General features: G+C 44.0%; 1 protein-coding gene across 5 annotated transcripts; it reads right to left on the reverse strand.

The window, feature by feature from the left end:
• Window positions 1-27,690: 27,690 nt before the first annotated feature.
• LOC110509759 (ephrin-A5) lies at window positions 27,691-79,341 on the reverse strand. Of its 5 annotated transcripts, none has more exons than XR_005040382.1 (6): window positions 78,237-79,341; window positions 37,985-38,277; window positions 33,066-33,137; window positions 32,856-32,936; window positions 30,736-32,552; window positions 27,691-30,688 (listed from the first exon to the last, which is right to left on the reverse strand). XR_005040382.1 is itself a non-coding variant. In XM_021590845.2 (5 exons), exons 1-5 carry the CDS (start codon window positions 78,359-78,361, stop codon window positions 32,428-32,430), a joined length of 690 nt encoding a protein of 229 aa, XP_021446520.1. In that variant the 5' UTR covers window positions 78,362-79,341; the 3' UTR covers window positions 27,691-32,427. The 5 variants fall into 5 exon arrangements, 2 of the variants coding, with proteins under 2 accessions (XP_021446520.1, XP_021446518.1); XR_005040383.1 differs by having other exon boundaries at window positions 27,691-30,664; window positions 30,712-32,552; XR_005040381.1 differs by having other exon boundaries at window positions 27,691-30,219; window positions 30,266-32,552.
• Between the last annotated feature and the right edge of the window lie 64,838 nt (window positions 79,342-144,179).

Raw genomic sequence — 144,179 nt, forward strand, 5'->3', positions numbered from 1 at the left:
AATATGATAAGAGTAGTAATAACATTTATGAGGAAAAGCTAACCATATTGTGCATAGTCAAAACCCTGCTTAAATCAAGACAGATAAACGATGTGTATTTGAACTGAATTTAGAATGATTCTTTGTAGTACTAAAAACATGACAGTAATATCATATTATTACCTAAAGTATTATAACTAATGAATAGTTCTGGATCTACAGGGAAATGCATGTTCGTCATACATAGAGTAAACTCTGTCAGCGATTCAGATGGAGTTATGTTCTTTACTATTCCTATTTGAACAAGGCCCCCCAGGGTCCTATACCCCAGACCTGTGAGGGTTCCCTTGTCACGACCTTTTACCGTGACCCTCATCGCTTTCCACTTCCTATCAGATATTTTCCCACCACACATGACCAGCTCCCCCTGCCAGGACAGCCTCTGTGGCCATTTTGCACCCCACTTTTATCAAAATCTAATCTTAGTTCAAAGGTCAAAGACATTTTCATGATTTCCTCTTTCATGGTATTTTGAATATAAACACTTTCCCCGCTGTCCTCGTGACGGCAGAAGACGATATACAAATGATTAAATGGAAATGGCACACACATCTTGTGAAAATGGTCATTTGCAGATAAGGATCAAGTGTGAACATTGTTCAGATTATAGGTGAAGTGTGTGTTTACAGGCCATGTCGTGGTGTGCACAGTGACACCTTGTCAAGTAAAGCCTCAAGTTAAGTGTGACCATTTTACCCTAATTTCCTCATTGACCACCAAAGTCAAACATGCACTAGACATATTTCCTGGTCCCAGTATGCACTTCCCTTGTGAGTTTCGTATAGACATGCATCCTTGTGCAACTACATGTTAATAACTACGAGTGATGAATAGTTCCTGAAAGGAAGGCTGTGTAAGAACCCTCATATAACGAGGCATTGTGTGCTTTAAGTGTCTGACAAATCACATCTCTGACCGTCCACCAAAGAGAAGGAGACTCAGGAGATGTATGTACAAACAGGCTCACACGTACTGTAGGTCTTTTAAATGGTGCGCTTCTACTTGTATTCAATTGTTTCCGTATTCAAGCTACATGACAGCTATTGATTCACAACACGACTTGTTCTGCAATATGAATAGGCACAGGTTGGGCTTTATTAAAATGTGTTATTGGGTTTTGTAGGCCATTACAAGACCCACATTCACCTCAGCAGCATCAATCAAACCTAACATTGAGTTTAGGAGCCCACGTGCTGATGGAGTTTGTTTTTGTACGTGCATAAGGTCATTTGAAATGCTATAATCAAGCGACTATGACCGTATCTGGAATTGCTGTTATTGTTGTTGGCAGGCAGAGCTCTCCACTTTAGCAGACCTGAGCAGCCTATATTTAGAGGAACAGCGATGTGGTAATGGAGTGATAAATGGTGGTAGCGAGGACTAATTTCATGAGGCAGGAAATCACAGGAGAAAAGCTAAACCACGGAGACCATGTAATTATCCTTGGGGATAGATCTCTCAAGAACTACAGGACTGGAAATGGACGGCACATGAATCATGGAAAAGCAACATGTTGAATTATAAAGTCTATATTTCACATAGTTTCAACTCTAATGTGCTTATGCATGCTCTTGAATGCCTCCCTGGACAGATGTTGGGTTTAGAATATTTGCTCTGAAGTTTGTGATTTATCCTCATACAATGCTATGTAAGCTCTATTTTAGTTGTATTGGGGTCATGTAGCCATCTTTGGTCTGATGTCAGCTGCAGACAGAGATTATTATTTTATAGCAGTGGAGACTCCTCGAGGAGGAAGGGGAGTTCCATCCTCATAAGTGAATTTCATAAAAATAGTGAAACATTTGAAAAGTTATCCTTTTTAGATAAAACTATACAAAATATATTCACCTCACTAAATAATTGATTAAAGCAAACTGTTTTGCGATGAAGGTCTACAGTAGCCTCAACAGCACTCTGTAGGGTAGCACCATGGTGTAGCCGGAGAACAGCTAGCTTCTGTCCTGCTCTGGATACATTGACTTCAATACAAAACCATGGAGGCTCACGGTTCTCACCCCTTCCATAGACTTACACAGTAACTATGACTAACTTCCAGAGGACGTCCTCCAACCTATCAGAGCTCTTGTAGCATGAACTGACATGTTGTCCACCCTGACATGTCTGGCACCTCAAATCTTATTCTCGACCTGTGTGCACCTATGTTGTAAACTTTAATTTGTTGTCTAGGTTGTAGCAACCTCATGAAGGGCATAGGGGAAATTTGAGTATCGATGTTACATTGAACTGGGTGAATGGAATATGAATGATAGTCATCCAATATGCTGTAATAGAAATAAGGCCATGCTCATTAAAAAAAGTATTGTACTCACTCATCTTAAACGGCACCAACTGGCACTGTTTTATAGTATGACCTACAGTGGAGGACGTGATGTATCACTCAGCCAGGAGAGGGCGCCATTCTTTTTAATTTTGAATTATCCCAAATACCCCTGTTTCCCAACTGCACTACTTCCCCTTCTCAGACTGTAGGACAAGTGTTTCCCAACTCCAGTCCTCGAGTACCCCCAACAGCACACATTTTTGTTGCAGCCCCAGTCAAGCACACCTGATTCAAACCCCCAATGAGTTGAATAAGGTGAGTATGTCAGGGACTACAACAAACATGTGTGTTGATGGGGGTACTCAAGGACTGGAGTTGGGAAACACTGGCCTACAGTCTGAGAAGGGGAAGTAGTGCACGTTTCGTTAAGTGGTAATATAAAGCTTGTGCCCTGTAATTGTTATTTCCAAAGGCCATAAGGGGTATTTTCTCAGCATGTCTGTTGATCTCTGTGTGTGTGTGTGTGTGTGTGTGTGTGTGTGTGTGTGTGTGTGTGTGGGTGTGTGTGTGTGTGTGTGTGTGTGTGTGTGTGTGTGTGTGTGTGTGTGTGTGTGTGTGTGTGTGTGTGTGTGTGACCAGCCTAAGTAATGCGAGCTGTTAGGGTTAGCTTGGTGTTTAGCCTTTGTCGCTCTAGAGTAAATATGAAAATAAAGCTCCTCACAGGAAGGCCCTAATTAGTCTGTCACTCTCTGCTAACCGTTTTTTTTCCTGCTTAGTTTTTCCCCTGACAGGCACGGTCATGAGGGCAAGATTTAATCTGGCACAGGGTCGAATGAGCCCCGGGGTGTGGAAAAACCCATCATTTTTTAGGAACTTTTGTGTGTGTGTGTGTGTGTTTGATGGATAGAGCAGATAGAGTGAGGGATGTGTGTGTGTGTGTGTGGGGGGGGGGGGGGGGGGGGGGGGCGTTGGTGAAAGAAAACAACCCGATAAATTCAATAAAACACCTCAGAGGAACACATCTCCTTCCCAGAATAATTATGAGTTGGCCTAAATCTGCTGCAGAGTGCATTACCATTGTATATAATTGTCTCATTCTTTCTGGATAGTTTCTAGCCTGTTGTTTCACAGACTGAATCCAATTACAGGTGTCACCATCAGTCAGGGCCCCAGACAGGCCAGATGATGTAGGGATCTGGGGGATTGATTAGTTGTTTGCAGTGAGGTCACATTGATTAGGGCTGGGAATTGCCAAGGACCTCACGATACGATATTATTACGATACGTAGGTGGTAATAGCCTAGCGATTTGATGTTCCAAACATGTGTCTCACTATATGTCTGCTGCAGGGAGACGAGAGAGCATGAGAAAATTAGTTTTGAGCAGTCACAGAAATAGGAGTGCTGAAAACATGTTGGTTCACTATTTAGAAAGAAGATGTAAAACAAGCTATTGGATGAAAAATACCAGTTTGGGCGCATGCACAGCCGACTAGCGCTAGCTAACGCTACCTAGGAAATCAATACTTGGAGTCAAAGTACCGATATTATATCCTCAAAAATAGTATTGTGATATGTAACTATCGATTCCCCCCATCACTATTATCCATAAGACAGCCAGACCAACAGCATCCATCACTCACTCCGCAAATGAGTCCCCCCATCCCCATATCCTGGTGGAGGGTTGGGTGGAGGGTTGGGCCAGGACAGGAGTTTGCAGGGTGAGATACTATGACATTAGCAGCATGAGAAACATGAACATTGTGTAAGACACAGAGGTCCAATAATAATAAAAGATGAAACTACATTTTTGGTGATACATGCTGAGTCCCACTCCAGAGCCCTGTTGATCTCCCCTGGGGAAAGAGGTCAATGATGGGGGTAAGGCTGTAAGAGGTTGGGAACAATGGCTCCCTCTCAAGGTTACAGGGGGCATGGTCTGGGGCACCTTCTCACCCATCCCATGTCACCCCCAACCAGTCCCATACTGAGGTGGGATGGGTGAGAAGGTGTGGAACCAAAAATCTGCTACATTATTTTTGTAGGCCTGGCTCAAATTGTAATCAGTGATCTAACCATGCTGGATAAAAGACATGTATCCTTGTTGATCAAACACAATGTGCTATTTAGATTTGTTGTAATAATCAACGTTTTGATGTTGAATGTTTTCACATGAGACTTCATCCATTCCGCACCAATAAGATAGCTGCATGAGCATAAACTATACTGAACTGTTCATCCCATCATAACAGCAGATATTTTATTTAACCTTAATTTAACCAGGAAGGGCTCATCGAGATTTGTAATCTCTTTTTCAAGAGCGTCCTGGCCAAGACAGTCAGCACCAAGTCATTACACAATTACAGACAGACAACAGGATGTATACAGATCCATTTGGTGATGTGTCTTATTTATGATATTCAGTATGCATGCAGACATGTGTCTTATTTATGATATTCAGTATGCATGCAGAGATGTGTCTTATTTATGATATTCAGTATGCATGCAGAGATGTGTCTTATTTATGATATTCAGTATGCATGCAGACATGTGTCTTATTTATGATATTCAGTATGCATGCAGAGATGTGTCTTATTTATGATATTCAGTATGCATGCAGAGATGTGTCTTATTTATGATATTCAGTATGCATGCAGAGATGTGTCTTATTTATGATATTCAGTATGCATGCAGAGATGTGTCTTATTTATGATATTCAGTATGCATGCAGAGATGTGCTTGCGCCGGTCCTGGGGGGATCTGTAATCGTCTGGAATAACTTCCAATTAATGAACCAGATGGAATTTTCACAGTAACACCTGGGATGTCCTGGCACTCACAGCCCAAAAAATGTATTTCACTTACAGTAATATTTTAGTGATTTAGCCCCTACATCACAGTGTCTTGTTTTTGTAAGCCAGCTGTATGAAAGCTGATAGAAATACCCTTGCACCTATCTAATGCAGTATGTCTGACCTGGCTGGCCTCTGTGTTTTTTGGTCTGGCTGAGGGCGTTTTAGTCCCCTATAATCCTGCTGAAAGACATAACTTCCTGGGATGACTTCCAGAAAGCATAGGGGCAGAAAAATGGAAACCGCCAAATTCCATGGGTTGGGCGGTTATAACTTAATATGCAGCTGGAGCCCTGCAGTGACTGGACCAGTGCACAGGGTAAATCGTGTTAGCTGGGAAAACACAGCAACATGACGGGATTAGGCTGGAATGCAGGTGGAGTTAGGACCAAATTTGAGTTTTATGTCCTCTACTCATGTTCATTATTATGTCTCTTGTAAAATGAGAAATTACTCAACTTGTTGATTCCATTGGTATGTACCTATGAGAACGGGGAAAAAAAAGAATGAGACAAACCTCTGAAAAATAACAGTTAGTAACGAGAAAAAAATGGTCCATGCGACATGCATGTTACATTCAGGTCATTTGATACATTGAATGTATTTAAGAGCAAAGTTAAGGTATGTTTGTTCTAGAAAACAGGAGAGGCTTGACACAATGTGTACGTCCCAGGCTGTTAGATTGATTGGAGATAGGGGCAGCTACTTCAGGAAATGACCTCAGTATGGGTGGTAAGTAAAGAACATCATGGACCAGAGAATATGGTGGAGCAAACCACAGAATTGAGGTCAGCCACTTCACTGAAATCTAGGGAGCCCTGCTTGATGTTCACCCACCCATAGTGATTTAACATCCTCTTGCACAGCCCTGTGGGACAATTTAGGAGGATACTATGGGAGAGTCTGGGACAACAATGTAACATCTTTCCATGTGAAAGGTCCTCCCAAGAGGTTTCAGCAGGAAATTGAGAGGGAGCTGGGTTCTATGACAAGAACATCCTGGCTTCTTCTCCTCTCAGAAAATAAATAAACCTCTCCTTTGATATGAATCTCAGTCTGGGTCACCCAGCACTGTCAATTTAATTTGTCTGATACCAGCCCTTATAGAGATGGCCTTAAGTATGCCTGTAATGGAACAGGATGGGGGAACAGGATGACTAGCCTGACATTTCAGTAATTGGGTCGTGTAGTAATGTCTGACTGGATTCAGACCATTTTCACCACAGTAACAGGATAGAATATTGGAACAGATGACTTACCTAAAGGTGATAATGGTGTAATCAGAAGTCTTCTGAGAAATGATCTCCCCAAAAAAAGATAATAGCTCACTCCTAAGTGGATGATAGGCTGAATGAGTGCATTAACTTTTATCTCACACCCACAGGCTTTTGAATTGAATACACACGACTCTCGTGGGTTGAAGAAGGAGACCAAGGTGCAGCGTGTTAGGCATTCATGATATTTATTAAACTGAACACCGCAACAAAATAACAAAGTAAAAAAACGAAAGCGCACAGTTGTCAGGCAACTAAACAGCTAAACAGAAAATAACTCCTCACAAAACACAAGTGGGAAAAAGGCTGCCTAAGTATGATTCCCAATCAGAGACAACGATAGACAGCTGTCCCTGATTGAGGGCCATACCCAGCCAAAACATAGAAATAAAGAAACTAGAATGTCTACACTAGTCCCACCCTGGCCTAACCAGAGTCAGGCTGCAAAACCTGACTCTATAGGGGAGGGTCCAAGTGACGGCTACTTCAGTGAAGGCTCCGGTGCGGGACGCAGACCCCGCTCCACCTCTGGCTCCCCCCACTTTGGTGGCGCCTCTGGACTGGGGACCGTCGCTGGAGGCTCTGGACCGGAGGTCGTCGCTGGAGGCTCCAGACCGGAGACCGTCGCTGCAGGCTCCGGACCGCGAATCTATGCTGGAGGCGCCGTGCCATGGATCCTCACTGCAGACTCCGGTCCGAATGCCCAGCCTAGTCACACCCTGGCCTAACTAAAATAGAGTATAAAAGCCTCTCTGTGGCCAGGGCGTGACACTTAAATAGCATGATTAGTGTCTCCATGAGCTTTTCGATGATTTAAAAAAAATGTGGGGGCAGAAGGAGGACCATGCCCCAGTCAAGGGTGGCCATGGGAAATCAGTAAATTGTATCACAAATAGCATTGCAAATTGCCTTAAAGTATGATGCATTGTATTGACAAAGTGTTTCAACTGTTTATTTATATCTGTCCCAAATCTATAGAAAAAAATCTATGTGAAGATGAACACATGGAACATTTTGAAGTTAGATACATGTTAACCATGCTGGTTAAGTGTGCCTTGAATTCTAAATAAATCACTGACAGTGTCAACAGCAAAGCACCATCACACCTCTTCCTCCATGCTTCATGTTGGGAACCACACATGCGGATATCATCCGTTCACCTACTCTGCGTCTCACAAAGGACAGCGGTTGGAACCAAAAATCTCGAATTTGGACTCATCAGACCAAAGGAAAGACTTCCACCAGTCGAATGTCCATTGCTCATGTTTCTTGACCCAAGCAAGTATGTTCTTCTCATTGGTGTCCTTTAGTGGTGGTTTCTTTGCAGCAAATCGACCATGAAGGCCTGATTCACTCAGTCTCCTCTGTACAGTTGATGTCGAGATGTATCTGTTTCTTAAACTCTGTGAAGCATTTATTTGGGCTGCAATTTCTGAGGCTGGTAACTTGAATGAACTTATCCTCTGCAGCAGACTTGGGGTCTTGGGGCCTTCCTTTCCTGTGGTGGTCCTTTTGAGAGCCAGTTTCATCATAGCGCTTGATCGTTTTTGCGACTGCCCTGGAAGAAAAGTTCTTGAAATTTTCCGGATTGACTGACCTTCATCTCTTAAAGTAATGTTGGACTGTCGTTTCTCTTTGCTTATTTGAGCTGTTCTTGACATAATATGGACTCAGTCTTTTAAAAAATAGGGATATCCTCATATACCACCCCTCCCTTGTTACAACACAACTGATTGGCTGAAACGAGTTAAGAAGGAAATAAATTCCACAAATTAACTTTTAACAAGGCACACCTGTTAATTTAAATGCATTCCAGGCGACTACCTCATGAAGCTTGTTGAGAGAACGCCAAGAGTGTGCAAAGCTGTCATCAAGGCAAAGGGTGGCTACTTTGAAGAATCTCAAATATAAAAAATATTTGTTTAACACTTTTTTTGGTTACTACATGATTTCATGTGTCATTTCATAGTTTTGATGTCTTCACTATTATTCTACCATGTAGAAAATAGTCAAAATAGAAAAACACCCTTGAATGAGTACAGTAGGTGTGTGCAATCTTTTGACTGGTACTATATTTGGAGATGTTTAGTGCCTAAAATAAGGGGTTAAATACATGTAAAAATATATATATATATATATATATACGTTTCCTGGTCTTTCTTATATTGCTCAGGTATAGGTACCATCTTTTTCAATGTCTCATGTTATGTACTTACTACATCTGTGTGACTCTGAAGGAGACTCTGAGGAAGTCCCAGTCTGTCTTCCGGGTCCCCAAGTGGTCCTAAGTGTGCCAGAAAGTCTGACTCTATAGGCACCATGCAGTGATTCATGCTGGGAGCCTGAGGCATGGAGATATTGCTTAGATCATGGGAAACAATATTTTTGCTTCAAACAACTTACTGAGACTGATTGAGTGGGTTGATTTCAACTTTTTCATTTTGATGATGATAAGGGAAGTTGACATCTTCGAAGACATTTGCATAATTTTGTAATTAAAGATGCTCCGGAACTTTGGCAACTACAAAGTATTTTTAAACCTCTCGCTTTGGGCAGAATGTGTCAATGTGTAGTTCGTACATGCATCATCTATAAGCATAATTACAGTCTTAATTAGCCATGAAATCCCAGGCAAAAAAGTATACAAAAGTACCAGAGAATCTCTTTAAGATTTAAGATTCGTATTTGTCTAATGAAGCAAGGAGCTCTGAATTGGAAGTTGATACATGGTCCTTGAGAAAACAAACGGCCTTATTTGCAGAGCGCGGAAAAGGCACGCATGTGCTCCAGAGATTGCTCCGAAATTATTTAGCTAAATAATCAAATTGAAGCCCCACAATATAGTCCTCTCAGCATTTTGTGTCACAGCACATTTCTCCCATTGTCACTAATTTCTCATCAATTTATGGAAATGCGAGGCAAATCAGCAGGGAAGAATGACTCAGAGTTAGGCTATTTATGGAAATGCTTTTCAGAGAGACCAATTGTATTTTATATGGATGGCCATTTATTAGAGGGCTTTTGTTTGCAGTGCATTTTCCACGACACTGAATATTTACTGAATGATTCACTGCCAAGGTTGTATCATAAAATGCCTACTAAGGATAAAGGATGTCACGCTGCTTGTTTTTAGCAAGGATCACTTCCTCCTGATTCGGCTCACACCGAGGCTTAAACCCAGGACCTCTGCTTTTGCTAGCACACCTGACCCCTGTCCCGAAGTGTCTTACCAGTAGGCTCCACCGAAAAGTTAACAAGTGGCACAAGGGGCAACCCTTCAGCCTAGAGAGTAAGTTTCACACATCCCTCATGTGCTTTATAAGCACATTATTTCTTGAAGACTGGAGTGTTCATAAATTATTTGTGAACTCCAATTGCAAGCACAAGGCTTTATCAGAAATCAAAGCTTCATTGTGCTCTGAAGAGTTGAGGCACCATCATTCTCTTGAAACTTTTACTGGCATAGGCCTATTCATTTAGAAATGATTCATGCTTTAGTTCATATAATCCGTAAAATCCCATGGATTTTAGCAAAAAAATGTATTGAATCTAATCTATGAGTCATTCCTCTACACACCTCGTTGTGTTTTGTTCCTGCCTGCTCCTTTGGAGCCTGTGGAACCAATGATTCAAGCACCAGACCTCTGCTCTATGACACACTAATAAACGGGCAGGCTGAATAGAGAGTGGCTTTGGATTACAGTATAACCCTGCCTTACAAACTGTCCGGGTGAACAGTCAAAGTGACATGCTGCCTCCACTGCTGACTAATTGCCACATTCACAGATCTTTAAATTGAAGGGTTCAGCCACATCCTGTCAATAATGCAGTCAGTAACGCAGGTTTCCGTTCTGCAGCAGAGCACTTCAGTGGGTCTAAATGGCAAGGCAGAATGAACGTTTAGCACAATGGGATTCTTAAAGCCTCAGTTCCCCAGGTGGGTTATTTTGTGGTGATTAAGATGCTGATAGCTGGAGTTTAGACAGCGACACAGTGCTCAGTAGGTTCAGTGATACGTCTACATTTCTATAAACAATGTTGACACCTGCAGTCAGCAGCTGGCTATTTAGAAACATGATTTACCATCCCTCTAAAAACTCAAAGGGCTGTGGAAGCAGGGAGAGAATGGAGCCGGTGCATTTCTGTGCCGAGGTGAGAGCAGTTCTCATGAGATGGCATAATGAGCTGCGGCTGCCTGCGACCGTAGCGGCGATATCCGCCCATTAAACAGAAACCCCAGGTTTGTGTCGTTAAAAAGCAGCTGTTTTTGCACGGGTCAGGACTGACAGAGCGCTGGCTGGCTTCTGATAGTGGCTATAAGCTAATTGTGAAAAGGCTCATTATATCTGATAAAGAAGCACATAAATCACATAGCGGGGCTGACCTGAGGCCGGCCTCAGAGGCTTGGCAGGGGGAACGGGGGGGAACTCTCACCGAGGCTGACTCGGAATGCCTCACATCTCATTACGTCGTCTTCTTCACAGAGTTCCAAAAGCATCTTTGATTCTGTTAGGGATTCCATCTTTACATACCAGCTCTGTTCTGTCTGGATAAAAGGAAGCTGGGAATGTGATGATGGTGAATCTTACGAATCTCCTGATAGTGGTGGGTGGATATGTTCCTCATTGACATGTAAGCCTAAAATATAGGCCTGTGTAGGAGTTGGAAAACCATCAGCGCAAACATACCGGCCAAATGTTCCTGTCAGATAAATGGCAGTTATAGACAATAAACTAGGCTTTCCTTGATCATAAAAACTAAGGATGCTGGTTGGTGTTCCCTCCTAGTTTAACCTCTGTTTGTAACTTTCCACTGACGTGTTCAATCTCAATGACATAGAGCATGTACTGTAGACCATTGAGTACTCTCATATATGAAAAAAACAGTGGGTTGAGAATAGAGAACACAATGATGAATGGAGTTTAATTACTAGATATGAAACATTGGCTTTATTTGCTTTTTTTAAAAATATTTTATTTGCACATGAGCCGTTGCCCATCTGAGGCCTGCGCTTCTTTGGCAGTGGCAGAACTGGGATAAACCCAGGAAAGATATTTAAAGGTTCATTTAGAACACATGTTGGGAGAGGAAGCCGAACTCGTTTAAAATACAACATCAGACTTGGCTCATTGAGTTATATATTTGATTATTTACTAAGGGTCTATTTCCTAAACAGATACAAATAGATCCGGTTGACTTATTGGTTTTTATTTACGATTGTGTTACGCCTTCTGTAAATGGTGCGGTGGAGGAGTCAAACGCAGAGAGCAGGTAATGTTGTACGTGAATCTATTTATTACAACGACAGCGGAGACATGGACATGCCAACACTAGGGCGCATGAAACAACCCATCCAAAATACACAGGACTAAAACTGTCTGGAAAAGAATGAGATAACACTTATACACCAACACCAAAATAACAGAGAACAAGCCCGCACAATACCCAGCGGGCCTAGTGCCCTTAAATAGCCTACAAACAACACAAACTCTAACTCTCAACACTAACACTAACTCACTGCGGTGGCGGTCAGCGTTTCTTTTCTGCCGTTCACTGGCCTGCCTGAGAGAATCCTGGACTGCCCGCCAGGTCTCTCTAGAGCGCTGTACCCACTCCTCCAACTCAGGAGCTTCGGTCTGACTCTGCTGCCACAGAGCCAGGACCGGCTGGTAGCCCAGTACGCATTCGAATGGTGACATGTTCGTGGATGAATGACGAAGTGAGTTCTGGGCCAACTCTGCCCACGGGACGTACCTCGCCCATTCTCCTGGCCGGTCCTGGCAATACGACCTCAGAAACCTACCCACTTCCTGGTTTACTCTCTCCACCTGCCCATTACTTTCGGGGTGATAACCAGAGGTAAGGCTGACCGAGACCCCCAGATGCTCCATAAACGCCTTCCAAACCCGGGACGTGAACTGGGGACCTCGATCAGATACGATGTCCTCTGGAACCCCGTAGTGCCGGAAGACGTGGGTAAATAGAGCCTCTGCAGTCTGTAGGGTCGAAGAGAGACCAGGCAATGGGAGGAGATGGCAGGACTTATTGAACCGATCCACAACGACCAGAACGGTAGTGTTCCCCTGAGATGGGGGAAGATCAGTAAGGAAATCTACCGAGAGATGGGACCATGGCCGTTGTGGAACCGGGAGGGGTTGTAACTTCCCTCTAGGCAGATGCCTAGGAGCCTTACTCTGAGCGCATCCCGAACAGGAAGAGACATGGAGCTTCACATCCTTAGCTAAGGTGGGCCACCAGTATTTCCCCCTAAGACCCCGCACTGTCCTATCAATCCCCGGATGACCCGAAGACGGTAGTGTGTGAGCCCACCGAATCAATTTATCACGGACACCAAGCGGAACGTACCTACGACCGGTCGGACACTGTGTAGGCGCAGGTTCAACCCTCAACGCCCGCTCGATGTCCGCGTCCACCTCCCATACCAACGGGGCCACCAGCCGAGAGGCTGGAAGGATGGGAGTGGGATCGATGGACCGGTCCTCGGTGTCATAGAGACGGGACAGCGCGTCGGCCTTAGTGTTAAGGGAACCTGGTCTGTAAGAGATAGTAAATCTAAAGCGTGTAAAGAACATGGCCCACCTAGCCTGATGCGGATTCAGTCTCCTCGCCGCCCGGATATACTCCAGATTGCGGTGGTCAGTCCAGATGAGGAAAGGGTGTTTAGCCCCCTCTAAATCAAATCAAATGTATTTATATAGCCCTTTGTACATCAGCTGATATCTCAAAGTGCTGTACAGAAACCCAGTCTAAAACCCCAAACAGCAAGCAATGCAGGTGTAGAAGCACGGTGGCTAGGAAAAACTCCCTAGAAAGGCCAAAACCTAGGAAGAAACCTAGAGAGGAACCAGACTATGTGGGGTGGCCAGTCCTCTTCTGGCTGTGCCGGGTGGAGATTATAACAGAACATGGCCAAGATGTTCAAATGTTCATAAATGACCAGCATGGTCGAATAATAATAAGGCAGAACAGTTGAAATTGGAGCAGCAGCACGGCCAGGTGGACTGGGGACAGCAAGGAGTCATCATGTCAGGTAGTCCTGGGGCATGGTCCTAGAGCTCAGGTCCTCCGAGAGAGAGAAAGAAAGAGAGAAGGAGAGAATTAGAGAACGCACACTTAGATTCACACAGGACACCGAATAGGACAGGAGAAGTACTCCAGATATAACAAACTGACCCTAGCCCCCCGACACATAAACTACTGCAGCATAAATACTGGAGGCTGAGACAGGAGGGGTCAGGAGACACTGTGGCCCCATCCGAGGACACCCCCGGACAGGGCCAAACAGGAAGGATATAACCCCACCCACTTTGCCAAAGCACAGCCCCCACACCACTAGAGGGATATCTTCAACCACTCCAGCCAGTGTCTCCACACCTTCAGGGCCTTTACCATAGCTAGTATCTCCCGGTCCCCCACATCATAGTTCCGCTCTGCCGGGCACAGCTTCTTAGAAAAGAAAGCGCAGGGACGGAGCTTCGGTGGCGTGCCCGAGCGCTGAGACAGCACGGCTCCAACCCCAGCCTCGGACGCATCCACCTCCACTATGAATGCTAACGAAGGGTCCGGATGCGCCAACACGGGAGCTTCAGTGAACAGCGCCTTCAACTGGTTGAAGGCTCCATCAGCCTCTGCCGACCACCGCAGACGCACCGGCCCCCCCTTCAGCAGTGAGGTAATGGGCGCCGCTACTTGGTCAAAACCCCGGATAAACCTCCGGTAGTAATTGGCAAACCCTAAAAACCGCTGCACCTCCTTTACCGTGGTCGGAGTCGGCCAATTACGCACGGCGTTAACGCGGTCACACTCCATCACCACCCCCAAGCTGGAAATGCGATAACCCAGGAAGGAAACGGCTTGTTTGGAGAACACACATTTCTCAGCCTTGACGTATAGGTCACGCTCCAGCAGTCGCCCAAGGACCTTGCGCACCTGGGAGACATGCGCGGCGCGTGTGGCAGAATAAATCAAGATGTCATCAATATAGACTACCACACCCTGCCCGTGCAAGTCCCTGAGAATCTCATCTACGAATGATTGGAAGACGGCTGGAGCATTCTTCAACCCATACGGCATGACGAGGTACTCATTGTGGCCTGATGTGGTACTAAACGCTGTTTTCCACTCGTCTCCTCCCCGAATATGCACCAGATTATACACGCTCCTGAGGTCCAGTTTTGTGAAGAAACGCGCTCCGTGGAATGATTCCACCGCCGTAGCGATGAGAAGTAGCAGATAACTAAATCCCAATAGCCAAATCGGCATATTCTGGGGGAATGCGCACGGTGGAAACCTGGTCTGGACTCTCCACCGTCGTGGCACCGATGGAAACTCCTATACACCTACCCGAACACTCGTCTGACCACCCCTGAAGAGCCCCCTGTTTCCAGGAAATGAGGGGATTGTGAATAGCCAGCCAGGGAACCCCCAACACCACTGGAAACCCAGGTGAATCAATAAGGTAGAAACTGATCTGCTCCCTATGATCCCCCTGCGTTACCATGTCCAGCGGAATCGTGGCCTCCCTGACCAGCCCTGACCCTAACGGTCGGCTATCTAAGGAGTGCACGGGGACAGGTGGGTTTATCTGCACTAACGGAATACCCAACTTACGGGCGAGTCCGCGATCCATAAAACCCAGCTGCTTCTGAATCGACTAGCGCCTTATGCTGAAGAGAGGGAAAAAACACAGGGAAAAAAATAAACAAAAACATGTGACCAACAGGGAGCTCTGGGTGAGTTTGGTGCCTACTCACCTGGGTTGGCCGAGAAGTGTTCCGCCTGCCAGCTCGACTCCCAGAGTGACTCCTCCAGCACCGGTCCGAAGTGTGTCCTCTCCGGCCACAATAGGCGCAGGAGAAGCCTCCTCCTCCGGTCTCCTTAGATGCAGCTCCTCCCAACTCCATCGGAGTTGGAGCGGGAGGGCTGGAAGGTGGAATTGACAGGACCCCTTCTGAACGCCCGCGGGCAGCTAGCAGGTTGTCCAGACGAATCGACATGTCTATCAGTTCATCCAGGGAGAGTGTTGTGTCCCGACAAGCCAGCTCCCGGCGGACGTCCTCCCGGAGACTGCAACGGTAATGGTCCATCAGGGCCCTGTCATTCCACCCAGCACCAGCAGCCAGGGTCCTGTCATTCCACCCAGCACCAGCAGCCAGGGTCCTGTCATTCCACCCAGCACCAGCAGCCAGGGTCCTGAACTCCAACGCGAAGTACTGCCCACTCCTCGTCTCCTGTCTGAGGTGGAACAGTCGCTCACCTGCCGTTTTGCCCTCTGGTGGGTGGTCGAACACAGCTCGAAAACGGCGGGTGAACTCCGGGTAGTGGTCCCGAGCCGAGTCTGGGCTGTTCCAGACAGCGTTGGCCCAGTCCAGGTCCCTACCCGTCAAACAGGAGACGAGGAGGCTCACACTCTCCTCACCCGAGGGAGTCGGACGCACAGTAGCCAGGTAGAGCTCGAGCTGGAGCAAAAATCCCTGGCACCCAGCCGCCGCTCCATCGTACTCCCTCGGGGGGGAGAGACGCAATGTGCTGGATCCAGAGGACGACATAGGTGGAGTAGGTAGCGTCGTCTGTGGGGGAGCTAGGGAAGACGTCGGTAGACCACTCCTCTCCCATCGCTCCATCCTCTCCATCATCTGGTCCATCGCTGAACCGATCCGATGGAGGACAGCTGTATGATGATGTACACGCTCTTCCATAGTTGGGAGAGGGGTGGTCGCTGCTCCTGCTGACTCCATAGGTGGTGCGGGCTTCTGTTACGCCTTCTATAAATGGTGCGGTGGAGGAGTCAAACGCAGAGAGCAGGTAATGTCGTACGTGAATCTATTTATTCCAACGACAGCAGAGACATGGACATGCCAACACTAGGGCGCATGAAACAACCCATCCAAAATACACAGGACTAAAACTGTCCGGAAAATAATGAGATAACACTTATACACCAACACCAAAATAACAGAGAACAAGCCCGCACAATACCCAGCGGGCCTAGTGCCCTTAAATAGCCTACAAACAACACTAACTCAAAACAGGTGTACCCAATTAAACCCAATAAACAGAAACAAAAGGAAAGGGAATCGATGGCAGCTAATAGGCCGGCGCCGAGCGCCGCCCGAACAGGAAGAGGCACCATCTTCGGCGGGATTCGTGACAGATTGAAATGTATTTTCTTACAGTGCTGTGAATTCTGAAAGGGCATCAAAAATAGACTGTTTCCCCACTTGTACTGTAATATAACAGAAAACTAGATGTAAACAAGCCTCTGTCTTAGTCATCATTCCTGTGGAAAACCTAAGGGATAGATTGAAATTGACATAATGGATACCTGGAGGAAAATGGGGGAGGGTCATGTTTTTTTAAGAGGGAAGGTTTCGTGTTTTTTTAATCTAGACCAGGGGAAGGTCATGTAATTGATGACATTTCTATGTTTCTCAGTGTTTTAGAATGAGTTGCTTATTAGGCTATATATCATGTGTGCCCAATGCCGCCCCTCATCTCTGATTCTCTGCTGGGGCTGACAATATAATTTGTGCCTATAGGCTATTTAGTGTGGTCTCAATCAAATGATCCATAGCCTATAAGCTATAGGCTATGAAGTGCATGCTTGGAGAAGCACAGAGAAAAGTTATATTTCTAAGATAGCTGCTGGGAAAGTGTAAATAAAACTAGGCTGCAATACACACTGCAATGGATATTCCAACCCTGAGCCCCGGCCTGCTCTGCACTTGCTGATCAAAACTATTTTGTGCGCTGCCTAACCAATGGCTGTGCTGTGTAGGCATATGATGGCAGTTCAGTTAGAGAGTCTAAGGCTTCTTCTTCTTATTTTTTGATTAGGCCTATTCCAAAAAAATATTGCATGTGGACTAGCCTATAGCCTATGTTCTGTTCAGTTTGAGAAGGAGAGTGCGAAGATGAGGAGGACCAGAGGTCAACTTTGATATCTTGCTACTACTATAAATTATTTAATTTAAAACAAAATGTCTCTTACCCATGATGTAAGCCTACGTATCAGAGTTATTGACCTAACAAACAATAAGCCAGATTTGAGTAATTGACATTGTGCTGATGAAACTTGAAGCAGCAGCTGAGGCACAATCAATCAGAAATGGACAGCTCATGGTGCTGAAAGTCTAGGCATATTCCAGTAGGTATAATTAATTTAAACCGTCTTCATTTTAATTAGGATTTACTAACAACAGAGGGCTTTGTGTTGGAGCCTATTTCTTCCTATTTAAGAAATAATAGGTAGACCTACCTGTTTAACAGAAAAAATTTGACTATAAGCTGTTATAGCCAAAGATTTGTTGGTCAATTCCTCCACCCACCATGCACTCTTTAAATAGCCTACCCGAGTGAACGTGAAGGGTTGTTAAATTACAATTAAAAGATTAGAATTGAGGGGGTATGAGAGAGAATGCCATAGGCCTAGTTTTTATTAAAGAAAATGGCAAAAGGCACAGGCCTACCTCTTGTTAGCTTAAGATTTTGAAGAAAATAAAAACAGAGCTGATTATATAGTGATTTATAACAGCGTTTTGGTCTGTTATGCATTATACTAGAAACAAGCTAAAATACCCGGGAAAGACGTGACTCCGATACAATTGGGGATATATTTTTTTATTTTCTTTGACATTCAGAATCTGAGCTACAACCTTCTATAGGAGACAAACAATTGACTTTGCTTGGAAAGTAATCTAATTCTGTCACTATCCATTGATTAAGCTATTCACTTTCTGTACAACAGATGTTTAAACCCAGGCATCTTTTAGGGAAAGAGGGGAGCCTTTATCTAGCCTACTATCTATCCAAAATAGTTATTTTAGTTTATTAGGTGCACCATGAAAATGGTTCGCTCCCACAAACAGGGAGTCACTTGGCTTGCTATATAAAGCAGGCATTGTGTAACATAGACGCAGAGTTAGGAGAAGTTTAACTTCTTCGATATAGGGGGCGCTCTTTTAATTTTTGGATAAAAAAACGTTCCCGTTTTAAACAAGATATTTTGTCACGAAAAGATGCTCGACTATGCATATAATTGACAGCTTTGGAAAGAAAACACTCTGATGTTTCCAAAACTGCAAATATATTATCTGTGAGTGCCACAGAACTGATGCTACAGGCGAAACCAAGATGAAATTTTAAACAGGAAATGGCCCAGATTTTGAAGGCGCTGTGTTCCAATGTCTCCTTATATGGCTGTGAATGCGCAAGGAATGAGCCTACACTTTCTGTCGTTTCCCCAAGGTGTCTGCAGCATTGTGACGTATTTGTAGGCATACAGTGCCTTGCGAAAGTATTCGGCCCCCTTGAACTTTGCGACCTTTTGCCACATTTCAGGCTTCAAACATAAAGATATAAAACTGTATTTTTTTGTGAAGAATCAACAACAAGTGGGACACAATCATGAAGTGGAACGACATTTATTGGATATTTCAAACTTTTTTAACAAATCAAAAACTGAAAAATTGGGCGTGCAAAATTATTCAGCCCCTTTACTTTCAGTGCAGCAAACTCTCTCCAGAAGTTCAGTGAGGATCTCTGAATTATCCAATGTTGACCTAAATGACTAATGATGATGAATACAATCCACCTGTGTGTAATCAAGTCTCCGTATAAATGCACCTGCACTGTGATAGTCTCAGAGGTCCGTTAAAAGTGCAGAGAGCATCATGAAGAACAAGGAACACACCAGGCAGGTCCGAGATACTGTTGTGAAGAAGTTTAAAGCCGGATTTGGATACAAAAAGATTTCCCAAGCTTTAAACATCCCAATGAAATGGAAGGAGTATCAGACCACTGCAAATCTACCAAGACCTGGCCGTCCCTCTAAACTTTCAGCTCATACAAGGAGAAGACTGATCAGAGATGCAGCCAAGAGGCCCATGATCACTCTGGATGAACTGCAGAGATCTACAGCTGAGGTGGGAGACTCTGTCCATAGGACAACAATCAGTCGTATATTGCACAAATCTGGCCTTTATGGAAGAATGGCAAGAAGAAAGCCATTTCTTAAAGATATCCATAAAAAGTGTCGTTTAAAGTTTGCCACAAGCCACCTGGGAGACACACCAAACATGTGGAAGAAGGTGCTCTGGTCAGATGAAACCAAAATTGAACTTTTTGGCAACAATGCAAAACGTTATGTTTGGCGTAAAAGCAACACAGCTGAACACACCATCCCCACTGTCAAACATGGTGGTGGCAGCATCATGGTTTGGGCCTGCTTTTCTTCAGCAGGGACAGGGAAGATGGTTAAAATTGATGGGAAGATGGATGGAGCCAAATACAGGACCATTCTGGAAGAAAACCTGATGGAGTCTGCAAAAGACCTGAGACTGGGACGGAGATTTGTCTTCCAACAAGACAATGATCCAAAACATAAAGCAAAATCTACAATGGAATGGTTCAAAAATAAACATATCCAGGTGTTAGAATGGCCAAGTCAAAGTCCAGACCTGAATCCAATCGAGAATCTGTGGAAAGAACTGAAAACTGCTGTTCACAAATGCTCTCCATCCAACCTCACTGAGCTCGAGCTGTTTTGCAAGGAGGAATGGGAAAACATTTCAGTCTCTCGATGTGCAAAACTGATAGAGACATACCCCAAGCGACTTACAGCTGTAATCGCAGCAAAAGGTGGCGCTACAAAGTATTAACTTAAGGGGGCTGAATAATTTTGCACGCCCAAATTTTCAGTTTTTGATTTGTTAAAAAAGTTTGAAATATCCAATAAATGTCGTTCCACTTCATGATTGTGTCCCACTTGTTGTTGATTCTTCACAAAAAAATACAGTTTTATATCTTTATGTTTGAAGCCTGAAATGTGGCAAAAGGTCGCAAAGTTCAAGGGGGCCGAATACTTTCGCAAGGCACTGTACCTAACACAATATCTGCCAATTAATTTTCAGCAATATTGCCCGTCTGTCTGTGTGGTGCACACTTTGTCTATCACACATGTTTAGCCAGTTAATGTGATAACAATCTTGTGGGTTGACAGAAATAATTTCCCCAAAACCTTCTCAATTAAATGTTAACTGCAAAGTAGGCTTACCTGGCAGAAGTACATGAGTAAGTATATTGTTTGTATCTATTATTTGTCATTTGCAAACTGTGCCATGAAAGGAGCAGCAGCAGTACAGAACCATCCTAAACTGGCACATTAGAAGGCACATTCCTCACTGGCTAGATGCGCAATTAATGGGGAATTACACTCAAATCAAAATTTGTAAGTTTTCTTCCTGACCTAAAAAGTTGTCTTCTGATGTGGTTTAAGTATTGACATGGGCTCAGAACATCCAATTTTGTTGTTTCACTATGAACAATTGTAATTTTGAGAGAGAAAAAACAATAAAATGTATTGGGAAAATATAAAACAAAATTTTGGGGAACAAATCACAGATTTTTTATGGCCCCCCTCAGCTGTTTATTAACCATTAGTTTACCAGGTATAGTTTACCAGGTATAGTTTACCAGGTATAGTTTACCAGGTATAGTTTACCAGGTATAGTTTACCAGATATATTGCCAGAAAAAAATTGTGCACTGCTTTCTCTTGTACACTAAGGACCCGGGGAAGAGTTGCAGATGAGATGAGAAGAATGTGTAGCTAGCGAAAAGTTTCATTTGTTTAAAGTAAATGTCCTGCAAAGGTTGGAGACCCCTGGTCTAGGGTTTACTTGTTGATGAGAGGTCGAATGCGGATGGCAAGAACCAGGGCGGGCCACAAACAGACAAATAACGGCGCAGTACAACAGTGGTGAGCAGAACTGCATCTCGGAACGCACAACTCGTCGGTTCTGGTCACGGATGGGCTATTGCAGCAGACGACCACTCCTATCAGCTAAAAACAAGAAGAAACAATTGAGGATTAGAAAACCATTGCCTTGTCCGACAAATCCCGGTTCCTGTAGCGTCCTGCTGATGACAGAGTCAGGATAAGCAACACGAGCAGAAAGCATGATCACCCATGGAGCAAATCTTGGTCCTGGGGATGTGGAGGAACAGGCTATCGCTTGATAAGAGGTTGCAGGTTGGGATATGAGATATGAGCTGGTCTTTGAGGTATGGAGGGGCATTGCCATGGATGCACTGGAATGTCAGCAGGAGGGTTTTGAATTCGATTCGGGAAGCCAGTGGAGAGATGATGAAAGTGTTTACTCACTTTCATCAGGATCCTGGCAGCGCTGATCTGAATGTACTGGAGCTTCTGGAGACTCCTGCCAGGGATCAGGAGACAAAATAAATGGACGAGTTTCTCTGCATCAGACTGGGACAAGGGGACATTTCCAACAATACCGCAGAACTCTGATATGCCTTGTTATTCTTACACATGCCTAATTCCTCTCTGACACATTTGAAGCAAAGAAATATTCACTTTTACTCGCCTGAGTAAAGCTTAGATTGTTGAGGCGGTTTTGACAGCGTATAGAGAAAGCGATGGCAGACAGAAAGCGTATGCTGTGTGTACATGGCTTAAACCCAGCTGAGGGATCTTGTAGAACTAGACTTGGCCTATATTCCAGGCAAAACTACCATTGTGTGTCTACTCAGTGTGAACACCTTGGTTTCTTCATTTTTTCCTTTCCTCCTCTCCTCCTTTTTAGAAACTGTTTTTATAAACGGCAACGTTAGTGGTCTGTGTGAAGAACCGTTACTATCTCTTGTTGGACCCCCAGGAAGACTAGCTGTCATCATGGCGTCAGCTAATGGGGATCCAAATTAAATTAAATAATCCCACTTTGGCACAGTAGTTCCCTCAGTAGCAACTCTCCCTTATTTTCACATCTAGTTGGCTGTGTCCATCACTGCTCCTGGCAAGCACTGGGAGTTGTGCCAGTGAGTGGCAGTGTGTGAGTAATGGTAAGTCATCCATCAAACCCTATAGCATCTGTCTGCTAGCCACGAAACCCTACTGATCCCCAGTCTGAACCCCAGCTCATATGAAAACTCCTCTGCCACTTCTAGTGTCACCAAACTGTAAAGCCAAGCTAATTACCCGAACAATAAAATAATTTACCCTAATTAACAAAGAACATGCCTATAAAAGGAAGGAATGTCAAACACCGGGAGGTCACTCGAATCCTTGCACATAGAGGAAGGAATGTCAAACACCAGGAGGTCACTCGAATCCTTGCACATAGAGGAAGGAATGTCAAACACCAGGAGGTCACTCGAATCCTTGCACATAGAGGAAGGAATGTCAAACACCGGGAGGTCACTCGAATCCTTGCACATAGAGGAAGGAATGTCAAACACCGGGAGGTCACTCGAATCCTTGCACATAGAGGAAGGAATGTCAAACACCGGGAGGTCACTCGAATCCTTGCACATAGAGGAAGGAATGTCAAACACCGGGAGGTCACTCGAATCCTTGCACATAGAGGAAGGAATGTCAAACACCGGGAGGTCACTCGAATCCTTGCACATAGAGGAAGGAATGTCAAACACCGGGAGGTCACTCGAATCCTTGCACATAGAGGAAGGAATGTCAAACACCGGGAGGTCGCTCGAATCCTTGCACATAGAGGAAGGAATGTCAAACACCGGGAGGTCACTCGAATCCTTGCACATAGAGGAAGGAATGCAAAGTGTGTGTGTGTATCTGTGTGTGTATCTGTGTGTGTATCTGTGTGTGCGCGCGTGCGACCCCGGCATATTATCATTGCGAGTGATATAGACATAATATTTACCCCGTAACAAGACATTATAATCTGTCGTCTAATTACACTTACGGTCTAGTCTTCCTGTGTGGCTCAGTTGGTAGAGCATGGCGCTTGCAATGTCAGAGTTGTGTGTTTGATTCCCACGCGGGAGCAATATAAAAAGGTACCCGAAATGTAGTGCTTGTAAGCTGCTCTAGATAAGAGCCTTCTATTTGTCTCTTTTCTCACACAGACACAAACACTGCAGACAGGCTCCCGTACTCAAACTCTGTCTGACGCATGCCACTGACTGTCCCATTTACCTTTGTACTAATTCTGTACAACTCGTACCTTATACGAAGAGCAGAGACTGTGGCTGTTACTTCAGTGAACGAGTGTGTCGTCGAGCTGTCCTGTCCTCTCTGAGAGCTGGCTCCTGGGACGTGTGTGTGACTGTGTAGTGGATCAGGTGGCTCCTCGGAGCCCGAGGCTGCTGGGAACACCTGCTGCTGTAGCCAGGAGGACTCTACTATCCCACATGCCCCGGCTTGTGTAAAGCATATTGTTTGTTGTTCTTGTTATGTTATTATCTCACAATTCAACGCAAAAGTAGAATCAGTCCGGAACAGCAACTCCTCAGGACCTATCGCATTGTAGGATGACTTTGACAATGTAATACATGTGATGTTATTACAGATATCTCTCCTGTTCAAGTGAGAACTTCCTGTAATAAAAAACTTTTGCACACCTGAAGTAATGCCTTGTCACAGGTATGCACCATACTAGTATCCATTTTACACACAGACTGAAATCCCACTAATTTACCATGGCTGCCTCATTTGGCCTACTCTGTTGTATCTGAAAGGTGTAAGTGGTAAAAAACAACAACATGGGAATCCCCACCTAAAGGCCTAGTCATGATTCCTGCATTTGTACAGACCCTGTAACCAAAATACAGGTATCAGGTCTGTGTGAATTGTTTTCTGCTTGTTTGCAGGTAAATTCATTAACACTATTATTGTTCAACACCTCCCTAATTTGAAATGCAAACAGCCCCCGTGGTTTAACAAGACCCCCCTGCCACCACCCCTCCCAATTCGCCAGTCACCCACTGATATGTATAAAAGGGGTATAATGTACCTGCAAGAAAGTGGTAAATAAGGGGCTGTTTGAAAGGGGCTCATACAAAGATTGCCTTGTATTTTTTTACAGGTAATATACCACATATTCTGTCTGAAATGGGTATAGGAGAATCATCCATTTTTCTTCAAAGTGAGAAACTGGCAGCAATGCTCATTGATCAGACATAGTCTTCGCTTGGTCAATCATTTTTCTTGTCCAGACCTACATGTTGTCCGTCTGGATTATAGATTTAGAACTTGTCAATCTGAGAGCCAGATTCTCCGTTTCCTCTGGCTCCATCTCTCTCTCCTCAGAAACCCCTTTCAGCTCGAGGCCATCTCTGCCATAGAGAGACGAGAGAGAGGGACGAATACGCTCAACTCCACTCCATCTTATTTATAGTTTTGAGTAGAGTTACAGATGGCCTATATAAAACTGAATAGGGCTTCATTTCAGTAATAGGGCCTAAAATTGGCCACTGAGCCATTGTGAGGTCTATTATCTGACGTCCAGTAAGTTGTCCCTAGCCAAGTTCCGTACAGTGCGGCGGTATGATTTCTCATGATGATTTTAAAAGAGGCTTTCTCATCATGAGGATTTCCTATCACTCGGCAAAGTCTTTGGACAAGATGATACCGTCTTTTGGGTGCTAATACCCCATCTCATTCCTGGACCATTCTTTTTCCTGTGTCAGTCAGCGAGAAACCCATCTGCTCAAACCATCAGCTAAACGACGAGGACAGAAAGTTTGAATTAAAGCAGATATTAAAAGCTTTCCCGGTGAGATCAAATGAAGTCGCTGCGTGAGGTGTGACAGTGATGCGAAGGAGAAAAACAGGATCAGGAATTAGAACACGTCAAATGTAAATCATACCACTCCGCTAATTATGTTTCACAAACAAAGTTTGAATTTGATCATCAAATCCCATTTTGCCCTCAGGGCACACTGTGTGTGGATCCCTCAGGCGACGTACTTCAGTCAGAACATCCAGCTCCTAACCAATGAGAACATGCTCCTATGTGCATGCTTGTTGCCTACTTTCCACAATTCTCTCCTTCATCTATGCAGGATGCAGATCTCTAGTCTTAAGCAGCTGACCTTACATTGCTGGGTGTGTAGCCCCAACAAGGCTATAATATCATGATGTCCCACAGTTATCTGCCAGACTAAACACACAGTACGCTTCCTGTTGTTGACATTTCTCAAGGTGGCAGGTTTTCCTTGCGACTGAGTTAATGAACGTGATGCGCTCATACCTCCCGCTAATGCATCTGCTGGGTGAGACTCACCACAGATGGAGAAACAGACAGAAAACAGCTTCTAGGCTTACATTTCAAAGGAAGATGATCCAGCTATACCTCCTCTCATCTATTTAACCCCCCGCCTATATTTCTCTCTCCCTGTCTGTCTGCGAGGTGGTTCATATTTAATGACACATTCATAGTAATCCAATCTAACACAGATCATGTAAAATGAGGCATGTACCACACACTCCCAGGGGTGGAAACATATCCTTCGTATTAATCACCGGTGCTTCATTGTCAGAAGTTGATCCACAGAACAGCCAGACATAAATCTCTCTGCCTAATCCCATTAAAGAGAACAAGGCTGTGGATTTAACCATCTTAATCATCTCAACATGAGAGTTTATGGAAATGGAAGGTGATTAAACTTCACCTGATTCTCTTTCAAGGTAACCCCCCCCCCCCCCCCCCGCAACGCAATACTGGGCTATTCCGAGGTTATTCCTGTACGCACTGTACAGACATTCCTGAGAGAGGATAACGCTCATTCATGGTTTACTAAAAGTAAATTATATTCTGTCTGTCTTTCAGTTAGCATACCACACCACAGTGCTGGTTGAGAATAGCAGTGTGTGTGGTCCCCTCAGGACTATGACGTAGAGTGGCGGTGGGTTTAGGTGTCACTGAATAAGGAGAGGAAGGAAGGTCAAAGAATGCAAGCAGAATCACAGGTCGTCTGCCTTGAATGAGACCCAGCTCTTTTTCTCCACCAATCCTGTAAAGAGTGGCTCAACTGTGTCTTGTTGTTGAAGATAAAACACATGACTGTTATAGTGATTCTCTCTTGAATGAGAACTCTGTTCTTGACCTTTAGTTGTTGTTTGGTTCCCAGGGTCTCTGTGAGGTTGTAACATAAATGTCTGATAAGGCCTCTAAAGCTCTCCCTTACATTGTAATTGCACTGCTGTTTGGCAAAGGGCTTCGGTGTCAAAATCACTGTCTGCTCCCATGAGAGAGAGAGAGGGAGAGAGAGAGAGAGAGAGAGAGAGAGACACAGGGAGAGAGACAGGGAGAGAGCGAGAGAGAGAGAGAGAGAGAGAGGGAGAGGGAGAGGGAGAGGGAGAGGGAGAGAGAGAGAGAACAATTACAACACAGTCAACACAAAACTATATTGCTTATTGGGAAACACAAGCACTAACACAAAGCAAAATGCAGTGCTATCTGGCCCTAAATCGACAGCACACTGTGGCTAAATATTTGACCATGGTTACTGATCCTGCAGAGGAAAGGCTGTTCAACCACTGCACAACAGCAGAACCTGAGACGGAGCTGCATTTCCTGACAAAATGTTTAAAAAAATATATAAAACAATTAGAGAGTGTCATTTCCCCAAATTTGAAACTCTTATTCAAGGTTTCAAAGGTCTCTCTGATGAGAGTAGGCTACCCGTCCTGTTGCGGGAGGACGCAGAGAGCTGTGGGTTGGCAGCGCACTACATTGCTGAAAGAGGTGAGAGCGAGTGAGAGAGAGAAAGAGGTGAGAGAGCGTGAGAGAAAGAAAGAGGTGAGAGAGAGTGAGAGAAAGAGGACAGAGAGAGTGAGAGAGAGAAAGAGAGGGAGAGAGGAAAGAGAGGTCAGAGAAAGAGAGGAAAGAGAGAGGAAGGACCGAGAAAGAGAGAGAGAGAGGGATAGACACACAGAGAGAAAACAAGGATAATGAGAGAGAAGCCTAGCAGCTTTTGGCAGAGATCCTAAGAAATCACTCAACACATTGCAGGTTCAAGTATGATTGTTTGAAGTTGTGTAGTTTTTCTATTTGGGATTTAACTTCAGATAATAGAATGACAGCTGTTCAGCAGTAAGGAGTGTAAATAAACAACTTTGGATGCCTAACACGTACTGCTTATTGACAGTTATCTTCCATTTTTGTCAAAGAGCAGTAGCTTGTCTCTATTTAATTTTCCATCCATTATTTGACCTTTATTTAACTAGACAAGTCAGTTAAGAACAAATTCTTATTTACAATGACATCCTACTGGGGAACAGTGGGTTAACTGCCTTGTTCAGGGGCAGAACAACAGACTTTTACCTTGTCAGCTCGGGGATTCGATCCACCAACCTTTCTGTTACTGGCCCAACACGCTAACCAGGAGGCCATCTGCTGCCCCATTAGACAAAGCAGTTCAATTTACGTAAAAAAGAAAAGACATTACAAATTTGAGAGACAATGACAAACAACTTTTATTAAATCATTTTTTTGTTGTAGTTAGTCATAGCTGCTCCAACACGTGTATTTACAAATAATGGCCTTCGTATGAAATACATTTGCAGAAAAATCTGGTAAAGCGAGTTAGACCAGGAAGAGAGGGAAGAGTTACAACAGTCTGGGGAGGTGAGGACAATAGGTCTGGGACAAGAGGACAGGGACAGAGGCCAGGGGAAAGTGGACATGTACAAAGGCCAGGGGACAGTGGACATGGACAGAGGCCAGGGACAGGGGACATGGACAGAGTACAGAAGACAGGGACAGAGGACAGGGGACAGATACATACAGTAGGACAGGGTACATAGGAGGGCACAGTGACATTAGGTTCAGGCTAAATGGCTACAGTAACAGGTACCAAATTCAGGTGAAGAGCTCCTCTAATCAGACTCACTGTTCACCCTGTAACAAAACTGCATCTAATACTCTACATCAACGGTTGAATAGAAAATTACAGTTAACTGATTTAGGACATTGTGATATGCACAGAAAACCAGCACTCAACAAGCTTTACAAAAAAATGGACATTCCATCTCCTGAATTCAGGTACAACAACATGGTGCTACTGACTACTGAAGCTTCATCTGAAACCATTGGAGAGACCACAGACAAACTAAGCAGGTACAAGAACTCAAAACATCAGGCACCTAAACCACATTCCAGATGAAAATACTACTAAGTAAAGGTCTGGTCAAAAGGGGAGAGCGATAGGAGTGTGGTCTGGTTCTTGGAATGGGCATGGATGGATATAGTGCACTTCCAATAGCAGAGACCTTAACTTCAACCTCCACACACACACACACGCACGCACGCACACACACACACACACACACACACACACACACACACACACACACACACACACTGCACAGCTGATATTTGAGACGCTTACACATAATGCTAACTGCACGGTGGATTCAGAATTGACAGATATAGACTGTAACATTGATCATGTTTCTCATACAAAAAGACATTTAGAAATGAAATCAACCGTTTTTTTTAAATATCAAACATTTACATTTTTCTCACTAACAACATTAACAATGTCTCCCTTAAATCTGGTTGCCCTTCAAAGAAGTGTGAGAATCACTGCTCTAACACTGTACGTTCTATTAGACTATGGCTGGATACACAGTACCCATAAGACAAGGTGATCCGTATTTCCCAATGTTGCCCGAAGTGAATGTCGGTGACAATGAATTTGTACTTTTCCTATCTACAGATTTGGTCAAACTAAATGTATTTCTCACTGATAGTCCATTCAACCCTTTACAAAGGAGGTGAGTGAGTGTCAGTACACTAAATAGACTGTGTATAAGTAAGTGAAGGGACTGAGGAAAATATTTACTGAGTGTTCCTGGGTTTGAGAAGCCGAATTCTATTGATCTCAGCTGGGGCCTCTCTCTCACCTCATCACTCACTCCGGTCCTCTGGGCTGAACAGGACACCTCTCTCGCCCCTGCTAGTGAACCTATCCTGAGGCTGAACAGGACACCTCTCTCGTCCCTGCTAGTGAACCTATCCAAAGACTGAACAGGACACCTCTCTCGCCCCTGCTAGTGAACCTATCCTGAGACTGAACAGGACACCTCTCTCGCCCCTGCTAGTGAACCTATCCTGAGACTGAACAGGACACCTCTCTCACCTCTGCTAGTGAACCTATCCTGAGACTGAACAGGACACCTCTCTCGTCCCTGCTAGTGAACCTATCCAAAGACTGAACAGGACACCTCTCTCGCCCCTGCTAGTGAACCTATCCAAAGACTGAACAGGACACCTCTCTCGCCCCTGCTAGTGAACCTATCCTGAGACTGAACAGGACACCTCTCTCACCTCTGCTAGTGAACCTATCCTGAGACTGAACAGGACACCTCTCTCACCCCTGCTAGTGAACCTATCCTGAGACTGAACAGGACACCTCTCTCGCCCCTGCTAGTAAACCTATCCAGAGACTGAACAGGACACCTCTCTCACCCCTGCTAGTGAACCTATCCTGAGACTGAACAGGACACCTCTCTCGCCCCTGCTAGTAAACCTATCCAGAGACTGAACAGGACACCTCTCTCGCCCCTGCTAGTGAACCTATCCAGAGACTGAACAGGACACCTCTCTCGCCCCTGCTAGTGAACCTATCCTGAGGCTGAACATGACACCTCTCTCGCCCCTGCTAGTGAACCTATCCAGAGACTGAACAGGACACCTCTCTCGCCCCTGCTAGTGAACCTATCCAGAGACTGAACAGGACACCTCTCTCGCCCCTGCTAGTGAACCTATCCAGAGACTGAACAGGACACCTCTCTCGCCCCTGCTAGTGAACCTATCCAGAGACTGAACAGGACACCTCTCTCGCCCCTGGTAGTGAACCTATCCTGAGGCTGAACAGGACACCTCTCTCGCCCCTGCTAGTGAACCTATCCAGAGACTGAACAGGACAACTCTCTCGCCCCTGCTAGTGAACCTATCCAGAGACTGAACAGGACACCTCTCTCGCCCCTGATGTGAACCTATCCTGAGGCTGAACAGGACACCTCTCTCGCCCCTGCTAGTGAACCTATCCAGAGACTGAACAGGACACCTCTCTCGCCCCTGCTAGTGAACCTATCCAGAGACTGAACAGGATACGTCTCTCGCCCCTGCTAGGGAACCTATCCAGAGACTGAACAGGACACCTCTCTCGCCCCTGCTAGTGAACCTATCCTGAGACTGAACAGGACACCTCTCTCGCCCCTGCTAGTGAACCTATCCAGAGACTGAACAGGATACGTCTCTCGCCCCTGCTAGGGAACCTATCCAGAGACTGAACAGGACACCTCTCTCGCCCCTGCTAGTGAACCTATCCTGAGACTGAACAGGACACCTCTCTCGCCCCTGCTAGTGAACCTATCCTGAGACTGAACAGGACACCTCTCTCGCCCCTGCTAGTGAACCTATCCTGAGACTGAACAGGACACCTCTCTCGCCCCTGCTAGTGAACCTATCCAGAGACTGAACAGGACACCTCTCTCCCTCTCTCTCCTGGTGGTCTTTTCTTTTTCCATTCCAGAAATAACCAACGCATGGCCACCCAGCATGTGGTCTGCAAGGACGCTGCTCCACACGACATCAAAGACACGGCTAAATCATACCAGAGCTGCAGCTGCTATAGAGGAACCTTATGTCCACAATGTTACCACAACCTTCCTGCAAAGTTAGGAGAACTGCGGGGACGTGTGGGCGGATCATCACTGCATGGTCGCTAACCTATCAATATCAATATCAATGCAAGTGTGTGCTGTTTGCCTGGAAGAACCCAAGAATACTACTAAAAACATAATTGAAACTAATCGTGTTAGCTACAGAATGGGGTCATCCCTGTACCTTGTGTTTATAAACGTAAATGTAGTTTGGTAAAGGTTATGACAATGTTTCCAAATGAAGTAGTGGATTGTAATATGGGCTGACTTGTTAGCACGCATATCGTTTGTGTTTACTGTTACAGAGAAGATCACAGTTATAACTCACATTCCTACACCCTGATACAACAAGCGACTCTCTGTCCTCTTCCCTGAACTCAGCTGGATAAAAACAATCCAATTCAATTACATTTTGAGTCCAAGCCCAGATATTTAATGTGTACGAGTAATGAAATACCTGTCTTAAACAAAAAGAGAGACTGATGCTTTTTAGTGGTGGGATGTTTTGGGCTTCTCTCTGCTGTAGTTACAGTGACAGAACCAGGACAGTAATCAGAAAAGGGACAGAGCACGAGGACTCAAGAATAAATAGGAAAATACATTTGCCTGACAAAATACCATATCAGCTCCCACGCTCCTCGCAAATATACACCCGTGTTGGCTGCTAAACTTGAATTATGTGATTTATTTCAAAAATACATTAATCAATCACTAATTCCCCTAAAAGGACAGAAAGTACTAAACATGGGGGCTTATTTTTTCCGGTTAATCTCAAACATCCTCTCCCAGTCTCTGAGTCATTGAATCCAACCCCCATCACCTGAGAGGAACTTCTAAAGGACTCTTCAAAGGAAAGAAAACAACAGACAACCCTCCGCTTGGCAACAGGATTTCTCCAAGCTACAACCATGGCTTTGGATCCTTGTTTCACCGTTGATTGGCCAGCATGCCTTGTCCTCATTTTATTGGCCAGTATACCTTGGCCTCATTGCCATTGGCTGATCTGATCAGTCACGAGCCTTCTTCAAACGATCAATTGTCATTTGCCACAAGACTTCATCATATTCTCAATCAAAGTCATTTGGGGGTTTGGAAAATGTTTTTGTTCCGTAGTTTAATCTTGCAAAATGTTTGGTGTGGCAACAGAGGGGGGGGGGGAGAGAGAGAGAGAGAGAGAGAGAGAGAGAGAGAGAGAGAGAGAGAGAGAGAGAGAGAGAGAGAGAGAGAGAGAGAATGTGTGTGTGTTAGTGTGTGAGAGGGTGTGGGGAGAGCAAATTCAACGGCATACCATGGCCTTCAAATATCAAAATTCACAGGAAAGTAAAATGACAAAAAGGCTTTTGGCATCTTAACTCCCCAAAGCAATGTTTATAAAAAGGACTTCCACTTATAAGTCTCTCCTCTCCCTTGCACTGAGAGAGACTGTCTGTTAAAAAGTGCTCCTTGGGGGTTGTGGGGGGCCTGTGGTCCAGTCAGGGCGGTCCACTCCGCTCTGTCTAAAACCCTCAGGCTGGGCGCTATGAAGACAAGATGGCCGCCAGGAGAAGCAGGGAGGAGGTCACCAGCAGGCCGGCGGTCTGAACCCGGCCCACGGAGTTGACGTCACCTCGGGATGGCTCAGCTGACTCGTGGCTGGTGTCATCTAGATGAAGGGTGGAAAAGATGGAGAGAGGAAAGAGAAGGAGATAAGAATCATTGGAGAAGAGACATCATTCACATGCAAGACTGAAACATGAATGTGTGAAATTAAGTAGTGGCTTTGTCATTCCATAAATTGTCTTTGTGACTGACATATTGGACCATTGGAAGAATGGGAAAATAAGAGCCTCTTCGGGATTCTGTATCAGGAAATACAATTTGTCATTCCTGGATAAACGCACGCACAGGCAGGCAGGCAGGCACACACCCAAAGACACACACACACACTTTATAGAGTCAAACAAACCTCTTGGTTCTAGGGAATTGTCCACTCTCTCATTGACGTCAAAGACCCGATCGTGAACACTGACAGTTTTCACACAATTGTCTGCAACAAAAGGAGTTGGGATGTGAACATTCATAGCGAGCCCAAGATTGATATCAGACTTTCAGATAATGCAATAAAAGTTGTCCACAGATTGAAAGAATAGAGAATGGCATGTTCTTTCAGAAATACATTTACTTGCTGGTCTGACGAACACCTTCAGTCGTAGGCAACTTCTCCTTCCATTGTCAGCAATGGTGGATGCTGTGAAAACATTTCAGATATGTTAAGAACAATGCCTACGTACTTCAACGTTAACAGCAAAGACCTGAGAGCTATTCTGTACAGACATACACTACTGGTCAAAAGTTTTAGAACACCGACTCATTCAAGGGTTTTTCTTTATTTTTACTATTTTCTACATTGTATAATAATAGTGAAGACCTCAAAACTATGAAATAACACATATGGAATCATGTAGTAACCAAAAAAGTGTTGAACATCAAAATATATTTTATATTTGATATTCTTCAAATAGCCACCCATTGCCTTGATGACAGCTTTGCACACTCTTGGCATTCTCTCAACCAGCTTCATGATGTAGTCACCTGGAATGCAATTGAATTAACAGGTGAGCCTTGTTAAAAGTTCAAATGGAATTTATTTCCTTCTTATTGCGTTTGAGCCAATCAGTTGTGTTGTGACAAGGTAGCCCTATTTGGTAAAAGGCCAAGTCCATATTAGGGCAACAGCTCAAATAAGCAAAGAAACCACCACTAAAGGACACCAATAATAAGATGAAACTTGTTTGGGCCAAGAAACATGAGCAATGGACATCTTTGTGAGACGTGGTGTGGGTGAACGGATGATCTCCGCATGTGTGGTTCCCACCATAAGGCATGGGGGAGGTGTTATGGTGTGGGGGTGCTTTTCTGGTGACACTGTCTATAATTGACTTAGAATTCAAGGCACACTTAACCAGCATGGCTACCACAGCATTCTGCAGCGATACTCCATCCCATCTAGTTTGCGCTTAGTGGGACTATCATTTGTTTTCAACAGGACAATGACTCAACATACCTCCAGGCTGTGTAAGGGCTATTTTACCAATAAGAAGAGTGATGGATTGCTGCATCAGATGACCTGGCCACCACAATCCCCCGACCTCAAACCAATTGAGATGGTTTGGGATGAGTTTGACAGCAGAGTGAAGGAAAAACAGTCAACAAGTGCTCAGCAGATGTGGGAACTCCTTCAAGACTGTTGGAAAAGCATTATAGGTGAAGCTGGTTGAGAGAATTTCAAGAGCGTGCAAAACTGTCATCAATGCAAAGGGTGGCTATTTGAAGAATCTCAAATATAAAATATATTTTGATTTGTTTAACACTTTTTTGGTTACTAAATGATTCCGTTGTGTTATTTCATAGTTTTGATGTCTTCACTATTATTCTAGGTTCTCAAAGGATGCAACTTGTGATGAATGTAGCATATTGTATGCCACTTTTACGAATTAGCAATGTTGATCAACACCTGAAACACATTTCAATTGGCTACTGAGTGAGGGCAACATCTGCGACTTAGACTTCCATTAGCTTTAAACAACACAAACACCTGCCCCCTTCAATTTTGATTGGCTTTCAAGAGACATCCACACCGGCTACTCAAACGTCTATTGGCTGAAAGAACTGTCTGCACCTGCTACTCAAACTTCTATTGGCTCCAAATGTTGTCCACATCTGCAACACAGAATTTGATTGGCTCAGAGTAACATCACCATCTGCTATGAATGATTTGATTGGCTGCAGAGGCCGTCAACACCTGCCACTTGGTTCTATTAGCAGTAAAGTAGCACAACCCTGCAACACAGACGTCTACTCTGGATAACTGAAATATGACAGCTGCTTCACTAAATCCCTATGGTGGCAGGTCACTTCAACTCAGGCCGCTTCACCTTCTGACCTGTCAACAACTAGACAATGTCACCTAGGACGTAGTCACCAAAGTGACAAACTAGACTGTGGGTGTTTAACAAGCAATAGTTCTGAAGTCCCTATCTCACTTCTATTCTGAAAGTAGGTTGTGACTGAGATCTTGTTCTTGTTGCTAGTTCGACAGACCCTGACCGTGACTATATTCATCCCCTCTATAGAATGCCTCTCTTATTCTCCCACCCAGCAACCCCCAACTCTATGGGCCCCTATGTTCTGACCCCGTCATTTCCTGGCCTGCCTGGGGTCTCAAGCTGCTCTTAATCTAGACATAAACCCCCACCCCTCAGGGCACCATCATGCTGTTTGTGTGTGGGTGTGTGTGTATGTGCATGTGTGTGTGTGTGTGTGTGTGTTTGAGATAGAGAGAGAGCAATACAGTTTGTCTATAGAGTGTCCTATAGCCTATCATCTATCTTGATACACTCTTCTTCCCCGTGAATGATACTGGCAGTCAATTCCTGATAAAAACGAGCCATGTCAGTATTTCCATGACTGAAGACTGAGGTTACGATTTTAAAGCACTTAGCGTGGCTATGAAATATGATAAAAATTGTCTTTAGAACTTGATGTGGAGAGTTATATTGGCAATGTGGCGTCAATCATGGCTCTTCTGTCTGTGTCAGCGAGTATCGTGTAACTTACCTCACACCCCTACAGTGGCAGGCACTCAGGCCAGACTGTACTAGCTCCCTCTATATTCCCAGTCAGTCAATCAGACAGACAGAGACAGAGCCTGGACTCCACAATACCCCACACAGCCGTGAGCTGCTTTTCTACGACCCCGTCTCACGCGCTGCGACACTAGATCCCAGGTTAGTCATGCCATGCGGCCCAGTGGAGGAGATTAGCATCCTCTCGTGAACACACACCATCCCATAAACGTCTCACACGTCCACGCACACTATACACATGCAGACACTCCCGAACACACACACACACACACACACCACCAGACACACACACACAGACACACACACCACCACACACACACACACACATGACCAGACACAAGCTAGGGGCTCATATGCCGTGTAACTTAAGTCTGGGGTATAGACCGGAGATGAATTGGAGATCTGATATAAATACGATGGGATCAGATGATTCCCTTGTGATCAGTTTGTATCTGTCGGAACAAAGCAAAACCCAAGACAGTGGAACAAACACACTGTTGAACAGGGTTTATCTCATTATCTATGCAGATCTTCAGACTGTGTACGGAGTAGGACCTGGGCTTTTGAAGCTTTACAGCATACAGTCAGCCCCAGTCACACAGAGAGAGACAGACTCTCCACTGTCTCCCCAGATAATTGGATTTCTATCCCCTGAGATTTGGATCACACTTCCCCATTGGCTATTTTAGAAAAACATGCAGCTGCAGCCTGGGAGAAGCCCGGGTTCACATCCAGCCATCAGGACATGCTGAACTTTGACCCCCCCCCCCTCAGGACGCCCCTTCTGATCCCCCTGATAGCTTCCTGCAGACATCTGTCTGCCAGACGGACGGACAGACCCAGGGCCAACCGCAGGTGTCAGCCATTTGATTTAACCCACCCCATGTCCCACCACACCCGTTCCTTTCCTCTCGTCGCCTGGGGGGTTAACTATCCACGGGGGGGACAAAGGGTTGTCTGTCTGTCCTCTGCGCTGAGTCGTTGTCACCGGCACATGTCAACCCCCAAACACTTGACTTACTTGCTCTAAGTTCTCAGCTCTATTGTCCAGTAGTGTTACAACATGTGCTAGTATCATCTGACAATGTAACTCTTTAGTCATACTTGACAGATCAGACACATGCAATGTGATACTGAAACTGATATCACATGGTTTATTGTGAGATATCCAGCTTTTCTGGAACTACATAGAGGGACATGATGTTGGAGCAGGTTAGTGTACACCTCGGTATGTTCCCCGGGGTGTGATTACGTACACGCCTTAATGTTATTTCATCCTCCTCGCAGGCGACGTGTTCTTGGTGAAAAACAGCCTCTTTTCTGAGTGAATCTTTAACTGTTGAATAATAATTCTGAGGCAAGGAAGGAAATGCCTTCAGGCCATGTGGCCAGTCTCTCTTTCTCATTCTCTCTCCCCCAGTTTCACTGTAAAAGCCAGTATGGAAATATATACTTGATGGCTATTTTGACTCCATCTTGGCTCTCCTATTAGCACATTAAACAGAGCCTGAGAGACATCCTAACGTAAAGTCCATAACCTGCCCCACACCATCCTTTATTTAATCTACCCAATCCAGTAGAATAACATCCTAGATTGGGCAGGTCATCATATCATGTGCCTTTAAGGACTGCCGATTCGTCAGGCAGCTTTCTCCTAAATCACATGACGGGGGTCTGAGGCGTGCAGCTGAGGCCGAGGCTGAGGCTACTGAGGAGTAGGCCTAAGTGAAGCCATCTCTGTAAGAGGAATCAGAAATACTGTAGCCTAGCAGGCCGCCCGGTGCTATCTCTTATTTAGTCTCAGATCTCTGCCTTGTAGGGCTCCGATTCGAATTGTAAAAACATGGCTTCAGATGCTTGTGTTCCAGGGGCCTTCTCAAGAGCAGCAGAAAGTTGAGCCTGGCGAGTTTGTAACAAAGTCTCTTCATATGGAGACCATGGGAATGGAGATGTTTTCCCTCCGGGCAAATGTTGGGTTTTGAACCTCTTTGCCAGGACTAACAAAACAAAGTTCTACTTTGCTATTGTTTTTCCCCCCCGCAGTCAGTTCCATGCTTGGACTCAAAATGTTTGGCCTCACATCACACCCTTGAATCGTCTAAGTATGTTGTGTTTTTCGATAGTAGCCTGAGCCCACAACATAATAACTCTTCACTGATATCATAAATGCCCATGCCATGCAGGAGGACTGTGGCAGCTCTCTCTCTGCCTTTAAGCAAAGCATTCCTGTATTCCTGTACTGTGGTACCAACTGTGTTTTTCTATGATATGTAAATGAGTGGTATTCAGGCATACATGGCCCGGATAACTCCATTTGTTGGGGCATGGCGCTTGCACCAGCAGAGTTGTGGGTTTGATTCCCGTACTTTATACTGAATGCTTTTGTTAACTTTAAGCTTATTTGACTATAAGCATGTGCTAAATTACCATAAAGATTACCATTACTCACAGATGTAGTAGTACTCTCTGCCAGGGCGGAACTCGAAGCCCAGAGAGAAGGGGGTGAAGAGCTGAAACTTCTCGGAGAACTTCAGGGGTCCGTTTGGGGAGTGGGGCCTGTTACACTCCCAGCGTTTGAAGCCCTTGGCCGTGTGGTCACAGGAGCTGTAGCCGTCGTAGTTGACCATGTAGAGGACGTAGTGCTCTGTCCGCTCCTCTGGGACAGAGTCCAGGTAGTGGGGACAGAAGACGTCCAGGTAGTCGTTTATACACACGTCGATGTGGTAGTCACCCCGGTAGAACCTGGGAAGGAAAGCAGAAGGGTTATGGAGAAGGAGTCTTCAAGACTACACGGTCTAATAGTATTGATACTATCCCACATTTCCATGACTCTACCGGTCTTGATGTCATCACTGATCTAACACTGTTGGATAGGTAAAGTATACGCAAGAGCTTCATTATGTAGCTCTCACCTAGTGTGTCATGTCAGGTCGGTGATGACTTCGAAAAGGGGAATAACATAAGATACACTAAATGTTTGTGAACTAAAGCCCTAAACTAAAGAAAATGCAACCAGATGTGCTGTGAAAGACAGAGACACTTCAGACTGCCAGGTATGCCAGGTATTCATTCCTGTGGAGTGATGGGAAACACAAATTCCCATAGGCTCCATATACGGTTGCATTTCTGATGCTTTTAGTGGACACTGATTGGGATAGGATGGCCGGCACGTCTCAAGAGTCGCTAATGGCCTGAGCTCGGTATCACTGACATACTGCGGATGTCTTCAATACTCCACCTCTGTTCATTGACACATTGGGGCCGGGGAGAACAGGCTGGAGACCACGTCTGTGCATGCTGAGCACTGATGATCCCATACGGGTGAACTCACTCTGGCTCTGTGGGAGGTTTCTCAAGTAAGGACTGAGACTCACAGGCCAAGGAGCAGATGTTACACCCACCTAACAACCTTTCCAGGGGGGAAAGGACCACTCAGAACTGATTCAGGGTCAGGTGAGAGAGGAGCCTGCGTTGGACAGCAGTGCAGCTGTTCTCACTGACACGTACATTTCCAGGCTTTAAGAGATGTGTAAGAGGTGTGTGTGTGTGTGTGTGTGTGTGTGTGTGTGTGTGTGTGTGTGTGTGTGTGTGTGTGTGTGTGTGTGTGTGTGTGTGTGTGCATTCCATGTGTGTCCTATATTATGTGTGAGAGTGTGTCAATGTGTGTGATTCTCATCATTTTTCTCTCAAGTTAGAGTCTGGGCAAACACAAAACCAAAGCCTTGTTTTCTCTCTAGTTATAGCCTGGTCAAACATGAAACCAAAGCCTTGTTTTCTCTCCACTTTTCTCATGCTCCAGCTGAGTGCTGTGGCTCCAGGCAGACACAGCAGGGCTTCAATCAGCCTCAGTTTCAGAGGCTTTCACTGATACCATAACTGACAGAGGGCAACCAAACCACAGAAAGCCACCAGTAAGTATCACTTCCTCAGCCAGAGGCACTGTGGGATAGCCAGCATGGTCTGTCCATCTCCTTAAGCTTTTAATGCTACCTTTCAAGTCAACCTGTGTGTACATGTAGATGCTCTCACCTAACTGTCACTCAAATCTGGCCTGAGACCTGCCATAAAGATTAACACGGATTAGAGAAGAGAGTTCGGCTCGATTTTCGTCTGACCGAGAGGTGAGGGGTGGTCACTTTTCTGAACATGACGATCGGAAGATTTACGTCAGATGAGCTAACAGGGACAGCAGAGAGGATTACTCTGGCCCTCCTAGAGAGTATGCTCACCACAGATACACTGAGAGAGCCTTCCTTGTGAGTGATAGTGCCCAATATCGATCCACACTGAGCCATATTCTTGAACCATAATGCCGAGACATATGTCTCAGTCTGAAACTCATTAGCACCACGGGTGTGAGTTTTCAATCTTTTTGTGAATGTCTTCAGGCTAGAGTAATGCTTCACAACGCACAGACAGAGCTCAACTGGGACATCGGCGTCCTTTTGGGAGTTTGCACAAAAACAATGACGAATGAGGATACGTTCAAAGTCTCTTACAACGAACATAAATGTAGCAGACAAGGAAGTAAATAACGCAGGCTTTAAAACTGACGACAACGTGATTAAGAAATCAACACCTTCATTTTGTTAATTCAGTTGTTCAATGTAACGCGATGAGCCAATAGAGTTTAAAAAAACAAGACACCCAAATCCTAGCACTGTCGTGTTTGGGATTAATTACGCTTGATTGGCTGAATTACTCACAGCCACTTAGACAGGCTCATGTCTGATTCAGGGGCAAGTACTCTTAACAAAGCACACTCATAACGATAATCCTTCTTTTTACCCCTCTAATCCGATCTTTGCTCCTCTTTCTCCTGCTCTCTTTCGCTCAGGTGACCAAGCACGGGTAATGAATGGTTTGCACCCTGGTTCAGAGGAGGAGAGGAGGAGGGAGAGCGAGAGAAAGCCTTCCTGGTGTTTTCTATAATACACGATTACAGTGAGGTCAGAGCAAGGTCAGATTCCAATGGTTTTATAACAATGGGAGAAAAGAGGAGACACTTTCCCTGCCCAGACCACATGAAACTGCTGACCTGTCCCGAACCACATAATGGGACTATAACAACTGTCTAAATACAAACTAAATGGTCATGGGAGCAAACATTTCAAGGTTCAACTGCACTGTCTCTCACATAATTACATTGTTTTCCATTGAAAACCTATGAGTCAACAATCATAGCTTAAAGCAATGTGTATTACAGACCACAGTCTCTGTGCTTGGGTTTTAAAATATTTCCTTGATATCTATTCTCCTGACATTTGTTGTGTGTTCTACACACTCGCACAAGCACACACCCCACACGGTATGTAGTTCATATCCTTGACCTCTAGGGGGAGCTCTTTAGGTAGGTCATTTCACTACTGTGGCCCCACAGGGTATAGGCTAATACATCTGGTCATTTGACCCTGGGCTCTGATGTCAGCATATGGAGTCTATCTTTCCCTCTGCCTGGTGTTCCCCCTCTCCCTCAGGGCAGGAGGACCTGACCCCCATCCACCCGGCCGATCATTCATAGCACTGGGAACCTGTGCCACCAACCCCACCACCAGCCATGGTTCAGACATCATTACCTCCACTGATCAGTGATCACACACATCTGTGCAGACACACACACACACACACACACACACACACACACACACACACACACACACACACACACAAAGAGGGAGTTCTGTCTGCCAGGGTTCAGAGGCAGACTGGGTGTTGACAGCAAAAATGGATGAGAAAAGAGAAACTATTTAAAAAAAATACACTTCTCTCTTTTCTTTGTGGTCAATTTCCCTGGGAACAAAAGGATTTGTCTGAGCTTGTCAGACAAGGGCGAGAGTAACTGAATTTTAGATTGTAAACCCATTGCTGTTTGTGGGAGGTAGGTCCTACATGGCAGGAATATTACAATGAGAGCAACAGAGAGAGAATATAGACAGAATATAGAGTAGGAGAGTGAGAACTAGAGTGCTAAGGAGAGAAACAAAAACAGAAAGAGAAGTTTACAGTAATACTAAGCTGTTTTCCCTGAATGACATCAGAAGTTAAGTCACAGTACAGGACAGGTTAATGAATGATGATGCTATTCTGGTGGTCAAAGGGTCAAATAGGCAGCATGGAGTGAGTGTCACTCAACACACATATACACAACAGGCACTCACACACACACACACACACACACACACACACACACACACACACACACACAACAGGCACTCACACACACACACACACACACACACACACACAAAGACACAGCAGGGCTCCATCACTCACTCAGTGCTTAACCCCAGGGGCTGACAGCTCATACCATAAACCCCTGGTCTCGAGGCAGACCCTCACACAGGTTGCCATCATACTGACTTATGACAGAGCTGTTCTCTATCTCTTTTACATGCACAGGGTGCTCAAATTCAAGGATACACACACACACACACAGAGAGATCTCAGGGTGTTCTCCGCCTAGCTCAGAAGCCACTTAACTGGAGAACCCCAAGCCTTGTTAAAATAACCCTACTAAATATGGCACACTCAGCACCTTGGACTGAACAGGTGTAACATATAGCCCTAGATCATAGAAACAGACGCCTAGATCTACAGAAAACAGAAACATCAATGATGGAGCATGAGCTTGGATCCCAAATAGATTGCCTGTCTAGATGGCTAGATGCTCCCTATCACTATCAGACATTCCACTCAGGAGGATATCAATCTGACACATAAGAGCCTGGCCAGGGGTGAGAGGTCACTGACAGACCATTATTCATCTAGGGCCTCAGTATTTGGCCAATGTCTGAGCCCGGTGACGGGGATGACTCCAGGGTCGTCCATCTTAGGAGCTGCTGTGTAGGTGGCGGGGCTGCTAAGGGACGGAAGGGGAAGTTTAAAATGGTGGATCCATGAGGCTTAGCGCAAACAGAGTGGCCCAGCCCTCTCATTAAACACACACACACACACACACACAAATGAATACATACATACACAGACACAAAGTAATGGTATAAGCATCTGTGAGTTATACAGGAAGTGTCTACCTCAGTCCGTGTTTGACTAACATGACCCTGATCCCCCTCACCGGGCTGGAGTTTTGACATTTGACCCGTCACTCCGGGGGCGATTTGAACCCCCCGTGCCGCCCTATCACTTTACTGCACCCCAGGGAACTCCAACCCGCCCTGCCCTGGACCCAAACCAACCCTGTATAGTGGTGAGAGAAGAAAAACACAACGTCTGGACTCAATCACCCACCCATGACAAGGCTCCACAGCGTTCACACACACCACCAGTCATCCACTAGTGAGGTCTTACCCATATCACCGTGGGGTAACATTGATTAAGTTGAGTAATAGTGTTCTGTTGGAAGATGGTAAAAAAACAAAATGACGCTGTTGGATATTTGTTGCGTTCAAGGTTGGGAAAAGTCAGAAAGGCGAAAGACGAGGAGAACAGAAAAGAGAGCAAGGCGAAAAAGAGGGCGAAAAGGAGGGATGAGAAAAGGGGGAAGAAGGAGCAAAGTGGGAATAGGAGAGGGAAGGAAAGAGGGATGTGCTCAGGTCAGATGTAACATGGGTAACGTAGAAGCAGAGAGGGGTCGGTAGATGCCTGTTAGAGTGTAAGAGGGGGTGGTCCGGCCGCCACTGAGGGGGAACCATTCTGTTCTGTCAACAAACAGCAGCAGGCCCAGAAAAAACAGCACATGTAAAATCATGTAAGGGCTAAACATAGAGCGCCCCTCAGAGTGCCAGGCATGCCAGCGCCAAGTCACAACACCTGCCCCCCTCAATCGCACCCCTCTAGGCCCCATAACCCACCTTTCTTCACCCTACCACTCCAGGAGGACATCATCTCATCCAGGAGGACATCATCTCAAACTCGGCCATTGTGACTTTTCAAAGGGCAAGTTTTATATCCAAATTGAACATTTATATAAAACGGCAACCCACAGCTAATATTCACACCATGGTCCCATTAAAGAGTTTCATAGCCAAACGCTCACGCACAGAAAGTTTAGCGATGCAGCTCATATTGTTCTGATATCAAGACCAAAGGACAGCAGTAACAAAAGCCGGTCCTGAATCACAGGCCAAGATCCAGCAGACAAAAGCAGTCCACCCCCAAAGTCATGGATGGGCCAGCCCAGACAAAAGCAGCCCACCCCCGATGTCATGGATGGACCAGCCCAGACATTCCCTTTACCAGCTGGTCACATGCCCCTACAGCACCTGCTCAGGCCTCGCTGAAGCCAACACTGACTCATCCTCCTCCTCTCTGTCCTTCAAAACGGATTCCAGATCAGCTCTCCCAATCCCAGCCCTAACACTAACCATTAAAAGAAAATAAACAAATCTGATCCTGGGCCAGCTGTCTAAGGGGTAATACAAGCCACATGTCACTGGCTGTTTATATATTTGTCCAGGGATGTACAGTGTCTTTCTGGTGATAGAGTAGGTAATAACAGAGCAAGAGAGGTTCTTTTGATAGATCACCTCATGACAGGCCAGTTTCCATCCCAAAGAACATTGAGTCAGACACTTCTCTGTCTGAGGTACGACGCCAAAGGAATAGAGACGTAGAGTAAGACAGATGCTCTGTCTCCCTCAGACCATCCATCCACTCAGTGTTGGATCAGTGTACGTGTGTTATTAAGCCTGACCCAGCAGTTTGGATCTCATCTCAGTATCGTCATGGACGACAGAGCTGAGCACATGTTCAGGTTAAAGAGCCTTCATTTCATCTGGGCATGGTTCCGTCTATATCCATCCCATCCACACAAAAGGCTGTGTGAAAATGTGCAGGCTATGTGTGCTATGTACTGCTGCCAGTGCAGAAGGAGGGCTGTGTGCTGAATCATTATCACTGGGTTTTAGTGAACCGACTGTAGTGATTAGCCCCAGACACTGAACCATGGGCCACCTCATTTACCACACCACTTGATGTGATTGTTATTGGAGTGGAGATACTACCCTGCTGTGCAAACGCCACCTATCCTCTCCTCTCACTTCTGCACAGTCACTAAGTGTCCTCGCCTCAGAGAGAGAGGGAGGGAAAACGAGAGAGAGAGAGATAGGCGAGTTAGTGATAAAGCGTGAGGCAGAGAGAGATAGAGGAAGGAGAAAGGAGAGAAGAACAAGTGTGCGAGAGGGAGAGAGACAAGAGAGAAAAAGAGAGACACGAGGAAAGAGAGGTGTGCAGTTCCAGCAGGCCTGGAGCACAGTGGTGTGTACATAAATACACCCCCCTTGTGAATGACAGGCATGCTAGTCCCTCACCTACCCCATGTGGAGAGAGGAGCAGGGAGGCTGCAGCCATCTTAACCCTTACTGTCAGCTCACTTTACAGCCCTACAGAACAGAACACTCTGCTGCAGGCGCTCACTGTCATGGCTATTGGCTAACCTCTACACCATCTTAAAACCCTAACTGCCAAGTAACCATAGTGATCCTGAAACAGTAAATGCATTAAGCCTGTATGTCATCATCTCTACACATAAATATTTGTGCCTTCTATATGTTCTGCATGTTCTATATGTTCTTCATGTTCTATATGTTCTATATATTCTATATGTTCTATATGTTCTTCATGTTCTGCATGTTCTATAGATTCTGCATATTCTATATGTCCTGCATGTTCTATATGTTCTGCATGTTCTATATGTTCTGCATGTTCATCATGTTCTATATGTGTTGCATGTTCTGCATGTTCTATATGTTCTTCATGTTCTATATGTTCTTCATGTTCTATATGTTCTGCATGTTCTATATGTTCTTCATGTTCTATATGTTCTTCATGTTCTATATGTTCTGCATGTTCTGCATGTTCTATATGTTCCTCATGTTCTGCATGTTCTATATGTTCTGCATGTTCTATATGTCCTGCATGTTCTATATGTTCTGCATATTCTATATGTTCTGCATATTCTATATGTGCTGCATGTTCTATATGTGCTGCATGTTCTATATGTTCTTAATGTTCTATATGTTCCACATGTTCTATATGTTCTGCATGTTCTATATGTTCTGCATGTTCTACATGTTCTGCATGTTCTACATGTTATGCATGTTCTATATGTTCTGCATGTTCTATATGTCCTGCATGTTCTATATGTTCTGCATATTCTATATGTTCTGCATATTCTATATGTGCTGCATGTTCTATATGTGCTGCATGTTCTATATGTTCTGCATATTCTATATGTTCTGCATGTTCTATATGTTCTGCATATTCTATATGTTCTATATGTTCTGCATATTCTATATGTTCCTCATGTTCTGCATGTTCTATATGTTCTTCATGTTATATACGTTCTGCATATTCTATATGTTCCTCATGTTCTACATGTTCTATATTTTCTGCATATTCTATACGTTCCTCATGTTCTATATGTTCTACATGTTCTACTTGTACCCCATGTTCTGCATGTTCTATATGTTCTACATGTTCTATATGTTCCATGTGTTCTGCATGTTGTATATGTTCCTCGTGTTCTATATGTTCTGCATGTTCTATATGTTCTTAATGTTCTATATGTTCCACATGTTCTATATGTTCTGCATGTTCTATATGTTTGTCATGTTATATACGTTCTGCATATTCTATATGTTTCTCATGTTCTGCATGTTCTATATGTTCTGCATGTTCTACATGTTCTACTTGTACCCCATGTTCTGTATGTTCTGCATGTTGTATATGTTCCTCATGTTCTATATGTTCTGCATGTTCTATATGTTCCTCATGTTCTATATGTTCTGCATGTTCTATATGTTCCACATGTTCTATATGTTCCACATGTTCTATATGTTCTGCATGTTCTATATGTTCTATATGTTCTGCATGTTCAATATGTTCTATATGTTCTGCATGTTCTATATGTTCTGCATGTTCTATATGTTCTGCATGGTCTATATGTTCTATATGTTCTGCATGTTCTATATGTTCTGCATGTTCTATATGTTCTGCATGTTCTGCATATTCTATATGTTCTACATGTTATATTAGTTCTATTTGTTCTGCATGTTCCATGTGTTCTTCATGTTCTATATGTTCTTCATGTTCTATATGTTCTGCATATTCTATATGTTCTATTTGTTCTGCATGTTCTATATGTTCCTCATGTTCTATATGTTCTATAAGTTCTATAAGTTCTATTTGTTCTGCATGTTCCATTTGTTCTTCATGTTCTATATGTTCTAAATGTTCTATATGTTCTGCATATTCTATATGTTCTGCATGTTCTATATGTTCTGCATATTCTATATGTTCTATTTGTTCCTCATGTTCTATATGTTCATGTTCTATATATTCTTCATGTTCTATATGTTCTATACAGTGCCTTGCGAAAGTATTCGGCCCCCTTGAACTTTGCGACCTTTTGCCACATTTCAGGCTTCAAACATAAAGATTTAAACTGTATTTTTTTGTGAAGAATCAACAACAAGTGGGACACAATCATGAAGTGGAACAACATTTATTGGATGTTTCAAACTTTTTTAACAAATCAAAAACTGAAAAATTGGGCGTGCAAAATTATTCAGCCCCTTTACTTTCAGTGCAGCAAACTCTCTCCAGAAGTTCAGTGAGGATCTCTGAATGATCCAATGTTGACCTAAATGACTAATGATGATAAATACAATCCACCTGTGTGTAATCAAGTCTCCGTATAAATGCACCTGCACTGTGATAGTCTCAGAGGTCCGTTAAAAGCGCAGAGAGCATCATGAAGAACAAGGAACACACCAGGCAGGTCCGAGATACTGTTGTGAAGAAGTTTAAAGCCGGATTTGGATACAAAAAGATTTCCCAAGCTTTAAGCATCCCAAGGAGCACTGTGCAAGCGATAATATTGAAATGGAAGGAGTATCAGACCACTGCAAATCTACCAAGACCTGGCCGTCCCTCTAAACTTTCAGCTCATACAAGGAGAAGACTGATCAGAGATGCAGCCAAGAGGCCCATGATCACTCTGGATGAACTGCAGAGATCTACAGCTGAGGTGGGAGACTCTGTCCATAGGACAACAATCAGTCGTATATTGCACAAATCTGGCCTTTATGGAAGAGTGGCAAGAAGAAAGCCATTTCTTAAAGATATCCATAAAAAGTGTTGTTTAAAGTTTGCCACAAGCCACCTGGGAGACACACCAAACATGTGGAAGAAGGTGCTCTGGTCAGATGAAACCAAAATTGAACTTTTTGGCAACAATGCAAAACGTTATGTTTGGCGTAAAAGCAACACAGCTGAACACACTATCCCCACTGTCAAACATGGTGGTGGCAGCATCATGGTTTGGGCCTGCTTTTCTTCAGCAGGGACAGGGAAGATGGTTAAAATTGATGGGAAGATGGATGGAGCCAAATACAGGACCATTCTGGAAGAAAACCTGATGGAGTCTGCAAAAGACCTGAGACTGGGACGGAGATTTGTCTTCCAACAAGACAATGATCCAAAACATAAAGCAAGATCTACAATGGAATGGTTCAAAAATAAACATATCCAGGTGTTAGAATGGCCAAGTCAAATCCAGACCTGAATCCAATCGAGAATCTGTGGAAAGAACTGAAAACTGCTGTTCACAAATGCTCTCCATCCAACCTCACTGAGCTCGAGCTGTTTTGCAAGGAGGAATGGGGAAAATTTTCAGTCTCTCGATGTGCAAAACTGATAGAGACATACCCCCAGCGACTTACAGCTGTAATCGCAGCAAAAGGTGGCGCTACAAAGTATTAACTAAAGGGGGCTGAATAATTTTGCACGCCCAATTTTTCAGTTTTTGATTTGTTAAAAAATGTAGAAATATCCAGTAAATGTCGTTCCACTTCATGATTGTGTCCCACGTGTTGTTGATTCTTCACGAAAAAATACAGTTTTATATCTTTATGTTTGAAGCCTGAAATGTGGCAAAAGGTCGCAAAGTTCAAGGGGGCCGAATACTTTCGCAAGGCACTGTATATTATATATGTTCTTCATGCTCTATATGTTCTTCACATAATGGAATATAGACTAACACAGGTAAAATCATGGAACCCACTGGACAAAATAGTTGGACCAAAAAGTCAAATTTTGGTTGAGGTAAATTTGACTGAAAATAAAACAAGCTTTTAAACTCTAGCATCGATTTGTTGTTTGAAAATAGACATGTTTCATCCAGGAGAGAAGGGCCTTGGAGTGTCTCTTGGATTGTTCTGTGAGTCAGAGAGGGCGAAGGAGTATATTTTAGGTTTGCGTGTTTCCGTGTAAAGCTGTCACTTTATTAGCAGAGACATCTATCCTTCCTTTCAGGAGCACAAGGTAGTCGTCAATGCGTTAAAAACTGTAGCAGAACGCTTCAGAACAAGGGTCTCAAAGACCAACGTACAGTATCCATGACCACCAATGAAATAGAGTGTGTTCACATGCGTGTGTGTGTGGAAGGGGGAGTGGGTAGGGTTTAAAAACACTGTGAACCCACGTCAGTCAACATACACATTAAAAACACATGGCTGAACACACACGGCACCCATTGCACACACAGGAACACACAGTGCACACACAGGAACACACAGTGCACACTTAAAGTGTTCAACACGTCGTAGATAGTGTGTTCATCCTTATAACAACACCCAAGTATGTTATACTGATGCATAGGGCGTGTCAAAGGGTGGCTACTGTGTCATCTATAATGATCGTTTCAAAAGAGGAAGATCAATCAATAGACCCCAATATCTCATTTGAAGGCCAATGAGTTTTTCCTGATCATGTGACCTGACCATGAAGATCTCTGGCTCAAAGCTATAGCAGTTTTGTACATTTGATACCCCAGAAGAAGAACGGACTCTACAGCCACAGGTCAAGAGGTCATCATTAATGTCTAATCCAGCCTAACCCTGTTAGTAACCCTAACCCAGCATAATCCTCCCTCACAAAGCTCCTCTCTCTCAGACAGCAGTGAGTGATGATCTGCCAGGTAGAATAGACTCTGCTGGTCCACTCTATACACAGGAGGGATTACTCACCAGCAGGCCAATTTCGGCCCGCGGCCGCCAGTTGGGGACCCCTGAGGTATGGTTATAGTTTTACAACGCCAGCAGACCATACCCTGGGACTGTGTCAGGGCTGTCACAGGTAGACTGATGATGTTGCCTTTTCTCACCACCGGTAAAGACACTAATCCCCATAATTCCCTCAGTGATCCCACCCAGGTCAGGAGTGATACCACACACACACACACAACAATGAGGAATAGAGAATTTGTCATACAGAGTAAATGATGAGGGACCAGTCTGCTGAACGCAAACAAGCAGTACTGCAAACCAAACAATCAGTCAGTACAATTCCATTTAAACACCACACTCAGAAAGAGACGAACACACACACAACCACACACAAAGTGGAGTCTGCACTGCATTCCTCTGTGCCTGCTGGCTCTTGTCCCTCCACACTTGTCACAAGGCAATTCTGGCCCTCGAGCGTGTTGGAGTTGTGTGAAGAGCCTCTCACAGGCCTGTTAGCATGCGGGGGCGTCGGCTGAGAACTCTTGCCTTGAGGACACACAGGAGGGGACCCTATAGCAGCCTCAGCCCCTCCCAGTACACTCACACGCATATACAGGTAACTGCCAAAATGAAGGAAACACTTGAGTAAATCAGGGATACCAAGTACATTGATAGCAGGTGCTTCCACACAGGTGTGGTTTTCTGAGTTAATTAAGCAATTAACATCCCATCATGCTTAGAGTCATGTATACAAATGTACGTGTGTGTGTGTGTGTGTGTGTGTGTGTGTGTGTGTCAGGCAGCAGATCTCAACCCAATTGATTCTGGAGCTGTACCTGAGACAGTGTTTTCCATCACTATCAACATAACACCAAATTATTGAATTTCTCATGGAAGAATGGTTTCACATCCCTCTAACAGTTTCAGACATTTGCAGAATCTATGCAAAGGCGCATTGAAGCTGTTTGGCGGCACGTGGCCCAAAACCCTATGAAAATATTTTATGCTGGTGTTTCCTTTATTTTGGCAGTTACCTATACACACTGGTTGGACACACACACCCTGCAGGCAAAGACAGTCGGACTCTTTAGCTATATACAAAGTTCTGTGAATCCTACACCAAATGAATTCCGATTCGGGCCCATCTGGCAGTGTGTATACAGCATACAGGCCTCTGGTGCATCTTCCTACATACCTGTGTCTTCCTGTCCAGGGCCGAAGCTGTCAGAATTAAGACAGATGGTTGGATGGGGGGACAGAGACGGACGCAGGCGCTGAAACTGAGACGGCATGTTTGGTTTGGGGCTTAATTGGAAGAATAACAGTGCCCTTTCCAACTCCTAACATATCTGGAGTAAGGCTCTCCACTCAGGCAGGCAGGCAGAACGTGAAGAGAGTGCAAATGACCACAGTAGTGGGATTTTACCTTATCCCTCCTCACCCCTTTCTCACCTTCTAAAACACATGAACATCTGCCTCTGTGTCTCTTCTCTGTCTCTTCTCTCTTGTAACATTGCCTCAACTGTTCTTCCTTCTCTTTTTATTATCCCTTTCTTCTACCTACATCCATTTCCCTGTCTCACTCAGTCTGTTCCTTACATCTACATTCCTCTCAATTCCTTCTACCTACATCAATTTCCCTGTCTCACTCAGTCTGTTCCTTACATCTACATTCCTCTCAATTCCTTTTGCCTCCATCCTTCTTTTTGCTCTCTTTGTCTCTGTCAGTCTCTGAAGCCATTATGTGTCTCATTGATTGAGGCAGTCCTTATTGAATTCTGTGTGTGTGTGTGTGTGTGTGTGTGTGTGTGTGTGTGTGTGTGTGTGTGTGTGTGCGTGCGCGTGTGTGTGCCTGTGTGTCTGTGTGCGTGTGTCTGCGTGTGTGTGTCTGCGTGCGTGTGTCTGCGTGTGTGTGTCTGCGTGTGCGTGTAGGGATTCTATGGATGGGCTTGTTTTCTCAGCAGAGCTTGGTACAAATAGAGGAGGAATGGAGATGGGTTTAGGGGATTCCAGGAGCAAAGAGAGACCCTGGTGAAGGGTTACAAAACAGCTGTGTCCACTCTGCCCAATATCACTCTGGAAGAGAGGGAGACCACGAGGGAGTGGACAAAGGGAGAGACAGATAGGGAGGTAGAGGTTGGGGAAGCAACGTTGACAGACGTTGCAAAATGAAGAGATCTTACCCAAAACAACTAATCATCCCAAAAACGTGACAAGGGACTTGATTCAAATATGCGATTGCAGTGGCAAAGAGATAGAAAACAAGAAAAAAAGAGCAAGCGAGACTGATCCTATATAAGCCTTTGCACAATCACGTCTCTCTATTATGCGTGGGAATACTATGAGTAGGAATAATAAATTAAAATCACTTGGAGCTGATTTCCTCTTGTTTTTGCAGTCTTTTATGTCCAACGCTAATGTTTTTTTGCCCCCCAAATAAATCCACCGTAAGCCAAATGTGTTCAGCGGGCCACCAGTCTGTGAGCCCCAACTGTACAGTATATCCACTGTATCCTGAGCTATGCTGATGAATATTTGTGTCCAAGTTGCGTCTGTAATTTAGACATTGAGTGGTGTTTCCTCCCAGATTCCTCTTTATGAAGGGGATGGATGTCCCTGTAAATGAGAGCCTTGTTTGGAGTAAACATGCAGCTGTCTGTTTACATTTAGCAGACACTCTTATCCCGAGCGTCTTGCAGCTAGAGCATTCACCTTGTGGGACAACCACATATCACAGTCATAGTGAGTACATTTTTCCTCAATAAAGTACAGTAGCTGTCAGCAAAGTCAGAGCTAGCTGGGAAAAAGTAACGAGCAAGTGTTAGTTCACGAAAGCCCCCCCCCCCACCGCCATCATCTCCCTCTCCTATTTCTCTCTCTCTCTCTCTCCTGCAGGATCTGACACCGGAGATGAAAAGCAGAGACACCGTTAGGCTGGCACCACATCTCATTAACACACTGGTAAAACGCTGCCACATCCACATACACACGCATGCCCGAAAGGTACGTACACGCGCACTGCCACACCCACAGCCACTGCAATCCAAGAGTAACTGTAAACCCAAGCAGAGACCAGAGACACCATGACTATACTGTAACTGACTGACAGTTTACCAAAGTCAGGACGGGGTTGCTGGTCAGTGTTACCGTAGGAATGAGGATTAGATATGTGTGTGTTGTCATAACACAGAGTAGATTAGACCAGGAGGCTGTGGATACTCTGCCCAGGTCCCCCCCCAGGGATGGAAGACAGAGGAAAGAGAAAGAACAAAGCTTCACTGTAACAGATCCAGGTGTGAATATTTCCCAAACAAACTCGTGGGCTCCCGCCCGCGGTGCCGGGGCTACATTATGGGGAGGTGTCGGGCTGTGGTGAGATAACTGGGGTGAGATAACTATGGTGAGTGGATGGTGTTGACAGTTTACAGTATACTCGGGGATGATATTACATTCAATGAGATCTTAAACGCCCTCAAGTGGTTTCTGAAACACACAGGGCGTCACTGTTTGGGCTCAGGTTGCCATGACACTGCAGATGGACACTGTTAAGGGCACACATGGTGTGGTCAGAGGACAGAGGAATAAAGGTTTAAAGGAATGGAGAGATGGATAAACGAGTGAGAGCAATGGAGTTGACGGCGTCCTAATCAAAACCAAGTCTATTGGTCACACAGTTTAACGTTATAAAGCGGCCGAGCAAAAAACGTTCTATTACTAGTTCACAAATAATCAAAACCTAAATTCAAGAAATGTCCGAACAAATCCAATTAACAACTCAAATAACACTGTATCAGTAAAAACCTGCCCAGGGACTGTGGTTGAAAATGTGCCAACAGGCTAAATCTGGCACTTTCACTGAAACATCGATTCATGTGCTGTAAAAAAAATACAAATAAACTCAAACTCAATCCAAATGCAATCTTTGCATATATACACCAAAAAGATATACTAAGAATGATATGTACAGCAGTAGATACACTGAACAAAAAAATATAAACGCAACAATTTCAAAGATTTTAGTTACAGATACAGTTCATATAAGGAAATCAGTCAATTGCAATATTTTATATTGGGCCCTAATTCAAATAGGCCCTAATCTATGGACTTCACATGACTGTGAATACAGATATGCATCTGTTGGTCACAGATACCTTTAAAAAAAGTAAGGGCGTGGAAACCATTCAGTATCTGGTGTGACCACCACTTGCCTCGTGCAGTGCAACACATCTCCTTTGAATTGAGTTGATGAGGCTGTTTATTGTGGCCTGTGGAATGTTGTCCCACTTCTCTTCAATGGCTGTGCGAAGTTGCTGGATATTGGCGGGTACACGCTGTCATACACGTCGATCCAGAGCATCCCACACATGCTCAATGGGTGACATGTCTGGTGACATGACTGGTGAGTAATGCAGGCCTTGGAAGAACTGGGACATTTTCAGCTTCCGGGAATTGTGTACAGATCCTTGCGACATGGGGCGATGGCGGTGGATGAATGGCACGACAATGGACCTCAATGCAGAACTGCAGTCAGGTCAAGATCCTGGTGAGGACATGGTTACACATAGTCTGTGGTTGTGAGGCTGGTTGGACGTACTGCAGAATTCTCCAAAGCAGGGCCTCCGGGGTGATGCAGTGGTTAAGTGTGCTGTACTGCAGCGCCAGCTGTGCCATCAGAGACTCTGGGCTCGCGCCCAGGCTCTGTCGTAACCGACCGCGACCTGGGAGGTCCGTGGGGCGACGCACAATTGGCCTAGCGTCGTCCGGGTTAGGGAGGGCTTGGCCGGTAGGGATGACCTTGTCTCATCGCGCACCAGCGACTCCTGTGGCGGGCCGGGCGCAGTGCGCGCTAACCAAGGTTGCCAGGTGCATGGTGTTTCCTCCGACACATTGGTGTGGCTGGCTTCCGGGTTGGATGCGCGCTGTGTTAAGAAGCAGTGCGGCTTGGTTGGGTTGTGTATCGGAGGACGCATGACTTTCAACCTTCGTCTCTCCCGAGCCCGTATGGGAGTTGTAGCGATGAGACAAGATAGTAGCTACTAAAACAATTGGATACCATGAAATTGGGGAGAAAAAGGGGTAAAATTTAAAAAATAATAATAATATCCAAAGCAACATTGGAGGCGGCTTATGATAGAGAAATGAACATTATATTCTCTGGCAACAGCTCTGTTAAACATTCTTGCAGTATGCAAATCAATTGCACGCTACTTCAAAACTTGAGACATCTTTAGCATTGTGTTGTGTGAGTGGTCTTTAATTGTCCCCAGCACAAGGTGCACCTGTGTAATGATCATGCTGTTTAATCAGTTTCTTGATATGCCACACTTTTCAGGTGGATGAACTATCTTGGCAAAGGATAAATTCTCACTAACAGGGATGTAAACAAATTTGTGGCCAACATTTTTGAGAGATAAGCTTTTTGTACGTAGGGAACATTTCTGGGTCACTTTATATCAGCTCATGAAACATGGGACCAACACTTTACATGTTGCGTTTACATTTTTGTTCATTGTATATTAAAGTGAGCTATGCTATTCCATATGTTCCAGCCATTCTGTCACCCATGTCATTATATCCCACAAAATAAAGTATTCTCTCTCTCTCTTTCCTCTCTCTTCTCTGTCTCTTAGTGGTTCCGGTAGCATACCCTGAGCTGTCAAGGCCAAGTCTAGAGAACAGATCAGAAACAAATGTTGTCTGGCACTCATGAGGAAGGGAAATATGCCTTATCTTAGCTTTAGTGGGGGCTTTAGGAACGCACCTCAACTCACACGCTTCCCCAGCCCTTAGCCCAGTTCCATCAGCCCCGAGCCCTGAGGAAGAGCAGCTCCCAACCGCTTTATCTGAGGAATGTGGGAATGTGGTCTGTGGAGGCTTGGAATAGAGGGATAGGAGAGAGCGACAGGGCTTACTGGGAGAGAGGGATCAGGGGTGGATGGAAGATCTCTATATGTTGACAGCCCCCTTCTCCAAATGGACACCTTCCCCTGAGCGGGAATACCCGGGTGGATTAGAGGCCTGGTTAAGAGCCAGGCCAGAGCCCTCACCCCCCACTCTCCCTACACACAGCCCTGCCTCCACCTCTTCATGTGCCCGAGACAGAGGGCAGCTGTTTTAAGAAGAACAAATGCTATCATAACCCTCAGCTTGGAAAACCAACTATTAACAGAGAGAGCGGAGGGAGAAAAAGAGGGAGCGAGCCTCTATAGTGGTTTACGTGTGCGTGAGCAGTGAACACTCCCTTCCCTCTCTCTCTCTCTCTCTCCCCCTCTCTCTGCTCTCATTCCATTTCAGTCGATCTCTGCCTCTCATCCCTCGTAATCCGTTATCCAAACAGTGAAGTGTAAGTATTGACACACAGCCACATCGTCTGTCTCTGCCCTGTCTGCCGGGGATTCACTTCCTAAACAATGGCCCAGAGATAGAAGGGACGGACTAGCCCGACACACACTTCCCGCACACCCACACACACACTTGCAGTTTGCAAACACTCACGCACTCACACATTCACATGTGGACACACACAGATGGGCCCTTCCCCGCATACATGGACACTTACTCCCATACACACACACAGGTGTACTCAAAGCAATCCTAAAGATACTATCTCTCATAGCTTAGAAAGCAGCAGGACTGTATGCTATTGTACAGGCTTGGCCGTATTTCTCCTTAAGGATTCCGTTCCAATGGAATAAACAGGCCCTGTAGTGACGAATGGCTCCCGAGAGGGCTACTTTTCCTTCACTGTCTCTCTCTCTCTCTCTCTCTTTCTCTGTATCTCTATATTTCTCTCTCTCTCCCTATCCTTTGTCCATTCCTCTAATAACTGGGCCGCTTGCCGGCACACGGACCCCGGCCCATCCATAACCAACCATCTGTCAGATCGAAACCATCATGTGTTTGCGTGTGTGTGTGGGTCCACGTGCGCATGTGTGTGTGTGTGCAGTGTGTACGTGTATGCCTGCGTGCGTGTGTATTTCAGAGTATATAAACCATGTGTGAGAATGGGAGTGTGTGTCAGGAGGCTTCACACCACACCTGCCACACACACACACACCAGTGCCCAGCCTGTTAGCTCCTCTCAACACATCGTATTCATGTATGAGCCAGCGTGGCGTTGCTAATCCATACCGTTAAGGGTCAGCTATCGGCTATGGAGCTGCTGCTGTACTAACAACAGGATCCTCCACATGTGTGAATGGGAGCGGAATGCATCACAGATGTTAGCCTTATGCATAGCCTACTGTACTTAGCCATGGAGGCCTAAACCTGTGAAACTGGCGATGTACAGTTGGTCTGTATTAGATGGGCAAAATGATAGAAGAGTCACATACATGCTAAAAAGAAATGCAATTTCAGTTGTGAAGGGCCACACTGTGTGCACGCTTTTACACCAGCCCAGATTTATAGTAACACTAATTGTTTTCAAGATTGAAGACCATGTCTAATCACAATTAGCTGAATCAGGTGATTTAGTGCTGGGATAAAACAAAAGCCTGCATACACTGCAGCTCTTAAGGACCGGAATAGCACCACTTAAAAATACATGAAGACAATGGGAGCTATAACTCTTCTCTGACTGTTTGAGTGTTGAGTTATGGCAGGAGGTCCATTAGCTAAATGGAGAATATGCACATAGCAGTAGCCCTAAATGACCAGTAGCCCTAACCCAGACCCTGACCCCACAGCACTCTGAACAATCGATTCCACACATCCCATAATAACCCCAGAAGGTCAGGCCACAGTAAATCTCAGGGTGATTAAACTGAGGTGACACCGAGGAATGTGCTAGCAATGACATGATGTCACACACTGTGAGGCATTCCAAGGACTTCTGGTGACAAAATGTGATTAGTAGAGTAGAGTGGTCAATGACTCACATGGGCCATTGTTCTCGGTGTCGATTGAAGACAGTGGACTGCTGTGGACTGTCTCATTCATTTAAGGTAGTTAAGTTTGACAGTGGAGAAAATGTTGCTAAACGGGTCACATGTTAAAACATGCCCTCACATGTTAGAGACTGGTGGGGAACGTACATGCACAGAATAGCACACACCTCTGTTTGATAAGCCAGTGCCCTGACCAAGAATATGGTCCTAAGTTTTTCCTGACCACAGGAACTGAATGAGAAAAACTCAGTGCCCTAGAACTCTCGGTCAGAGCACTAGAATACCAAAGACAGAAGTCTAATATTCAGTGGTCTAACTGCCTCACAACATGACCCACCACCAGAACTATCTTAGAACCCACAGGTCAATGCCGGGACCAATCAAGCCACTGCTCTGGCCACAGTGTATTGAAGCCCAGCTGTTATCAATATCAGCTGTCTGGCTGGCTTCCCACACACTGCCAGGTATCGTGTGTTCTCAAAGAGCGTCACCCTATGATGTATTGAGCTGTTTGGGAGTGTTGCCTCTGATCTAAGGTAACAAAAGAGGCACATGAGCCGCCCAGCTTGTGTGTGTGTGTGTGTGTGTGTGTGTGTGTGTGTGTGTGTGTGTGTGTGTGTGTGTGTGTGTGTGTGTGTGTGTGTGTGTGTAGGAGGCAAAGTTACTCCCTATGATAAGGTCAGGCCCTCTCATCTCTGTGTGCTGATAAAGGGAATACACACACCTTCACACACACTGTCTACGCAGCCATACCAGGCATCAAAGCAATGATAAGACACCTCATATTGTTTTGTCCAAGACCACAATAAAATAAATTGTGTCTTGAAACGGGAAAGGCATTTCAAATCAGCTCATTACATGAGGAGACAATCTGGTGTTATCCAGCCCAAACTGAGGTAAACACAATTCTGAAGGAACAAAGCACGGTATCTGTCAAAGTTGATCTGTTAACCTTTTACTGCAGTGGGCTAAATCAGGGTCACACAGAGTGTTTCTTGGTGGTCTTAAACAAATCTACTTTGAAACCAAAGTATACACCTCACACACATGGTTATGGGCTTTAAAAAAAGAAGACGCCTGTACCATGTCAGATATAGAGTTAAACTGTATTACATTTTGAGTTTACATCCCAATATTACACTTTATATACATCACAGAAGACTGAAATATAACAAAACCGTTAAACATAGAAACACCAGATTTTTCAGTGTTTAAAATAAAAAGATGTTTATCGTTTATGGAATTATGAAAACTATTAATAACGTTCCACCCATGAGGCCACTAGAGGGGGATTTGGTCATTTGACTGCAGGAATGGGACCCTGGTCTGGGCTTGTACTAACTAAGGCCTTGAGTACCTTTGGATTGTGTAACATTTTCCTATTATTATTTTCAAAAGAATTAAAGCTCTGTCAAATTGGTTGTTGATCATTGCTAGACAACCATAGACTTCAAAGTATATTTAATCCAAACTGTAACTCGGCCACTCAGGAACATTCTCTGTCTTCTTGGTAAGCAACTCCAGTGTAGATTTGGCCTTGTGTTTTTATTGTCCTGTTGAAGGTGAATTCATCTCCCAGTGTATGGTGGAGAGCAGACTGAACCAGGTTTTACTCTAGGATTTTGCATGTGCTTAGCTCTATTTCGTTATTTTTTTATCCTGAAAAACTCCCCAGTCTTTAACGATTACAAGCACACCCATAACATGACGCAGCCACCACTATGCTATGAAAATATGGAGAGTGATACTCAGTAATGTGTTGTATTGGATTTGCCTCAAACATAACACTGTGTGTTCAGGAAAAAAAGTGAATTGCTCTGCCACATTCTTTGCAGTATTACTTTTGTCCCTTGTTGCAAACAGGATGCATGTTTTGGAATATTTGTATTCTGTACAGGCTTACTTCTTTTCACTCTGTCAGTTAGGTTAGTATTGTGGAGTAACTACAATGTTGTTGATCCATCCTCAGTTTTCTCCTATCACAGCCATTAAACTCTGTAACTGTTTTAAAGTCACCATTGGCCTCAAGGTGAAATCCTTGAACGGTTCCCTTCCTCTCCAGCAACTGAGTTAGGAATGACGCCTGTATCTTTGATTGGGTGTATTGATACACCATCCAAGGTTTTATTAATAACTTCACCATGTTCAAAGGAATGATCAATGTCTGCTTACCAATCTATGCGAGGCATTGGAAAACCTCTCTGGTCTTTATGGTTGAATCTGTGTTTGAAATTCACTGCTTGACTGAGGGACCTTACAGATAATTGTATGTATGGGGTACAGAGATTAGGTAGTCATTCAGAAATCATGTTAAACACTATTATTGCACACAGAGTGAGTCCATGCAACTTATTATGTGACTTGTTTTGCACATTTTTACTCCTGAACTTATTTAGGCTTTCCATAACAAAGAGGTTGAATACTTATTGACTCAAGACATTTCAGCTTTTCATTTGAATTCATTTGTTAAAAATATAGAAACATAATTCCACTTCAACATTATGGAGTATTGTGTGTAGGCCAGTGACAAAACATCTACATTTAATCCATTTTTAATCAGCCTGTAACACAACAAAATGTGGAAAAAGTCAAAGGGTGTGAAAACTTTCTGAAGACTCTGTATATATGGTTTTACAGTACCTCTGACGAGGAGGAGTAGTAGGAAGGATTGGAGGACCAATGCGCGGCGTGGTAAGTGTTCATTATATTTATTATAACTCAGAACACTGAAGAATAAAACAACAAAGAGAACGAAATGAAACAGTTCTGGCTGCTGCAGACACAAAACAGAAAATAATCACCCACAACTCAAAGGTGAAACCAGGTTACCTAAGTATGGTTCTCAATCAGGGACAAGGATTGACAGCTGCCTCTGATTGAGAACCATACCAGGCCAAACACAGAAATCCCAAATTATAGAAATAATAACATAGACTGCCCACCACAACTCACGCCCTGACCATACTAAAACAAAGACAAAACAAAGGAACTAAGGTCAGAACGTGACACCCCAACCTCCTTCATTCTGAGATTCAACAATAAACCTGGCACCAGGCCAGTTCTTAAGGGCATAAAGCAACAACATTAGTGAATCTAACACCTAAGGATTCCCTGGCACACACAGGGGCAGTGCCACCCGATCCTGGAGCCACCGGCCCACCAGACTGTAAATCAGGAGGGCTGTGAGACGCTGATCTGGCCGTGAGAAGAAGACGAGACAGACAGGAATCTCGGTCTCTGATAGCACAACTACACAGAGCCCCCAACTCTTCCCAGTTCTCGCACGACTCACAAAAGGCCGGGCGCAAAGAGACCAGCAGGGAGATCACACCAGGACCGACATGGTGGTGTACACACTAATTATCTCCACACCATGCTTGCAGGGGCACAATGGGCTTTTCATAGCCACCTCGTACACTACACAGGAGACGCTGGTATCAGGGTCGGGACCGCTGCCATGTATCTGATACCCCCTTTGATCTAATGTGAGTGGTACTCTGCCCCCTAAATACTACACTACATAGAGAGGGGGGAAGAGAGAGGTGGCTGGACTTGTTTGAGGAGATGACTGTCACAGTGTGAAAGGCTGATGCTGGGTTTTGTTTGGGGGTTGACAGGCGTGTTATGAACAAGCGTTGCTGGTTTTGTTCGGCGAGTGACATTCTCTCAAAGAGAAGGGCCAGAGAGGCCTTTGTTGTCCATGTCCAATGACGTGAATGACGTTCAGGACCTGGCCCACTGCCAAAGGGGAGTGGTCAGCAGATCACGGCCTGATGACGTCACTGCTGACCTACAAATCTGACACTGATACACTCTGGCAAACATTTCCAAATGATGCTCTACTAGTATGGCAAACATACACTCACTAACACACACACGCACACATATACACACACACACAGAGATACTCATGCTCATCTGTGTATACAAGACTGTGTGTGTTGAGTGACACCCTCCCAGCTGTATTTCTGTATCTGTTAACCAGACGAGGCTGATGGTTGTGATAAGCTCATACTGTTCCATCACACACCCAGGTGGCTGGGATTACACATCAGACTTAGATCATCTTAGATCAGAAACTCACACAGTGAACAGCTTGGATGGAGAGACACGTTGATAAAGGATGGGGTCTGGATTTGGAAAGCTCAGACTCTTTCCACTGTGGATGATTCGGGCAGCTAATAATGAATGTGTTTGTTTCCGCAGACAAAATCGAGATGAAAAGATCTTGGGAACAAGAAAGAAAGAGACATATACGCGTAGATAGAAATATGGGGTGAGTTCCTATCCTCCTCTCCTCTCCTCTCCTCTCCTCTTCTCATCTCCCTCCTGAGGTAACGTCAGTCCACTAGGGGTGCAGAAAACATTCAGAGGGGCCCTGCTCAGCCTCGGAGCTCCGCTGATTTAAAACACCTCATCCATCTGGCCTTACACCCCCCCCCCCCCCCCAAAAAAAAATAGCCAACTGTTTATTTTATTTACTGCTCATGGAAAATAGCTGTCTGTGAGCCTCCAGCACTAGGTACCCTGGGTTATCAGTGCGCCAGCATTAAGGAAAAGCACATGTTTGGCCTGACATGAGAAAGGCCTGTCAATAGGAATGGAGAGACTGACTGGGGGAGAGAAAGAGACACAGAGCGAGAGAGTGGAGACTGGTTTCACTGGTCCCAATCCAGCCAACTGCCGACAGGCATGCCTCTTTTCAAATGGCTGCTTCGCTGAATTTGACCAGTCTGCAAATATTTCAAGGTAAACGCAAAACACATTTTATACGTTTTTTATTGGGTGTATAGAATACTGGGTGATAATAAAGAGAAGTTTGGCTCAAGGAGATGGTTTTATGTTAGCTACTGATCTAAGGTCAGTTTTCCATCAGTTTCACTCTCTTAAAGGACCATTAAGGAAGACTGAGGACAACAGAGAGAGAAAGCTGAGAAAAGGCATCCATCTCCCCCACCTCTACAAAGCCAAGCACAAGAGATACACACCACAGAGGGCTAATGAAAGTGTGTGTGTGTCTGTGTGTCTGTGTGTCTGTGTGTCCGTGTGTGTGTGTGTGTGTGTGTGTGTGTGTGTGTGTGTGTGTGTGTGTGTGTGTGAAATCCTATCAATGTCACAAAGGTCACGCTCCCTCAAGATAACCCGGGGAGATTGCTGTCGGCTCCTGTGGGATTTTTTTCCCTCTCTCTTTTTGTGATTAGGTGTCACGATAATTTCCTTGGTGTAAAGACGAAGCCTTTCATGTTGCGGGTTTCTCAGGGTTTACTGGGCCATGTCGCAGGCCATTCAAACCCATACAAAGCAGGGTCGCAAAGCAAACTACACACTGTTCATTCTTTATACATTTGCACAAAGACAAATCCATATTTGCCTAAGGAGGTGTTCTGCATCCTGATAGGGTTTTTGACCTGTTTTGGTTGTCAATGGGTGGCTGTTTGTGTTATTTCAAAGGGAAGCAAAAGAAACTGGGCTAGTAAAAACAGCATCATGTGGCATTTACTGAGCACCATGACTAGGATGAGCTTATGTTGAGGACCCACACACACACGCAGACACACACCAACAAACACACACAGCAGCTTTTCAGTGACAACTGTTTACAGCTGATATGTTAATGGTTTGTGTAATGCCATTCCGGCTCTTCCATCCCCCAGTGCAAGAACTGGCCTTTTAAAATCCCTTGCTCATCAGGAAACTAATTTACACGTTGGGCTCAGATTTGGCAAGCAGCTAAAAACTTGAATGACATTCCATAATTAAAGTGAACCTTTCCAATTACACACCCCCCGCTGAAGATATTTACACCTCATCTGCCTGTGTGCGTGTGTTACTGGAGCTCTGCACAAATGTCATCTGTGAGCATCGGTCCTAGTTCTGAGGTGGACAAACTAACAGAGCAGGATGACGGGATTTCAGAGAGAAGAAAGGAGTGAGTGATGGGGATTGGGTTGAGATGGAGAGAAGGAGTGAAATATTGAACTAGAAAGATGAAAGGAGGAATAAGGAGGATTAAGAGAGAGAGAAAGCAGGACTGGATGAGAGAGAGAGAGAGAGAGAGAGAGAGAGAGAGAGAGAGAGAGAGAGAGAGAGAGAGAGCGAGAAAGCAGGACTGAACGAGAGAGAGAGAGAGAGAGAGAGAGAGAGAGAGAGAGAGAGAGAGAGAGAGAGAGAGAGAGAGGCGAGGATGGAGAATCTACGGAATGAGGGTGAGAGGAAGATAGGGCAGGACAGTAGTGATAAAAGGAGAAAGTAAGGAAAAAGGAGAGTGAGAGTGGTTTTCCTTCCGTGTGTGAAACAGTTGGGACTGGCTGGAAGTCACACGGGGCTGGGGTGGAGCGGTTGTGGCTCTGCTACGTGCCTTTCTGGCCTCCGATCCCAATCATTCATACTCCCCAGCTAGGCCACAAGCCCACAGGGAGCGACCCTGCCCTGCCCTCACAGTGGTTCAGACTTCCTGTGGGTTCCTTCCTGCCGAGAAATGCACTCCTGCTGCCGCTCCTAAAACGAAGGAATGTCCCAGCTAAATAAACAGATATGACTTAGAAATCCAAATAAATGCTGTGATGTTTTACAGTGTAAACGTACATACATTGGAGTGGGGATTGTAGCCCCTTGGTGATGTGCTGAAACATACAGGCCGTGCCACTGAGAAAAGGTGTCAGACCCCGTTAGAGGCCTTTGGCTGGACGCAGCTCAAGTACAACTTGGACAAAAGCACTGCTTGTCTCCCCTCATTAAGTGATTTAAGTCCCGTGTTCCCAGGTTCCTTTCATCGGCCGCCAAAGTGAACACACTTTTCTTTTTTTTACAAGAATGCCGGGCCGCGGAGATGAATAGAGCGAGGGGGAAAGCTGGAAGTTAGGGCCAGGGAACTGGGTCAAAAGCTGAGTGGCTACGCTAGCCATGCCTATTAGCGTCCCCAGTACGGAGGGCCATATGTGAATGAACAGTAAGGGCCTACACTGGGAAAACAGCCCCTCACTGGGAAAAGGAGCAGCCACTTAATCCATTAACAGTTCTCTCCCCAAAGAACCAGCTTTTCCCATGGAGGTTTAGTTCTGTAAAGTGCTGCTATTTTCACATTTCTTGCTAACGAGACATAGCTGTCATGGGGGAAGGGGGGACTACTGCTCAGTGCTCTGACCAGCCCCAGGGGTGTGATGCTTTAGCAGACTGGTGTCATAATTACATCTGATAGCCTATTGGATATCACACAGTTTGCATATTTACTCTTAAAACACCGTCACAGTGCGTTGGGATGTGAGTGACGCCCCTGGGCTTGGCGGGAGGATGGAATGTGGCCAGAGAGAGAGTGTTAGCGTTCGCTGGCTGGGATGAGCTCGCTGGCAAACACACACTGTTTCAATTTGTACCTGAAAGACAGCAGGCTCTTCTGGGCCATTATGTCATCTGTTTGTGAGCTCTCTAATTGGAGAGCTGTGGAAGGAAGGCTAGCCATGCTGCTGCAGTACAGTCCTCTGCTGTACAGGGGGTACGAGCAGTTCTCATAATGAGCTGGGTTAATCTGAGATCAGTTTGTAGAGGAAAGGGATGTATTCAGAGTCTCAGTTTGTGACACATAATTCGCAGAGGGATGATAAATGATACAGTGTGAAAAGCAGCACATGCACATAGTCAGTTCTCTAAGTTTCCATAGCCAAGTCTCTCCAGCAGGGGCCCTGGCTATCGTCTGTAATCCTGGGGAGAATCTCAATTGCATACTTCTCGCGTCCTCTCTCCTCACCTCCTTCTCAAAACCCATTGGAGGAGGTTAGAGGGGCGGGACCTCTGTCTGTCTCATCCAATTGGTTTTGAGAAGGAGGTGAGGAGAGAGGACTTGAGGAGTATGCAACAGAGATTCTCCCCTAGTGGGAAAGACAAGCTCAGGGAGGGTTCCACAGTTCATCAGCCCAGTGGGTGTGGCTACACCCCAGCAGCCAACCTCAACCCCCTGACATTACACCACAGCCATGAGGTCAGAGGGAAGCTCTTTCCTCCTCTTCACAAATAAGTGATTTTTCTATCTCCCCGTGAGAACAGCAGCAGATAATGAACCTTTGGTGCTGGGGATAACACGTTCGCTTTCACACGCGTCAACTCCATTCTGAACCGTAACAAAAGGCTGCAGGAAGACATTGGTAGGGAGGGACCGCGAGTCGGGGTACACTAAAGCGCATTTCTCCATCTAAGATGTGAGGGATGTGGGGAGATAATGTGGCTACTGCAGATCTGAGAATTGTGTTACATGTGGGGCAATACAAACAGATGAGGACACTGTTAACATTTAAACTGCACTTTATTCACGGCTATCGAAGTTCATTAATCACAAACTCTGGTCAAAACGCTTATTTACAGGGGGATAAAGTAATTCATGGCATGATGTGCTTGTCAGTTGTGTGTGTGTGTGTGTGTTTTAAGACCTCTGTCTCCACACAGCCTGCAGACTCATTTCCACACCAGATTAGATGAGAGTGTCTGTCTGGGCCAGAGTGTGGTTTCAAATTAAAATCATGCAGTGCCACACAATCATCTGAAGAGCATCTGTAACAGCCATGAGTACTGAGCACAATACGAGGCCCACAAACAGTGAACATCACACCCTGCTGCTTACTGTGGTACCGCACATCAAGCTGTACACACAGCCCGGATACTGATAAAAAAAACAAGCATCTGCTATATGCAGTCATATCCAATCACACATTCACATCCATTAACAGACGCAGAGGAAAGAGTATGGTATACAACTTGGGAAAACGCCTACTAAAGATCCATACGATACGATGCATAGTATCAGTCCTGTGGAGTCACGCCAAGAGGGGAGGAAATGACATCAGAGGTAAACTTTAGCCGTTCCAGTATGGGGGAGTCAGCTGGGTCGGAGGTGGAGGGTTGAGGGGTGGGGGAAGGAGAGGAGTGAAAGGCTGTGAAGTCCCTCTCCTCATATCTGATATCAGCCCAGGACTGGGAGTCAGCATATGTGACAGACGTCTGGACACCAGGGCAGGGAGGGAGGGAGAGGAGGGTGAGGGGTTAGAGAGGGAGAGACAGAAAAAGGAAAGCAGATAGAGAGATGTGGAGAGACAGGGATACAGATAAATCATTCTCAAGAAAAGGGGTAAGAGAGAAAGAAAGTGAGGAACAGAGAGAGAGAGAGACGGGTGGTTATAACCTTCTCACATTTACTTCAGATGTCTTGGGCTAAAGGAAGGCGCCTGTGTGTGTGTGTGTGTGTGTGTGTGTGTGTGTGTGTGTGTGCGTGCGTGCGTGGTTACTATGTGGCATGGACACTATGTTGTGGATACTGTTTTAAAATGATTGCTCTGTGCTTTTCAGTGGCTATATGCCCCAAAATAAACTAGCACTGCCACACAGCATAAATCCAACAGTGCATTAATGGCCTCCCTTTAGGCATGGGTACAGATGGAATACGATTTCCACATGGTGTATCTGCCACACTTTTGGTTATCAGTGCTGATCTCCCAATGAAAACGCAGCTGCTCTATGCCTCATTGGTTGCCACAGGTTCTGGCTTAATTCTTATTGGTGAGTTTCTGACTGATCACACCTCGCTTCCATTGTCTTTGGGCTTCGATTTGCATAATTCCTATCCCTTACACTAGCCTAGAGGATTTGTAATTCGAAATACTCTGGGATTTAAATAACAGGAACAAAGCTACCAAATGGAGGAGATCATTAGACCAGCACAGGCAAGCACTGTGAGCCACACCGCCAGCTGAAACTGAACGGCAAAATGATTAACACAATGATATAGATCTATTAAATGAAGCCTTGAGTTTACCTAAAAGTTTTATCAGAATTATCAGTTATTTCAATGTTTTCCAGAAACAATTGGGGCAAAATCCAGTTGCACATGGTCAATTTTTAACCAATAGAAAAGGAGAATTGTAACCAGCAATATTAGCTCAGCCCACCATATTTCCTATCATGTTGCTGGGCAAAATTTCCAATGAGCCTGCCTCCGTCATACTATGGTAGCTTGGTTGGTGGTTGTTAAACGTGTGTGATGTGTTAGCCGGTGTACTTCTTTGGCCCCCTGTGTATCGTGTGACTGACCTCACTAACAGAACTTCTGCATTGCCCAAAGTAGCAGTCACAAGACTTCAGAACCTAACAGACCAGAGGCTTTTTTTCAATCAATTCTCTTTTTCCCCCGTCTTTAATCATTCGATATGCTCCAATAGGCGAAACAGAGGAGTAGTGACAGATTTGGAAGCCGTCACGAAACACCCATGGTTGGATCAAAGGTCCATCCAAGCACTGAAATGCCAGCTTCCTAAATAAAACTGCACTTTTCTCTTAGACTGAGAGATAAATAACCATTATATCTAGAAAGCACCATTCACCTGACTGTGTTATTTACTCATTCCACAAAATATGGTTAGGGCCTCCTTTACATAACTTATTAACTTATCAAATAACTAACTCAGCACGAGGATCAAAATGAAAATACTTGATTGTATTTCAAACAATTCAAATGTAATTATTTTGTATTTTCCAGTTGTTGATCGATGTCAGAAGTTCATTGTACATGTGATTTGATCTATACCCACCACAAGACTCTTATGAAAATGTTTCGTTTTTTAGTTTAAAAAAAATAATAATTCTCATCTATCTAAAAAATAGTTGGCGATATTTTATTTATTTGCTTAAAAGTTGTCTTTATATCTTTCTAAATCCGTTGTCTTATTATAAAATATTGTACTTCAATTTTGGAGTAATGTAATTGTTGAAATATAGCTAGCACAGTCCAATATATATTTTTTTTTTGCTTCACTTTAGTGAATGCCTTGATTTCATTTTTGCTCTTAAACATAGGCTACAAACAAATGCCCTAGCGAGTGAAAACACCGATATTGCAGTAGCATATTATATGTGACAATTTACAACTGTTTTCGTCACCATGTGAGGATGAACATATCAAAACAATCCATTCTGGTAAATATTACTAGTAGTGCCTCTCTGTATGAGCACTACCTGGCTGGTTCCATGTCTAGCCCTAAAACATCTCTGCCCAGAAGTGCACTTAAAGGGCCTGGGCTTTGGTCATTAAGATCATAAAGTCCTGCTCATAAATATGTTTTACTTGTTCCTTGAGTGTGCTCACTGCTTAGGAAGACTTTACAGCAGAGCGGTAATATTATTATCTCCAGACAGACCTGCCCATTGACTTATTATGGAATACTGTAACTGGCCAAATCATAGCATGGCTCAGAGTTTATAACTGAAATCTAAAAAATATTTTCTCCTCTAATAAGCTGCTATAATATACAATCCTTTGAGAATCTTGATTCTTACAAACATATAGTAATAAATATACAGTACATTGCTTGGTCTGATAGATGGATTCCATGAAATAGATGTTAGGTTTTAATTAGTACAACTAAAATATCATCACTTTATTAGATGACTGTTGGCCGTATTCAAATGACATAACGATGGAAAATAAATTGCTATCTATTTCTAACAACTAAAGGTTTTCTTTAAAAAAATGTAAAAGACGTTAATTTATCCATTGAAAATTAAGGCATTTTCGTTGATATATTTGAGTGCTAGGCTGACTTACATTGAAACATTTCTACATTCTTTTTTTATTTAACTTAAAAAAAAAACATCTAATATAGTTGTAATTGTCTCACATCTATCCAGTACATCTGGTCCCTCTTGTCTGTCCCATAGTACTATAATACTATTGGGAATGATACTGAGTTTCAAGCTCTGATCGCAGCATCGTAACCAGGAACACAGGTATTTCAAATGGGTTTCAGGGGAAGTCCTGCAGCTTTTATTGCATTTTTTTGTTGAGAAAGGTAGTCGACTGCTCCAAAGTGGGACAGGACAGGTTATCTGTGACCTGGCCTCTTTGTTTAGTAGACAACGGAGGGTTTTTTGGACATTAGTGTCTCTTTTGTAGTGACTTGTCTAGGTGTGATATACACCCTGTCACTAGAGATCCAGCACTAGAGATCCAGATCCTGCACAGCCAATCTCTGCTACATCTAATGCATGATAAAGGAACAAAGACAATGCCTTGTGACGCAATGTACCCATAAACACCACAATCCAGGCTCATTCACATGACCAGTAAAATGCCAAATGACTTCAATTATAATCAATGTCATGTAAAAGTGTAATGCTACTCATTCTCTATTTCAGTTGAATTTAATATGAGAAAAGGCTAATAAAACCTATGACAAACTTAGCACATCATCTGCAGACTACAGACTGCTAACTGCGGTCGGTTGTCTGATTCACGGGGAACGTAGTATTCTGCTTCGGCGAAGACGTCTTATTGGTGGGAAGATGTTGAGTTGTGATTGGCTGGGAGGGTGACATTCTGTGTCGAGCTCCACGCACCAGAGGATGGGGACCTGTTACTCCAGATGTCCTCTCATCGTCCCCTCCAATGTTTGCAGTCGCACGCACGCGATCCCTTGCTCCGCCTGGCTGCACCCTCTCATCGCATTACTTCTGCTATTCTAACTCCGCCATCAATTATGCACTAGAATAACTGAGGGACCTGGCGGAGCCAAGACATAAAGGGAGATCATCAGCCCGGGCCCTGCGAGCATCTGCCTGCTTGTTCCCACGGTGTTGCCGTGAGGAGTGATACGGGTGCCAGGCCGCCGGCTCAGCTAGGGTACCGGCAACCAAGGCACAGATACAGCTATGCTAAGCTAGGCTAGGGCACAAACGCAACATGGCTATGACACAAACACAGCCAAGCCATGACTATGTTGCTTCTACCATTGTTTTCAGTCTAAACTAACGTTGTACATGCTTTTGGAGAAATGCATTAAAATCACAATCAAAACAACTTTGGTTAATCATATCTAAAGCTGTTCGTTGTCTCCTAAGGATCTTCATGTTTAATTAAACAAGGGGCGGAGCCTGTTCAGCAAGGCTCCCAGGATTCTCAACCCGACTTTATTTCTTGAAAACAAAATGGAGTCGAATTTGGAGGGAAATGGCGGTCTCTGCTTCCCTCCCCGTCACAAGACACAGCTGGGAGTCAGGCAAAGAGGAGAGAGAGACACCTATGAAGACAGAACAAATCCTAGCAGTCTGAGATTTCAATCAACAGTGCTAAACTTGGGGTGATGATAAACTCATATGATTTCATCGAAGTCTCTTAACATCAAAGAAACATGGGGTGAGTGAGAAAACATGTATGTATTATGGAGTGAGACAAAATGTCGACCCCTGCATTAAAGTCATGGTGGTCCTGACCTGGATTTCTGCTGGTTGCGTGTGAAGGTTTGCTGTCCAGGCTCTACTGTGAGATCGCAAACAGCTTTTTAATATTTCATGGGTTCCAAAGCACTAAGCATGCTCAAAGACAACAGGAGGACATACTCTCTGTCTCCATGGGCCAGAAAGCCACACTAAAGGTCCTGCAAAGTCACATCAAGTTAACGAAAAGAACATTGTTCTTCCCAGATATCTAAATGTGACTTTTTTTTTAATTTACTCCGAAATTACATTATCAATGCCCTTTACCTAATCTGTCCACGGGTGCCTGAAATGCCACAACTATGCCAAAGATCATTGCATACACTAAGCTAACCCAATATATAAGACTTTTCTTAACATGCTATGAAAAATAATGAGCTTTCATCAGATAAAACAAAATTTCATCAGACAAAAGTAATATTTACTTCACTTGAACCAAATGAATTAGAGAGGAGGAGCACAGTACATTCAACCATTAAAAAATGTAGGCCAATTTCGTTTTCAGAGTGTATCAGTAATTCAATCTGATCTAATCAGCAAATACAATGGGGTGAAAAAATAATACTACACACTTCATCTACCCTGTTTGTCTGTAAGTCTGATGCAATCACAGAAGAAATTCTGTAGAAGCAAAATGTCTTAATCCCCCACCAAAAAAACAAGACCTTGAAAGTTAGTCACCAATGAAATGAGGAAACTTTGCCTCTTGGAGAGGGATATTTGCTTTTTCTTTCATTTCAAAAGCCACATTGACCCAAATAAAGTTCCCGAAGCATTACACGGATGCTTGGCTGTAATCACATTTGTTTTATATCGTGCATACTTTCCGGACAATTTGGATTCATTTGGAATAGTATATACCAAGGTCTGTAAAACACAGCTCCCTGTGCCAATGTGCCTGGTGGGAGCCACAAGCATGCCAGGTCTGTGTGCCATAGACCAGAGAGTAGCACTGGTGGAATTCCAGTTAGCAACACTAAAACAGCCAAACTGTCACAACCACACCCTTCTGGAGCTATCTCAGACTGAGCACTACGAACAGCAATCATGACTAATTACTAAAGACAGAGGACGAGCCAATCCTCTGTAAATAACCAGGCTTTAGGCCAGGGGTGTCAAACATACGGCCCGCGGGCCAGATCGAGCCCACGAGGTAGTAGAAAATGTAGGCCCATTAGAAGTGATAATGAACCTACATACATACAGTTCCATACAGTTATTGCCAGCTCGCTAATAATCACCCGAATGAACGACAGTCAGGGAGCATCAAAAGTTCCAAAAACGATAAATAGAGGACTATTTTTGACATATATTTTTGACGTGGTGAAGTATAACACATTGAAGACCGAACGCAGCCCTGGGCGAAATGAGTTTGACACCCTTGCTCTAGCCCTCCAGCTGCAGAGAGCTCAGCTATGGTCGACAGAGGGAAAAGAGATCCTTCCGGTTCTCGTTCTGACTCTCTCTCTCTCCCCATCTCTCCCCTGATTTGCACTGAGACAATTTGTTCTCTCCATTTACTTGATCCATTTAAAGTCTGCAGTGCAAAATGCGTCCTTGATTTCCTTTCCTCGGGGAGAACGTTCTGCAATAGGAGGCGTGCAGTAGATAAGGCAACGCTACTGCAGCTCACCGCAGGAGAAACTGTTCAGACCCTACACTTTCCTGGCGGATTCTGTTTGTGGCGCCCATTTTCATTACCTTGGCCTTGGCCTACTGTGCATAGTCCTCTTTCATTGTGGGCTTGTTCTGCTAAAGCGTACTGTAAAAGGAAGCTCGGATAGCCACTCACCACTCTACTGCACAGAGGCCGTCAATACAGAAGCCCCCGCACACCACTACACTGTCTGTCAGGAGGCTTTAGGGACTCTTTAGGGCCTTCAAGCGGCAGTTCCAGAGGCTTTACTGCAGTCATTAGGGGCTGTACCTGATTAATGTGAATGGTCAGGCAGGCCCTGGCTTTCTGGGGGAAGAACAGAGCGGGGTGAAGGGTCCCACAGGAAGTGTTTTGTGTCTCCACACAAAGGGAGGCTGACCTCTTAAGCCCCTTAGAGCCTCTCTGCTTAATACCCTCACTGGTGCCTACAAAGACACAGTGGACGCCATTTCACCACTCACATTTAAACAGCACACAAAAAGCCCCGCCGAGACTTAAACCTTAAGAAACAGCAGAAAAATGAACCTTGGGAGCGCTGAAGTGAGACTTGGAGATTAGGGGCTGGAGGGTTGGCTCTAATCCACTGACTGGCCCGCGCATATTAAATGGCGGATGCCGACTTGCCGAGCTATACCACCGATCGGAAAATTGACTGAAAACAAGTTTACGGAAGTTGCTGAGAATGTGATCTGCACAAAGTTTAACAGAAAGAGCATGGCAAAGACTTTCTATCCAAAAAGGGATTAATTGTGTGGTGCTCTGAATATTGAATATTCCTGTAAGGTAACAGAGAAATCCCTACTTACACACAGTTAACACAATAAATGTTCACCAACAAGACACCCACTTAAAACACCCTCCTCTTTTTAGTCCCTGTTAGTCAAGCAGTGGCAGCCTTGTTAGTTTGAAGAGACTGACAGGGCCAAGGCACCTTTCTCTGTGTGCAGGGTCACAGAGCAGTGGGACAGACTGCTTTCTCCACAGGACTATTTTCCCCTTCAGAGAGGGCCAGGACAAATAACCTCACTCTCTGACGCCAAGAGTTCCCTGAGAAGATGGCTGCAACATGCAGTTCCATCCACAGGCTAAGTAAGGGCAGGTGTGGAAATACAGGTTTTGACCTCATGCCCATGGCATGGCCACTATTTCCCCGGGTAACCCTGTGTCCCATCTCCGGAAGCTTCTCTTACCCCTGTGGACTGTGTCTCGCTCCCGTTGTGTGCCCCTTCCCCTTCGCCTCCTTACGTACTCGCCCTCACAAGAGCCTGCCACAACCACCTTTCTCTCTCCCACTCCCCTCTCCTCCAACTCTCCCTATATGCCTGTCTCGCTTTAAGAGCATGCATAGTTAGAAGACGGCTATGGGGCCGCTGAGTACGATAGGAACAATAGTGTCCTTTCACGCGGTCTGGGCTGGGGCTGGGAGAGGGTTGCGGTCCTGAGACCCAGTCAATATTTGGACGTGGCTGCTTTTTGTTTCCGTTTTGTATCCAAGCGGAACCCAGCAGCAGGGAGCCGGGAAAAGGCTGAGGGGGAAAACAAAGGTAAACACTCTGAAAAATGCAAACGGAGCAAACTCACAATGCCACTGGGAAACTATCACAACATCAACTTGTCACAAACTGGAAAGTGGTGTATTGTTTCTTAAGTGGAGATTAAAAATGTTGCCAGAATAGAGAAAGCAAGCAGCCAAGGTCATTTCGTAGAGAGGAGAACTATCTGTGTCTGTAAGGGCAAGGATGTTATGAGGTGGAAAGAGAAGCCACTGAGTCATTTTCACATTTCTTAGGTGTCCTCACAAGGACTGCAGAACCAAATCAAAGTATACCAAAGTAGTGGAACCGGAAGACAGACGAAAAAGTAGTTTGATTGTCTTCGATAAATATGTCACATCTGTTGTAGAAAGATTTGAGGGGCATTAACGAAGCTTAAACTGCAGTCCCTAGGGTGACAGTGCTCTTGTAGAATGCTGAAATCCCTCTCCCCAGCTGTCAGGTCGTTAGTCCCACCCAATGAGCCTCTTTGATGAGGAAGAGTATCAGTTTCCATGGCATCGGAGACACAAACAGCAGGAAGATTAGGGACTCAGGAATGATTCTCCACTGATTCCACCTATTAGCAACAAATAAACACCTTGCCACAGCAATGGTTGCATGTGGTCCCATATGGAGCCTGACGGTTTTAATTAAGCAACTATCACACTAAATACAGGCCGGTGGGGATTTCTCTAATGCTAACTCATCAATGGGCAATAATCTAATCGTTAACTTTACTTACAAATTGTGTTTTTAATTACACATGTATTAACACAGTATTACTGAAGAAAATGCATGACTAGCCCCTCCACCGTGTTTACACAACATTCACGCATGTATGTTAACCAACAGCCACCCAAAGATAGCCCTTCTCCTCCAATCTTTACAAGACATTTTATTTTGTGGCCGAGCAATTTCTTTAGCTAATTACTACCCATATAGCACATTCTTATAAGACGGGCACTTAAAAATGATGCTCTCTTAAAATGTGTCACTAACAAGTCAAACAAAACACTCGGACTTATTATAATATAGGGTTATTCCATTTGATTTCAATCCCTTTTTGACTGCACCTCTTTTGATTTGAACAAACCTTTCCATACACGTTTGCCCATAGTAGAAGTGGTCATCAAGTGACTTTTTGGACCTGAATGCCAAAACATTCAGGAGATAGAGGTGCTCAATGTTGACCCATTTTGCATTCCCCACCATACCATGAGACATCCATGTCTTCATCACTGGGAAAGATAAATGGTTGAGTTTGATAGCATTTAAATGCTCACAAAAACAGTTGTCAAACTATTCCATAATTTTGTGATTATATATTTTTGTAACTTTTTTAGCCTTTAACGTCAATTATCTGAAAACGCGGTCAACAACGATTTTTTTTCATTTTCGCACATGTAGTTTAGACCCTATTTTACATCATCTGAGGTATTTGTGTTGTGCCCGCCATCAGTGGTCTGAAGGGACTGGTCCATTCAATTAATTATATTTCTATGAATGGAATGACAAGAGTATGCTGAGTCTCAACTGATGGCGGGCACAATGCATGCACTTCAGATTATGCAAATGAGGTTTTAGGGTACAACATATGTGAAAATGTAAATAATCGGAGTTGACACGTTTTTAGATCATTGACGTTAAATGTAAAAAAAATAATAATAATAATTATTGATTTATATTTAATTCAATAAATTATTACATTGTTTGACAACCGTGTTTGTAAACTGTTAAATGATATTAAACTGAACCTTCAATCTTTTCCAGTGATGTCTTGTGGCATGGTGGGGTATGCAAAATCTGTCAACTTTGAGAATCTGTATTTTAAAAAAGTAACTTTCTTAACACTTTCACCATGGGCAAGCACTGAAAGTTTCACTCAAATCAAAAGAGATGCGGTCAAAAGTGGATTGAAATCAAATGGAACGACCCTATATCCAGTAGCTCAGAAATGTTATGTCTCCTCAACAAGCACTTCATTTTTTTTTTAATTAAGGTGATTATAATGACTTGAGCGCCTCACTGTCACTGATTGAGTCATTTGCACCTCCGAGCATGACTGAATCCTTATCATAGTTACACTACTGTTCCACTGCTTTTGATTCCCACTGTTGGAGTGTATCAACAAAGTGCGTCAGAATGTTGAGAGGTTTTTCTTGAGAGATATTGGGAGGGAAATAGGAGCAACGTTTATTAAGCGCGCAACAAACATGACACCATCAACCTACATGAGTTTTAAACAATAGAAAATGTCTTCACCATTTACATTTTTCACGAGTCACTTCCCATTTCAATTTCAGAGTCCCTGTAGGGGATTTCATGAATGGCTGAGTATGGACTGCAGGACTGCAGGGCTGCTGCGTTGGGTGCCGTTTTTCTACTGTGGTCAGAAAAAAGCCTAATCTGGAAGTTGTGACTATACCCCAGCAGGCTTCGGGCTCTGATGGCTGAGTATAGTTACATTACCCAGCAGGGGCCATGGGCCCAAGGTCTAACACAGAGCATGGTTATATTAAACGGCAGGGCCAGTGGCCCCTGAGTCTTAGCATGGTGCATGGTTACATTATACAGTGGGTTGGGTTTGGATTAGGCCCCTGAATGAGAAAAGGAGAGTCAATTTAGAGTTAGTAATTTATTGACTTGAGGAGCCCTATTCTCCTCAGACAAAACCCAGGCAGGGTGCTGTTTCATGGCCGTCGCAGAGCCTCAGAGGAGAGGCAGGCTCTGCCCTGGGCTTAACCCTGACTACAGTCCCCTCTGTGCCGCCATGTGATGGTTAACCCAGGGCCTGCTTGATTACCACAGAGTGTGTGACCTCAGCATGTGTGTGTCTCTCACAGGAGCATGCACCACACTGGGCCTGGGCACTGCTGAAATACCCCTCTGTGTTCCCCTCATTGTCTGCCCCAGCATGTGGTTGGGTGGCAGGGTAGCCGGGACGGGGGGCATGGCTTTGGAGGAGCAGGACTTGGGAAGCTGGAAAGCTTTTTATTTTTTTTATTTTTTTTTGGCAGGAGCTGTTGGAATGAGCTGATGCCACTATGGGAGTGCATCAAAGATGTTATCTGTTCCAGGAAAAGAGGTAGAGAGGCAGAGAGCCTTGCCTTTGATGCCACCATATTTGCGTTAATATCTCACCCGTTCTCTTTCTTCTCCTAACTAGCTCATTGCACACACTTTGCCTCAGGGTTACCACAAAAAGACACACAAGTACAGCATCATCTGTTGATTCCGTGCAAAGCAAAATCACCCCAACGGACCAGTTTCTTCTCCCTAAGCATAAATGTTGAGGAGTCATCCCGAAACTGTAAATGTCAGGAAAAACCTGATAAGGTACAAAGGTGATATGTTATGCATGACACGAAGTGGTACACTCATACTACAAACTATTTTCTGAGAATCAGGCCATCCAGTGTGAATAACAGTTAGTCACCTGGGGAGTCAACTAAAAGCTGTAGGCTACCTGAGAATAGTATTGCACAATTAGCATCTCTGTCAAATAGCAGTCACATCTGACCATTCCATTACAGTGGGTAATTACAGCCATTGCTTTACCCTTGTGACCACACTAATTGGCAACTTTGACCAATTACAATAAAACACAAATGGCAGGTGGAAACCTAACAGAATATTTATTGTATTTTATTGTACAACCATGAGGAAAGGCTTTTAACATGTTATAAGAAGGCACAAGTGTTGTGGGTTTTTGTTGTGCGTCATATGCAAACGCCTTATCATTTTTCCAAAGAAAACTGGCTGATAATATTGAATCTTATTCAAGGCAACATTTTAGATGTGTTGAACAGACACTTGGATACATTCGTAGCCAATTCTAACAGATATCAATAGCTACTGCTGCTACAGAATAATTGTCCTACGGCCGAATCAGTAAAAGTGAACGCGTTAAGAATCCGACTCACACATAGAATATTCTACATGATCAAATTAACACCCGATTTCCCTCATTCGAGAGATAAGCCACATCATTTTCCATTAGTTAAATTATAAGCCTACCTAAAATGAAAGCCTTTCGCGGCAACAGATCTGTGGACGCATCCAGCAGAACCAGGATAATATTAATAATCATTCTGGTGTATTTACAGTATAGGATATAACAAACTTATTGATGAGAGGTAGATAAGATATATGTCACGCAACATACACGTTCGTCTTTGTAAATGATTGCCGATGTGCATCAATAAAATGTATATTTAGGCTAATACACCCAGTGAATCATGGTCAGTATAGTAGGGCAGAATATTTCAAATTCACATTGTAACAAATATCATATGGTCTACGGGCCATCCACCTCCAACCAATGTCATCAATTAAGTTGATCCCGCATGAAGTTTGTGACCGTGGCCCATCCCTGACACACATTGCCGTTACGCACGAGACTCACCTGGGGTTGGTCCGGTTCCAGTAGACCGCATAGCGGTCGGACACCACCTTGGAGGCCGGCTCTTGGCCGTAGACACACGTCCATAACACCAGCGAAACGCATAGGATCATTTCCATCTGCGGCATGGCTCCCGAACTTGGACACGTCAAGGTCCCTCTCGATGCAGCGTCTGGCGCGGTAGAATTCTTCAAATGAACAGAGTGAAATTAGATTCACATCTGAAGGCTTTTAAATTATAATTGCCTTATGTCTTAGTTGACTGCTCGAGTATAACGCATTGATTGGATTATTTCACGAGGCAGTTATTGTGCTGAGGCTTGAATTGACATTTGTAAAAAAAAAAGTTGTTTTTTCATTCAGTAAAAAAAAAGCAATGCCAGTTTGTGGAATAAAAATTATTGCAATTGGTGGGTAAATGTCTTGATTATTAATTAGTTGAGGATCCGTTTAAAAGACAATATTTCAGTCATTGTTTTTGTCGTGTATTCATAGCAACAAGAGCATCCTCTTCGACCGCAGAAGATGTGGGATGTCACAGATATTATAAACATGAATTTTAGCTTTATAATAGTTTTCTCCTGTAGTCGGTCTACCACAGCCTACACAAATGAATAATTATTCTCTCGGATCAACTCTTCTTTGGGCACCAATAGTTTCTGTAACTATAGGCCTACGCAGCGTTGAATTGTTGATTTTCAAGTTAATAAGAGCGTGGTCCATGCATAAATATGCTCTGAAATGTTTCTATAACATTTGAATAATAATTAACTCCACAGAACCAGCCGGCTACAGACAGTGCCAAATCTTCCTTTACTCGCGCGGATGTGTGTCCGTGTCGTCGGCGCTGTCGCTGTATTGTCACGGCTGAAGAACCGCTGAAGAACTAGGAGCAGCTCTTTCCTTGAACCGGAGTCGTTCAAATGTGCCGTGGCAAAAAACGAGTTCATAAAATCCTTAGCATGGACACAAATACTTCTAAGTGTCGCTTGAAACGAGGCAAATATAAGCAGGAGCGGTGGAAAGTCGTGTAGTTCAGCATGAAGAAATCAACCCATGTCAGAGCAGCGCTCGCTCGGTCATGCATGATCCCCCACTGTGCCAGCGCGGGTACAGTTTCAGTCTCACGCACAGTCTCATTGGTTTGCATTTTGAATGATGGGCGTTTCGCTTACAAAAACAACATCCCTCCTCCTGAGGAGGTGTATCTGCTTCAGTGCTTCCTCAAGCGACAGATAATTTATTTCACAAAGTAGACATACTAGGCATGAGGGCCATGGACCCTAAACGAGATTATCAAGATCTGATACCAGCTCCGCAGGTCGGTTACAGGTTTACACCTTTCACCCAGGTTGATGCTGTCTTTACGCACACATAACGTATTTTGAAATGAACCATGTTTTTCATTATACAGCATTGTGGAAACTTATGCTGCAACTAACCACTGAGTCGTATTGCCCGCTACTGTATTTTCTATCATCCATTGAGATCAAATAGTTCATTTACTACACATTTAGCTCCTGTGTTCAATTCCATTTCGATATACCAGTGTGTAGAATGAACAGTTCAGTTAAACATGTGAATAAAGTGACATGTATGTGGCACTCTGCATTACATCCTACTTTTTGTCAATGTATTCAACATTCAAACATCGGGCAAGGGCAATCGATTACTGTTCTACCCTGTCTTGCAGGGTTTGCTGACTTGTAGGCTTGGCTACAGAGACTGATGCGCAGTATCGGTTTTTGCTCATACCATGCTTAACGCAGTAACCTTCCAATGTTTCTTGGCGCCCCACAGTGGAGAACAGGATAATCGCTTATTGGAAGGCAGGAAGGTAGGCTTTAAAATAAAGTAATTCGATTCAATATCAGGTAATGTGTTATGTTTTCTATATTTGTAATCAATGTGATTATTTTAGGATTAACATCATAGGCATGTAGTAGGGCCAATTGTTAAGGTATTTATTGTGTATTTTACAATGGGTAGATCTAATCCTGAATGCTGATTGGGTAAAACCACATTCCTGCCAGTGTCAATTTAAGCAATAAGGCATGAGGGGGTGTGGTATACGCTTCGCAGAGTGCCTGGACACAGCCCTTAGCCGTGGTATATTGGCCATATACAACAAACCCCTGAGATGCATTATTGCTATTATAAACTGGTTACCAACGTAATTAGAGCAGTAAAAATGAATGCTTTCTCATACCCGTGGTATACGGTCTGATATACCACTGCTGTCAACCAATCAGCATTCAGGGCTCGACCCACCCAATTTATAATCCACAAATTAACACCGGCTAAATCTATGACGTTAAAATGCCTATTTACTCTGTTCCATCTGACTGCGCAATCCACTGTCTCATCAGCACAGCACAGTAAGTTATGAACTTGATGTCCACTAGAAAAGCATCTAGACATTATCTCAGATTTCTTTTTGACCAACATTTAGTTTTCAACAGCAGAGATTTGTATAAACCTTGCTGTCTGTCTCTCTTACATTTGCAACATTGTTTCAATATTCAAATTAGATCTCCAGCTGTCCCATAGTAATGAGGGTGCCGGGAATGGGACCGAGACAGACAGGCAGCGTTTCTCAGCCAGTCGAAATCGTGAATCAGCTGGCATAATTTTTATGGATATATACAAGTAAATGTCAATTTAAAAAAGGTAAAACGAAAGTGCAGCTAGTTTGCAGTTTTTCTAGATTCAGTTTGAAGTGATTGTGTTAGTTGTGTTGTTGGCTAGCTCCTTTGAACAACAGTGTCCTGACGAGAGAGCACACTTTCAATGGCAGGCAAATCGCGCCTAATTAGCTCATTGTCATGGATGTATACAAATAAATGTCACTAGAAAACAGCTTAAGCAAATGCAGCTACTGTTGTTATGCTGGCTGCACGTTTTGACCTGACTGTAAATTAGCCGTCGTTGGCTAGCTAGCTAGCAAGGGATGAGAACGTTGCCAGCCAGCATGTTAATGGGACATTTAGAACCAACGACTGGGTCGCTTCCACAGATACAGAACAAAAAGACTGTACAACTGGGTATCCTCTCCGGCAACCGAACCGATAGAACGAACGACCAGCTGGCTTGGGTAGCAACCCTAGATTTGTTAGCCTATACTTAAGTGATAATGCCCTCGAAGACGGTTTTTGGAGGATATATCCTCCAAACACTGGCTTTTTGGGCATTATTATTTAAGTATAGGCTAACATACCATCCAGCAGACAGAATGGCAGTACTAGACACAGGAGGGTCTGGTGCGTCAAAGATAATCCCTAGTATAACAGTACCATGGAGGAACCTCACCTTAAACCCTGGATATTCAACCAGAACATGAATCATTCAAGATCCAGAACATCTCAACATTCCTAACCCTAACATTTTCTCAAAACAGTCGCCAACTCATGAGTACCTTATTAAGTTCAACCATCCAGTGGTTTGGAATTGAACTTGGCTCTACGCATAGCGACACACTTTCCAAGGCTGAGATCCCGAAGACATATGTTGCTTAGTAATACAGTAAACACTATATTTTTGCAGAACAAATAGCCTGCGTTGCATACAAATACACATAGAAAAGGCAATTATATTGATGAAATATGAGAACCTAGCTTTGTATGTAGAAAATAAACCATTAGCATAATCACACAGGACAATTAGTGTAATATGTTCCTTTGGTTGTGTTTAACTCAGTCTCACACTGTGTTTGTTTGGGTGGCCAGTCTGGCTATGTGTGATGTGTGTGAGCTGGTCACCAACAGGCCCAGTCTCTCACCCAAGCAGACTAATCCATGAGCCTTAATCACCTCACCATCTCCCCAGCTAAAGCGCCTGTCCTACTTCATTCATGCACCATATACATCCATGTCACGAGAGACAATGGAGTCATTATGAATTAGGGTCAGTGGAGCCGCAGTGTGTGCCGGCGCGATACACAGCGGCGCATTCTAATGTGCCCTCTTTCTCATGGCCTTGCGCGGCTGCCTCTGTCACACACGTAAAGAAACATAATCTCTACCTGCCTCCACACATGAGCTACATATCACACACACATACAGAAGGAGAAGGAGGAGATTGGATCTGCCATGCACAAATGAACAAGAAATTGCCCGAAAAAGGCAGTGATGGGAAAATGGCTTGTTTTGACCTTTTCTTCCAATGGGTTATTCATATTTCTCATGACCCATTGGCATCAAACCAGCACTGTGTTTGTGTTATAACACACTCATAATGCCTCTAGAGTCCTCTTCCGTTAGCAAGGGATAATATGGCAGTAATCACATTGTAGCTGTGTGTGAAACCAGATTCCCCCTACACATCTGATAACCTCCACTGTAATGGTTATGGATTCACTGAGGGTCAACTACCTGTTCACAGTTTAGTGGGTATGGAAGGTGTAAGACATAGCATAGCGGTGCTTTATCCTGAGTTTGGTTTACTGCTGATTGTTCTGGCCTGGCTAACACCTGGAGAGTCATTAGAAAGGATGCCGATCTATGCTAGAAACTGAATAATGAATGGAAATGTCTTTCTCTTCCTTTCTTTCTCTCCCCCCTCCATCCTCTTTGACCGCATGTCATGCTAATGCTAACTACTCATAGAAAAGTAAATGTTTATCTCTCCCCCGGTGGAGCGGTTTATTTCTCTGTCTCTCCCCATCACTCCTCTGTCCAAAAGTCTACTGTGACCCATTCCAGCTGGCCACTTTGCTAATACAAGACTATAACAGAGCTATGGTGAAGGATAGCTCCTAATAAAAGAGAGATGCCGAAAAGTGGTAGAGAAACATACGTTCAGAACAAGAGAGAGAGAAAGAGATGGATAGAGAGATCAAATCAAATCAAATTGTCTTTGTCACATGCGCCACATACAACAGGTAACCTTACTATGAAATGCTTACTTACAAGCCCTTAACCAACAATGCAGTTCAAGAAATAGAGTTAAGAAAATATTTACTTTAAAATAAAGTAAAAAATGAAATAAAAAGTAACACAATCAAATAACAACAACGAGGCTTTATACAGGGGGTACCGGTACTGAGTCAAGGTGCGGGGGTGCAGGTTAGTCAAGGTAATTTGTACTTGTAGGTAGGGTAAAGTGACTATGCATAGATTATATACAGCGAGTAGCAGCAGGGTGAAAACAAAGTGTAAATAGTCTGGCTGGCCATTTGATTAATTGTTCAGCAGTCTTATGGCTTGAGGGTAGTAGATGTTAAGCAGCCTTTTAGACCTAGACTTCGCGCTTAGCAGAGAGAACAGTCTGTGACTTGGGTGACTGGAGCCTTGAAAAATGTTTTGGCCTTCCTCTGACACTGCTTAGTCCCTGATGGCGGGAAGTTTGGCCCCAGTGATATACTGGGCCATACGCACTACCATCTGTAGCGCCTTGCGGTCGGATGCCGAGGAGTTGCAATACCAGCCTGTGATGCTTTCGATGGTGCAGCTGTATAACTTTTTGAAGGTCTGGGGACCCATGCCAAATCTTTTCAGTCTCCTGAGGGGGAAAAGGTGTTGATGTGCCCTCTTCATGACTGTCTTGGTGTGTTTGGACCATGATAGTTTGTTGGTGATGTGGACATCAAGGAACTTCAAACTCTCGACCCGCTCCACTACAGCCCCGTCGATGTGAATGGGGGTGTAATCGGCCCTCCTTTTCCTGTAGTCCACGATCATCTCTTTTGTCTTGCTGACGTTGAGGGAGAGGTTGGTGTCCTGACATCACACTGCCAGGCCTCCCTATAGGCCGTCTCATTGTTGTCGGTGATCAGGCCGACCACTGTTGTGTCGTCAGCAAAGTTAATGATGGTGTTGGAGTCGTGCGTAGCGAAGCAGTCGTGGGTGAACAGGTGGTACAGGAAGAGGCTAATCACGCACAGTGGCATTGGATGAATCTCGGAACATATTCCAGTCTGTGCTAGCAAAACAGTCCTGTAGCGTAACATCCACGTCATCTGACCACTTCCGTATTGCGCGAGTCACTGGTACTTCCTGCTTTAGTTTTAGCTTGTAAGCAGGAATCAAAAGGATATAATTATGGCTAGATTTTCCAAATGGAGGGATAGCTTTGTATGTGTCTCTGTTGTGGAGGGAAGGTGGTCTAGAGTTTTTTTTCCCTCTGGTTGCGCATGTGACATGCTGGTAGAAATGAGGTAAAACTGATTTAAGTTTGCCTGCATTGAAGTCCCTGGCCACAAGGAGTGCCGCTTCTAGATGATCATTAACTTGTTTGCTTATGGCCTTATACAGCTCGTTGAGAACGGCCTTAGTGCCAGCATCAGCTTGTGGTGGCAAATAGACAGCTACGAAAAATATAGATGAAAACTCCCTTGGTGGATAGTATGGTCTACAGCTTAACATGAGGTACTCTATCTCAAGCAAGCAATACCTAGAGACTTCCTTAATATTAGACATCACGCACCAGCTGTTATTGACAAATAGACACACACCCCCACCCCTCGTCTTACCAGACAGCTGTTTTGTACTGCCGATGCACGGAAAACCCAGCCAACTGTATATTATCGGTGTCGTCGTTTAGCCACGACTCGGTGAAACATAAGATATTACAATTTTTAATGTCCCGTTGGTGGGATAGTCTCCAACGAAGATCATCCAGTTTGTTATCCAGTGATTGTTTGTTGGCCAATAGAACAGACGAAAGAGGTGGGTTGTCCACTTGCCGATGAATTCTCACAAGGCACCCCGATCTCTGCCCCCTGTATTTTTGTATTTTCTTCAAGCGAAGGACAGGGATTTGGGCCTGGTCTCGGAGAAGCAGTATATCCTTTGCGTCAGACTCATTAAAAAAAATATATTTCTCTAGTTTGAGGTGAGTAATCGCTGTCCTGATATCCAGAAGCTCTTTTCGGTCATAAGAGACAGTAGCAGCAACATTGTGTACAAAATAAGTTACAAACAATGCGAAAAAACACACAAAAGAGCACAGTTGGTTAGGAGCCCATAAAACGGCAGACATCACCTCCAGCGCCATTATCCCTCAAGATAGAGATAGCGAGAGAGAAATAAAGAGAGAGAGATAGAGAGACCGAGAGAGTATAGGAGATGCAAGGAGGCAAGGTGATTTCGATTCAGCAAGCTGAAGTTCCGTCCTTGATCTGTTCTTGTCTTTTAATGTTCTGTATTATGTCATGTTTTGTGTGGCCCCCCGGAAGAGTATCTTCTGCTCTCATAATAGCTAATGTAGATCCTAATAAATACCAAATACCAACGCTGTAGGAACAGTATACATGACCATTGGAATACAAACATACCCCCCCCCCCCCCCCACACACACACACACACACAGAAACACAAACACACACACACACAGTCAGAAACAAACACACAGAAACACACACACACACAGACAGACACACACACACACACAGACAGAAACACATACACACACACAGAAACACAAACACACACACACAGTCAGAAACACACACACAGAAACACACACACAGACAGAAACACACACATCCACACACAGGCTTGTTTATGGCCAGAATAATAACTTCCCTCCATGCATGTTTTCATAATTTATGTTTTCATAATTTATGTTTCCCTGGTCCAAAGAAAGTCATGTCTGTAACCCATGAAGGCTGCACTGTTTAAAGTCATTGTAAAGAAAGTGAGGACTGCTGACATTTGAATGCCAGCTATTTCAGCTGGGAAAGTTCTCACCAGATTTCTACATTTCCACGTACAGTATATTGCAGAGCAGTAGAACGAGGATCAGAGTCGCTGTCGTGACATGGGGAGAAAAGAGTCACAACTGTGGGTGTCCGCTGTTGGAGAATCAGAGTGGGTCAGAGCCAATCAGCCTCAGGCAGTCACATAGCAAAATCAATGGGGTGGCAGGTAGTCTAGTGGTTAAGAGTGTTGGGCCAATAACCAAAAGGTTATTGGTTCAAATCCCAGAACCGACTAGGTGAAAAATCTCTAGATGTGCCCTTGAGCAAGGCACTTAGGCCTAATTGCTTTGGATAAGAGTGTCTGCCAAATGCTTAAAATGTGAAAATGTCCAATCAGCTCATCCATCTGTTCATATTGCCCTCTCAGTCCACTGATAACATTGTTCTCTCATCAGTCACATAGTTTGTTATGTGAAATAAGCTTTGTTCAAGGACACAAGATAAGATAATCTTTGTTCTAAGATAAAGAAATAATCTAAAATTGTGCTCTATTGAGTGGTATTACATGGCCACCTTAAGCACTAGGAGGCTCTGCTGATCCATAGCCGTCTGGTTTGGTACAGTATGTCTGGCCTTTTGGTTGTTTTTGTGTCTGCTTCTTACGACTGAATAGAGATTGATCCCGTAAGGAAACAAAGCACAAAATGGTCCAGCCTTAGAAGCAGCTTTTGTGTTTGTTAATCTTTTTAATAACTCATTAATTATGCATCATATACTCAAACACACATCTAAACCCCCTAAATGAAAAGGTCTGGAAATGAGTTTTGCCTCCTTTTATTCATTGGCCTTTGATCTGAAGAGTTTCAAGTTGAAGTAGGTACGTGTTCATAGCAGGACTAAAGGGAGTTGTCATGAATTGGATGTGCCAAATGAGAAAGCTCAAAGTGGTGTAAAATTGATCTGAGGCCACTAGTGTTGAAGGGACATACGTTCACGTCTCCCGTCCAATGAAAGGAGGGCGGCATGGGGGTCGTGATCCAGGCCTGACAGGGTCTAGGGGAGAACAGGAGGGAATACATGGAGGAAAATGAATGTCTGGCTTCACTTCCAACGGACACCTGATCCCCTGTGGGGATGGGCGATCGGCTGCGTGTGAAGGAAACAGGCACTTTTCAATAAAGATGAGAAGCCAAAAGGTGGCCTTTAAAACACGATCGGAAAACAAACGCCTTGTCAAACATGTGTAAGGAGCCTGAAATTGGTATTGAAACATCTAATAAGAATGCCTATATAAGGGTACACTGCAAAGCATAAGATATGTTGATGTTAGGAAATGATACAGCGTTGCTGCACATGTGTTACATGGTTTGGTGTAAGAGTTGTACAAGTATGCTACAAAGGTCTTATAACTACACAAGCTGCATGTAGAGGCATATGGTTGATGCCACTGCACTGGGTAGTGTAGGATCCTATGCTTTAGTCTAAGGCTAGGCAGTCCAGCAGTACTGAGGAAGACCTCATAGGACTGTGGATCGAGTCTTCTGGTATGGCCTTAGGATAGTTTCATTAAAGCCTTGAGATGGAGCAGCCTGCCAAGTGAAACACTGAATAATCCATATGGAAAGGTCAGACTAGGCCTTTGGAAGTCAATACTTATCTTATCTTATTCATGAGCTTCTTTAATGTTGTAAGGTACAAAACTATAAACTAACAAAATAAAGAAAGTCGCACACTCCAGGTATGAACTCCCAGCAATTGAATGGGTATTACGAACGTTTCGGCATCACTGTGCATCAGGGTGATGTCATGAGTACTTGAGCCAGGTTATGTAGACAAGCAGTGCAATTAGTGCAACCAATGACAATAGTGAAGAGTGTGTCATAATAGTTAAGTGAATTAAAATGAATTAATAAAAAAAAACAATAGTTTATGGCATATTAAATATATTACGCTATTGTTATCATATAGACACATCATTTAATATTGTACATCATATTAGCATCAACATACATTATTGTTAATTCAATTTTGCATAATTGTTTCGTATTTCATTTCATATTTGTTCCATGTAATCTGTTGGTTCAACCTCAATGTATAATGAGCATCATCAACAGGGGGAACATATTAGGTTCACGCTAATAAGCTGTAGTGTCACGCCCTGGCCATAGAGAGGTTTTTATTCTGTATTTTGGTTAGGCCAGGGTGTGCCTAGGGTGGACATTCTATGTTCATTTTCTACGTTTTGGATTTCTGTGTTTAGCCTGAATCAGAGTTGTCTATCGTTGTCTCTGATTGAGAACCATACTTAGGTAGCCTTTTCCCACCTGTGTTTGTGGGTAGTTATTTTCTGTTTAGTGTGTTTTGCACCTGACGGAGCTGTTTCGGTTGTTCTTTTGTTACTTGTTCTATTTTGTGTTCACGGTTTGAGTTGGAGGTGTTGTGCTCCGGACCGTGTTACCCTGTGTTTTGGGTTGGTCAGTGTTTTCCGCCCTGTTTGGGCATGACAATTTTGTGCTGAATAAATTGCCATTTTTCCTTGAACTCTCTGCGCCTGATTCCTTCCTACCTTCCACTCCTAGTCATCCGTGACATGTAGCAAAAATATATCAATTTATAAGACTTGTTCATGAAAGATTTGTTCATAAGAATTAATCATTTCTAAGACTTGTTTATAAAAGAATGTTCTTATGAACAAGTATTTTTCGCCGTTAGTCAGAACCTCCACACAGCACATTTTTCTGGGTGTGCGCCAGCTCATGTTTTTTAAGGTACAAAGCTGACGTACTTTCCCATTCACTAACGAGGTACAACCCCATGCTTGTTTTAGTTGGTTTTGCACATCCAATAAATGGGATTGGTTGTTTGGAATTTGATGTCTTTAAAGGCAAATCCTTTATACGTCCTTAACTCTCTTTAAACACAGCTTTAGTCCCTCAAAGGTGGTGTATTTGTTTAGTTAATCTCCCAGGGTATCCTAAAGCCGCTCACTATGGTGAACAGTCAATGGGGATTAAGGGGCAATCCAAGAGGAGCTGCTTAAAATATACACATGGGGCAGAGTTTTTGGGAGGAGAACTCCTAAATGTACACACAGTGAACGAATTCCATTTCACCCCTGGTTTGTGTCCCACAAAATTACTAAGAATTGATTTATATAGCTCTTTTCTACCAACTGAGGTACTCAAAGCGCTTTACATAGTAGGGGGAAACTCACCCCATGACTGTATGATGCAGTGAGAGAGTGACACACCACACACACATGACCAGCAACAGTCTGAATAGGTTGATTCACCTCTCCTCCTCCAGCTGTGCTCCCCACTGGCCTCCACACACACACACACACACACACACACACACACACACACACACACACACACACACACACACACACACACACACACACACACACACACACACACACACAGGAGAAGGTGCTTTTACAGGGCTGTGTTTTCCTTTTACAGGATACTGTGAAACCTGCTCCCCTGGGTTAGAGAGAGACTTTAATGAAGGTAGGGTGAGAGCCAGGTCACAGTTACTAGTCACTCTGGCCCGGCCCGATCCCTCCTCAACAACCATCTCAGTTCTGTGGTGGGCGAACTGAGAATAATCATAGAAAATTGGAGTGCTCAGCCTAATATTTATAGTAACAAAAAGTCTTTGGGTGCTGGGTTCAAAAGGCATATACTTGAAGAAAGAAAAAACCTGCACTCACTGAAATATAAGTTGGAATGTATTTTTTCAGCAGCAGAGGTCTGAACAAACTGTCGCGTTTCGGCGGCAGCCTTTATCACCATTAAATAAATATAACAACTCTGAAATCATACAGTGTTATTTTCTTGTCTAAATTTGACAATGCTCTAACCCTGGAGGTCACAGTTCATCATTTGTACATCTGTAAATAGAAATATAGATATGCTAATGATTATTCAATTACAGTCGTGGTCAAAAAATATTGTCACCCTTGCAATTTTCCCTAAAAATAAGTTGAAATTGACCAAAGTTTATGATCTCCACAATTCTTTATTTCACTGTTAATATTAAAAAACCTTTGTTCTGTAATAAATACATTTAAATCAGAAAATAAACAGAAATGGCATTTACAAAATTAGGGACACCCTAGACTTGATATTTTGGAGCATATCCTTTGGCCAAAATAACTGCAATCAAACGCTTTGTATAGCCATCGATGAGCTTCCTGCACCTCTGTACTGGCAGTTGGTCCCAAACCTCTGGTGTATACTGCTCCAGTTCTCCCAGATTTGAAGAGAGTCTTCTCCCCACTGCTGTTTTCAGATCTCTCCACAAGTTTAATGGGATTTAGATTTTGACTCATTGCTGGCCACGTCAGAACAGTCAGTTTGTCAAGAACCATTCCTGGTTGCTTTTTGAAGTGTTTTTGGGGTCATTATCTTGCTGGAAGACCCATGACCTTCGACGGAGACCCAGCTTTCTGACACTGGGTCCGACATTGTGCTCCAAAATGCCTTGGTGTTCTCCTGATTTCATGATGCCATGCACACATTCAAGGCACCCAGTTCCAGAGGCAGCAAAGCATCACTGAACCTCCTCCATGTTTGACTTCAGGGAAGGTGTTCTTTTCTTTTAAATAGTTTTTTTTCTTTCTTCTGTAAACAGAGGTGGTGTGCTTTACCAAAAAGGTAAAGAGTAAGGGTTAGGGTTTCCACACAGCCATATTTGCATGTTAAAGTGCTTCTTCATGAAAAACAGACGGGAGACAGAGGCAAACCTGTGCTCATTAGCTATGTGTGTCTCCGAACACCTGTGTTTAAACGGAAAACGGATGCCACAAACGTGTTGTCACTGGAAAATACTGTCGGCTGCAACTGTGTTACAGTTTTTTTCGATTGCTGTGGATTTACAGCACTTTGTTCAAATGCTAACACACTGCTGTCAAAACTGTGAACCACACATTCAAAACGGAATAGATTTCAGCCTTGTGCCTTTCAAACACTGCTGATTGCAATTTCAGCTGAAAGGCTAAGCAGGTGTCTTGTTTTAGACTTGTTAGTGAACACACACACATATTACAGTATGTATAGGTAGAGCTCAGAAAGACTCATTTTGGAAATGGAACAAGGAAGATGGGTTCGTGGAGGGAGAAGGGTGGCAGGGAGAGGGCGGATGCGTGGAGGAAGACAAAGAAGACAAAGAGCTGTTATTTCAGATGAAATAAGGGCTACACTTATAGACCATGTCGTGAACCATGGTCTCTCATTGAGAGAGGCAGGGTTGAGGGTGCAACCCAATCTGCAAAGATCCACAGTGGCATCTGTAATGCGAATTTTCCATCATGCAAACAGGTGAGAGTTACATCCTTACAGTAAATGAAAACATTACAGGAATCTATTTTGTATTGCAATTATAGAATATTTACACAGATATATATTACAGTAAGTTTGACTGTAAAATATATTTTTACAACAGGACCCAAAGGCTGCCCCCAACAGGGGGAAGAGGAAAAATATTTTCAGATGCGCAGGAAAATGCTATTGTTGTCAACAATGCAATAAAACTGCGGGAGATTCAAGATAGAGTGCTGGCTGATAATGATATATTTGAAAATGTTAATTCTGTCAGCACAACAACTATTGCTCGAGTCCTAAAGAAACACCAAGTTACAATGAAACAGTTATACACTGTACCGTTCGAGAGAAACAGTGAACTGGTAAAAGAGCAAAGATACCAATATGTCCAGGTAAGACGTCTGAGGTTACGTACACAGCTATACAAAATATTTACAGTAAAAAAAAAACACTAGCATTTCTACAGTAAAACTGTGCACTTACTGTTTTTCAGAGAGTAATGGAGGTGGAAGCACTGGAAAGACCACATTAATTTGTATTTATCGATGAAGCTGGATTTAACCTTGCCAACACGGCGCAGAGGAAGGAATGTTATAGGTCAAAGGGCCACTGTGGAGGTTCCAGGCCAAAGGGGGGGAAATATCACCATGTGTGCTGCAATGGCCAATGATGGTTTGCTTCTCAACACACCACTCATTGGCCCATACAACACAGAAAGGCTTATAGCTTTCCTAGAACAGCTCTATGCTCAGCTAGTGCCAGCAGAACAGGGGGAGCCAGTAAGAAACCCCCAAGTTTTTGTCATAGTTTGCGATAACGTTGCTTTTCACCACTCTGCAGCTGTCACAGATTGGTTTGCAGCACATCACAGATTTATGGTTTTGTACCTGCCTGCATATTCACCCTTCCTCAACCCAATAGAGGAGTTTTTCTCTGCCTGGAGGTGGAAAGTGTTTGGTCACCACCCACATGACCAAATGTCTCTTTTGGAAGCCATGCGTGCCGGATGTGAGGACACGAGTCCAGAGGACTGCCAGGGATGGATAAGGCACTCCAGAAGGTTCTTCCCCAGGTGCATGGCAAGAAAAAACATTAGATGTGATGTTGAAGAAAACCTGTGGCCTGATGCTAGAGAGAGGCAGGATTAGCCCCTCAATTATTTGTTCGAATTACAGTATGTACTTTTAGTTTCTACCTTTTTTTCTCATTACTGTAATTCCGTAAATCACTACAGACTATTGAAGCAAACTGCTAATTTTCATTTACCTTAAAGAATTGTTATGTTCTAAAAATGTTAATAAATCATGTGAAAGAATGTCACTCTTTTCTTTGAAGAAAATATTACTTTGTATGAAGTCACTGAAATTGTTCAAACTGTAAAGATGAAAAGTTTGTATTTTCTGTATTGGTGTTTGACGCTAGTGTTTTTACTCTCAGTGTGTTCTGAGTGACAGTGTGTGTTATCTCAGTGAGGGTTGTGCATAATGTTTGGCTGCACTGAGCGTGTTTTGAGCCATGTGTTAAGAGTTGTGTTGCTTGGAATGAGTTTTGCAGGTGATGTGAACTGTTTAGCTCAGGTGACTGTTGCTAGTGCAGACTGTAGTTAGAGTTTTGCACATGTGACTCCAGTTTAGCAATCGAAAAAAACTGTAAAACCGGTTAAAACACTATACATGTATATTTTGCATTTGTGAAATTGTTTTGACGTGATATGAAACTATAAGGCTATGTGAAACTATATGTTTCTAGAGCCATACTGAAATTGAGAACCGATATATACGTTTAGATGGAGTATTTCGCTGTTTTGGCTGCCTGAACCAATTCGTAGTTTTTAAAATGTATTTTAACATGGAAGACGTATAGACCTCTTTCTGTTTTAGCAAACATTGCCACAGGAGGTCGAGTGCAAGTAGGTGGCAGAACAAGTGGGAGTTCTTATAGAACACCAGCAAAAAAAAGCCACTAAGTACATTTGCTTATGAGTGCATTTTACACTACTACTAGGCCCGTATGAATGTCCTGCTTAATATAATGTTTGTCATCAACGAAAATTGACTACATTATACTTAAAAAAACACTTCAACTTCAACTAGTAAAATGGCTCCTTGGCAAGCTTTTGCTACAGTGAGTGTTAGCATTATAGCTAACAAACAAGCTTTTGCTACAGTGAGTGTTAGCATTATAGCTAACAAATGCTGCATCCAAAATAGTTATTTTCCAAAGATCACAACCAAATATAACCTTACCGACTGTTCAAGCAAGAATCAACAAATAATTGTAAGTATATGAGAACCCCAAAAAGTTATTTTGTTTAGAAGTAATAAAAACTTCAATCTAGGCTATGTTGAATGGGCGCAGATGGTGATGGCTCTCATACTGCCGCCAAGAGTCGCACTCATCTGTGGGTGAAGTCAGTGTGTCGTGTACTGGGAAAAGGGTCTAAATTTGAGACCTAGGTCTCGTTTTCAAATGCGCCCTGTATGATACAACATAAATATACACATTATACATTATACACTATATGTATGTACAGTGCCTTCGGAAAGTATTCAGACCCCTTGACTTTTTCCACATTTTGTTAGGTTACAGCCTTATTCTAAAATGTATTCAATTGTTTTTTTCCCCTCATCAATCTACACACAAGATCCCATAATGACAAAGTAAAAACAGGTTTTTAGAAATGTTTGCAAATGTATAAAAAAAATGTAAACTGAAATATCACATTTACATACACTACCGTTCAAAAGTTTGGGGTCACTTAGAAATGTCCTTGTTTTTTAAAGAAAAGCACATTTTTTGCCCATTAAAATAATATAAAATTGATCAGAAATATAGTGTAGACATTGTTAATGTTGTAAATGACTATTGTAGCTGGAAACGGCAGATGTTTTAATGGAATTATCTACACAGGCATACAGAGGCCCATTATCAGCAACCATCACCATCACAATGGCACGTTGTGTTAGCTAATCCAAGTTTATCATTTTTATCATTTTAAAAGGCTAATTGATCATTAGAAAACCCTTTTGCAATTATGTTAGCACAGCTGAAAACTGTTGTTCTGATTAAAGAAGCAATAAAATTGGCCTAGTTGAGTATCTGGATCATCAGAATTTGTGGGTTTGATTACAGGCTCAAAATGGCCAGAAACAAAGAACTTTCTTCTGAAACTTGTCCGTCTATTCTTGTTCTGAGAAATGAAGGCTATTCCATGCGAGAAATTTCCAAGAAACTGAAGATATCGTACAACACTGTGTACTACTCCCTTCACAGAACAGCTCAAACTCTCTCTAACCAGAATAGAAAGAGGAGTGGGAGGCCACGGTGCACAACTGAGCAAGAGAACAATTACATTAGAGTGTGCTTTTCTTTAAAAAACAAGGACATTTCTAAGTGATCCCAAACTTTTGAACGGTAGTGTAAGTATTCAGACCCTTTACTCAGTACTTTGTTGAAGCACATTTGGCAGAGATTACAGCCTTGAATCTTGCGTATGACGCTACAACCTTAGCACACCTGTATTTGGGGTGTTTCTCCCATTCTTCTCTTCATATCCTCTCAAGCTCTGTCGGGTTGAATGGGGAGCGTTGCTGCACAGCTATTTTCAGGTTTCTCCAGAGATGTTCGATTGGGTTCAAGTAAGGGCTCTGAAGGACACTCAAGGACATTCAGAGTCTTGTCCCAAAGCCACTCCTTCCTTGTCTTGAGTGTGTGCTTAGGGTCGTTGTCCTGTTTGAAGGTGAACCTTCGCCCCAGTCTGAGGTCCTGAGCCCTCTGGAGCAGGTTTTCATCAAGGATCACTCTATACTTTGCTCTGTTCATCTTTGCTTTGATCCTGACTAGTCTCCCAGTCCCAGCCACTGACAAACATCCTCACAGCATGACCACCACCATGCTTCACTATAGGGATGGTGCCAGGTTTTCTCCAGACGCGACATTTGCCATTCAGGCTTCATACATTTTTTGGTACCCTTCTCCAGATCTGTGCCTCGACACAATCCTGTCTCTAAGCTCTACGGACAATTTCTTCTACCTCACGGCTTGTTTATTTCTCTGACATGCACTGTCAACAATTTGAGAATAAGGATGCGATGTAACAAAATGTGGAAAAGTCAAGGTACTTTCCGAAGGCACTGTATCTCCAATGGGTTATATGCTCTGGGTTTACTGTTAGAGCTGGTTTTAGGACTAGACAAATACTGTTAAAGTAACAATGCATAGGCATAGAACATGCATTGCCGACTTTGCTCCTAGAGATCTAGCTGCTGGGTGTGCAGGTTTCTGTTCCAGCCCAGCCACAACACCTGACATTCTGCTTATTATTTGTATAAGATACTATTCATTCAACTATTCAAATCTTGTTTTGGAGTATGGATGTTTTAATAACCCACTTCATTGTATGATATGAAATGAAGTGTTGATCATTTGAATCAAGTATTGTGTATTTTAGTCATTCCCTGTCTGTCTGTTTTATTTGGTTGTCACACACATTTTGTCTGATGATATTGCACCCATTTGTAGCTGCAGCTGGTGTCCTTGATCATTGGTGTGGGTGTAACAATCCCTGTGTGGCGGACCTGGGATGCAGCTCCTGTCCACAACATCACTTTATACCCACAGAGCAGCGTCCATTTATCCTACAAAAACCAATGATCTTGGTTCGGCTAGGATAACAGTAGTTGAGGTGTTGGGGCAGGTGAAATCACCACACGATGGCTACTAGGGCTTTGTCACACTTTTTCTTTACGTGATTCTTCGAATCCCATCTCCTCACCTCTATTGTCTTCTCCTATTGGAGAAGGTACAAGGACCCTCCCCTCTGACCTTTTTCTCCAGTGGGTTTGAGAAGGAGGTGAGGAGAAGATTCGAGGAGGGGTGAATTGAGAAAGAACCTAGCGCTCACCTGTCAACTAGCTCACATGGGCTGAACACTCACACCATCTGCTACACTCACTGGCTTACTCCTTCTCCACATCAACCTCAGCGGTCAGTAGAGCAGACTGTGTGAACTCAGTCAATCTAGCGCCCACATAATTCATGTTGTAGTTATTTAATTCTGCTACATTGACTCAGACCACACAGTCGGCCTCTGAGTTATACTGTCGGCGGGTAGGAGGAGGTGAAAGGGGTGTGACTGGAGCAGAGGTGAGCTGCAGGTGAGTTCAGAGGATGACACACAGCTGTACATTTCAATGAAACATGGTGAAGCCCCAAGAAGCCTGTGTTTCAGACATGAGGAAGTGGATGGCTGCAAACGTTCTACTTTTAAACTCGGACAAAACAGAGATGCTTGTTCTAGGTCCCAAGAAACAAAGAGATCTTCTGTTGAATCTGACAATTAATCTTGATGGTTGTAGAGTCGTCTCAAATAAAACTGTGAAGGACCTCGGATTTACTCTGAACCCTGATCTCTCTTTTGACGAACATATCAAGACTGTTTCAAGGACAGCTTTTTTCCATCTACGTAACATTGCAAAAATCAGAAACTTTCTGTCCAAAAATTATGCAGAAAAATTAATCCATGCTTTTGTTACCTCTAGGTTAGACTACTGCAATGCTTTACTTTTCAGCTACCCGGATAAAGCACTAAATAAACTTCAGTTAGTGCTAAATACGGCTGATAGAATCCTAACTAGAACCAAAATATTTGATCGTATTACTCCAGTGCTAGCCTCCCTACATTGGCTTCCTGTTAAGGCAAGGGCTGATTTCAAGGTTTTACTGCTAACCTACAAAGCATTACATGGGCTTGCTCCTACCTATCTTTCTGATTTGGTCCTGCCGTACATACCTACACTTACGCTACGGTCACAAGACGCAGGCCTCCTAATTGTCCCTAGAATTTCTAAGCAAACAGCTGGAGGCAGGGCTTTCTCCTATAGAGCTCAATTTTACTGGAATGGTCTGCCTAACCATATGAGAGATGCAGACTCGGTCTCAACCTTTAAGTCTTTACTGAAGACTCATCTCTGCAGTGGGCCATATGATTGAGTGTAGTCTGGCCCAGGAGTGGGAAGGTGAACGGAAAGGCTCTGGAGCAACGAACCGCCCTTGCTGGTTCCCCTCTCTCCACTGGGATTATCTGCCTCTAACCCTATTACAGGGGCTGAGTCACTAGCTTACTGGTGCTCTTTCATGCCGTCCCTAGGAGGGGTGCGTCACTTGAGTGGGTTGAGTCACTGACGTGATCTTCCTGTCTGGGTTGGCGCCCCCCCTTGAGTTGTGCCGTGGCGGAGATCTTTGTGGTCTATACTCGGCCTTGTCTCAGGATGGGAAGTTGGTGGTTGAAGATATCCCTCTAGTGGTGTGGGGGATGTGCTTTGGCAAAGTGGCTGGGGTTATATCCTTCCTGTTTGGCCCTGTCCGGGGGTATCATCGGATGGGGCCACAGTGTCTCCTGACCCCTCCTGTCTCAGCCTCCAGTATTTATGCTGCAGTAGTTTATGTGTCTGGGGGCTAGGGTCAGTTTGTTATATCTGGAGTACTTCTCCTGTCTTATCCGGTGTCCTGTGTGAATTTAAGTATGCTCTCTCTAATTCTCTCTTTCTCTCGGAGGACCTGAGCCCTAGGACCATGCCTCAGGACTACCTGGCATGATGACACCTTGCTGTCCCCAGTCCACCTGGCCGTGCTGCTGCTCCAGTTTCAATTGTTCTGCCTGCGGCTATGGAATCCTGACCTGTTCACCGGACGTGCTACCTGTCCCAGACCTGCTGTTTTCAACTCTCTAGAGACAGCAGGAGTGGTAGAGATACTCTTAATGATCAGCTATGAAAAGCCAACTGACATTTACTCCTGAGGTGCTGACCTGTTGCACCCTCGACAACTACTGTGATTATTATTATTTGACCATGCTGGTCATTTATGAACATTTGAACATCTTGGCCATGTTCTGTTATAATCTCCACCCGGCACAGCCAGAAGAGGACTGGCCACCCCTCATAGCCTGGTTTCTCTCTAGGTTTCTTCCTAGGTTTTGGCCTTTCTAGGGAGTTTTTCCTAGCCACCGTGCTTCTACACCTGCATTGCTTGCTGTTTGGGGTTTTAGGCTGAGTTTCTCTACAGCACTTTGAGATATCAGCTGATGTACGAAGGGCTATATAAATACATTTGATTTGATATTATTCTAGTAGCCACTATGATGTGATGTCACCCCTTCTGAGACTTGAAATAGTGTCTCCTTCTGTCTATCATGTATTGATCTATATTTTAATACTGTAACTTCTCAGCTGGGGGACAATCTCAAATTTTGCACCAATTTGCTTAATTCTGCTTCACTCACCGTTCTCCTTCTCCAGTGGTTGGCATGCTAGCTTCAAGTGTAATTTGATCAGGGTTTGTGTCCTGACTCGGTCAGTCATACATGGATTGTTACGGTGCGTGAATGAGGACCCAAAAGCGAATCAACTTAAACAGAGCTTCTTTAATTACCAAACATAGGTAGGCTCAGATGGACCGGCAGATTCCGACAGGACAGGACAAGGTTACAGCAAACATGACGACAGTCTGGTTCAGGCATGAATGACACAAACAAACAAGAATCCGACAAGGACAGGAGCAGAAACAGAGAGAGATATAGGGACCTAATCAGAGGGAAAAAGGGAACAGGTGGGGAACGGGGTGAATGGGTAGTTAGAGGAGACAAGGGACAGCTGGGGGAAAGCGGGGGAGAAAAGGTAACCTAACACGACCAGCAGAGGGAGACAGGGTGAAGGGAAAGGACAGAGACAAGACAACATGACAGTACATGACAGTACCCCCCCACTCACCGAGCGCCTCCTGGCGCACTCGAGGAGGAAACCTGGCGGCAACGGAGGAAATCATCAATCAGCGCACGGTCCAGCACGTCCCGAGAGGGAACCCAACTCCTCTCCTCAGGACCGTACCCCTCCCAGTCAACTAGGTACTGATGACCACGGCCCCGAGGACGCATGTCCAAGATTTTACGGACCCTGTAGATAGGTGCGCCCTCGACAAGGATGGGGGGGGGGGGGGGGGGAAGACGAGCGGGGGCGCGAAGAACGGGCTTAACACAGGAGACATGGAAGACCGGGTGGACGCGACGAAGATATCGCGGAAGAAGAAGTCGCACTGCGACAGGATTAATGACCTGAGAGATACGGAATGGACCAATGAACCGCGGGGTCAACTTGCGAGAAGCCGTCTTAAGGGGAAGGTTCTGAGTGGAGAGCCAAACTCTCTGACCGCGACAATATCTAGGGCTCTTAGTTCTACGCTTATTAGCAGCTCTCACAGTCTGCGCCCTATAACGGCAAAGTGCAGACCTGACCCTCTTCCAGGTGCGCTCGCAACGTTGGACAAAAGCCTGAGCGGAGGGGACGCTGGACTCGGCGAACTGAGATGAGAACAACGGAGGCTGGTACCCGAGGCTACTCTGAAAAGGAGATAGCCCGGTCGCAGACGAAGGAAGCGAGTTGTGGGCGTATTCTGCCCAGGGGAGCTGTTCTGACCAAGACGCAGGGTTGCGAAAAGAAAGACTGCGTAAGATGCGACCAATAGTCTGATTGGCCCGTTCTGCTTGACCGTTAGACTGGGGGTGAAAGCCGGAAGAGAGACTGACGGAAGCCCCAATCAAACGGCAAAACTCCCTCCAAAATTGAGACGTGAATTGCGGACCTCTGTCCGAAACGACGTCTGACGGAAGGCCATGAATTCTGAAAACATTCTCGATGATGATTTGTGCCGTCTCTTTAGCAGAAGGAAGCTTAGCAAGGGGAATGAAATGAGCCGCCTTAGAGAACCTATCGACAACCGTAAGAATAACAGTCTTCCCCGCTGACGAAGGCAGTCCGGTGACAAAATCTAAGGCGATGTGAGACCACGGTCGAGAGGGAATAGGAAGCGGCCTGAGACGGCCGGCAGGAGGAGAGTTACCGGACTTAGTCTGCGCGCAGACCGAACAAGCAGCCACGAAACGACGCGTGTCATGCTCCCGGGTGGGCCACCAAAAACGCTGGCGAATGGAAGCAAGCGTACCCCGAACGCCAGGGTGGCCGGCTAACTTGGCAGAGTGAGCCCACTGAAGAACGGCCAGACGAGTAGGAACGGGAACAAAAAGAAGGTTCCTAGGACAAGCGCGCGGCGACGGAGTGTGAGTGAGCGCTTGTTTTACCTGCCTCTCAATTCCCCAGACAGTCAACCCGACAACACGCCCCTCAGGGAGAATCCCCTCGGGGTCAGTGGAGGCTACTGAAGAACTGAAGAGACGAGACAAAGCATCAGGCTTGGTGTTCTTAGAGCCCGGACGATAAGAAATCACGAACTCGAAACGAGCGAAAAACAGCGCCCAACGCGCCTGACGCGCATTAAGTCGTTTGGCAGAACGGATGTACTCAAGGTTCCTATGGTCAGTCCAAATGACAAAAGGAACGGTCGCCCCCTCCAACCACTGTCGCCATTCGCCTAGGGCTAACCGGATGGCGAGCAGTTTGCGGTTACCCACATCATAGTTACGTTCCGACGGCGACAGGCGATGAGAAAAATACGCGCATGGGTGGACCTTGTCGTCAGAGAGGGAGCGCTGAGAAAGAATGGCTCCCACGCCCACCTCTGACGCGTCAACCTCGACAACGAACTGTCTAGAGACGTCAGGTGTAACAAGGATAGGAGCGGATGTAAAACGATTCTTGAGGAGATCAAAAGCTCCCTGGGCGGAAACGGACCACTTAAAGCACGTCTTGACAGAAGTAAGGGCTGTGAGAGGAGCTGCCACCTGACCGAAATTACGGATGAAACGACGATAGAAGTTCGCGAAGCCGAGAAAGCGCTGCAGCTCGACGCGTGACTTAGGGACGGGCCAATCAATGACAGCTTGGACCTTAGCGGGATCCATCTTAATGCCTTCAGCGGAAATAACAGAACCGAGAAATGTGACGGAGGAGGCATGAAAAGTGCACTTCTCAGCCTTCACAAAAAGACAATTCTCTAAAAGGCGCTGGAGGACACGTCGAACGTGCTGAACATGAATCTGGAGTGACGGTGAAAAAATCAGGATATCGTCAAGGTAAACGAAAACAAAGATGTTCAGCATGTCTCTCAGGACATCATTGACTAATGCCTGAAAGACAGCTGGAGCGTTAGCGAGGCCGAAAGGAAGAACCCGGTATTCAAAGTGCCCTAACGGAGTGTTAAACGCCGTCTTCCACTCGTCCCCCTCCCTGATGCGCACGAGATGGTAAGCGTTACGAAGGTCCAACTTAGTGAAAAACCTGGCTCCCTGCAGGATCTCGAAGGCTGAAGACATAAGAGGAAGCGGATAACGATTCTTCACTGTTATGTCATTCAGCCCTCGATAATCTATGCAGGGGCGCAGAGACCCGTCCTTCTTCTTGACAAAAAAAAACCCCCGCTCCGGCGGGAGAGGAGGAGGGGACTATGGTACCGGCGTCAAGAGCTACAGACAAATAATCTTCGAGAGCCTTACGTTCGGGAGCCGACAGAGAGTATAGTCTACCCCGGGGGGGGGTGGTTCCCGGAAGGAGATCAATACTACAATCATATGACCGGTGTGGAGGAAGAGAGGTGGCCCTGGACCGACTGAACACCGTGCGCAGATCGTGATATTCCTCCGGCACCCCTGTCAAATCACCAGGCTCCTCCTGTGAAGAAGAGACAGAGGAAACAGGAGGGATAGCAGACATTAAACATTTCACATGACAAGAGACGTTCCAGGAGAGGATAGAATTACTAGACCAATTAATGGAAGGATTATGACAAACTAGCCAGGGATGGCCCAAAACAACAGGTGTAAAAGGTGAACGAAAAATTAAAAAAGAAATGGTTTCACTATGATTACCAGAAACAGTGAGGGTTAAAGGTAGCGTCTCACGCTGAATCCTGGGGAGAGGACTACCATCCAGGGCGAACAAGGCCGTGGGCTCCTTTAACTGTCTGAGAGGAATGTCATGTTCCCGAGCCCAGGTCTCGTCCATAAAACAGCCCTCCGCCCCAGAGTCTATTAAGGCACTGCAGGAAGCTGACGAACCGGTCCAGCGTAGATGGACCGACAAGGTAGTGCAGGATCTTGAAGGAGAGACAGGAGTAGTAGCGCTCACCAGTAGCCCTCCGCTTACTGACGAGCTCTGGCCTTTTACTGGACATGAAGTGACAAAATGACCAGCGGAACCGCAATAGAGACAGAGGCGGTTGGTGATTCTCCGTTCCCTCTCCTCAGTCGAGATGCGGATACCTCCCAGCTGCATGGACTCAGCACCCGAGCCGGCAGAGGAAGATGGTAGTGATGCGGAGAGGGAGGCGACGGAGAGCGCGAGCTCCTTTCCACGAGCTCGGTGACGAAGATCAACCCGTCGCTCAATGCGAATAGCGAGTTCAATCAAGGAATCCACGCTGGAAGGAACCTCCCGGGAGAGAATCTCATCCTTTACCTCTGCGCGGAAACCCTCCAGAAGACGAGCGAGCAAGGCCGGCTCGTTCCAGCCACTGGAGACAGCAAGAGTGCGAAACTCAATAGAGTAGTCTGTTATGGATCGATTGCCTTGACATAGGGAAGACAGGGCCCTGGAAGCCTCCTCCCCAAAAACAGATCGATCAAAAACCCGTATCATCTCCTCCGCATTTTGATAAAAACTCTTAATTTCTTTGTGCTCGTTTGTCCTTGAGTGTCTGTAGCTATATGTCTGTACTGTAATAGAGAACTACTCAGACACACCGTGGAACAGTCAGTGGGGCAGCAGTATAACTATAATGACTGCATTTCCTCCCTCGCCTATTGGCACTTTATGAATATTGCTGTTATTTCATTTGCCAATTTGGTCAATTAATAAAATGAAAATACATTGAGCAGGCTACTGTTGTTTTCCCCCCTGCCAGCCGTGAAGGAAGATCAACACTGTCGTCATTTCAATCTCCCTCATATAAATGGTCAAACTAGATCTGAGCATGGTGATGATACACTCTTTGCTGTCATCAGTACATGTCTAGGTTACATGTTTGAAATTGCAGAAGGGCATGTTTATGTATGTGTGCATGTACTTGGGTCAGGAAAACAGAGTGTGCATTTGCACATGATGTATATTTAGCACATGGAGATGTGTGAAACTCTCCTCAGCCTGAAGTTTTTCAGAAGTTTTTCTGGTGCATTTTTTTCCGAAGCCATCTCTGTCTCTAAAGCCAGGAGATTAGAGAGACAAGCAGATGAAACATCACAATGATTAAAATAATATGCCTCTTATTGTGGGGGAGAGAGAGACACAGCTTCTAGTGAGGAGTCAGTCTCTCTCCGCTCGATATCACCTCTGTGTTAAAAATGAAAAGTATTGATCCCTTTTACCTCAAGCAGCTTGGCTGATTGAGCCTGAGAAAACCTGCATCAACTGCCAACACTCACAACCAGGCCCCGGAATGATAAACGGGCCAGGTCGACCACCATCTCACAGTTAATTTCAAGCAACACATTTCCTGTCCATATGATTTGGGTAGAGCCCTGTCTGCTCCTGTCCTATACCATGGACAGACTTATCTGAGGGTCACCAAGCTTCTCACATCACGCCTGGACATCCACGGTGGCTGAGATAGTGGCTTTGCCCAAACGTGACCCCTTGTTTCCCCCTGCATACCTCGTGGTGAGATCTGGTTCTATATTGACTGGAACTGGGTTCCTCCCACTGTAATCTCTATGGGAAGCAGACAGGGCTATGTGAATCAGCTCAAACAGAACTTGTCATTGAGGAAGGTAATGCGGTGAGTCGGTGACAGGCAAGTCTCTGTTCTTTCCAGACCTCACTCCTGACTGTCATACGGCTGTGGCTGGGCTGTGTGTCTGTTCTCCAAGCTGCCAATTACATTTGTGGACCTGTAATCAAATGACAGTGTCTGGTGACCAACAGCAAGACTTGCACACATTCCTGGTCCGGTGAATGAGTGAGACGGTAATGTCTTTGTCAGTCTATGAATGTCAGTCTGTAAAGGAGTATATGATGGAGACATTACCTGTTTCATACTGATGAAGTGTGTGGTTCACAGTGTCATATATAGGCCACAGTTCAGTGTCTGACCAGCAGAAGTAACTTATGGAGTTTGCATGGTGTGGAGATGGTATACCCATTAGGACTCAATTCCAGTCCAATTCAGTCAACTCAGTAGATTAATTAAAGTTTAATGAATGAATTGAAATGTCCTCATTCATTGATGTACACAAAACAGTGCACAAAACATTAAGAACACCTAATATTGTGTTGCAGCCCCCCCCCCCCCCCCCCCCCCCCCACACACACACTTTTTGCAATCAGAACAGCCTCAGTTTGTCAGGGCATGGACTCTACAAGGTGTTGAAAGCGTCCCTCGGGGATGCTGGCCCATGTTGACTCCAATGCTTCTCACAGTTGTTTCAAGTTGGCTGGATGTCCTTTGGGTGGTAGACTATTCTTGATACACACGGGAAACTGTTGAGCGTGGAAAACCCGACAGCGTTGCAGTTCTTGACACAAGGCACTTAAATGTTTTGTCTTGCCCATTCACCTTCTGAATGGCACACACACAATCCATGTCTAAAATGTCTCACGGCTTAAAAATCCTTCTGTAACTTAAAATCAAATCAAATGTTATTTGTCACATGTGCCAAATACAACAGGGGTAGACCCGTGAAATGCTTATTTACAAGCCCTTAACCAACCACGCAGTTTTAAGAAAATGAGAGTTAAGAAAATATTTACTAAATAAACTACCGTTAAAAAAAAGTAACATTTCCTCCCCTTCATTGACACTGAATAAAAATATAAATGCAACATGTAAAATGTTGGTCCCATGTTTCATGAGCTGGATAAAAGATCACAGAAATTTTCCACATGCAGAAAAAGCTTATTTCTCTCAGATTTTGTGCACAAATTTGTTTACACCCCTCTTAGTGAGCATTTCTGATTTGCCAAGATAATCCATCCACCTGACAGGTGTGGCATATCAAGAAGCTGATTAAACAGCATGATCATTACATAGTTGCACCTTGTGCTGGGGACAACAAAAGGACGCTCAAGTTTTGTCACACAAGACAATGTCACAGATGTCTCACGTTTTAAGGGAGCGTGGAATTGGCATGCTGACTGCAGGAATGTCCACCAGAGCTGTTGCCAGAGAATTGAATCTTCATATCTCTACCATAAGCCGCCTCCAATGTCTTTTTAGAGAATTTGGCAGTACGTTCAACCAGCCTCACAACCGCAGACCACATGTAACCACGTCAGCCCAGGACCTCCACATCCAGCTTCTTCACCTGCAGGATCATCTGAGACCAGCCACCAGACAACTGATGAAACTGAGTTTGCACAACCAAAGGGAAGCTCATCTGCGTGCTCATCGTCCTCACCAGTGTCTTAACCTGACTGCAGTTCGGCGTAATAACCAACTTCAGTGGGAAAATGCTCACCTTCGGTGGCCATTGGCACGCTGGAGAAGTGTGCTCTTCACGGATGAATCTCGGTTTCAACTGTACTGGGCAGAAGGCAGACAGCGTGTATGGCATCGTGTTGACAAGTGGTTTGCTGACGTCAACGCTGTGAACCGAGTGCCCCATGCTGGCCATGAGGTTATGGTATGGGCAGGCATAAGCTACAGACAACAAACACAATTGCATTTTATCTATGGCAATTTGAATGCACAGAGATACTGTGATGAGATCATAATTCATAATTCCTGGAAACTGAAAATGTCCCAGTTCTTCCATGGCCTGCATATTCACCAGACCTATTGAGCATGTTTGGGATGATCTGGATCAACGTGTAAGACAGCGTTTTCCAGTTCCCACCAGCAACTTTGCACAGCTATTGAAGAGGAGTGGGACAACATTCCACAGGCCACAATCAACAGCCTGATCAACTCTATGCGAAGGAGATGTGTCACACTGCATGAGGCAGATGGTGGTCACACCAGATACAGCACTGTCTAGTTTTCTGATCCACGCACCTACCTTTTTTTTAAGGTATCTGTGATCAACAGATGCATATCTGTATTCCCAGTCATGTGAAATCCATAGATCAGGGCCTGATTAATTTATTTCAATTGACTGATTTCATTATGTGAACTATAACTCAGTAAAATCTTTGAAATTGCTGCATGTTACGTTTATATTTTGGTTCAGTCTACATTGATTGAAGTGTATAAATAAGGGATCATAGCTTTCATCTGGATTCACCTGGTCAGGCTACGTCATGGAAAGAGCAGGTGTTCCAAATGTTTTTCACACTCAGTGTATATGTGTCATTTTGAGTTGACACAATGGAATTGAACTCAAACCCTGGTACCCACACACTCTGACTGGTGGATATTACATTACTGTCAACTGGATGTTACACTGCACACCATGTGGCTGATGTAGCTGTGCATGTGTGAGTGGTGTTGACATACAGCAGTCCGATTGTGCTGGACAAAGTAAAGAGGAGGGGAAGGAGGAGGACAGATTAAGCCCATTTCAGGCTCTGGCGGAGGCTTCAGACACTAGGTCAGAGAGGTCACAGCTGAATCCACAGATTACTCTACTGCTCAGTGAGACGGAGGGATTTGATGGTGATGGGGATGGTGACCACCTCCCTGAAAGAGGAGGTGATTCATCATATAGGCTATAAATCAGGCAGGCTGACACCCCCCCCCCACTCACACCTCATATCCGCCTGTTTATTTTACCACCCCAACTATCCATAATACTGCAACTGTCAGAAGGACCACAGCTGAAATACATGGACCAGCCAGGCTGTGTGTGTGTGTGTGTGTGTGTGTGTGTGTGTGTGTGTGTGTGTGTGTGTGTGTGTGTGTGTGTGTGCACATAGGCATTGGTGACTCGGTGTGTTTGTGTGGGTGTGCACGCGTGTGGGAGGAATCTTCTCGCAAGAATAAATACAAAAGGCTTGTTTGGACCGTCTGTGCGCTCAAAGTGCTAATTTAGATAAACTATAAGCGAACACACTTGAGCTAGTCAACCTTTATTGCCTAAGAAATGGAGGAAGTAAACAAACACTTATCTCGTGGCCAAAGGGGTTCGTTTGTGTTCTCACGGAGAATGTCTCCGCTAGTGACTGTCTGCTATCTTTGTCCTCATTGTCATCAGGGACTTCAAGTAAACGCACTGCAACCTTCCAACAACAAACTAATAAAGGCACAGTTTATATCATTTTTTTGTCTCCTAATCAACTCTATCAGAGCGTTCACCTGAGGCTTTGGAGAGAATTCAAATATTTACTCCATCAATAAAATCCTCATTGGCACTGCCTCATTGGCACAGTAGGCTCTCTGAATTTGAATCAGGTGAAATAAAATAAAGAAAATAGGAGTAGAAAATTAAAAAGAGAGCGACTGTTAGTTCACCCAAATTATCAAACATTTATTGTGAAGTTCAACAAGGTCACTTATAGATGTTTTGAATATGATGCGTGAAAAATGCTAATATCGGTCCCATGACTTGAATGGGATTTGTGCCACAAATTCTAAAATGTTAGCATGTGGCCTACACAATGGCGCCGACAGAGATGGTCGACCTCGCTTCAGGTCCTTAGGAAACTATGCAGTAATTTTTTTTATTTTTTATGTATTAGTTCTTACCTTGTTAGCCCAGAAAATCTCAAGTGTTATTACATACAGCCGGGAAGAACTATTGGATATAAAAGCGACGTCAACTTATCAACATTTCGACCAGGAATACGACTTTCCAGAAGCGGATCCTTTGTTCGGACCTCCTCTCTGGACATGGGATCTTATCCCAGAGGCCGACCCAAAACTATGCGGTCGCCGCAGGAGAAGCAAACGGAGCAGGCTACTGGTCAGACTTAGATGGCGAGCACACCGCTTCCAAGCATATTACTCGCCAATGTCAACATTTGGGAACGAGTTGCCTTCCAGAGACATAAGAGATTGTAACATTCTCTGTTTCACAGAAACATGGCTCACTCAGGATATATTGTCAGAGTCAGTACAGCCACCCGGTTTCTTCATTGCGCCGTCAGAAACAAACATCTCTCTGGTAAGAAGAAGGGCGGAGGTGTATGCCTTATAATTAACAACTCATGGTGTAATCATAACAACATACAGGAACTCAAGTCCCTTTGTTCACCTGACCTAGAATTCCTTACAATCAAATGCATTATCTACCAAGAGAATTCTCTTCGATTATAGTCACAGTCATGTGTATCCCCCCCACCCAAGCAGATGGCCCTGAAAGAACTTCACTGGACTCTATGTAAACTGGAAACCATATATCCTGAGGCTTCACGGCTTCATTATTGTAGCTTGGGATTTTAACAAAGCTAATCTGAGAACAAAGCTTGCTAAATTCTATCAGTATATCGAACCCGCAACACGAGCTGGTTGCATTCTGGAACATTGCTAATCCAACTTCCGCGATGCATACAAAGCCCTCCCCCGCCCTCCCTTCGGAAAATCTGATTGTGCTACATTTTGTTGCTCCCAGCCTATAGACAGAAACTAAAACAGGAAACGCCGTGCTCAGGTCTATCCAACGCTGGTCTGACCAATCAAATTCCATGTTTCAAGATTGCTTCGATCACGTGTACTGGGATGTGTTCCGGGTAGCCTCAGACAACAACACTGACATATACACTGACTCGGTGAGCGAGTTTATTAGCAAGTGCATCGGTGATGTTGTACCCACTGTGACTATTAAAACTTTCCCTAACCAGAAACTGGAGATTGGTGGCAGCATTTGTGCAAAACTGAAAGCACGAACAGCTCGTGGCAAGGCGACTGGAAACATGACCAAATACAAACAGTGTAGCTATTCCCTCTGCAAGGCAATCAAACAAGCAAAGCGTCAGTATAGAGACAAAGTACAGTCGCAATTCAACGGCTCAAACATGAGATATATGTGGCAGGGTTTACAGTCAATCACGGACTACAAAAAGAAAACCAGCCCCAGACTCCCAGACAAATTAAGCAACTTCTTTGCTCGCTTTGAGGACAATACAGTGCCACTGACACGGCCCGCTACCAAAGCCTGTGGGTTCTCCTTCACCGTGGCCAACATGAGTAAAACATTTAAACGTGTTAACCCTCGCAAGGCTGCTGGCCCAGACGGCATCCCTAGCCATGTCCTCAGAGCATGCGCAGACCAGCTGGCTGGTGTGTTTACGGACATATTCAATCAATCCCTATCCCAGTCTGCTGTGCCCACATGCTTCAAGATGGCCAACATTGTTCCTGTTCACAAGAAATCTAAGGTAACTGAACTAAATGACTATCGCCCCGTCAAACTCACTTCTGTCATCACAAAGCTCACTAGTCAAGGATCATATCACCTCCACCCTACCTGATACCTTAGACCCACCCCAATTTATTTACTGCCCCAATAAGTCCACAGACCACGCAATCGCCATCCCACTGCACACTGCCCTATCCCATTTGGACAAGAGGAATACCTATGTAAGAATGCTGTTCATTGACTACAGCTCAGCATTTAACACAATAGTACCCTCCAAACTCGCAGTTAAGCTCGAGACCCTGGATCTCAACATGGCCCTGTGCAACTGGGTCCTGGACTTTCTGACGGACCGCCCCAAGGTGGTGAGTGTAGGAAACCAACGACTGTGTGGCCATGCACGCCTCCAACTCAATCATCAAGTTTGCAGACGAAACTACTGTGGCATGCTTGATTACCAACAACGACGATACGGCCTACAGGGAGGAGGTGAGGACCCTTGGAGTGTGGTGTCAGGAAAATAACCTCTCACTCAACGTCAACAAAACAAAGGAGATGATCGTGAACTTTAGGAAACAGCAGAGGGAGCATCCCCCCATCCACATCGACAGGACAGTAGTACAGAAGGTGGAAAGTTTTAAGTTCCTCGGCGTACACATCACGGACAAGCTGAAATGGTTCACCTTCACAGACAGCGTGGTGAAAAGGCGCAACAGTGCCTTTTCAACTTCAGGAGGCTGAAGAAATTTGGCTTGTCACCCAAAACCCTGACAAACTTTTACAGATGCACAATCGAGAGCATCCTGTCCGGCTGCATCACCGCCTGGTACGGCCAATGCTCCACCCACAACCGCAAGGCTCTCCAGAGGGTAGAGTGGTCTGCACAATGAATCACAGTGGGCAAACTACCTGCCCTCCAGGACACCTACAGCACCTGATTTCACAGGAAGGCCAAAAAAATCATCAAGGACAACAACCACCCAAGCCATTGCCTGTTCACCTCATTATCATCCAGAAGGCGAGGTCAGTACAGGTGCATCAAAGCTGGGACTGAGAGACTGAAAAACAGGTTCTATCTCAAGGCCATCAGACCGTTAAACAGCCATCACTAACATAGAGTGGCTGCTGCCAACATACAGACTCAAATCTCTGGCCACTTTAATACATTTAATAAAGGTATCACTAGTCCCTTTAAAAAACGGCACCTACATTACTAATTTCATATGTCACGGTCGTTTGTAGAGACGGACCAAGGCGCAGCGTGATTATAATTCCACATAATTTATTAAAGCGAAACTCTCAAACAAAACAAGAAAACAAACAACGAACCGTGACTACAGACGTGCAACATGCACTAACTCAAAATACAAAATACAGTATCCCACAAAACACAGGTGGAAAAGGCTACCTAAATATGATCCCCAATTAGAGACAACGATTACCAGCTGCCTCTAATTGGGAACCATATCAAGCACACCAACATAGAAATATGAAAATTTGAAAACCACATATAAATAATAAACTAGAACACCCCAGTCACGCCTGACCTACTACACCAAGAAACATTGGCTCTCTATGGTCAGGGCGTGACATCATATGTATACACTGTATTCTATACCATCTACTGCATCTTGCCTATGCCGCACGGCCATTGCTCATCCATATATTTATATGTACATATTCTTATTCATCCCTTTGCCTTTGACTGTATAAGGAAGTCGTTGTGAATTTGTTAGATTACTTGTTAGATATTACTGCACTGTCGGAACCAGAAGCACAAGCATTTCGCTACACTAGCATTGACATCTGCTAACCATGTGTATGTGACCAATAACATTTGATTTGATTTGATTTCATGTGGAAACAGTGCCAGGGAAACTAAACCAAAGCATGGATTGCTGTCATACCTTTTCCATAGACTGCTTACAGGGTAAGGAAACCAATTTGTAATTTTGTAATTTGGGTGAACTATCCTTTTAACTCTGTAGACCTCAGCAAATGGCTTAACTGTTGTCGCTTATGTGTCCAGTGACTGTGACTTCCCATGACTGTGAGAATGTGCCAAACTCCTTTTTAGTAGCTCTTTGCAACTTTTCCCATGGGAATAGTATACTGTACACATGGAGGATTCTTTCCATTTGTATTCAGCCTCTGCTACTGAGCCAGGATATGTGTGCTCTGAGCTCATTAGAACGATCATCATTGTCTTCATTCTGGTAGTAGTCCCCATAGACTCACAGTGCAAGCTTTACCTCCTGGTGGAGAGAACAGCTCACTGCAGGGCAGGACAGGACAGAGTTCACAGGATCGTAATAGTGTAGAAGCAGGATTGGGTAGGTTATTTTGTAAATGTAATCCGTTACAGTTACTAGTTACCTGTCCAAAATTGTAATCAGTAACGTTACTTCTCGATTACCCCAACTCAGTAACATAATATGATTACGTTCAGTTACTTTTAGATTACTTTCCCCTTAAGAGGCATTAGAAGAAGACAAAAATGTATGTTACCAATTGAACAACATCTACTGCACGATAAACCGATGTTAACGTTTACATAGCTGGCCGTATGTGGATTTAAAATGTTGCTTTATGGGTTGGCTATATAGGATTATTCTAACCCATCACTTTCTACTACATATAGTAATATGAATAAATTATATATTTACATTAAAAACCAAAGTCTATCAGAATTCCAGTCATTCCAATAAATGTTATACCTCTTGATCTTCAAGAAAAGGACTTGGAAATATGGAAGTATATATTAGTCATATTGTTTTACCTGATCATAACCCCAAAACTAAGGACTTATTAGCCAGCTGAGGGATGGGTCTGGAGAAGTGTAACCACTCTCAGATTAATAGGCAGAGTTATGAATGCAAGGACTGACCATCCATGATATCAAAATGATTGTTTTAACCATATTATGAGGCTATTTTTTAACCTTTATTTAACTAGGCAAGTCAGTTAGGAACAAATTCTTATTTTCAATGACAGCCTAGGAACAGTGGGTTAACTGCCTGTTCAGGGGCAGAACAACAGATTTGTACCTGGTCAGCTCAGGGATTTGAACTTGCAACCGAAAGGTTATATTTATTTATAGATTTATTCAAAGTAGCCACCCTTTGCCTTGATGACAGCTTTGCAGACTCTTGGCATTCTCTCAACCAGCTTCAAGAGGAATGCTTTTCCAACAGTCTTGAAGGAGTTCCTACATGTGCTGAGCACTCGTTGGCTGCTTTTCCTTCACTCAGCTGTCAAACTCATCCCAAACCATCTCAATTGGGTTGAGGTCGGGTGATTGTGGAGGCCAGGTCATCTGATGCAGCACTCCATCACACTCCTTATTGGTCAAAAAGCCCTTACACAGTCTGGAGGTGTGTTGGGTCATTGTCCTGTTGAAAAACAAATGATAGTCCCACTAAGCGCAAACCAGATGGGATGGCGTAGTGCTGCAGAATGCTGTGGTGGCCATGCTGGTTAAGTATGCCTTAAATTCTAAATGAAACACTGACAGTGTCACCAGCAAAGCACAACCACACCATCACACCTCTTCCATGCTTCATGGTGGGAACCACACATGCGGAGATCATCCGTTCACCTACTCTGTGTCTCAAATTTGGACTCATCAGATTAAAGGACAGATTTCCACCAGTCTAATGTCCATTGCTCATGTTTGTTGGCCCAAGCATGTCTCTTCTTATTATTGGTGTCCTTTAGTAGTGTTTTTTTTTGCAGCAATTTGACCATGAAGGCCACGCAGTCTCCTCTGAACAGTTGATGATGTTGAGATGTGACTTACTTTATTTGGGCTGCAATCTCTGAGGCTGGTAACTCTGGGTCTTCCTTTCCTGTGGTGGTCATCATTAGAGACCTTCATGTCTTAAAGTAATAATTGACTGTCATTTCTATTTGCTTATTTGAGCTGTTCTTGCCATAATAGGGACTTGGCATTTTACCAAATAGGGCTTTCTGTATACCACCCATACCTTGTCACAACACAACTGATTGGCTTAAGAAGGAAAGAAATTCCACAAATGAACTTTTATCGAGGCAAAAAGGTGACTACTTCATGAAGCTGGTTGAGAGAATGCCAAGAGTGTGCAAAGCTGTCATCAAGGCAAAGGGTGGCTACTTTGAAGAATCTCAAATATAAAATATATTTTGATTTGTTTAACACTTTTTTGGTTACTACATGATTGCATATGTGTTTTTCATAGTTTTGAGGTCTTCACTATTATTCTACAATGTAGAATATATATATATATATATATATAAATAAAAATGATAATCTTTGGATGCTGACAGCAGTCGCACCATTGGAAGACATAGCTTGGACTGTAGCCTAAAAAAGCCTATTCCTGCTCTTTTCCCACGATCCATCAAAAAAAATTGTGTGTCTTCATAGTGGTCTCTGACTTAAACTTGCGCCTTTTTTCAATGCTGATTTGAATGTCATTGAGAAAACAGAGAAGGGTCAACAACAAAAAATTCTCGCAAACATCCTTTCTGAATTTTAAAGTAATCCTCAAAGTAATCATCTAGTTTTTCGAAAGTATCTGTAATCTGATTACAATATTTTAGCTGGTAAAGTAACGGATTACAGTTACCGTTTTATTGTAATCCCTTACACGTCCCGGATTACATGTAATCATTTCTCCCCAACCCTGTGTATAAGTATCCACACTCATGCAAAACAAGAATCACACATAACCAAACCATTGGAAAAATAAAAAACCCTAAACCCCAGTGGCAGAAACACACACAAATCTAATACATAGACTGATTCATCTAGTAATTTTATTAACTCATAAAAATTGGTCCTCATAACTTTTCACCTGTTTGTATGAAAAGTCCACATTCCACAGCCAGGGCTCTCTCTGTCAATGCAGAGAGGTCCTCATTAGCGGTGACCCTCTTGCTAATAGCTCTTAATTTCACATGAGTGCAGCGACCTTTAGCACCACCGAGTCAGGGGTCGCGACCTGCCTCTCGTTAGCTCTCTAAAGGGACATTGGCTACGTTTTATATACCAGTGATTAAAACAAAGCCTCGGCTGTTGCCATTTCAAAAGGCTCTTTCTGGCAATCAGGTGCTCTCTGTGAGTTTACCCAACCCTAACACTCAGCTCTGTTTAGGCCCACAGAGCCTTCAGAGGGAGATGTGACCTCAAAGCCTAACCCCAGCGCATGGAGAGACAGACGCATCGCTGACCCTAAACGTACCCCATAACACTTACTGTCAGAGTGGGATACAACCCCTAACGCGAACACTTTCTCACACAGATGGATATGCCTTCAAACCTAATGAACATTTAAATGTCAAAGACCCACACAGCTCTTATACAGACGCCCACTCACAATAATTGCATTGTCTCAAAAGCTAATGCTTTCATATATGGATAATGGTATTTTTCTAATTATTATCCTTAGCCGGAGGGAGAGTGATATGAAAAGAAAACATAACACAGCCAAAGAGCATTTCAAGTATTATTTGGGGGTTTGATACTAGTCAAGAGTGCATATCTACAGGGTTCATGACTGGTTGGAATCGGTTAACATTTTTACAGGTATGATGTCATAACAAGACATGATCTTGGGCGTAACAGCATAACCTGGTGCATTATGGAAAGAACTGGACTTCAAATAGAGCCCAGATAGCTCAAATAACTCAAGAGACAAAATAGTTATAAGAATGTAAATCTAGAGATTTGGTTGCAGAAAACAAGCAGGTGGAGGAGAACCAGGGCTTTTGTGATTTTGTGTGAATATTCCAGCCCTCTTTTGCTGAAACAAGTTTGTTTGATTTGTTACAGTATCCCTACATGAGAGAGAGAGAGAGAGAGAGAGAGAGAGAGAGAGAGAGAGAGAGAGAGAGAGAGAGAAAGAAACAAGATGAGTGGAAACAGATAGAAAGAGGAAGCAAGATGGAGAGAAAGATATTGAGAGATATGCTACTATATGAACAGAGGGGGTTGTCGCAACCTGACCATCTATAGCCATCATGCATCATCCATATCCACATGTTACTGACAGACTGGTATGAGCAAAAACTGCATCAGTGTAGACATATATGATGGAGAGAGTTGAGGTTGGCAGTAGACGTGAATCTTAGTTGACGGTGCTTAGGAAGAACCCATATTTTTCTAGGGCTGATAGAGGACATGCTTTTGCATACACAGTGGTGATATTAGTGAACACTTGCCTGCGCCTCCGCACAGCAGGTTTATAAAACACTAACGATGTATGCAAATGCAAGCCACAAAATTATTAAACATTGTGACAAACACTGTTTGTTCTATTTAATGTGTTCACATCAGATATGGTTTTTTAAATGTTTTATTTGGTACAAGTCATATTTTATGCCCCAAACTGTGTAGGAAGAGATAATACAAGCAGGGTTTGTATTTAGAGCTGAGTGACCTAATTGTAGCCTAATTATTGAATTTCAGACTAACATCATGGATATTCAATTTAAAGTTGTCACGTCTACACCTGCTCCCGCGCTCCGCCGTTCGACATCGCCGGTTTACTAACCACCGGTCCTGGCAACCCATCATTAAGCACACCTGGACTTCATCACTACCCTGATTACTTCCCTATATCTAGCACTATGTAGCTTTTCTCACCAGGCAGTATTGGTTCTGTTTTCACGTCAGATGCAGCTCCTTTGTATCACGCCATGGTGGTTTATATTAAACTCACCAACTGCACTTGCTTCCTGACTCCATTACAAAAGTAAGATGCAATTATCACTCTGCCCTGACCAGTCATTGTTTTGTTATTCCATTATCCTTCTGATGATTACGGGTCTTTATGGATCTGGCACACGTGAAAATGCGTTCTCTGTAGTGATGAATCACACTTCACCATCTGCTGGACAAATCTGGATTTGACAAATTCCAGGAGAACGCTACCTGCCCCAATGTATAGTGCCAACTGTAAAGTTTGGTGGATGAGGAATAATGGTCTGGGGCTGTTTTTCATGGTTCGGGCTAGGCCCCTTAGTTCCAGAAAAAGGAAATCTTAACGCTACAGCATACAATGACATTCTAGCTGATTCTGTGCTTCCAACCTTGTGGTAACCGTTTGGGGAAGGCCATTTCCTGTTTCAGCATGACAATGCCCCCGTGCACAAAGCGAGGTCTATACAGAAGTAGTTTGTCTATGTCGGTGTGGAAGAACTTGACTGACCTTCACAGAGCCCTGACCTCAACCCCATCAAACACCTTTGAGATTAATTGGAATGCTGACTGCAAGCCAGGCCTAATCACCCAACATCAGTGCCCAACCTCACTAATGTTCTTGTGGCTGAACATCTAGTGGAAAGCCTTCTCAGAAGAGTGGAGGATGTTATAGCAGCAAAAGGGGGACCAACTCCATATTAATGCCCATGATTTTGGAATGAGATGTTGCCAAAATGTTTTTTTTTTCACATCTTGTGCAAGACTTCTTTAACAGGTGAATGATAATGGCAGAGAAGTAATCAACATTTTAAAATGAATAGATTTGGTGGATAGTTTTTCATTATTTTGACCTCACCACATAACTGGAAGAGGAAGTGTAAACTCTAACATACCTTTCTAGCTAATAAGCTAACTCCAAATAAATGTTTTACCAATAACTGTTAGAGTCTAAGCTGTTGGGGGGGGGGGGGGGGGGGGGTTGTTTATCACCCATAGATGCTCATTGAATAAAATAAGGAATAAGGTTAAGTGTCTGTCCTATATCTAGGAGATTAAAAAAAATTACAGATTACCTGGCCTCCACATGTGGTTTGGGATGAGTTGGACCTCATAGTGAAGTAAAAGCAGCCAACAAGTGCTCAGCATATGTGTGAACTCCTTCAAGACTGTTGGAAAAGCATTCCAGATGACTACCTCATGAAGCTGGTTGAGAGAATGTCAAGAGTGTGCAAAGCTGTCATCAAGGCAAAGGGTGGCTACTTTGAAGAATCTCAAATATTTTAATTTGTTTAACACTTTTTTGGTTACATGATTCCATGTGTTATTTCATAGTTTTGATGTCGTCACTATTATTCTACAATGTAGAAAATAGAAATAAAGAAACCTTTGAATGAGTAGGTGTCCAAACTTTTGACTGGTAATGTGTATATTTAGTTCTACACATATCACCCCTTTTTTGGCTAGCCACAAAACTACCTCCATACTTTTAATCCAGTTACCTTCAAACGAGTCCCCTGATACTTGTAGGGGTCATAGAGCAAAACAGCATTGTGTCCGTGTCGTGAGAATGTCCCCTAACCACAGTGGGGTCATGTTAGTTTGCATGCCAAACTGGTACTTGCGGTTCCTTTTTCAAAGCCTATGTCAGAAACTGCAGTGAGTGTAATTAGCTTGACATCTTTAGAAAGATACGCTCATATTTTATACATGAACATAACACTAGTGTTATTCATAAAAACGTCGTATTCAGTGCATTCAGACCCCTTGACGTTTTCCACTTTGTTACATTACAGCCTTATTCTAAAATGAATTAAAGGGTCACAGTACACTCACAAACCACCGTCTCAAAACCTCACTCATGAAACAATCACACACAGCAAACTATTCAAGCTTCTGCAAAGGAAACCAGACAACACACCTCTTTTAACAGGTAGATCATAATGAGTAATAGGACACACCTGAGTGTCATTAAGGTCTCTAGGGCGGTCTCTGCTGCCCTCTGGTGACAGGTGGAACCATGACACGCAGAGGGTTGAATACTTATCGAATCAAGATATATTAGTATTTATTTATAAATGTTTCATGTTTTTTTTTTTTACAAATGTTAAAAATGTACTTCCACCTTGACATTGCAGAATATTTTGTCTAGATTGTTGACAATTAATGACAATTAAATCCATTTTAATCCCACTTTGTAACACAACAAAATGTTGAAAAAGTCAAGTGGTGTGAATATTCTCTGAAGGCACTTTTTGTGGGCCCCCTGCAGTACCCTAGGGGTCCACTGACCACAGGTTGAATACTGTGCTGATATGCCTTATTCATACAGCTCTACTCTACCATAACACATGGATGAGACTTGTTCATATTACTAAAATACATATCCCTAGAAATACCAGCCAAAAATCAAAGGCAGAAATCCTGTTGACTGCATTGAGAGAAATCCCATAGAACATCAATAGTCATGGTTTAGAGAGCAGGGTCACTGGGGCTGGGGCTTTTGGGTTTAACTCTGGAGGGGACAGCACTGTGGACAAGGGTAATGCATTTACATTGACCCACTTCAATATAATGTTGATCAAAACATCCAGCTGTACTCAATGTCAAAATGTATTTCTCAAGGAATTTTACAATACCTCTTATACAAACTAAGGCTAATGTAATCTTATAAAAAGTGGAAGATGATATGGCAAAATACTACGATGCTAAGGGGGGGAAATCTGTGCAGAAAAGCAAACAAAAACAAAGTATTGGATTTTTTTAAGGAACAAAATCTTTGAGACTGTTGGCACATAACAAACCATTAGGCCTGGATTTAAGAACAGGAAGCCATTTTAGGAACACATCAGTGCATCATAGCAGAAAGGAATCCAGCGTGAAATGGAGGGGAGTCCTTATAAAAGCCTGGTGTACACACTTCTACACACACGCCTACACAGTGCACACACACAGCCTCTTACTGTAGGCCTTACAGTAAGTCTCATCCGTTGCTCTGAGAGCCAAATCCAAAAATCTCCTCTGTGCTGGGGCAGTCAGCAGTCTAATGAGGCCCTGTAGAAGCAGCCAGCCCTACTGTAAGCAGTAGTTAGAAAGTAGTAGCTTTGGATGTGTGCTTGTGTTTGCAGGCCAGCACTGCTCTTCCCAGGCCTTGGATCTCACACTCTCAGCCCTAAGCAGGATTCAAGGCTTTAGGTGAGTTTACTTTAGCCTGCTGTGTAATGCTGAGAAGACTGAGTAGACATTCCATTGGAAGCATAGAGCAGCGTTGTGCTGTATATGTGGTTGGGTTCTATATAATGTAAAACCATGCACGGACATGACAGGGCCTTCATAGATATCTAGCATGAGACTTCAGCAAAACATATTTTCCAACGTCATGTACAGTAAATCCCAGCAACAGTCTGCTCACTGCTTTCCATGTGGACCTGAAGGTCAATTACATTGTATTGCAGCATAACAAGCTCTCAACTAGTGGTTTACTTGCGTGTGGGCATGAATGTGTGTGTGCCTCGTGCATGCATATAAGCGTGCATGTGCATCAAACAGTGGCAATGAACTGGGCACTGTGCTGTATGCTGTGCTGGTCCATTTACAGAAAGTCTGTGTGTGTGTAAGTGTGCTCATTTTTTAAAGTAACGAGCATAAACCATCATTATAATGGAACATAATAGTCTCTCCAGCACCGCTTACTTATGTGTGTGTCTGCCTCCTCAGTGTTAATGACCAGAGCTTCTCCCCTCCCTGCCTGCCCCCGACAAAATGGCACCACTGTGTGAGAATAACAATGATCATTACTCATATGTACTCCGCATGCATACACTACACATGAACCGGTAGGGGATTGGAATCATATGTTTTCAAGGTCTCATGTCCAGTCCAGCACTCTGCTACACATGACTTACAATAACACCCCTCAGGCTAGCATACGTTTTGGCCTGTGATCAAAATGGCATGCTCTCAAAAATGTACATTTAGCGTTAATCCAGAAGTCTTCTTTCGCTATCATTTGTAAAAAATCAATGTGTAATTGACAAACATGAAGTCTAATTCCTTATCCATCAGTAACTTGACCTACAATGTTATGACTATTCAACAAGATCTTTCTCTTCTCTCTAATCTACTGTCTTTGTTATGCTGTCTCGCCCATGTAGTGCTGTCCTTGTTACGCTCTGCGTGAGTCCTCTGGTCCACTGTAGTCCTCTCAACGGTTTAGTCTTTGTTCAACACTGACTTCTAGCCCTCTTCTGTCACGCCCTGATCTGTTTCACATGTCCCTGTGATTGTCTCCACCCCCTCCAGGTGTCACTTATTTTACCCAGTGTATTTATCCCTGTGTTTCCTGTCTCTCTGTGCCAGTTCGTCTTGTATGTTTCGAAGTTAACCAGCGGTTTTCCTGTTCTCGGTTTTGACCCTTGCCTGTTTCTGGACTTTGTACCCGCCTGCCTGACCATTCTGCCTGCCTTGACCACGAGCCTGTCTGCCACTCTGTACCTCCTAGACTCTGATCTGGTTTTTACCTTTTTGCCTGTCCACGACCATTCTCTTGCCTTCCCCTTTGGATTAATATACATTATAAGACTCCAACCATCTGCCTCCTGTGTCTGAATTTGGGTCTCACCTTGTGCCTTGATATCTTCTCTCTGGTGCCCTACTTCCACAATTTGTTTGTCTCTTCACCTGGCCTCTCTCTCTCTCTCTCTCTCTCTCTCTCTCAACTAGTCAGCCTGTTATTCCTGGCAACCAAAACTGCGACAGTGTTGTAATATTTATTCACCAAACCCCTTATACCACATAAATCAGCAGCGCGGCAGGGCAATACCAGCTCAATCACACCATTACACAGACCACAAAATGAATGTCCTTGGACAAGCAGGGAAGGTAAATATTTGAACGGATTGGCAGTGGAGGGAGTGGCTGCCAAGATACAAATCTAGTTGGTAAATTGAAGTAAAGGGAAGGGGGGTGGACATTTTGTGCTAAGAGTGATTGAGAGATTCTCCATGCATCTTGATACAGACTCAGACCACATGTGCACTCAGGACATTCAGGTGACACCAAGATCCACGGGGGCAAGATAATGGTGGAGTAGCTCTGGGTGAATCAAGACTTCAATTCCACACCGCACGTAATGGGCCGGCTGATTCACGTAGTTTATCCATCATCCTCAATGAGGAGACTTTCTGAGAGGCAGAACCAGCCAGGGTCGGAATAGGATCTGTCGACCAAGAATTTCATTCACACCTGTCCTCTGAGGAACGGACTCATAATGAAATGGTACAGTGTCTGTAGGTTAAACACATAAAGCCATTAGCATGACAAATGTCAGTTGACATCCTCAGTCCTCAGTGTCAGCCGGTGCCAGGATCAGGAGCCTTGAATGTATCAAATGGAGCCTCAACATGGACCATGTCACCAGGTAATATGTCCTTCACTGCCTTTAAATCCTACCCTTAACTGAAGGGTAAAGGCACTAAGCATTAGCCCTCAAAAGCTGAAGAAACTTTTTGTTTTTCAGGAACCTCTACTTCTCTCTAGGTTGCTGAGGGGCCAGTGTATCAGAGAATCTCTTGAAGTCTGTAATATTGTGTTACATAGAGTAAGTAATTGATAAAGAAGGCAGACAGTATATTTTTAGTCGTATATACATCATATATGGAAGGGGCAAAGGTGTACAGAAACACGGTGCACATTTCCCCCATAAAAGGTTAGCCGGAGTAACACTGGGGCTGCTGAACCAATCAGAGGGACAGGGAGTGCTCCTAGGTGTCCTTAAGCCTGTGTGTCAGAGGGAGTATCGGGTGTCCTGCACACGGTCGGCCAGACCCTTTTATATAAATCCCAGATGTTTATGGAGAGATGTATATGGCTTTTAGCTTCAACTAAGGTCCTAGAGCTGACGCTGGACCAGACACGGCCATATCCAGTCCTCCGTGACTGTTTGGCGCATGTCGGGTAGGGAGCTTATTGGGAGCCGAGAAAAGTAGCAGCCCTGGGGAGAAATAATATAGAAAGCACCCATGATCTAACTCAAATAGGTACATGCAGTATCAAATGTGCAGTGTTCGTAAGTGTGTGTATGTATGTGTGCCTGCCTGCATGCGTGAGGAAGAGAGAGAAAGAGACAGACAGTACATGTGAGCCCATATCTGACAGTTGGTGTTGGAGAGGTTTCCCCCGGAGATGTGAATCTCCCTAAATCTGGACCTAATAGGTTTAGCCATGTGATATAAACACTTCATGTCCATTACAGCACGCCAAGCGTGGAGATGTACCGAGACGAGAAACCTCTCTCCACCTTTTTCTTCCCCTCTCTCTGCCCTTCTCTCTTACCTTCTTTGTCTTTCTCTGCCTAGCTTTCCATTTTGCTCTCTCTCTCTGTCTTTCTATTTCTATTACTCTCTCTCTTTCTCCTTATCGCTCTCCTTCCCTCTCTCGCCTTGTGCTTGGAGAGGAGCCTTCAGATATATAATCAGCCTCATTTCACCATGCAGAGAGAAGCTTGCTTTCTCACCAAAAATGAGTCTGCCTTTCATAGAAAAGTGCTCTCTCCCCTGAATACAAGGTATATTAATAGAACCACCAAGCATGCATTCACCATGCTGTTGCATAAATTGAGATGTTTGGTTGAGAGAGGTGCAGAGCTCACGCTCTCAAAGGTGTGAGTGGCACAGTACTGTGCTGGTAAAAGATCCATTATAAGCATTGACACATGTAACCTATTTTAATCCAGGGCAAAATTATTGATTCATGTCAGCCTAAGTGACAGCGCATATCAATACCAACCTTTTAAGCTAACTAAAGCTCTATTGTGTGAAATACTGGTGTTCTCTTGACTGTATTTGTGGATATGGTGCTAAGAGTACTCTAGCAGGATCTCTATAGAACCAGTCCCCATGTCACAAGTCTCCATCTCCACCAGACCAACAAATGGCCTTTTAGTGGTCCATCTAAAATGACTCATAGCCTATTAGTGTGACCCCTCATCCATTTGGTGACACAGGTACCTGCCTATAAGAGCAGCTCTTAGTGATGTCTGAGTGCTGCTCTATTAGTTAACCCAGAAGCAGGGTTGTTAGTGTAGTTAGTGTTGACTGCAGCCTTGCTGGTTCCTGTAATACTGGGATGATTTCTCTCCCTCGGCTAATGGAAGCTGAGGCGAACCCCGCTCTGAGGAGCATCCGCCAGTCATGACTGATAGCCCTCCACATACCACAATGGCACTTTCATGTTGTTGCCATGACGACGACCACGCTCCCCAGCCGAGTGGAGGGTTTGCGTGCCACTGCGGTATGGCCGGCTCCTTGGTTACGGGAGCTCCGAAGGGGTGCATCCGTGGCAACCGCATCTCAGTGAGAGTCGATGAAAACAGACGGGTTTCTGACTGAACATAACAACACTACAAACAGCTCCAAAGCACAACAGTGACAATGACACAACAAAGAAAAACGCACGTCTTTCACCAACAGTATGAGCAAAAACCATGAGGATTGTAAACTGAGCACAAGCACACAAACACACACCTGACCGAGACGGCTGTGTTATCTACACAACAGTGAGGGGTCAAGGGGTTTGCTTTACTAAGATTGCCCATGATCTTGATTCCATTTTGAGTAACTAGCAGTGCATGAAGCTTAGTGTGTGTGTGTCTGTGTCTGTCTGTCTGTCTGTCTGTCTGTCTGTCTGTCTGTCTGTCTGTCTGTCTGTCTGTCTGTCTGTCTGTCTGTCTGTGTGTGTGTGTGTGTGTGTGTGTGTGTGTGTGTGTGTGTGTGTGTGTGTCTCTCTGTGTGTGTGTGTGTGTGTGTGTGTGTGTGTGTGTGTGTGTGTGTGTGTGTGTGTGTGTGTGTGTGTGTGTGTGGGTGTGTGTGTGTGTGTGTGTGTGTGTGTGTGTGTGTGTGTGTGTGCGTGTGTGTGTGTGAGAGTGTGAGTGTGTGTGTGTGTTATTCTGGCCTCAGCAGGGTTCCATCAGCCTCGTGGATCACAGACTGTGACCAACACAGTGGCTGGGAATCTTCTGCCCTTGTAATGAGCTGCATATGAAAGCAGAGGAAACACCAGCTGTGGCTCATCCACACTCCATGGCTCTAGTATTGGGCTTACTTTTTTTTGTAAGATTTTATTTATTTACACAATTCTAACAACATACACATACAAAAGACAACACATAGACGCACACAAACATACGCACACAGACCAATAGACGTGAAATATGAGCTAAACGTTACAAATGGTTGAAATGCTAAGACCAGAAAAAGTGTAGCTGTTGCTACACGGCTGAAAATGGTTATAACTTTGAATCTCCACACGAGTTGAAGAAGATAAAGACTAGACCTTGCCAGTCTACAGCTGGGCATGTACAGTGGGGCAAAAAAGTTTTTAGTCAGCCACCAATTGTGCAAGTTCTCCCACTTAAAAAGACGAGAGAGGCCTGTAATGTTCATCATAGGTACACTTCAACTATGACAGACAAAATGAGAAGAAAAAATCCAGAAAATCACATTGTAGGATTTTTAATGAATTTATTTGCAAATTATGGTGGAAAATAAGTATTTGGTCACCTACAAACAAGCAATATTTCTGGCTCTCACAGACCTGTAACTTCTTCTTTAAGAGGCTCCTCTGTCCTCCACTCGTTACCTGTATTAATGGCACCTGTTTGAACTTGTTATCAGTATAAAAGACACCTGTCCACAACCTCAAACAGTCACACTCCAAACTCCACTATGGCCAAGACCAAAGAGCTGTCAAAGGACACCAGAAACAAAATTGTAGACCTGCACCAGGCTGGGAAGACTGAATCTGCAATAGGTAAGCAGCTTGGTTTGAAGAAATCAACTGTGGCAGCAATTATTAGGAAATGGAAGACATACAAGACCACTGATAATCTCCCTCGATCTGGGGCTCCACGCAAGATCTCACCCTGTGGGGTCAAAATGATCACAAGAACAGTGAGCAAAAATCACAGAACCACACGGGGGGACCTAGTGAATGACCTGCAGAGAGCTGGGACCAAAGTAACAAAGCCTACCATCAGTAACACACTACGCCGCCAGGGACTCAAATCCTGCAGTGCCAGACGTGTCCCCCTGCTTAAGCCAGTACATGTCCAGGCCCGTCTGAAGTTTGCTAGAGAGCATTTGGATGATCCAGAAGAAGATTGGGAGAATGTCATATGGTCAGATGAAACCAAAATATAACTTTTTGGTAAAAACTCAACTCGTCATTTTTGGACGACAAAGAATGCTGAGTTGCATCCAAAGAACACCATACCTACTGTGAAGCATGGGGGTGGAAACATCATGCTTTGGGGCTGTTTTTCAGGACGACTGATCTGTGTAAAGGAAAGAATGAATGGGGCCGTGTATCGTGAAATTTTGAGTGAAAACCTCCTTCCATCAGCAAGGGCATTGAAGATGAAACGTGGCTGGGTCTTTCAGCATGACAATGATCCCAAACACACCGCCCGGGCAACGAAGAAGTGGCTTCGTAAGAAGCATTTCAAGGTCCTGGAGTGGCCTAGCCAGTCTCCAGATCTCAACCCCATAGAAAATCTTTGGAGGGAGTTGAAAGTCCATGTTGCCCAGCAACAGCCCCAAAACATCACTGCTCTAGAGGAGATCTGCATGGAGGAATGGGCCAAAATACCAGAAACAGTGTGTGAAAACCTTGTGAAGACTTACAGAAAACGTTTGACCTCTGTCATTGCCAACAAAGGGTATATAACAAAGTATTGAGATACACTTTTGTTATTGACCAAATACTTATTTTCCACCATAATTTGCAAATAAATTCATTAAAAATCCTACAATGTGATTTTCTGGATTTTCTTTTCTCATTTTGTCTGTCATAGTTGAAGTGTACCTATGATGACAATTACAGGCCTCTCTCATCTTTTTAAGTGGGAGAACTTGCACAATTGGTGGCTGACTAAATACTTTTTTGCCCCACTGTACAAGTGGTCCTAGAACTTAAGACTAGGACTCAAGCTGCAGCTAGGTCTCCATTGGTCAAGACCCTGAAAATCAACACGAGGGAAAGACGACCAAGCAGCCTCTAACAATCAATGTTAAGGCTGAGTAGCTGTTCTAAGTACTGTATCTAAGAAAGTTAATTTAAGTAGGACTATCCGGTTATTCTCTTCAAATCATTGTCGACTATACTGCTCTCATCACAACTCTGAGGATCATCGACACGGCTGATTAGCTGTCCTCAGAATGAGTGAAAGTAAACACAGACAACTAAGAAGAAGGACATTGTGACCTGTTGTAGACAATCAGAGCCTTACGCTTACGAACGAAGGAGAAGGCCCAATCGAAACCTTTTCGCAAAGTGGAACCCTTTTCACGAAGGCCTGGGTCCAAACCGAGATACACGACGAAGAAAGACATTCAACATGTAAATGCATGCATTACTTCTTACCCAAATGGTCGGCAGTTCGGGACAAGGTATTAGGATTACTGTGAGTGTAGTTCCCAAATGTATCCAAGTGTTGTCTCGCTTTCTTTGTCACTTTCTCTCTCTCTCTAACTCTCCATCTTTTGCAACAAGTGTCATATTGTGTTAGTCCACTAGGGACCTGTTTTCATCCTATTAAGTTTCTAATCAATAACCTATTTCGTGTGTGTGGGTGTATCCTGTGTTATCATAATAATAATAATCTAATCAATTTGTGTGGTACGGAATGATCAGTAAGACTCGGGTTTGTGCAGATTCAAGAAGTCTGTAATGTTCAGAATGAGACTGATATGAGGTAATGATTAATAAGTGACTGTTATCAATATATAACATATCTTTTAGAGTAATTCGGGAGATGGTAACTCTATAAACAAATTCTTCCATGGTGCCCCAAATTCCTAATGAGTTAGTTGTTACATGATTCATTTAATCGGGTAACAATTAAACATAGTTAGTTGATTTGATAAATAACAGTCATCACATTATAATAAGTCACGTCACGACACTGATAACTACTTTTTTGAGGAAAAGTCTACTTACTATGCCTGTTATTTGTGGTTGTTCCACATAGCTATCTTAAGATGGGTGCGCTAACTGTAAGTAGCTCTGGATAAGAGCGTCTGCTAAATGACTAGAAAATCAAAAGATGAGAACACAGACATTTTTTAAATGATGTATTGAAATTAGCTGTCATACATTTTTGCAACACCTCCACCTTTGCAGGATGCGCATGGGATATGGTCACTAGTGTAGCCAGGAGGAGAGGCTTCATTCAACATAGTACATTCATCAGCCTTGAGCCATGTTTCAGTCAGGCCAACCACATCAGGTTTATGATCAGTGAGTTGTTTTTTGACTATTACTGCCTTGGAAGTGAGGGATCTAACATTAATAAGAAGTCCTATTTTGAGATGTGAGGTATAATCACAATCTCTTTCAATAATGACAGGAATGGAGGTCTTTACTCTAGTGAGATTGCTAAGGAGAACACCTCCATGTTTAGTTTTGCAAGACCTAGATTGATGCACAGACACATTCTCAAAGGGAAAAACTGAGCTTTGTTCGTATTTTGTTGTCACGAATTATTCAACTTAGAGATCTGTAATCAGCAGAGCACTCCTGATTTTCCTGATTTTAAAATAACGGAAATAACTCTTTGAGACATGGAACCAGGAAGTACTGAATTGAGTGACGTGTGTTTATGTTTGTGTAAATAGCGATGCTACTTTGTCCCAAAATGTTAAATTGAGCCGTCCATTCCTGGTGCTTTTCTCCGCGTGAATGTTTTAAAGGTGTCTAATGTTTATCTTTGGGTGGTCTCTATTTTCAGTGATTCTTTGCTGTCTGCTGATATTTGGTTCAGGGTTGTTGAGTCTAAGAAGGATGTAGGATCAGTCCAACTGTTGTTTAATTCAGATTTATATATCAATCAATCACATTTATTTATAAAGCTCTATTTACATCAGCCAATGTCACAAAGTGCTATACAGAAATCCAGCCTAAAACCCCAAACAGTAAGCAATGCAGATGTAGAATCACTTTCATAGAATCTATATATTGTGTTGTTGTTGTTTCTAATTAACGCAGTTGTATCTTTATCTTTTAATATAACAACTGATTAGGTGTGTATTCGTTTTGTGAGGGCTGCAAGATGTTTACCAGGTTTATTTGCAATTAAGTAGTACGCTTTATTTGAGTTTAACCTGTAGTTGTTGGCTCTCTTCAAAAGTAAAAGATCGTATTCCTGCTTAAATTAAAACCAATTGTATGTTCTTCTTTACCTTGTGAAGATTTTTGATGGTATTTGTCTAAGATTGTGATTTATTTTTCTTTTACTTACATTGGTATTTCAAACTCAAGTTGAACTTTTTGCTGAGTATGAGATTATAATTGCCCTAATGTACGCCTTAAAAGCATCCCAAAGTATTTTGGGGGTCAGCTTTTCTCTGTCCTCTGTGTTTATATTTGTAATGGTAAAGGTGTATATTTTTTATCTACCTATTTCACACATTACGGGTCTTGAAGATGCACTCTGTTCATTCTCCATATTCTGTCGTTAAGTGCATTTTCTGTTTGTGTAATTAATCACGATGATCCGATATCACTATGTCATGGAAGTTTTTAACCCAGCTAATTGTTGAGTGCATTTTTTGGAAATAAAAATGTAGTCAATTCTTGAATAGCTTTTCTTACTTTGAGAAAAAAAAATGTAGTCTGTTGTAGGTGTCCTAGAAATAATTTGTAGAGATGACATTTTTCAGCCTCTTTAGAGGCTCCTTGAATTTGCCTTTTTTTATTGTTACATCTGTCTAACTTATCGAATGTTTGATTTAGGTCTCCTGCTAAGATAATAGTTCCTGTCTGGATTTGATCTAATATAGCTTGCATTCTATCTTTAAAAACAGATTTGCCTCTGGGGGAAGTACAATGAAATCAATGTGTATTTTTCACCATGTAATACACAATTCAACATTACAAAATGTCCTTCTTGATCTGTGTGCTGGGATATAAGGGGAAAAGGTGTATTCTTATTTATTAAGATACCTATACCTCTACTGTTACTAGTTCCTACTATTATTGGTCTTCCTGTTAGCGTTGTTTCCAGAGAGATAAATAGAAAATATTTTTTGGACACTATCGATCGGTAACACGAAAATTACAAGACAGCAGTGACTGCAGTACATGGCAAAGACTTAACGAGACATGAGTTAGAGGTTGTGTCTCAGGTTGTCTCTGTGGAGGGACTGAGGGTTCTGTGCCAGGCAGGGGCTCAGGTGTTGGCCTGGCCCCTGTTCCAGAGGCCTGTGTCCCTGTCCTGTCTTCTTCCTGTCTTCTCCCAGCTGTGACACAGTGAGTGTGCTGAAGGTGATTAGATTAGCAGCATCTGAGGCCTCGCTGTCTCTCCGGGTCTCTGTTTGTTTCACTGACAATGACCCTGGGTCCATGGCCATACCACAGCGTTAGTGTCAAAATGGTCCCCTATCTACTTTCAAACCTCCACACTTGGCTATTCGTCTGTGTGCGTGTGGCGTGTGTATGTCTTGCACTGCAACTGGTGTTAAAACCTAACTAAACTATCCTTATTCACTGTTGAATCATCTCACCATCAGTGGTGGAAGGTCTCAGGTTTTGTTCCTACAGAGTTCAACAGCTGGTTAAGTAGTAAACAGAGTGTACATGTAAATGGGAAACCTTGCCTATTGCTTGTCTGTCATTTGCTAGATACAAAGCTAAAAGAAGAGCTGCGTTCACCAGCCACATGGGTCCTGTTCTCAACACAGACTAGCTTTACAGAACTCTAAATATGCGATCAGCTCTGCCACCAACATTACTCTGACGAAACATCTCCATAGAACAATCTCAACTCAATCTTAACTTTCATATTTTTACTTGATTGTTTTCAGACGTGGAAAAGAAATGCATGCAACGCTGCCTACCAAACACATCTGTGTTATACAGAGTTCATATTAAAAGTCAGCCACTCCGACTGCAATACATATTCCTCCTTGAATAATCTTAATAATAATCTTGAATACTCTTTTCACCTCTCTGTTCAGTTTTGAATATCATTCAAGCACTTCTCTGATGCCACTCTTTGCCAAGCATCTTGTCCATCTCTGGTTGCCAGCCAGGGTACCCAGGTGTAGCATTGAGGTACCCAGCTGAGAGGCCACATGCCCAGGCATGACTCATAACCAAGTCCCCCCCCAACCCTGTCATACAGTCAGTCACGGCTGACAGAGGCCTCAGCAGGGCACCGAGCGTGAAGGATGGGGAGTGTTTGGAGGAGTTGGATGTGTGTGTGTGTGTGTGTGTGTGTGTGTGTGTGTGTGTGTGTGTGTGTGTGTGTGTGTGTGTGTGTGTGTGTGTGTGTGTGTGTGTGTGTGTGTGTGTGCGCGCGCGCGCGCGCGCACGCGAAGGTGTCTGTCTGTCTGCCTTGGCCAGTGTGTGAGCCATGATGTGTGCATGGGTGAGTCAGTAAGAGAGTGTGATGTCATGCCCTGGACTGGGTAAGAGCCCCTGGTGTGCATTATGTGAGGGTCTGTGTAGCTCTATTGAAGGATGCTGAGTTAGTGAGAGCGTTTGCACGGCCACTCTCAGCTTGATCAACAATACTTGTTACATGTTCTTGCCCTTTCTTCTTCCCACCCTGACTTGCACTCCACAGTCTCTCTCCCTCCTCCGTTCTCTGTTCTCCATTCCCCACTTTCTCACTTTCTTTGCATTTCTCTTGCCTTTCCTCTCACATTCTCTCCCGTCTCCTATCTCCATTGCTCTCTCTCTCTCTCCCTCTCACTTTCTCATTCATGGAGCCCACTCATGCGGAGTAGATGATCTGCGATTCTGCCTCTGACTCCGTGTTGCGCTGCAATGACCCATCATTTCACACCAGGGCAAGCAGCACGAGTGTATACATATGAATAAGAGGCTGCTACCGCCGACACTGAGACTGGGAGAGCACCTCTCTCCCGCTCCACCACCCCTCCTGAAGCAGACCTGATGAGTTCAGTCACTTGGGGAAGACAGCGCAGATACTAGGAGGAGAGAGAGAGAAGGCGAGAGAGAAAGAGAGATACTGGAAAAGGAGTCCATCCACTGAATTTCATTAAATACTGTACACATTCCAGCAAATATTTAACTTTTCCTGTTGATAAACATTATGCCAGATATAAATCTAGTAATGTACTCTTATATTTTGAGCAAAATAGTGTTTTTTTAGACATTCAGGGAGTTGGTCTGATGGTCTGGCGTGATGTCATTGACCTCCCCCTTGCTTGCGGGAACAATAAAAGACAAAAGAGGAAAGCCCCCCCACACCTGTGCCATGTGATGTCATACCTGGACCACCTATTGAGATGTGCCTTTTGTTAAGTAAATCAGGTGATAAATGAGTTTAAAAGGAGACTGGAGTAGAAGAAGAAGAAGGAGATGATGCCTGTTTCTAATGGCCCAATGTTTCTTGGTTAGACATGATGGGAGGATTCCGGTTGCAGCTGATTTCTATGCTTATGTGTGAGTTACGGTGTCAAAAATGTTATGCTCATGTTTCGGCGCTTATGAGGACTAATTTGATGGTGTGAAGAACATAACAATTCTGCCGCGGAGGCAGTCAATAAACATTCATTAGACATCAGGAGGACATTATGTTGTAATGTTCCTCGGGGCAGATAAATACCCTGCCATATGCGGGCCGGCAATGTGATCATTTAAATTATCACCCCGGATATTAGAATTAACCACAACTAGCAATTACAGAGGCTAGGGCTATTAGTGAGAAATGTCAATCTAATTATGCATGGGGATGGGACATTATCAGGTAATCCAGGAGAGAGCCTGGCCCGACGCGTAGACATTATTGTCAATGCCTGCCACACGCCTTACGTGGAAAATCTATTGGCTGTTACTCCGCAAAGGTCAACCTGCCATGCCTGATAACATTCATGTCCTGAGTGTCAATTATGATCCTAGGCTGCCAAAATAATTAGAGGGAGAAGGGGAAAGACAGAGGGGGAAAGGAGGGCAAGGGCTTCAGAGCTTGGTTGAGATGGGTGGCCAGTAGCTGAGTCTTGACAGTATTGTGATCAGGCATTGTGAGAGGCATACATACATTTCACCTGGGCATGAACATCAACAAGCAACTGCAGGGGCTCTAAATTGGTCACAAATGCGTTTACACAGACAGCCCGATTCTGATATTTTTCCCAATTATTGGCAAAAGAGCTGATCTGATTGGTCAAAAGACCAATTTGTGGAAAAAATGGTAGTATTGGGCTGTCGTTGTAAACACAGCCAAAATGTGTTTAAGTTTCTAAAACAATCTACTCAGCGTTCAGTGAGCATGGCCAATCGTGTGTCTCAGAAGAACCGAGGAGCAAAGAAGAGGTCAATGGGGAATTGATTTTTCGGAGCTGTATCTTTACAGAGGCAGACTGTCTTCAAAGCGAGCAGGAGATGAGGTGAGCTGTCTGTGTCTCTGTCTTTGTCTCTCCATCAGAGACGGGCCCTGGAGGTGAGGGACGGCCAACCCACTCACTGCCAGGGAGAGGACCAGACCATGTCTGTTATTTGACTGATAAAATAGTAAAAAACTCAACACTGTGACCCCCTCTGCTCTCTCTATGCCTCATAGGAACGGAGAAAACAAAAATAATCATCACCAAATCTGACTCCAGTGAAGCATCAGAGGGAGCACAGAGGGGGAGGATTCATTAAGTAACACAGACTCAGATGAACTCACTACTCACAATTGTGATCCTGCATATTCTGGTTATATCTGCATATTCTGGTTATATCTGCATATTCTGGTTATTACTATTATGTTTTGTGTCCTACTTACAGGGACTGTCTGTAATTTCCTCCGACTACATTCATTAGACCCAATCTGAACCATTTTGGCCGGCCAAATGATTGTAAGATAGAGAGCGGGGCTTAGCTGAGTGTTTGGACACTAATGAATGTCTTGTGTGGAGCTGAGAATAACTCTCTCCAAGTGTCTGTCCCTGTGTGTGGGGGAGCCTGGGTAATTGAGTTTGGGAAGAGGCCATGTTTTTAATATAAACAGAGAGGGTCATGTGTCTCGAGCTGGTAATGGAGCCATTTGTTGCTTCCATTTGTCATTTGAATGTCATTATAACAGCCTCCTGTTTGTTGTGAATATCAATCTGTTTTACAACAGACTGAGGATTTAGACTGGAACATGAATGAGACTGAAAAATGTGATGACACATGTCAGTAAAATGTTTAGTCCCCTTTCAAGATTTCCAAATATAGGTTTTTCAATAGGAGACCAAAGTCAAGTCTCTGTCCTGTATCCTTACTCTATGCCAACATGAATATCCAAAATCAATGCCAGGCATTCAAATAATATGTTTTTTTTCTTCATTTCTTAAGGAAATACAGAGAGGGGACAGACAGTGGTAGGGGGCAAAGTCGGAGTGCGCCCCTCCGTCGCTATGGGGCTATGCGTGGTCCGGAGTCAGGAGTGTTACTGCTGTGCCAGACTCCAGCACAATAAGACCCATTCTCAGACATGTTTCTGCTTGGTCTTGTTCAATGGCCATGCGCACCCTGGTATGCGAGGCCAGTCTCTGTCTAAGTATTCCCGACTCTGAGCGATTCTTTAAAACCCTCATTTCATTCAAGAGCACCTTTTCACTCAGAGCGGGGTTCTGTGCGGATCGCATTGTCATAAGAAAACACATAACTCTCCTATTCATTATTCATTCACAGACCTCCCCTCCAGGTGGTCATGACACGGCATTCCTCGTTGACATTCCGAGACGAGGTTCTGAGCCCCGGCTCTTCCGGAGAAATTGAGGAACGCTTTGGAGGCGCAAGGTGACATCAGAGGGAATTAAACAAGGGTAAGAGGCAGAGAGAAGCGTAGCCTCACCTTATTATAACCTGACCCCAGGCCACAGGTCTCTCCCAAGGGAAGGACACGTCCAGGGCAACGCTGCTGTCACACACACACACAAAGCCACCACCACCACAGTACATACTCTTTCAACTGTTGATTTGCTTTGAGAATATAGGACGTATGTTCACATTAGTAAATCATGTGTCTAGCTTAAGTAATGAAATACGTTTCTGCCTTTCCTGGTAGCTACATTTCGAATAGCTTGCCTAATTTCAGTTTTTGTGACAAGACAAGCAAGTTGAGTGCAGAGAATAATTGTGCCATCTAAACCGCTGTGAAATATATTTTCCTTAACCAAAAATATGACAGTTTCAGCTGTTTGAAGATGGTGTACAAAAACGAAAGTAAAAGACGTAAAAACAAAATAGCGCACATAGAACAAATCTACAGCTTCTTAGACTTGCTTTCAATGAGAATGACAGATCTATAACTCACATTTCTATGTGAATTTGGTCAGGTCGCCCAAAAATTCAACATTGCAGCTTTATCATACAAGAGTATGGAATATATTGGTCAGTGCAGAAATGTGAAACTAGGCTCTAGGATCCTATGGGTTGACAACATGACAGGTTGAATTTTATGAAGAATGTAAGGAAAAAACATTCAGTGACCCGGAGAGCCACTTTGTAAAAAAAATGTAGACACACACAGAGACGCACACTCCTACAGTCCAATATAAACGTCCCTTTCTCTCACAAACACATATTCGCGGAATGAAATTCCATTTCCTCTAACACAGCTAAGATCCATTTCTCATTATCCATCTTAACTGGCCTCATCTTTTCCTAAAGCCCCATTGTGTGAGTGACAACAAGCCAGCGTGCTTCAGTAAGAAGAGGCTTTGGACCCAGAGGTCCCAGATTTATCTTTGGATGGAGAGAAACCCAGGCAGTGATGCTGAATAGCCCAGGCCTAGGAGCACATATGTACATGGAGGAATTCATTGTCCATACAATCACATCCGCGGAGAAGAACATGGCAAACGCCGGGAGATAATCACACGTTTCTTCTCTCACTGCTGATGATTTATGAGAGCTTCACTCCTCCAGTCCAGAGACCTGGCACCAGTCCTCTCTTTTTGACAACACGGTTTCATTTTCATTATTCTGTCAAAACTGAAGATCGATGACTGAGGCATGTGTACACAGACATATGCAGCACACGCCCACCGAATATGAACAAGAGGCAAACATTAATTTCCTCATGAAAGCACATACATGTGACATGGCTGATGAATTACATGTGAAATGTACGTGTTCTAATCCATCACATTGATTCCTTTACACCTACAATAATGTACACTAGAAAACCTATTCTGTCTTTATATTCCTATCATATACCCGGCAGCTTCTATAAAATCAAAACCTGTGTTTGAGAAAGAGTAGGAATCTGAAGACTCAGGAGATAAAGCCCACTAGGCACAGACGTCAATTCAACGTTGGTTCAATGTACTTTCCTTGAAATGACATGGAAACAACGTTGATTCAACCCGTGTGTGCCCCGTGGGAAGGTTGCATTTATCTTAGGTTCCTTTCTTACAAACATATTACCTCATCAACGTCTGGAAACTTACTCCACCCCTCACTCAATCACAACTCTTAGAACACACAGGATATCTGTTCTCTCATGAACTTCAAGGAGGTAATTGCGACTCTATTTCCTCAACTTTTACAAGCGTAATGAGAGGTTCTTGTCATTATCGACCCTGCCTTTATGTCTTAATACACACTTAGAATACAGCAGAATTAACCCAATGTCTTGATGATAACTCATGTAATGGGTTGAAGATGGCAGGCAGACAGAAACTGTGCAGACTCTGGGTTAGCACAACCGGGGTAGAGAGACCCAGTAAACACATGGCTCAGCCAGGACCTTGGATGTGGAAACCTGCTTCATGAGGTGTTGCTGGATGGGGACAACAGGCTTTCGCTCATGAGGTCATCCATTTTTCATGGCTGTGAAACCTAAGTGGATATCATCAGCCTGTCGGGGACTCGTTGTGGTTCTGAACACCACTGGTCTGGTAATGGGGGCAGAAAGGATGCAGAGTTTTCCCCTTTCTGCCATCACATGACCACTAACCAGTTCTGAAATGACCCCGTAAGGACAGCTAACAGGGTTTTTCCTAAAACACCATTCCTACCATGCGGTGCCTTTTGGACCTCATAACGTTTGGAGTCACAAGTTTGGACACACTCATTAAAGGGTTTTTCTTTAGTTGACTATTTTCTACATTGTAGAATAATAGTGAAGACATCGAAACTATGAAATAACACATATGGAATCATGTGGTAAGCAAAAAAAGGGTTAAACAAATCAAAATATATTTGATATTTGATATTCTTCAAAGTAGCCATCCATTGCATTGATGACAGATTTGCACACTCTTGGCATTCTCTCAACCAGCTTAATCTGGAATTATTTTCCAACAGTCTTGAAGGACTTCCCACATATGCTGAGCACTTGCTTGCTGCTTTTTCTTCACTCTGTGGTCCAACTCATCCCAAACAATTATGTTGAGGTTGGGTGATTGTGGAGGCCAGGTCATCTGATGCAGCACTACGTCACTCTCCTTCTTGTTCAAATAGCCCTTACACAGCCTGGAGGTGTGTTGGGTCATTGTCCTGTTGAAAAACAAATGATAGTCCCTCTAAGCGCAAACCAGATGGGACAGTCTATTGCTGCAGAATGCTGTGGTAGACATGCTGGTGAAGTGTGCCTTGAATTCTAAATAAACCATGACAGTGTCACCAGCAAAGAACCCCACACCATCACACCTCCTCCTCCATGCTTCACGGTGGGAACCACACATGCGGAGATCATCCGTTCACCTACTCTGCGTCTCACAAAGACACGACGGTTGCAACCAAAAATCTCAAATTTGGACTCATCAGACCAAAGGACAGATTTCCACCGGTCTCATGTCCATTGCTCGTGTTTCTTGGCCCAAGTAAGTCTCTTCTTCTTATTGGTGTCCTTTAGTAGTGGTTTCTTTGCAGCAATTCGACCATGAAGGCCTGAATCACTCAGTCTCCTCTGAACAGTTTATGTTGAGATGTGTCTGTTACTTGATCTCTGTGCAGCATTTATTTGGGCAGCAATTTCTGAGGCTGGTAACTCTAATGAACGTATCCTCCGCAGCAGAGGTAACTCTGGGTCTTCCTTTCCTGTGGCTGTCCTCATGAGAGCCAGTTTCATCATAGCTCTTGATGTTTCTTGAGACTGACCTTCATGTCTTAAAGTAATGATGGACTGTCATTTCTCTTTGCTTATTTGAGCTGTTCTTGCCAGAAAATGGACTTGGTCTTTTACCAAATAGGGCTATCTTCTGTATACCACCCCTATCTTGTCACAACACAACTGAATGGCTTCAAACGCATTAAGAAGGAAATGAATTCCACAAATTAACTTTTAACAAGGCACACCTGTTAATTGAAATGCAGTCCAGGTCCACCTCAGTCCACCTCATGAAGCTGGTTGAGGGAATGCCAAGAGTGTGCAAATCTCTCAAGGCAAAGGGTGGCTACTTTGAAGAATCTCAAAAATAAAATATATTTGATTACTACGTGATTCCAAATGTGTTATTTCATAGTTTTGATGTCTTCACTATTATTCTACAATGTAGAAGTAGACAAAACCCCATGAATGAGTAGGTGTGTCCAAACTGTTGGCTGGTACTGTCAGAAAAATAACGTTTGACTTTCAGAAAAACATATTGATCAAGCTCAGGAACTTAATTTTCTTAGGTGCATTTTCCAACCTGTTACGTGCATAGTCCTAACAGGATGGAATCTAACATGGTGGTAATTTGGAGCATAAATTAGCCATAGCTCTGTGAGTGAGCAACATTTTGCTAGCATAATGTTGAACACTTGAACAGGATTTTAACTTCTCTGTCAAACATATTTTAGCATTTAGAAATAATAATGTAGCCTAACAGGGTGGATATTTGTAAGTGGGACAGACTGACAACATGAATTGAGTGTGTATATTTAGCTTTGCCCCATTGTTTTCCCACCAAAGTGGGTGATGACACTTCCTGAATGTGGTGTTGTTGTATGATGGGGTTGTTTTCTTAAATGGAGAGTTACAAAAACATAACCGTGTGGAAACTGATGCAGTAGCAGGGACACAGAAAATCTTTTAAAAAATAATCATAAATACAATAATCATGAAAACAACGTTATTAATGAGAGAGAATTGAATTAGGACTATAAAATAGTGACGAAATATGTTTTATATTTTATTATTTTATGGCATATATTTCTCATGGAAGTTGATGAATAACATCTGGGGACGTGACAGAAACGCCCACATCAACTGGAAAAAAAAGTGTTCAGAATGCATACAATTCAATTTCAAGATACTTATTTTTGTGTTTTTAAGGTAAAGGACACTTGGCCTTATATTTAAAGCCTTTTGGAATCCACATTTTACACAAATGAAAAATCATCCAGTTATGTCATTTCCGTGTCCTCTTTCCGACTTAGGACAAAGAGTTTTCAGAAGTAAACAGCTGTCCAATGTGTTTTGGTGGTGTGTGATGGCACAGATGTGTGGACATTTCACGGCTAATAAATAATGTGGAATTGTCCTGCTCTATAATGACATTTTAGGACAAAAAAGGCTGCCATTCTACTGTAAAGAACTTGGACACAACTCAAGAAGGACCGACATAACTCCTATTAATACCCAGACCATGACATTTCTGATATCATAAATATGTCAATGGAATACTATGCCCTACATAGTCCTAATGAGGGCAGCTATAAACAAAAGGATGTCAGATTGTCAATTGTCGTATTATTTCTGATCAAATTCACCTGTCTGACTGCACAAGAAAAACAATTGTACACATATTTTTTTGACACTACTGTTTCACAAGTAGGCTATTCCACTTCAGAGATCCCCAAGGGCATGCAATTAGTCAACGACAAAGCAAGGCGCAAATACAGTGTGACACATTGATAATACATGCAGAATAAGCCCAACCAAAATGGGAAAGCACATGAAAGGTGAGAAACAAACTTCTAATTAATATAATATGCTGTTTGGTTAGATAAGTTCATTTGTATATCTTTGACACACTTATCAATCAATTCATTGTTTATATTGGATCCAAATAATGTATAATTGTAAATCATTAGAATTAAACAGGTGACAAAACATTTAAACATTTACCATATAGCCTATATATCAAGCTCTTTCCTTTGGGAGGCAGAAAAAAAAAAGCTATTTTCAAATCTGATGCCAAAGTTGGAGGGGAAAAGTTTATATTAGGGAAAATAATACATACTGCAGAGACAGGACAGAGACATTCAGTCCATTATAGCTAATGCTCTAATGCTGTCACTCTTACATTAGGAGTATAGACACCTGTGTGTGCCTCTCGGTCCCTCTCTCTAAACATCCCTGCTACGGGTCATTTGGACTAGCAACTTGGTCATTTGGTGATTCAATTGGGACAATAGTTAATTGAGCCAATTCACATTCAGAGCAACAACTTGAGCAAAGCACCTGAATTATCACAACCAAGCGTTTCGGGAAATCTTTATATAACGTTAGAGGGGTAAGTAGTTAAAAACATTAAGTCAGAAATTCCAAACTTTCTTTCTCAACCATTTTCCTCTCATTACCAAAAGTATGAATCAATATGAAATGGAGAAACATTAGGTTGATTCACTCAGCAGGACATATATGTCAAATCCAATCATTTTCTTTTGCAATGTAAACACGGAGCAGGGCAATCTATTCCCTGGAACCTGTGGAGGGAGAACAACAGAGAGGGGCTATGGAGTCCGGTATTCCACAGCACTTCAGTGTTTTAGCCTCCCGCAGTCAACAAATCTCAAGCAGCCCATTACTACGGGAGAGCGGGAGTCAGCCAGCGAGCAGGCCAAACATAACATTACTCACATTCACTATACCATAAAGATGTGTCTAAAACATTGCTCAGCCCCGGCAATTCCTTATGGAGATTGTCATAACAGTCTGTAGAAGGATAGAGGGCCACTATCCGGTTTCAGCCAGTTCATCTGAGGACAGGACAGCATGCTGACTCTGTTTGTTTAATTACTTCCCCTCTCCTCTAACCATCAGGTTTCTCTTTGTATTCAAACATGGCGTAATGCTGTAATGCCAACCCCAGATCAATGCCAAGGCAACATGTGGTTGAGACAGTTCTTTAGTAATACGCAGGTGGCCCAGTGGAGGGCAATTTAATTAGTTAAGATTGATAATGTGCCATTTGGGAGATGGGGACTCAAAGGAACTCTATCAATCAAAACTCTCCGCTTCCAAATTGCCTTGTTATATTCCAGTCCACTGGACAGATGGATCTCTTTAAGTTCTTCTCTCAGACCAGTCTGTGCCCGGTGTAAGTGTGTTGACTATGACATATGGTTGTCTTTATGGTCCTGGCCTAGGATCAGTCTGTGTGCTGTATTGGCTAGTTATACTGTATATTGCACCTTCAGAGGCTGGACTGAGATCAGATGGTCTGTAATCTGAGCATGATGGGATTGTTATCAGGTACTGGAGATGGAAGAGGAGAGCTCTCAGGCATAAGTCAATGAAAAGCAGAAGAAACAATAGTCTCGTTTACATATGTTGTTGATATTTCATGTCTCACTTGACACACTATCACATAATGATGTCTACAGTCTTCTTCTTCTGCCACTCGTATATACACAATGGCAATCATTAGACAATATATGAACTGCAATACGATAATCAAGATAATCAAAAGTATGTGGACACCGCTTTAATTTAGTGGAATCGTCTGTCCTCGGTTGCAACACTCACTACCGAGTTCCAAACTGCCTCTGGAAGCAACGTCAGCACAAGAACTGTTCATCGGAATCTTAATGAAATGGTTTTCCATGGCCGAGCAGCCGCACACAAGCCTAAGATCACCATGCGCAATGCCAAGCATCGGCTGGAGTTGTGTAAAGCTCAATGCCGTTGGACTCTGGAGCAGTGGAAACATGTTCTCTGGAGTGATGAATCACGCTTCATCATCTGGCAGTCTGACGGAAGACATACGGTTGGCGGATGCAAGGAGAACACCACCTGCCCCAATGCATAGTGCCAACTTTAAAGTTTGGTGGAGGAGGAATAATGGTCTGGGGCTGTTTTTCATGGTTTGGACTAGGCCCCTTAGTTCTAGTGAAGGGAAATCTTAACACTACTGCATACAATGACATTCTAGATAATTCTGTGCTTCCAACTTTGTGGCAACAGTTTAGGGAAGGCCCTTTCCTGTATCAGCATGACAATGCCCCCGTGCACAAAGCGAGGTCCATACAGAAATGTTTTTGATCGGTGTGGAAGAACTTGACTGGCCTGCACAGAGCCCTGACCTCAACCCCACTGAACACCTTTTGAATTAATTGAAATGCCAACTGCAAGCCAGGCCTAGTCGCCCAACATCAGTGCCCGACCTCACTAATGCTCTTGTGGCTGAATGGAAGCATGTCCCCACAGCAACGTTCCAACATCTAGTGGAAAGCCTTCCCAGAAGAGTGGAGGCTGTTATAGCAGCGAAGGGGGGACAATCTCTATATTAATGCCCATGATTTTAGAATGAGATGTTCAATGAGCAGGTGTCCACATACTTCTGGTCATTGAGTGTACCAGCCCAATGCTTGTTTGAGCCTATATAAACACGGTAGAGGAGCCACAGCACCACAATAACCCCCTCCAACCACCCCTGAAATGGCTTTTGTCTCTCCAGCGTATGCTGCCTCTTTGCTGTTATTGAACAGAACAACAACGTACAGTGAGGAGCTGAGCGGGACTGTAAAGGGTCCGTTTGAGATGCGCCCTGACCCTGACGGGGCATGAAAGCGCTCCCATCCACCTCATTAGGCCTTAAACAGTCCAAAGCCCAAGGTGTAATGAGAGCAAGCAGCGCAACCAGCAGCCCCCTAGCTCCGACCTCAGGTAGCATTTATGAGCAGATCACTCATTGTGATGAGGAACAATAGCAATAAAGTTGATGGGGAACAGCAATACAGGTTCCCTGGCCTAATGGTCCGGGCAATGTAATGAAACATTAGCACTTCTTTCTATAGGAGACAGGCTTGTTGAAAGCAGTTACATGCCAATTACTCAAGGAACAGCAGAAAGGGTTCTGTGATTGGAGCAAGTAATCCAACACCCTACGAAGGCAATCAGGACATGCTGGATTTCTTTTTGACTGCAGATTAGCCCGTCTGCACAGTATAACAAGCAACTTGTTATTAAACAACAAGCCATTTCTATGTCATTCATTTGTCCTGACGTCTTTGTATTCCAATTCCCCTGCCTTGATTATTTATTGACCAAGACGAGAGTGGGCATTGAGCAGGGGCAGTGGGTTCACTCAGTGATGTGAAAAGGGCGAATGATGCCCCTTGTCCACTTTCTTCCATGCCCTCCTCCAACTGATGCCTGCTTATTTTATCCCTCCCTTCCTCTGTCCCAATTCCCTCCCTGCGTGCCAGCCTGTGCCCCCTGTAGTGACGTGTTTCTCCTACTGATGGGTGTTCATTAGAGCAGGGCTGTCAGCGGGCCTGACTACGCAGGGAACACAGTGTGATCATCACAGGTAATAAGGCTCCAGCAGTGCCAGGGTGTCGTTCACCAGGCAGCGTCCGCTTCGTGCTGCTGCGTGTCACGCCTGTGTCTCCAAGATGGTGACAGGAAAAGGAGAAGTAGAGAGGACGCAGCAGTGTCCCCCATCAACCATCTATGGGCATGAATACTGTCTCCTTATCAAAAGCCTGATTAATAAACCCAGTCCACAGAGAGATAGAGGAGGATGAATCACTGTCTAATTACCTCTTCCTCTGCCTGCTCTTCTCTCCATCCACCCCTCCGGCTCTCTGCCTCCGCTGTATTTTGTTACATTTTGTTCCTTCGCCCCATGCTCTGTCCCACCCTGTCACCATTTACCCCATCAGGTAAACAGAGTGTGCTAACATAAGATAATAGATGCATGGGGGTGTTAAAGCACATTTTACGTGGAAGAATACACATTACAGTCATTAGCAAATGGTGAGACACTAGTGTGTATTGAGGCAGAATGGGGAGAACGCCTCAGTACAGAAACACTGGAGGGTGTACCTGAGATGGCCAAACCGGGAAGACATTTGAACCTGGGAAGAATATCAGCACAGTCAGCGGGGAAACACTGGGTATACCTTCTCTGCCAACCAGTCAGTCAGTGGGGTACAGGGAGATAGGGGGCAGAGCATGGGTTAGAGTGCTCTCTCTGTGAACTATGGGGATTCCCCGTCTCTCAACACCTCACACTGTACAGAGTTACTGAAATAGCACCTCACACAGGCAGTATTGAATGAGAGCGGGTGTTAATGAAGCAGGTTGGCATTTATTGGGATGCCTCACGTACTGGAGGCAGCTCTGCAATGTTGTCACTAGCTGGCACAGCCACAAAGTCAGAACATCTGATTTTAAACCTAACCCTAACCTCACTGCTAACATATGCCTAATCCTTTCCTTAATTTAAAACTAAAAAGCGTTAAAAAAAAATGTATTACTTTTTACGATATATAGCCAATTTTAATTTTAAGATTCATCCAAATAAACGTGAACCTGCGTCAATTAACGTATTTAATCCCATCAGTCACAATAGTGACCGTAAAAAACGTTTTCAGTTATAAGGCTCTATAAATGTTACTGAATGATATATCAATGCATTTCCAGCAAATATTGAAATAAAAGAGGGTCTCAATGAAAGATGTACAATGTCACATGTTTAGTGTAAATTGTCACATGACCAGAGCTGTTTACTTCCTGGTTGCACCATGAGAAGAGGATGGCTGCATCAAAGCTACCAAACAACAGGTTAGTAAAGTACGTTAACATAAAGATAGGACAAAGATTTTTGGTACACATCATCTTTAAGGTGTCTAGTATTGATATATGCATTTGAAATTACTCAACTTTGTTCAGTGTGGTCATAGAATGTGTAAACATGTTGACGACAGCAATAGTGAGCAGCGAGATAACACAGTGCATCTAGGTATACTTATACACATACATAGTTCTTGTTCTACCTAACTTTCAACTCTGTTCTTTCTTTTAGTTTTACTTTGAGTCAAGTTCTGGATATTTTGGATCTAGGTGACGGCCCAGACAAGGCATGATAGCGTTGGGTCAGATATGGACTCTGAGGGGGAGCCAGGCTGTTGAATGTATATGCTGAATCTATGCAAACAGATCATGACAGGAACAAGGTTATCAGTGATG

The sequence above is a fragment of the Oncorhynchus mykiss genome, chromosome Y (assembly GCF_013265735.2).
Source record: "Oncorhynchus mykiss isolate Arlee chromosome Y, USDA_OmykA_1.1, whole genome shotgun sequence".
Classification (NCBI taxonomy): Eukaryota; Metazoa; Chordata; class Actinopteri; order Salmoniformes; family Salmonidae; genus Oncorhynchus; species Oncorhynchus mykiss.

Bases quoted from the DNA above. Each gene is read 5' to 3' on its own strand.
- LOC110509759 (XM_021590843.2), bottom strand. From the start codon at position 78,361: ATGCCGCAGATGGAAATGATCCTATGCGTTTCGCTGGTGTTATGGACG. The intron at 33,138-37,984 runs GTGAGTAATGGT...ATGTTTTCACAG, and splicing joins CAGAGAGTACTACTACATCT to CATCCACCATTGCTGACAAT. The intron at 32,937-33,065 runs GTATTTCTGAAA...CTTTTGTTGCAG, and splicing joins CGTCAGACCAGCAAGTAAAT to ACAATTGTGTGAAAACTGTC.